The sequence below is a fragment of the Hyperoodon ampullatus genome (assembly GCF_949752795.1).
Source record: "Hyperoodon ampullatus genome assembly, chromosome: 14".
In the NCBI taxonomy this organism is placed as follows: Eukaryota; Metazoa; Chordata; class Mammalia; order Artiodactyla; family Ziphiidae; genus Hyperoodon; species Hyperoodon ampullatus.
In genome coordinates this window covers 69,870,336-69,972,222 of record NC_136927.1, presented here as the reverse complement: position 1 = coordinate 69,972,222, position 101,887 = coordinate 69,870,336, and the positions used below count along the sequence as shown (strand labels likewise).

The 101,887-nt window shown below is 42.0% G+C and overlaps 1 protein-coding gene across 4 annotated transcripts; it reads right to left on the bottom strand.

Annotated features, from left to right (window-relative positions):
• Positions 1–10,385: 10,385 nt before the first annotated feature.
• On the bottom strand, positions 10,386–94,654 carry TOP1 (DNA topoisomerase I; the record flags this gene model as incomplete). Of its 4 annotated transcripts, XM_079718702.1 has the most annotated exons (21): positions 94,328–94,654; positions 93,973–93,997; positions 66,410–66,512; positions 51,817–51,940; positions 50,501–50,556; positions 47,563–47,658; positions 46,478–46,553; positions 43,144–43,256; positions 37,182–37,297; positions 33,753–33,874; positions 32,722–32,844; positions 30,739–30,926; positions 30,327–30,471; positions 19,432–19,575; positions 18,305–18,490; positions 17,145–17,213; positions 16,488–16,602; positions 15,076–15,203; positions 11,888–11,982; positions 11,516–11,665; positions 10,386–10,488 (listed from the first exon to the last, which is right to left on the bottom strand). In XM_079718702.1, the coding sequence occupies exons 1-21, from the start codon at positions 94,358–94,360 to the stop codon at positions 10,386–10,388; spliced, it is 2,310 nt and encodes a 769-aa protein (XP_079574828.1). In that variant the 5' UTR covers positions 94,361–94,654. The 4 variants fall into 4 exon arrangements, with proteins under 4 accessions (XP_079574828.1, XP_079574829.1, XP_079574830.1 ...); XM_079718703.1 differs by lacking the exon at positions 18,305–18,490 and having other exon boundaries at positions 94,328–94,487; XM_079718704.1 differs by lacking the exons at positions 50,501–50,556; positions 51,817–51,940 and having other exon boundaries at positions 94,328–94,490.
• Positions 94,655–101,887: the final 7,233 nt, after the last annotated feature.

Sequence of the window (101,887 nt, the reverse complement as noted above, 5' to 3'; positions counted from 1 at the left end):
TGGTCGGCAGGCTCTGATGGACAGCCGGCCTGGCCCGTCTTTCCCCTCTGGTCGCCCAGGGCCGGCCCGCGGGCAGCTCCTAAGATTGTTGGACCCACGTTTGTCCCGGCCCAGTGACCAGTGTGGCCTTGGGGTGTCCCGTTATTCGGAGTAGTCCCCCAGGCCTGAGCATCCACTGCAAGCCCTCCAGTGGTCTTCTCCTCTGTCCCTTGCCTGGACCAGTGTCCTCCTCACTGCACGCTGCGTCTCCACGCGGCAGGACGCGGGCTCAGGCCCTACCTCACTGCGCCCCTCCTACAGATGCTCTCCGGAGCTTTGGTTTTCCCGGCCCGACTCCCCTTGTTTTCCTTCTCCCTCTCTGGCCGCTGCCTTTCGACCTCCAGAAGCTTCTCTTCCTCCGCGGCGGGTCCTGAGTCAGTTCCCAAGGCGACCTGACCCTTCCCATGGCGTCACCCCCCATCACCCCTCCCCCGCCAAACCCAGGCACCCTAGTGCCAAAGCTGTATCTCCCCCGCATCCAACTACCTGCTTCACGTCCCCACGTAACACAGACATCTCACCTTCCTCTTCAAATTGCTCCTCCCACAGGCTTCACATTCTCAGAACGTGGCATTAAACTCCTCTAAGATGCTTGGGCCAAAACCATTGGAGATACCCTTGATTCCTCTCTCTGCCTGAACTCCACAGCAGTCCATCAAGTCCAGTTCACTCTACCTTGGGATATCTCCGCTCCACCCACGAGCTCAAGGCCCATCTTCTCTCAAACAGACTCTTTAGCCTCCTTGGTCTTGCCTGCATCTATTCTCTATGCTCTAGTCTTTAAAATGAAATTAAATCATGATTCCCTACCTCCAGCCTCAAACCATTCATAACTTCCCATGGCACACAAAATCCACTCTCCCTACCTGGCCCAGCAGGTCTTACGTGGTCTGGCCCCTTTCTCACCCATTTCGTCTCTCACCACCTCCCCTTCACCCCATTCTCTAGCCACAAGGCCTCTTGTTGGTTATTTGAATAATTCCCACTCTTTGTCTTCCAGCAGCCACTCCCTAGACTCACCCCTGCAATCTAGCTGCCCCTGTCACAGAACACCGCCCAAACTAAAGACACCTGCGGTCACAGTGGAGCCTGTCTGACGGATGTTGAGCCAGGCAGAGCCAGACAGAGCAGGACAACGTACTACACGTCAGAGGTAAGAGGCTCAGCACAGCACCCAGCTGATGCTAGAGAAAGATCCAGGCTTCCAGGAATGTGTGAGTACATATAAGTGTGTGCTTGGGCTTTCCACCCATCTGGGTGGTGACTAGTGTCTGGGGCTACCTCTGACTTTGTCTTGCTGTAGTGGTAGCATGTGTGTGTGTGTGTGTGTGTGTTTTGATCCCCTCAAGTGCAACCCCCAAGGAGCTGAGAATTCAGCCTGCAGTTGAGGTGTTTTTGCTAGTAGGCTTCAGCCACCCAAGGGGAGGTGGAGTGGCTGAGATGGACTGCCACCTAGTGACAGGCCTTTAAAGTAGGAGGGAGGGAGTGAAAGTTGACCCAATGCCCGGCCCAGCATTACAAGGTTTACAACATGTTGTCACACCTGGTCCTCATGATTACTCTAATCAGGGATGATTGTTCCCAATTTACTGATGAGAAACTGAGATTCAGAGAAGTTCTACAGCTTGCCCCAAGGCCACATAACTAACAAGTGGGGATTTGAACCCAAATCTGTCTGACGCCATACATTTTCTGCCTCACAGGAAAGCCACTGGCTTCAGTAGGTGCTGGTGGTCAGTGGACAGTGGACACGGAGGCTAGCTGGCTAATCAGCAAGGGTGAGGGGAGGCCCTGGGCGTGGCTGGCCCCGGGCACAGGAAACCTGAGTGCAGAACTTGAGTGCTCACAGCGTGGCTTTGGCTTGCTGGGGCTTGAAGTGGTGCTTGCCCCTGTCTGCGGCCTTGAGCTTCTCTGTGCTAGGTGTCGGAACCATGAGTCAGGAGAACAAGAGAAACTCAGCACCAGCGCCCCGGGAATTCACAGACTTTAGACAAACACTTTGTTATGTAGGGACAATTACCATGGAGGCTATGGAGAAAAAGAACAGAGGGCTATGAGCAAAAACATTAGGGAGACTTACTTGAGATCTAGTAGGCAAGGAAGACATCAGAGGCCTAAAGGATGTGAGGAGATGGCTGGGTGAATTATTAGAGGTGGGTTGGAGGAAAGTACTTTCCAGGCAGAGGTAACAGCATATACAAAGGCCCTGAGACCAGAAAGAGCTTAGTAAGTTTAGGAATAGAAAGAAGGCTAGAGTTTACTAAATGAGAGGGAACACAGGAGGTGATGAGGCCAGGAAGACAGGTTGGGGCTGACTGGGCCCCTCCCTGCTTATCTGATCTAATCCGTTTTTCCAGGAGGCCTCCTAAGTGCTGCAGCCCTCATTTACTTCTTGGGCCAACTTGGGCAGCCTGTGGGTGGTGATGCTTTTTTAAAATCTCCATTTTTCCATTTTCTGAGAGCTTCCCGACATGTAGCCCATGCTTCCTTGCTTTTGCTTTTACTTTTGCCTCTGGGTCCGGGCCTCCGGGGGCTCCAGAAATCCCTGCCAACAGGATCTCAAGTTTTCAGTCTGCTGCCAGGATCTTAATCAGGAAACAGGGCCCCATTTTTTCCTGGGACTTCTGAGCCAGCATCCCAGGCCTCAGGTGCCTCCCTCCACCAAAGTAGATTCAGGAAAAGCAGGGTGCACAGAGGGTGTGACTGGTATGGGCTTCCCCCAGCTCAGCATATATATGGGTACGTGGGTGTTACTGGCAGTGCCTGCAGCTGCGCTGGCTGGGAGGGAGCAGCCCAGCACCCACGCAAGGCCCACACAGATGACATCACCAAAGCTAGCCCGGCTTGGGCCTATTTCTGTCAACACTCATGCTTCAGCATGCTCTGGCTACGCCAGTACCTGTGCCTGCAGTTTGGGGGGGAGTCCCAGCCGAGTTGCCCCTTTGGCCTTGTGGGCCTGACCCACAGGTCTTTATTTAGCAAACACTTAGAACAGTACTTGGCATGTAGTATAACTGCTTTACCCCCATTGGCTCATTTACTCTTTATTACAGCGCTGAGATAAGTTCTCTCATTATCCCCATTTCACAGAAAAAAAATTGAGGCATGGAGAGATTAAGAGGCATACTTGTGGACACATAGCTAAGAGGTGGCAGAGATGGGATTCAAACCCATCCAGAGTCCATGCTATGTTGCCTTCCATGTAGGTATGAACATTTTATTGTGTTTTCTTACCCCTTCCTTAATACCCATACCTGATGTGTTTTCTGTTTTCAGTTATTTGGTTAAATACTGTTACAGGCTCGGTTCTTTGGGAAACAGGCTTTGTGACAGAGGTTAGTGTGCAGAACATGTTTTAGGGAGTGCCCTTGGGATCAACACTGTGGAAGGGAGGGAAGGAAACAGGAGGGGACGCAGGGAGAAGTTAAGCTGTGATTCAGGCCTGGTGACAGCCTCAGCCAGCCCCCCCAGGGAGCTCTGTTGCAGCACCTCAATAAGCCATTGAACGTGGGCTGTCTTCGGAAGAGCACAGCCTCGGCCAGACAGCTGTCTGCAGCCACAGTGGTCTTAGGGAGCTGACAGGTTTCCCGGAAACAAATGCTTCCTTGAAGGGGAATCTGAGTGGCACATCACTGTGCCCATCACAAATGTCTCCTTTCTAGTCTTTTAAGTACTCGAAACATTTCTTAAAAGGCAAAAATCTTGTACTGTAGAAATGGGATATGCTGTTATCCAAAGGAGGAATGTAATTTGGTTCATATGGGTTAATGTGGCGGCTGTGATTGAGAATCGAATGTTGGCTGAGCTACCTGGTAGCCAAAGCAAAAACTCTTTCTATTCTGGTAATTGATTCCTTGGGGGAGAAAAATTTTCCTGGGTTTAAATTATAAAAGAAGTTTCTCAAGTGGACACTTACTTGATTGAAATAGTGGAGAATGTTCTCAGCAGGTTAACAGACACTTACTTGATTGAAATAGTGGAGAATGTTCTCAGCAGGTTAACAGCAAATGCCGACACAGTTTTCATTGTTCCTAGTAATGACCTCGAGTGAATATAGAAGGTGTAAAACTATAGCTTAGTGAAGCCCCTTCCACAGTTGAAGGCAGGCAGATTTATAGACTTGCAGCATCAAATCTGATCCACACATGAAACTTTATCCCTTTTCTTTAAACTTTTAAAAATTTTTACTCAGTAGTTTATTATGTTAGATGTCTGACCAACCCTTCTCAAGCATTTGAGTCAGCAGCCTGCCCCTAAGCATACAGCTGGTACTTAATAAGCATTTACCTTAGTGCACTTTGAACTGCATCCCACAATCTGCGGTCTTGTCTTTTGAGCTCTCGTCCCCAGTATCCATCCATTGGCTCTACCTTAGTCATTGGGCCTCACACTTTTTCTGTCTTATTCTCCTGCTCACCTGGGAGGTACCCTCAGCCGCTCCAGAGCCTCGTGTTTTCTGTCCCTCAGGGGGAGACAAGGCCGGGACTCTGCTCTCTCTGCAGACCCTGCTTCCCCTTTGCTGCTGGGCTCCTCTAATGGGACCCAGATGTTGAGGCAGGAGAGCTGGACTCCAGATGTCCCTTCTTCAGGGAGGTGGCAGGGATACTGTAATTGCTTGGCTGCAGGCAGAGAAGGGGAGTGCCCTTGCTAGCCGCTGGCACAGGCCAGGCCGGACCTGCTGTTTTTCCACCTTTTCTTCCCTTCTTCCACCAAACACTCCTGATGCCTCCTTTATAGCATTGAGACAGCAGAATGAATCAGACCGAGTTCCCACTCCAGTAGTGGAGAGAGAAATGCCAACAGACGTTTGTCAACAGATGACAATTTAGTGTGATAAGGGCCCCTGGAGCACCGGGAAGGGACAGCTGACCTTACTAGACCTGTTGGTGGCTGTGGGGACAGAGCAAAGTGAGGGGTATGCCTGAAGGTATGGCAGCTCCAAATATAAGACAGTCAATCACCTGTTTTCACAATAAGGTCATTCCAGGTGTTTTGTGGCTGTTTTTGCAACTAAAATGTATTGATAAATATTTTTAGAGATGCATGATTCAGATGTCCACATGTAAGTTTATTTAGTTACATATTTTAGTTATTTATCTTTTAAATTTATTTATTTTATTTATTTCATTTTTGGCTGTGTTGGGTCTTCACTGCTGCGCGTGGGTTTTCTGTAGTTGTGGCGAGTGGGGGCTAGTCTTCATTGCATTGTGCAGGCTTCTCATTGCGGTGGCTTCTCTTGTGGAGCACGGGCTCTAGGCGCACGGGCTTCAGTAGTTGTGGCGCATGGGCTTAGCTGCTTCACGGCATGTGGGATCCTCCCGGACCAGGGCTCGAACCTGTATCCCCTGCATCGGCAGGCAGATTCTTAACCACTGAGCCACCACGGAAGTCCCTCTTTACGTGAATCTTTGACTTCTATATAGTTGTCGCCATTAAAGCCACTTTTTGAGTCATCTAGTATCATTTCTGAAAGCACGTCATCTTTCTCATTCGAGAAAGAGCACTTTTGAAAAATCAGCTTTATTAAGGAATAACTTACACAAACTAAAATGTACCCATTTTAAGTGTAAAGTTTGGTGAGCTTTGACAAACGTATACCCTCATGTGACCTCCACCCAGTTAAGTCATAGAACATTTCCATCACCCCAAAGTGTTTGGGTGTCCTTTTACAGTCAATCTCCCCTGCCCCCAGCCGGCAATCACTGTCAACTTTCTGTCACTACAGATTAGTTATGTGAGTTCTAAAATTTCATGTGAATGGAATCATAGAGTATGTACCCTTGGGTCTATGTTCAGCATAATGTTTTTGAGATTCATCTGTGTTGTTGCAGAGAAAATACTTTTTGAATCAGTATGTGATACTATCACTAGAAATTTTAACCTAAGCATAATTACCTTTCTGTATAACATTAAAACAGGTTTCTTTTCATTTCTCCCATAGATATATATTAATGATCTACATAATCACCACTTAAACTGTATTGCTTTAAAAATGTTACAGAAAATTTCAAATGTATATAAATGGAGACAGGATAGCATAGTGAAATGGAGACAGGATAGCATCAGCCAGCTTTAATTATGAACTGGTTGTTGTGTGCCAGACTCTACCCACTAACCCCTTCCATATAATTTTGACACAAATCTTAGCTCTATAATGTTATCTATAAATGTTTCAGTGTTTTTCTAAAAGACTCTTTAAAAACATACATACATAACTGCAGTACCATTTTCAAACCTGAAAAAATCAACACCGTTTTGCTATTTAAAGTGATCTTGAAGAGGCCTGTTTACATGTAATACTTGGGATTGTGAGAAATAATTACCGAGTCTGTGGTAAATTTCTTTGCCTCCTTGTTTACTGGTTTTGTCAAGGGACTACTTATAATCATCCAAAACTAGCTTGACTGAGGTCATTTCAGGATAATGTGTTTTCTCCAAAAAGTGCTTTTTGGTTCGAAACAGTTGAGAGAATAACGCAATATATGAGGGATTTTGTAAGGACTGAAATATAAGTAAACTCTTTTCTCAGAAGAAAAAAAATTTTTTTTAAAGTTTTCTGTGGAGGAAATACCTATATTTGGTGTATGTGGTATTTAGGAGGTGATATCAGAGTTGGTGATTTACTGGTTGTGGAAGTGAGAGAAAGATGTGAAGGATGACGCCTGCCCTAGGTTCCAGTTGGGGGACAGAGTGGCTGGTGGTGCCTTTCCCTGAGATGTGAAACCAAGCACAGTGGGCTTGGAGTGGTAGGTACTGAGCTCGGTTCTACAGACTTGAGATTGAACACGGACATCCCCACTGAGACGTAGTTGGCAGTGCAGTATGTGTCTGGAGCTCAGGAAGGGGGTCTAGGCTGGAGGTACAGATGTGGAGGTCATCATGTTCAAGTGTGAATGAAATCAGCTAGGCTGAGAAGAGAACCACAGCAGTTAAGGACCTGATACAGGAGGAAACAGAAGCAACAGCCTGAGAGGGAGGGGTAAAATCAGGAGAGGATGGCACCATGGAAACCCGGGAGAAGAGCTTTAAGGGAGTGGTCACCTGTTGTATGATCCCATTTATGTGAGATGTCCAGGAAAGACAGATCTATAAAGTAGATTAGTGGAGGCTGGAGGTGGGAATGGGGATTAACTGTACGTGGGCATGAGGGATCTTACTGGGGGGAAGAAGTTCTAAAACTGATTTATGGTGATGGCTACACCACTCAGGTTACTAAAAATCATTGTACAGTTGGAATGGGTGGACTTACGATATGTAAGGTATCAATAGTAATTAAAAAAAAGTGGTCAAGTGTCCAGTGCCACAGTGAGTTTAAATAAGATGCAGAAGCCGAGCCCATGTAGTGGTTTGGTCGCTCATTCATGGGTGATTGTGGTCCGAGTGGAGGGGGAACTGGAGGCAAGATGGGGCAGAAGCTAGTTGCAGTGGGTGGGGGAGTGACCGGGTGGTAGAGATGACTCATTCCAGGGGCTTGTGAAACAGAGAGAGGGAGGGGGTGGTGGCTGGAAGGGGTTGGGAGTTGTGGTTTCTTTTCTCGTTTTTTTTTTTTTTTTTTTTAATTTTAAATGTGGGAGAGCCCTGAGGTAGACTCGACAGGGAGAGCGGACGGGCTGACGAGACGTGGCGTGGCGTGTGAGGGCGGAGGCAAGCAAGCACCCGGATGTCTGGCTGGGGTAGCGTGTGGAAGCGGTCTCCCTTTGCCCACAGCGGGACTCCAGCATCATGGAGGAGCCTGACAGGAGGGAGTGGGTCAGACCCTGCACATCTGGCCTCTGCTCCCAGATGAGGCTGGAAGTGGGAGGAGGGAACCTACCTGCCAGATGAATAGGAAGGGGTGGGTCTCCTGACTCCGTGTTCAAGCATCCTTTGGGGCCCTTCATACCTGGCCCTCACCTACCTGTCTAGACTCTTCCCTCATCGCAGTGGCCAGGTCAGCTTTCCATTCTCTGGCTTGCTCTCCCAGCCTTGTTGCCACCACTCAGGATGTCCTTCACAACCATTCTTGACCGGTATCTAGTTGCCCTGCACCTGCCCTCAGCAGAAGGAAGGTCCTTGCCAGGAAAGGTGGGCACAAGTTTGTGCTCATCAGTAAAATCTGCCTGTAAGGCCGCCTGTCCCCGGTTTCTAGTTGTGGTCCAAGGTTTGTCCTCTGGTTGTGGCAGGTCCTGCTGAAGTGTATTGATAAGGCACTGGACGAGCCTCTCTTGTTACTATTCCTTACGTTCAGTGGTCTAGCTACCCCAGAACCATAGAATTCAAAAATGCCTGGCTGCAATCTCTTGCTCCAAAGCAGTGGTGGCTACATAACCTCCTTTATTTCCTGGGGTGAATGCTGCCCTCACTGGCCAGTGACATACAGGCTGCCAAGGACCCCTCAGGATTCTCTGCAGTGGGCCCAGCCCCAGGAAGTTCAGAAACCGTCAGGGAGATGGCTCTCCTCCCAGAGTATACCTGTGCCTGCTGGCTAGCTAAGGGACCCGTCCTGACTACTTTAGCCTTCCTGCCCCCCCGCTCCATTTGACCAGGAGACCTCACCTTTCAACCTAATTCCAGACTTAGCTGTAACCTAGGATGAATGGAAAAACAATTATTGTAGGGACCCTGGCCAGCTCAGGTACTAGAGCACAGAGAAGGGGTCACAGACCACGCAGTCAACAACAGGAGAAGTCTGCATTCCATCTGGGAGAGAGCTTCTGGGATCCAGTGTTCTGACTGGCTTCGTACCCTTCATTCCTGCCATCCTAACAGTAACCTTAGCCACATAAGCAAACCCAAAGAAGCTCCTACTGCTTCTTGCCAGCACACATGGAAAGTGTTCCAAAATCTGCCTCCTGAATACACTTGCTCCATCTTGCTCAATAAACCTACCCTATGCTCCAAATATAGTTCTCGCACCCCACCTGTTCTTGTAGATTTTCTGTGCTCGCCCTCACTTCCTGGGCCTGCCTTTTTCTAAGGATGTGGACTCTGGCTCCCTCCTCTTTGACCCACACCCATGGCAGCAGGACAGATGCAGCCCCTTCCAGGCCTGGCCCAGCCCCAGCTCCTGGGGAGGAAGGCACCACCGGAGCAGGCAGACCACATCCCACTCCAAGTCCCAGCCCCAGAGCTCCACTCTGGCCTGGGGCCCTGGGTAACAAAGAGGCAGACACCAAGTTTCCGTTAAGTTGTAGGAATTTATTTTAAATAACCTACAGTTGATTAAAAGGGAATTCATGATAAAAATAGAAGATACTTGAGGAAAGATGTGGGAAATGGACTCTGCACACACGCTAAACTAACAATGCCTCTAAAACTAATGATTATAGCAAAAAATGTCTTCACATTAAAATTCTGCTTTTTATGTGTTTTTTTTTCCATTTTTTACACAATTACAAAAGAAAAAATAAAAGCCCTAAAATCTTGATTATTTTTCCTTTTTTGGACCAAATACTCATTTTCCTCTAAATTTTTTACCTGTGGAACTTTTTATACAATAAAATCTTTCAAGTGAAAGACTGGGGTTTAAAATGAAAACGATGGGTATCTGAAAGGGCACAGAGAATGTTCAGAACAAAGGATGATGGGAAAATGGTTTCAGTCACTGATTATTTCATTATCCTTAGACTCGCTCAGCCCCTCTCATCCCTCCCCAGCCCCAATCTACACGATCTTTAAGATCAAGAAAAAGGTTTAAATATTTTAAAATAATTAAAAAGAAATAAAAATTCACATTTAAAAAGGAACACTCAAGTCAGGAAATATTTTCCCATCATGCTTTTCTGTGAACAGGTGTCTGAACCAAAACACTGCCGATGTCACGACTGCTTCAAGTTTAATGAAAACTGATTCCCATGACAATAGATAGTGACAGCTCTAACAGGTGCGCTGGGTTTTTGTTCTACTTAATTTTAAATTCCTGAAATGGGGGAGAGGGGAGTTTAGGAACTCATTTCTATTAAAATATAGAAGTTATTGCAAAACCCTAACTGTAAAAACGCACCAATATAATCGGACTTCATATACAGTAGCTAAGAGAATCCAAATGTTTCAGTGAAACAGTGAATTTGCCTGGCAACTCTGACAAATTCCCATCCACTTGACCCCTTGAAAATAAAAACAAAATTCAAAACAAATCATACAGCTAGAATTTTGATATCTGAAATATTTTTAAATAAGTTGTCCATAGGACAACTGGCTCAGCTCTCCCTTATAATATTTCCAGGTTTATCTTTTCTCAAAGATGTTGCTTTGTTAAGACTTGCTGCCTCTTTCCCTCAGGTGCGAGGGCAGTCGAGGCTCACAGTTTATCCATCTGCCCCAAACCACACTGTTCCTTTTCACAGAACCCTGCCCGTCAAGACTGGCTAGAACTCGTAGTCCTCGTCAGCCATGTCGATGGCCCAGGCAAACTTCTCCCGCTGGGTTTTGTTGTAAATTTTCTCAATTGGGACCCCCCACTTCTTGCACCTGCAGACAAGGGAGAAAGAACGGGGATTAGTGTGTCTCAGGGAACAATGGGCCAGACCCAAGGCTGAGGCTTGGATGTGCCTTCTCCTTCACATCCGTCTGGTGAGAATGAGAGTTAATAAGGTACCAGACATGTTTTCTTAGAGCTTCATGTGCTCAACTCATTTAATCTTGACAAAGACTTCTAAAGTAGATGCTATTATAGATGTACAAATGAAAAAGGTACAGACGAAAAACTAAGGCAGAGAAGTTAGGTAATTTGCTTTCATTCTCATGCAGCTAGTTAGCATGGAGCTGAAAAGTGAACCCAAGCCATCTGGCTCCAGAGTCCATGCTCTTAACCACTGCAGTCTATTGCCTGTCAAGCTAACCAAACCTCCAGCACCAAACAGGGCAAAAAGAGTAGAAAGGGTACAAGAGCTCGCTGGAACCCCTGGCCCAAGGGCCACAGGAGATGACTGCTCCTCCTAGGCCCAGAAGCTAATAACTCAAGTTAACTAATAAGCATCTTCCAAAAAAGCCATTTATTTTGGATGTTGGGGCTGGGGTGGGGGAGTGGTCCAGGGAAACAAGCAAACAGTAGTGCAAACTCTTTGCATAGGTTTCTCAGATCTGTATTCGCATTTTTTTTTCCTCCTTGTCCATACCTTACTTCCTTCACTTGTAAAAAAAAAAAAAAAATTTTTTTATTGAAAAGTTAAGGTGTAGGTAGATGGGTGGGCTCTTTTGTATTTTTCCTTCAAGAAGGACTAAGAGTCTCCATTCTTGTCCTAAAGTTCCATTAGGGGTAGGGACCATACCTGCATTAACAGACATAAACACACTCCAAGATGGTGTAACAGTGTTGACCATTTAGGGCCGTCCAGGATGTTCCAGTGCATTTGTGGTGGGCACAGCAGAAGACAGAAGTTTCCCAGAGGACTCTAAGTGTGCGGCGTAGGGACTGCATGTGAGAGCTGACAATGCTCTTGGAACCCCCATCACCGTTCTCAAGCCAGCAGGTGGAGTTCAAGGGTGCAGTGCTTACCAAGCCACGGAGATCCTTGGGTCCAGATAATTGAGTTTGGAGGTTCCCAAAGCAATTTGTTTATTCTCCTCTCGGTCTGTGGCTTGTACTTCAAGCTTCATCAACTGCTCCTCCAGTCTCTGCACAGCCTTCTTCTTTGACTCTACCACCCTGGAAGAAAGGAAGTCATCAAGAGCCAGGCCTGGCCTCTGGACAAGAGCACTGTAACCCCATGGTGCCATCCAGGGGCAGTAAAAGCAGAAAAGCCCCAGGTACAGAGATTTCTATAAGACATCACTCAGAAACCCTAGAAAGGCTAGGGCCTCTGGCTGATGCTCCGCCCCTTTTTCTCTCACAACCAACCCCCAGCTTTGTAACACACCAGGCACGTACTTCTTGGTTTTTGCATCCTTAAGGACCTTGGCATCAGCCTTAGCACTTTTCAGGTCTCTCCGGGCATCTGCTAGCTGTTCCTTCTTGGCATCAATCTGGGTGGGGAAGAAGAGTAAGATTTAGGAATAAAGTAAGCCCAGAGAACACAAAGGAGGGCTCCTCAAGAGAAGATGAAACCTAGAAGTTGTCTACACCAGACAGGCTGTCTTGGTGGTGTGCCAGGTCAAAACAACTAGGGGTGGCTTCATGAAGGCACAGAGTAGATGTGCAGCGGGTGCTGAATTCAAATGCTGCTTGGCCATTTACGTTCTTCAGTCACCCTTGAAGAAATGAGGGTTTTATAGGCAGTGACCCAGGGCCCCCATTAATCCAGAAGCTCAGGGAAAAGAACCCACTGGGACTGGGAATGTGGGTGCTAATCTTTCAGTCAGAGAACACTTTGGTTTTAGATACTGGGAGAGCAGGGCTACAGGTGAGAGCTGTTTATCAAATGGCTCTTGTGCCAGGCTGTCGCTTCCATTCTAAAAATACTACTGCAGGAGATACTCTTTAAGAAGCTTGAGATAGGGTCCTTGCATCTTCTGAGCGCAGCTCATTCCTCAGATTCTACCAGCACTCTGGGAAGGAGCTGCCAACTTCTCAAGAAAGAAGGATGCACTGAAGAGAATATCCAAGGGACCAGAAAATGGCAATTAAAAGGTACCCAGGAAGCCAAACAGCTCAGCTTAGTCTGTTCCAAGCCAATACATGGCACGGCCTGGCTTTGGCATTCTGTTTTTAAAAGGAGAGAAAACTGAGATGGGAAGGAAATTAAAATGGTCATCACCCAAAGCAGATTTGAAAACTTTTTAGCTGTGGAGCTCTTTTGCCAAATGAAATCTCATGGAGACCCAGTCTTTAAAGGAAGAGACAAAGGCAGTTCCAGTCTTCCTTGCTTGAAAGAACCAGTTCTAAATTCTTCTTTTTTTTTGCGGTACGCCTGCATCTCACTGTTGTGGCCTCTCCCGTTGTGGAGCACAGGCTCCGGACGCGCAGGCTCAGCGGCCATGGCTCACGGACCCAGCGGCCTGTGGGATCTTCCTGGACCGGGGCACGAACCCGTGTCCCCTGCATCGGCAGGCAGACTCTCAACCACTGCGCCACCAGGGAGGCCCTAAGTTCTTCTTACTTAAGCAACACTGTGGAGTTAGAGCCCCAAAGCAGTGGGCTCACACTGCTGGGAGCAGGAGAGCCCCTGACCTGTTACTACCTTTGCTAACCTGTAAGGTCAAGGGAACCTCTGCTGAGTAAATACATGCCTGACTCATACACACTGAGCTGTTGCTCTCAGCCTGGAATTGTCTGTTAGATTTACATGCACAGCCTAAGACTGGAAACAGAGGTCACCATTGTGAGAGAATCATTAAATGTGTTTTACTATGAATGGCTTACTTCCAACATCTATGTTGTCCAAAGTCAAGCTGAAGGAACTGACACAAAAGCATCACAGACACCACTAGCCAGATTCTTAGGCCAGAAATGCAACAAACCACAATCTTTTAACCATTTCTGTGAATGCTAAATTGGCAGGCTATGTCGAATTCTCTCAAAGCATCAAAGACTCCATTGATTCACTTGGCAAACAGGGGCATGTGTTTGCTTTGTGGGCACACAGGAGATGGTTCCTGTGCTTAGAGGGCTCGTCTGGCAGGCAGCCTGGGTGCCCAAACAGTGGTTCCAAAGGGAGACCAACAAAAGGCCTCCTCATGCTCCAGGGAGGGGTCTCCTGAATTAGGTAAATACCACCTGAATAGTCATGCTTTTACTTCTGGCTTGGAATGATAGCGTGAGGAGAGTAAACGGCACCAGATGACTGCCATTAACAGAGCTGCTAAGATGGGCAGTCTGTACAGGTTCTTTGCCTGCCAGTCACATGATCCAAGGATTTGAGATGTCTATGGACACACATTTATTTACTGTGGATGTGTGCATCCCTTCAGGAAAGCCAGATGGCATCTGTAGCATGAACTGCAGGTTGTGTGTGTCTTCTGACCCATATGTACTACACCTGGGTATCTATCTGGAAGAAATTTCAACAGAAGGAAAAGAAAACACCCTGGGCCTGAGAACATGTATGCAGCCTCACTCTACAGCAGTAGTTTTTAAACTCCAGTTGTCCAAGTACAGTATTCTGTGAACGCAGATGGAAAAGAATCAATCTGTAGTTTAATTAACCTCTAGTTGAAACTCATCATTTCTTGTTCAGTTATGAGTGTGGGCAATTAAACACAGTAATATCAGTAGTATCTATGACTTTATCACCCATAGCTAGTTCATTTATTTTCATATTGCTGCAGAAATCAAAGTATCATTTATATTCATGACTACCTTGACATTTACAGTAATTATCAGACCCACCTAAGATCTAACTTAATAAATTAATAAGGAAGGACATTATTACTGTATCAGACTTTTTGGTAAACATATTTCAAGATAATTGGTTTACTTTGTAAGCCATGTGTCTGCTCTGTAGTGAAATATCTACAAATTCTCATTGTGGATTAATACATTAGAATGGATTAGTTATGTAGCCATTGGTAACACAGAAATGCACATAATCAAATGTTAAGTGCCTTGCCGCTTAAAAGCTCAGTACCAGGCAGAGCTGGAGGAAGGAGAGAGGCACGTGGAAGAGGAACAGCATCTAGTTGTTTGCACATCACCCTCTCCCTCTAGGGCAGCAGCTCTGGCACACAGCCTGTATTCAACAGATGTTTGATGATGAGCTATATAAAAATATGATTCATATAGAATGTGTAGAAATAAAAGTAGTTGTGCTAGGATTAGGGGGAAATTGAATATTGTTTCATCATCTTCAATTTAAAACAATCTAATTTGGAAATAGTTGTATTTCTGGGCTGTGGAAAGGAATTGTGAAGACTATATATCCATTATCCTCATGTATAAGGACAATAATTAGCAGTATTTCAAAGAGGGTACATCAAATTTACCTTCTCAACACAGAATAAAGACTTGCTGGACAACGAGTACCTGATATTCAGTATCTTGATCAGCAATAGCTACTACCAAATTTCCATTTATTTAGCGTGAACCTTTCTGATATCCCAGCCTAGAAGGGTGGAGTATCAGTGCCCACAGCAGACATGCTTCTCTTCATTTTGCTACCCCACCACCCACATCCAAAATACCTTAGACTGCAGGTTCATCATGGACTTCTCAAAAGTTTTTGGTGGTGCCCTCTGATGGTTACAAAGAATTGCAACGGCTCGGTTGGCACGGTTATAAGATAGTATCTTTGCTGGGATGTTCTCATCAGCTGTAAAGAAAGAAACATGGTAATAAGAGTCCATCTGTATAAGAAGAGAGAACACACAATGTCCCTTCCCCAGCGCTTTATCCTCACATCAAGGTTTTACTGGTCCTCATCTCACTCAGATGATCAATTCAGTTTCCCCCAAGGCACAAGGTCAAAATCTGAGAGTCAAGAGAATCATCTGCTTGCCTCAGTGCCCACCTCCCCCATCTAACCACCCAAAATAGCCTGAAGAAAATATGGGAATTGGGACAGAGAGAGCCTGTAGAGGAGGGTAAAATGAAGGGACCAGAAATTTTACATTTTAAAACCACAAGGCACTATATCTTTCAGAAAGAAAAATACAAAGTGTCATCTAAGAAATGTTTTTACTTGTGTCATATAGCATTCTTTACCCCACCCTAAAATACTGACCCTCAACATACCCATCTTTGGCTTTTTGAATACCATTTTCTAATACCATTTGACATATTTCTAGAGGACAGTGGAAATTCAGCAGTGACTAGGCTCCAGAGGAAAAAAAGCTTGTGGATCTCAGTGATACTTTCTGCAGCTAGTTTTTAGGAGGACACTACCTACTCTTTTTTTTCTTTTATACTTATTTAGTTATCTATTTATTTGGCTGTGTCGGGTCTTAGTTGCAGCATGCAGGATCTTCATTGTGACATGCAGGATCTTTTGTGGCAGCACGTGGGCTTAGTAGTTGCAGCATGTGGGCTCTCTAGTTGTGGTGCGTGGGCTCTAGAGCACGCGGGCTTAGTTGCCCTGCAGTATGTGGGATCTTAGTTCCCCGACCAGGGATCGAACCCACATCCCCTGCATTGGAAGGTGGATTCTTAACCACTGGACCACCAGCGAAGTCCCGAATACTACCTACTCTTAGAGGGAAGAAAAGAAACCTCAGGGAAAGGATTTGCTCCTATGCTGTTTTAGTAACCATGACAACCTTACTCTCTCCAATTTAACAGAATATCATAGCACTTTATCTTCATTCTATGAGCTTTTAAATAACATAGATATAAAACACAAAATGCAGGCATTTTTAGAGCAGACAGAAAGCCCCTGTCAGCATTTCATAAAACTATTCTAGAAGCTAGAGTAGGAATAGGGGAAACAGCACTCATCTGTTTATACATCTAAGCCTTAGCCTCTATTAGAGGGTATGGAGGGAAAAAGTTTCCAGTCACAATGTTGAGGAAAAGTAGAACAGATCTAGGACTTAGCTGAGTAAGGATAGTGGTCATCATCGGTAAGGCCACGGGCCCTATCTGGTCAGGCAGTACTTACGAGCTGTGAGTTCCTTTAGCTGCTGCTGTAGTGTGATGGAGGCGTTGTATGTACGGAACACCTTCGCTGTCAAGCCCTCCATGAGATCCTGAAGATGTTTATTTAGAATACCGGTCTGGAGGAGACAAAGCAACGAAGAGGATGTTGGGATTTAGGTAAAAGCCATACATACCACCCTGGCCCTTCTGGCAAGCTCCAGGACATTTATGCCAGTGCAATTACACCTTGCCAAGTTTACTGTCCTGCCAGTGGGAAGCTAGGAAATGGGAGAATAATTCCAGAATACAGAGTTGCATGTACCTTCCAAAGAAGCACACTTCAATCTTAAGCAGGCCAATAAAGTAACTGTATCCTTCCCTATTAAGATCTTCCCCAATAAGATTTCAGGGACAGGTCTTGGGTCTCTAGCACAGGTGGCTGAGCATCCAGCCAAGGGAAGGCTCTGCAGGAGCCAGAGGATAACAGGCAGGGTTCATCCACCCCATCCAAGGGCTTCGGCCATGGATTTGCTGTGTGCCTGAGGAAGGGAGGGTATACAGGGTGCCCCAGGACAGGCCGAGGGGAGAGCCCCAGTCACTCCCAGGCAAACCTCTCCTTTAGGAGCTTGGGAGGCTCTGGCTGGACCCCTCTTCAACCCAGTGCAGTTTGCCCACTCACATTTAGTCTATCAAAAAGATCATCCTCAGGCTGTTTGTTCTCCATAAATAGTTGTAAGTTCTTAAAAACCTAAAAGAAATAAGCAGAGCCTAATTATTATTATTTTTCAAACGTCTACTTTGGAAATAACTGCAACTTAAAACTTGCAAACAAACCAACCAACCCCACAGAGCACAAAGTAACACCCATATCCTTTACCCAGATTCACCTACCATTAATATTTTACCTCATTTCCTATTTGTGCAGTGCACACGTACACTCATTTCCTTTCCACATTTATGTGTGTATATATACAAAATTATTCGTTCAGAACCATTTCTGGGTACTTACATAATTATGGCCCTTTACCCTTGAATACTTCAGTGTGTTTCCTAAGAATAGAGATATTCCCTTATATATACACAGTACGTCTCAGCTTTATAAATTTACACTGACACATTTTTATCCAATCTATTGTCCATATTCCAATTTTGTCAGTTGACCCAATGATGTTCTTTACCTCCCCAGTATGGAATCCAACCTTAACTCAAATATTACATTTAACTGTCAGATCTCTTTAGCTTTGTTTAATCTGAAACATTTCCACAGCCAGCAAAACCTAATTACTGATGAAACATCAGACTGCTGAAGGGCTGGACTACTGGGGCACTGCACTCTGTAAGGTCTCCAGTTCAAGCCCAGTACTTCTGGGGGACCATGGTGCTGCAGCACCCTCTTCAGCTATGGGCTCAGAGATCCGGGGACTCAAAGGCTACGTTTTTGCTGAATGAGGAGTTGGGGGAAAGTTGAGCAATGTTACGAAAATGACAAATTTGCAACATGACCAGGGAATACTGAAGTGTGGTTAGATCATTAAAACAGTGTGATGGGATAAACCTAATGTGCAGTTCGTTGTGAGGGCCAACTCTCTATAGCATTCTCTGTTGAATGCTGCCACAGGAGATGGCCCCTCATTCCCAGTAAAGGAGCATGGGGTGAGGGGCGCGGGGCAGGGACTAAAAGGAGGTACACAGGACACCAAACAATACCTCTCCACTCTCTTTCAAGCCATTTCTTCTAGTGTTCAGCAAAGCACAGAGCACAGAAAAAGCACTCAACAAATGCTTGTTGAATGAATGAATGAAAAAACAGGCCAGGGAGCTCAGGCCACATTAACTTACTCGTTTCTCAACGGGGACTTTGTTATAGTATCTGATTGAGTCCTTTCCCAGGAAGTCAAACTCTACCACGTATTCCTGACCATCCAACTCTGGGTGCAGACTGATGTGCTCCACACGAAGTGAGCAGCAACCCACAGTGTCCGCTGTTTCTCCTTCCTCCTTCTCATTGCCTGCTCGCAGAGCAAGCTGCCCAGGGATGAGAGAAGGAAAAAAAAAAAAAAAGATAAGCATGAATGAAGAAACGTCAACATCATAGGCTCTGTAGGAAACCAAAATCAGAAGCCTCCCAATTCTCTTCGGGGACAGAGCATCAGTTTGCAAGGCCTGGGAATTCCGGATCTGCATTGTTGCTTCTTCCCTTATAAAATGAAGTGCGGATCGTCAAGGGATATTAAACTTTCCCAGAAATCTAAGCTTCTGTTTACTCTTGTCCTTTCAAATGGGGATAGAGGAAAGAACATATTTAAAACTCTCGGCAATCAGACTCAAAAAGCTAGTCTCGTAATTTTGCTTAATTTTTAAGACAATTAAGAACTTGTGTTAAAATAAATATACTCAGTGCAAAACCGGGGGAAAACATGAAATCTTTTTCTTCCAAAAGAGTGCTGAGAAACTGATCTTCAAAGCACTGACTTCTAAACTGTAGTTGTGATACATTGGCAGATTATTTAACCAATTTTAAGGATTATAACCATCCTTTTTAAAAACAAGAAAGAGTAAAAAACATCAGAATTCACTGCTCATAGAAAGGCTAAGCATTATTTTGTGCAACATTTGTTTCAGTTACACACAAACATATTTATGTGTTGGGTTGTGATATAAAATAAAATTTTGGGGGGTGGTGCACTGTCAGAAAGAGTGAAAATGTCAGTATTTCTGGCACATTCAGATTCATGAAGATCCTCCTATTAGGCAGACTGTATCTAGACAGCATCAGACACTGAACACCTCTCTCTCCACTTCTACCTTCCTTACTGGACTAGAGATCAGGTGAGCAGGGCCACAGACGTCTGGGCTATCACTGCCTCTCCAGCAGTACTTATAGCACAGGGCCTGGAGGAATAAATGCTTCCCACATCTTCGTTAAGATGAACATGGTAGACGACGTGATGGGAAGATGCTCTCACCTTGTCGATGAAGTACAGAGCTACAGCTCTCTGCCGGACTTTCATCTCTTTGGACTTCCAGTCTTCCCGGTACTGGTTCCGGATCTTGTCCACACACTTCTTCAGCCGCCGAGCAGTCTCATATTTCTGCCAGTCTTTCTCACCCTGCAAAAGACCCAGCGCCAAAGGTGGATTGCTTAGGGACGGTGGAGTAAAGACAGACACTGAATATCCAAGTTCAGAGCTCTGAACCAAAGAGAAGGAACTTGAGCTTCAGTTAAGCAAGGCATATACCTGATGAGAACTCACGCTGTCCCATTTCCCTGACAAGCAGAACTGGCTCTTGTCTGATTGCTAAGAAAGCCTCTGGCTTTCATTTTATGAAACGTTTATGTTCTTAAGAAAAGCCCACAGTGACATGTCCCCAAAATTAACTTCTGTCAACACAAAGGGTATAAACATCCCTATTCCCACATCAGCATCACAGCTTTGCTGCTGAATCTGTGACCCAACAACAGTTTTCTCTTAGGACTGAATTTCATTAAATTCAAGACAATTCATTCACAACTTGATGGAACTGTCAAGGAAGCAGAACCAAAGATAACAACATGTAATTACTAAGGAACACAATGACTTCCAGGAACAGCTATAATTATTCACCATTTTCTAACTTCTGCATTTAAAAGAATTCTTAATGAGATTGAGGGAAACAGTGTTACTGGGAAGACATTTTTTTAACATTAGAGCTTTTAGTGGCAGGTTCAAAAATTGATTCTAAAGCCAATGAAACGTTTTAAAAAGGGTGTGGAAAGACAATCTAATCAACAGTGATGGAAGATTTGTTACCTTGTTGAATGGAAAAAGATTCACAAGCAAGGACTGATAATAATGTCAAGTGAGAAAGGAAAGGAAGGAAAATAAAGAAAATCCAAGAAATCCAGAAGGGCCAGGGAATATTACAAGGCCTGAAACAGACTATATGACATGAACACAGGGACAGAATTTGAGAACTCAAGAATCTCAGCTCTTAGTTCCAGCAGCCCACAACCAAAGAGAGTTGCAGTGATTTCTACCTATGACATAGACATGTGGTCTTTAAGGCATAAGAACTGTGGTCAAGGTACCTGGCCTTCTGAGCACGCAGGTGTGTGGGGCACATGGAGCAAGAAATGTCTTCTGGGGCTTCCCTGGTGGCACGGTGGTTAAGAACCCGCCTGTCAATGCAGGGGACATGGGTTCAAGCCCTGGTCCAGGAAGATCCCACATGCCATGGAGCACTAAGCCGGTGCGCCACAACTACTGAGCCTGTGCTCTAGAGCCCATGAGCCACAACTACTGAGCCTGCGCGCCACAACTACTGAGACTGTGCGCCTAGAGCCCGTGCTCTGCAACAAGAGAAGCCACCGCAATGAGAAGCCTGTGCACCACAACGAAGAGTAGCCCCCACTCGCCGCAACTAGAGAAAGCCCACGCACAGCAAAGAAGACCCAAGGAAGAGAGAGGGAGAGAAAGAAAGGGAGAAAGGGAAGGGAAGAAGAAAGAAAGAAACGTCTTCTACTTCTAGTTCCTAACATTCAGAAATGAAAGCTACGCTGAGTCATCAGCACTCTCCCACAACTGTGTGTGGACTAGTTGTATATGCTTGTTTGGCTACAAAACAAGAGGCTCAGTAACTACCTGTTGTTGTGGGTGGGTGGTTTAGTAGTTGAGTGATACAGGAGAAATATCCAAGTTCTATATACTGCAAGCTGAAAACTTCTCTCTGGTTTTTCTAAGTACATTCTGACATTTAAGAGGGCAAATAGGACTTCCCTGGTGGCGCAGTGGTTAAGAATCCGCCTGCCAATGCAGGGGACACGGGTTGATCTCTGGTCTGGGAAGATGCCACATGCTGCAGAGCAACTAAGTCCATGCACCACAACTGCTGAAGCCCGCACGCCCTAGAGCCCACGCTCCACAAGAAGAGAAGCCACTGAAATGAGAAGCCCGCGCACCGCAACGAAGAGTAGCCCCTGCTCACTGCAACTAGAGAAAAGCCCGTGGGCAGCAACAAAGACCCAACACGGCCAAAAAAAAAAAAAAAAAAAAAAGCAATTACACATCTTAAAAAAGGAAAAAAAGAGGGCAAATAAGAAAAAGGTGTGGTAGAAACTTTCCTCATGTAAGTAATAAATCTCAAGTCAGTAATGAATCTCCCTGACAATCATTCTTATACCCACATACACAAAAGACGGGACACGAAAGGCTCATCTTCAACAGTACAGTCTCCAGCTCAGAAGTGGGCTCTCTCCCATCATTCTGATACACACAGGCCTACCAAAACCTGAGTCTGAGTCTTCGAAGTCCAGTAGGGTTACATTTGCTCATTCCTTAGTCATACCACTGAAACAAAGTTTAGAAAACCTAACAAGTAAGTCATTCACGGGATAACCACAAGACCAACTTTTCTTCACAGGTTGGCTAGGCTCCTGGCACAAGGATCCAGGATTCTCTCAAATAAGGACACAGAGATGGGGGTGATGGGAAGAGCCACATTGTCTAGGTCTAAAAGGAGAGGGCTGCCCTCTAAGAAGTATGCATATCCCTGTGCCCTTCAGTTTCCCTAAACAGAATCCAGAGAGTGAACAGCAATCTGAACCCCACACATACATTATTTAAACAAAGACAATAAACTGGCCCTACGTGTTTATACTATGTTTAAAAATAAAATCCAACCAGCTTTCCATACATGCCCATTCTTAAATATGTTTGTCTTATTATTGATTTGTAGAGTTCTGTATAGATTCAAATCCTTTTCAGATAAAAGTATATTTCCTTCCAATACTTCCTATTCAACCTTTCACTCTGAGTAAATCTTCTAAAAAGATTTTACGTTATGCAGATTTAAGTATACAGTTAGATCAATTTTGACCATCCATAACCCATGTAACCTACACCCCATCGAGTCAGAGAATATTTTTGTCATTCCAGAAAGTTCCCTTATGACCCTTCCCAGTTGATCACCAACCAAGCAACCATTGACCTTTTAATCTGATTTCTATTATCATAGATTAGCCTTGACTAATCTAGAATATTATTTAAGTGGAATCATAAAGTTTAGATTCTCATGTCTGGCTGCTCAATGTGTTTTAAAGACTCATCCATGTTGTTGTATTTATCAGCAGTTCACTCCTTTTACCTTGCTGGTATATTCCATGACTATTTCTAATGTGTTTGACTATACTATACTGTGTTTATTCTGATGATGGACCCCGGGATGTTTCCAGTTTTGGACTTGCATAAATATAGCATTATGAACATTGTTGTATAGGTCTTTTTGTGGACATATGTTTTCATTTTATTTGCAGAATTACCTAGAACTGGAATTAGTATCTTATTGTGGTTTAAATCTGCATTCCACTGATAACTGGTGATGCTGAGTACTCTTTCTTGTGCTTTTTTACTGGCCAATCCTCTACCTTCTAAAGCGTCTGTCTTTTGCTCTTTTTTATGGGGATGTTTTGTCTTTTTATTATTGAGGGATAGGAATTGAGGGATAGGAATTCTTTGTATATTTGAGATACAAGTCTTTTGTCAGATAAACATGTTGCAAATGTTTTCTCCGAGTCTGTTACTTGTATATTTATTACCTTAGCAGTGTCCTCTGTTGAACATAAGTTTTTATTTTTAATAAAGTCCACTGTATCAACTGCTTATTGTTAGTGTTTATTTTGTGTCCTAAGAAATCTACTCTAAGGTAATGAAGATGTTCTACCATGATTATCACGTAGAAGCTTTAATGTTCTAGCTCTTACACTTAAAAATTTAAACCTGTATACTAAGAAGTCAGGTTCATAATGTAATTTAAAAAAAAATAAGCATGTCTTATTTTCTCTAAGAAAACTCACCAAAAATCAGAGCTTCCCAAAACTATAAAGTTTTACAAAGACATTTTCCTTCAATCCAGCCCTGTAATCCCCAGATGGTTACATTTAAAAGGTTGTAGACACATACATCTTTGAAACCCCTAGGTCCTAAAGAGAGTAAAAACAGAAGTGGGTATTTGGCACTGAGAATATCTTAGTGTGATTGAATGCAATGTGATAGCAACAGTGATACTGAAGGGTGCTGTACTTCATTTAAAATAAAAATGATAAATTTTGTTCATAAAGCTAAGACTGGTTTGAAGAGTCTTACTTTTACTACGGCCTACTTCCCCAGGTTACAAGACCAGATAATGCTTGGCAGGGGTTGGACTTAGCAGTTGAGAACTTACTATAAGCAGTCCTTTTGCAACCTCTCGATCCATGGTTTATCTGGGATCAGAGAGTTTTGTTGAAAACACAGGTTCCAGAAAGCTGACCGTCATTTCCCTGCTATTTCAGATTCTATGGGCACCAGGTACAGAGTGGAAGAGGAAGGGAATGGAAACACTTGCAAGAAGATGTCTGTATAATGGGAATCCTGGGTGGAAAAGTGGAACAAACCAAGATGAGTATATAAAGATGTGAATGAACTCAGAACAATCTTTTCAGTAGCTGGAGCCATGTGTTACTGTGGCTCTCAGAAGTCCTGATCCTTTCAATGACCTAGGAGACCAGAAGTAGTGTAACGCTGGCTATGACCACAAGCAGACCAATCCAAGTTTCTAGAAAGGGGGCAAGGACAGGGTACATCAAAGGGACACATTTCAGCTGTGCTCTTTTTTACCCTTGACTAACCAAATTTTTTAAATTGTCAAAAATCTGTAAGTCACATCATGCTTGAGTTAAATTTTTTGAAGGAGCAGAGGTGGAGTAAAAAGGTGTAACAGTATTACATGCGAGAAGTGAATGAGCAAAATGTAGATACAAGAGCAAGCAAAGACTCTCAGGAGAAATCCCCGGAGGCTGAGCAGAAAGGTGTACAGCAGAGCTCCATGATGGTGGCAGCCTCCCATAAACTGGACCTAAAGTCCCCCATGAAGTAAAACCACCAGTTACCACCCTTCACCCTCTATGACAAAAACTTACTCTTCACAGACCTTTGCATCAGATCAGTCAATGAATTCATGCTTTAATCATCACTGTACTCCAAACATGTAGCAATGAAAGTGCTCCACGCAAGAAGGGGCAACCTGAAGCCAGGGGCTGTGTTAGCGTGGGCTGAGCTGGGTTAGAAGACTCGCTCCAAGACAGGAGGAATGAGCAGAGAAGTGGAGAGCAAAGAGGAGGAAAAGGGAATGATACACAGACAAAAACTACTTCCCAGTCAAAAGGGTTTACAAACAAATTCCAAAATATATGAGGAAAATGGGTTAGAAGAACTGCCAACAAAATAATTAGTACATGAATTCACTTCAGGTAACATTTCTTTTTTTTTTTTTTTTTTTTTTTTTTTGCAGTACGCGGGCCTCTCACTGCTGTGGCCTCTCCCATTGCGAAGCACAGGCTCCGGACGCGCAGGCTCAGCGACCATGGCTCACGGGCCCAGCCGCTCCGTGGCATGCAGGATCCTCCTGGACCGGGGCACAAACCCGTGTCCCCCGCATCGGCAGGCGGACTCCCAACCACTGCACCACCAGGGAAGCCCAGGTAACATTTTGAAGAACAAAGACTTTCAAGAGAAAAAAAATATATAACATCTACTAAAAAGGACAAAAGAATGATAAAATAAGCACGTCTTAAATGAAATGAAATGAAATCAGGTAAATATGAAATAAAAATAATTAGAAATCCTGAAAACAAAAATAATTGAAACAAATTATAGGTGGGATAAACTTTAGATTGGATATAATCAAAAAGAGAATTAGTGAACAGAAGTTAAGTCTCTAGAACTCCCCTGAAATGAAGACCAGACCTAAAGAGACAAATAAATGAGAGGAATGGCCTAGAAGCTATGGAAGAAATAATGGCCGAGAGTTTTCTAGAATAAAAATGCTTCTGTCCTCAAACTGAAAGTCTAGTCTGAGTATCTTTAAAAATATATGTATACTTAGATACACCATAGATCGCCAATAATAAAGATGCATTCTTTACTGGAGAAAAGACAGATGGTTAAGAATGAAAATAAAGAAACTTTCAGATAAACAAAAGAAAAATTTGCCACCTATGGAAACTCACTAAATAAATGGTAAAGGATGTATTTCAACAAGTAAACCCAGAGAGAAGGTACTGAGTACAGAAATTAATCAAGTATTTGACTGTGACAATAGCTGACTAGTGAGAAGTTATGGTTTCATGGATGACTGTTTTTTTAAAAATATAAAAATAGTGTCACTATATAGAAACTCCAAAAAGTCACAGACACTTTTAGAATAAGAGTTCAGCAATGTTGCCAGATAATCAATATTAAAAAAATCAACAACATTACCACGCCAGTAATAACAAACAAAAATGTAACAACGAAAAATACTTATTCAATAGCACAAAAAACTATAAGGTCTCTAAGAAAAGTTTAAAAAAATATGTAATACCTCTATGGAGAAAATTATGAAACAATATTGAAGGATATATTCAAAGACATGAATTAATGGAGAGGTATAACATGTTCATGGATTGGAAGATTCAATAAAATAATCTCAATATTTTCTCCCTATTAATCTATAATTGCAATGCAATCTTATAAGAAAAGTCTCAATAGTCTTCATTAGAACTTGACAAATTTATCTCAGAATTAATGTGGAACAGCAGAGAGCCAAGACAATTTTGAAGAATGAGACGAAGGAAACTTGTCCGACTCAATAGTAAGACTTTATAAAGCTACAGTAGTTCAGACAGTATGCTACTGATGAAGACACAGACAAATGAAACAGGACAGAGAGCCCAGAAACAATATGACATATGTGTACAAATGTGATATATGACAGAGGGGTAACACAACTAAATTGTTCTGGGACAACCGGTTATGCATTTGGGAAAAATACATTAGATCTCAACATCACACCATATACAAAAATACATTCTAGTGGATCAAAGATCCAAATATAAAAAGCAAAATCTTAGAAACATATGGAAAAAAGAGAAACTTGTGCTCAATGTTGGGAGGATGGTGGTGATGTAAACTGGTTCAAGTACTTTAGAGAACAATTTGGCAATACCTAATAAAGAATTTTTAAGGGACATTTTCGTCTGTATACACAAGGAAAATGTGTTTATGCCAGCACTATTTATATTAGCTAATGACTGTAAACCCGAAGTGTCTCTTGACAAGAGAACAGATAATTTTTTATATAACAGAATACCATGTAGCAAATAAAATGGATAAATTAGAAATGTATATCAAGATAATCTCAACACCAAAGCTAGGTGAAATAAGTTGCAGAACGATCTCAATAACGTTATCTAATTTAAAATCAAACCTTATAAAACAATACTACATATTGTTCATGCACACATAATATACTGTAAAAATACAAAAATACACACAAGAATGAAAACATTAAATTCAATATAGTATTCTCTAGGGAAAGAGATGAATGGTACCTAGTGGGCTTCAGCTATGGTTATCAGAATACTTTTTATGAAATGAAGCAATTGAAGAAATAGGACATGGCGTTAAGGTTTGACACAGCCAGATGGTAGGTATATGAGTGTTCATTATATCTATTCTTGTATATTTGAAATATTTCATTGAAAATAAAATCCCTGTTACTTTTATCTTTCTATTTTTATCTAAAAAGAGAATGCTTCTCCTGCTGGTAGTGCAGTTAAAAAACCATTTAACATGCTGTCAAAACCCCGACCTCTGAAGATCTGTTCTGCTGAGTGCGACATAACCGAGGAAGACTGACAGAAAGCTTAAGAAATCACATTTATTTTTCCCCTCAACAGTACCACTTGCCAAAGCTTTAACCATTTTTCATGACTCAGGATCCCAACCCAGTTGCTAGAGTGAGCCACTCTGTCCTGGGTATAAGGTTCTAGGCAGGGCCTACATCTAGGTGGCTTTCTAGGTTTACTACCATAACCATCACTTAGAAACCTGCACAAATCCTTACAGTGCACAGGAGTTACCTGGATATTGTCTGAATAAAAATTGGCTGGCTCTCTGCCCTTGAGGAGCTCCACCAGCTTGTCTAACGAGTCTCTCAACCCTCAGAGACTCTCCTACTATCGACTCTAATCCTGCCTGTAAGAGCACACATGTATCTGGCATCTGTTCCCCTCTCTCGACCCCCACTGCCATCATCTTGTCTAGGTCATTGCCGTTTCTTGCCTGGAGTACAGCAACAGCCTCCTACTGGTCTCCCTACTTCCTGTCTGTGTCCAATCCAGTCTCCACAGAGCAGCAGTCAGAATGATCAATTATATCACAGGTTTCTAAAACACAAATCTGGCGTTATTCCCCCTTTAAAACCCAGTGACTTCCTACTGGATTTGGATAATAGACAAAATTTTAGGGACTTCCCTGGCGGTCCACTGGTTAAGACTTCGCCTTTCAATGCAGGGGGTTGCAGGTTCTATCCCTGGTCGGGGAGCTAAGATCCCACATGCCTCGTGGCCAAAAAACCAAAACATAAAACCAGAAGCAAGGGCTTCCCTGGTGGTGCAGTGGTTAAGAATCCGCCTGCCAATGCAGGGGACAGGGGTTCAATCCCTGGTCCGGGAAGATCCCACATGCCACGGAGCAGCTAAGCCCGTGTGCCACAACTACTGAGCCTGTGCTCTAGAGCCCGCGAGCCACAACTACTGAAGCCCACACGCCACAACTACTGAAGCCCACGCACTGCAACGAAGAGTAGCCCCCACTCCCCACAACTAGAGAAAGCCAGCGTGAAGCAACGAAGACCCAACGCAGCCAAAAATAAATAAATTTAAAAACAGAAACAAAAAACAGAAGCAATACTGTAACAAAATTCAATACAGACTTTAAAAATGGTCCACATTAAAAAAAAAAAACTTAAAAAAAATTTTTTAAGGAAGAGTCTGAAGATCTGGCCTGCATCCCTCTCTCCAGTCTCCTCTCCATCATGCCTCTTTCTTGCTCATTATACTCCAATTACGGTGGTCGCCTTTCAGTCCTCAAGAACACGCAGCTCCTTCTTACCTCAGGGATTTCAAAAGGCTATTTTCTTTGTCTGGAATGCCCATTCCCCTATCCTTTCCATGGATAAATCCTATTCATTCTGTAAGTCTCATCTTAAATGTTACTTTCTCAGAAAGGCCTTTCCTAAACCCCAGAAGCCAATCAGGTGCCCTGGCATACTCTCACATAGGTACCCTGTATCATTTGCAGCATGTACAACAGTTTGTATTTATTGATTTGATTATGCGTAATGCCTGTAAATCTTGCTCAAGTCGGGTTATGCTCAAGACACTCCTCTGTTCCAAGCCAGTGGTTCTCCATCAAATGCAGAACATGGTCTAGTCGCTTTAGCATGGCATTTAAGGCTTGCAACAGTTTGGCCTCTCAGAGATTAAATTTATCTGTAAAACGATGGCATTAGTACATGTCTGGTGTGGTTATTAACAGAATCAAATGTCAACTTACGTGAAAATACTTTAACAGTAATCCAAAATCTTTTATTTTGATTTTTTTTATGTGGTAGAACACAAATATAAAATTTACCATTAGTGACATTTAGCACATTCACAATGTTGTGCAACCATCACTCGACAATTCTGTTACTCCTTTTCATACCCCTCGTCTCTGTCCATAACGACACATTTCTCTCTGTTTTAAATGCCTCTCTTCTAAGACCTAACTGTAACAAAATTTCCTTCATAAAGTTGTTTCTAATCTCTAACTGCTGGGAATAACTACTCCATTTATCTGAAGCATTCAACATTTACCTTTCCAATACAATTGACTTCTTAGCCGATTTGCCCAGCAGCCCATAAGTTCCTTGAGGGCTAAAATCATTGTTTACCCACCTTGGTAGCCCTACAGCTTGGTGGTATTTCAGAAGAGGAATACAACATGTTTCTTTAAATGACTTGACTTTTACTTGCCACGGGGGTTCTCTTTCTGATTCTATACTTACTCTAAACTAAAAACAGTGACATTTTCCAATTACACTGAAGAAAATACATACGTGGGTATTTTTCATTAGGACGCAGGACTATAAGCTAAAAAATGTGCGTTTAGTCTTGAAAAGACACACAGCCTTTTGAGCTGTGGCTTTCAAATCTTAACAAGTGTTTAATAAACTATAAACCAAGATTAAGAGGGTCTATAGCCTCAGTCCCCTGCATGTAAACAGTCAGTCTATACAGAACTAATAATTCCTTGACTGTTTTTCTGTGGAGCCCATCTCTCTTTTAAGTTGCCGTTCACATTTCCATAGTATGTCTGAGGGACTTGCCCAAGTAGGGTATGCCTAGCAGGCTAACAAGAACTGACTGCCCTTCCAAGACAGTTTTCTCCTTTCAATAGCAGTATCAATAAATAGCAGCACATGGGTACTCAACAGTTTATGATATGCTTTCACATACATTATCCCACTTGGTCCTCGTGGAATCTACCCAGATGAAACCTTAGGAAGACAGAGTATGTAAGACTCTAGATTTTACAACCTCTTTCTGGATTCAGAGTAATTACATTCCCTTCTTCAGAGCCAAGGAAGGTGAGGAAGAGAACTAGCTGTAGAAGCCAATACACATTTACCACGTTCTTCATTGCACTCTGACCACTGGACAGTAAACAATGTGAAGGCAAGGACTGTGTCCATCTTGTTTACCAACACAATTCCTAGCAACATGCATACACTGTGCCAGGCTCATACTGGGATTTCAGTTAATATTTGTGAATTAATAAATAAGATTACAATGTGATGTAAAAAATGGATACATCTTAGGGACATCACCAGATAATGCTAATTATGAAATTACCTTCTATTTGTGGGGATGTTTTTCAATTTGTCAAAGTGATTCTAGAGGCTGAGAACATTAGATTTCAACAAAAAGACAAGAGATTATCAGCCCCACTGACTGGTGCAGCTCTTAGCTACCCCTTACCTTGATTCGTGAGCTAGGGTTCAGCATGATGTATTTAATAGAACCTTGGATGTTCTCTGTCCAGGAGACTAGCCAAGTAACCTTGTTATCATGTCGGACCTCTTTCCACTTATGACCTGGAGGAGGAGAAGGAACCTTGGCATCTCTGTGGAAGTAAAGCGAGAGCAGTGAGGTGAGAAGTAATGAGCAATTTCACCTTTCATAACCTGAAGTGGACAAATCTGCTGAGCAGATTTGGTGAGCAGGAGGTTTCCTCCTCACCAGTCAATACATGATAAACACTAGGAGATCTATACATAGAAATACCATGCTGCTCCCAAACTGTCCTCTGTAATGTAGGAAAAACTCCCAACTACCAAGAACAAAGGAAGCCCTCCACTTCATTTCCGGCCAAAGGATGAACTGTGCTCACTTGCTACAGTTGATGATTATATCCTCAGGCATGATCCGTCTCTTCAGCATGCCCATCTTGGGGTGGTTGCCACGGCCACGGAAAAGCCCAGGAGGTTCTATCTTGAAGTTGGCAATCCTCTCTTTGTGGTTATCCATAACACAGAAGCCATACTCTTTCAGTAATTTTTCATTCTCCTCTTTGATTTTCTGGAAGATGGCAAGGAAGTACTCAAAAGGGATTCAAATTACTGTGCTCAAATCATACATCCTTAGCTCTTGTGGGAGGACAGGTCAAGGTAGAGAAAAGTCTAAAAATCACTAAGAAACAAATTCAGATAAAGGAAAACCTAAGAGATTTTTTTTGGCCGCACGGACCCCCTACAGTGGAAGTGCGGAGTCCTAACCACTGGACTGCCAGGGAATTCCCAGAAGACCAAAGAGATTTTTCAAGCTTAAATACAATAAAATTCCCATGTGAACAGTATTTCCCGTGGGTTTTCAAGTGCAAAGAAACCTGTTATGGATTCTTTCCTAGTACATGGGTACATATATTTTATACTGTGATCCTTGCTCCAAAGATGGAATGATTTGGAGCCTCCTTACCCTCTGCTGACTCTTCCTTCATATTATACTCAGCAATTCAAGTTAAGTAAGTCCTGCTGCCTTGTGTGTAGATAAAAATCCACAACTTGCTGGCAACAGGTGTCCTTGGCAAGGCTCTGACATGGTGTTACTTATAAAACCTCCCTAGGGACTTCCCTGGCAGTCCAGTGGTTAAGATTTGTGCTCCCAATGCAGGGGGCCCAGGTTCGATACCTGGTCAGGGAACCAGGTCCTGCATGCCGCAACTAAAAGATCCTGCATGCCACAATGAAGATCCTGCATGTGGCAACAAGGATCCCGCGTGCCACAACTAAGACTCGGCTCAGCCAAATAAATAAAACAAATACATAAATATTAAAACAAAACAAAAACAAAAACGAACCCTCCCTAAAGTGGTTTTTAATTTGAAAAACACCCCTGAAGTGAAAAATAAACCAAATTTCACTAATTCGGAATACTGGAGAAAAGACTAAGCTGAGACTAAAAAGCCTGGTGCAGGGATCATTCTTATGATCCCTATAGTAACTAATTTTTAAACTGAAGGTCAAATAGGCACCCTCAAACAAAGAGTTATATAAAGACAATGGCCTAAATTATATAAACATGCAAGTTTAATATACTGAAACTACAAGGCCTTGAAGTGCAAAGAATTCCTTAAAATCCTTAACTCCTAGACCTCTGATTCTAGATAGAAAATGTTTTAGGCTTGAGGGCCATACAGTCTCCGCTGTAATTACTCAACTCTGCCACTGTTGCATGAAAGCAACCACAGATAATAGGTAAACAAGTAGATGTGGCATGTTCCAATAAAACTTTTCTACAAAAACAAGCAGCCTATCTATAGCTTGCCTACCAGTATTCTAGAAGAAAGTGACATCCCAGCTGGATACTAGAAAGATCCTTCAGGAATGAGGTTAGCCACAGCTAGAAGACAAAGATGGATGAGCATGCCTAGATTCCAGAGTAAAATACATCAAAGGAGTGTGTGTGTGTGTGTGTGTGTGTGTGTGTGTGTGTGTGTGTGCGTGTGTGTGTGCGCGCGCGCACACATGGCCAATATGATTTTAGTTGTCTTAAATCCCTAACATCCAGGAGCCACTGTGGGTCAGATCTGCCCATCCTTAAATACTGTATTATTGGAGCTACTGGCTGGCTTTTAGATCAACAGAACACCAGAGTTCTCATATTGAGCCATTAAACATAGTGCTTATTCACAATTTTCAGTCTACATAAAACCCTTAAGAAATTCTAGACTTCACTAGGCTGAGAATCCTACATCTTTACTATAGAGCCACGTGAAATCATTAAAGTCAAAACTGTTTTGTAAGAAACAAGAAGAAAGTTAGATAAACTGATCACTGTTCTACAATCCTCCAGAGGTTTAAGAAATCTGCAGCACCAGTTTCTCTTCCTTGCTCATCTGCTTCCGAGCTTCTGTCTGGGCTTTGAAATACTGGCTCATCTGGGTAAAATCACATTTGCTGAGGTTGGTGATAATATTCTTCTCTTCATTGGTCATTTCCTAGTTAAGAGAAAAGGGAGAGACAGAAGAAGAAGAAGGTAAATAAATGAAAAAGCCCTCTGGTTTTTCTGCAGTTACAGCAAAGCATCATGTTTTCAGTCAAAGGGTATCTGGCGAGGTAGTCAATCTAAACTTGTGAGTTTTGAAAAAAAAAGGAACACGTTTCTTACTTCACTCTATTATAAGTATGTATTCAATAGAAGAACATTCAAAATAACTTAACACTGAAAAGGGTAACACTCTTACGTAGTTTCTCGTACTCCTCGTCACACTGCCACAACCCCCTAAGCCTATGAGTACTACAGCTGGGGAAACATGAATACACATCGTTCATTTTAGTAATGGGAGAAATATTCCCACATTCATTCTCTCCTAGAAACATCCTTGCTCTATTCACTTATTAAATCTTACTTCTAGAGCTATTCAGAAGGTAAACTTCAGCTCAGCCTCTGTTCATATTATCCATATTGAGAATAAGGAAATTGTTTAAAATCACGTAGGCAGATACAGGATAGACATGTGGGTTCAAGAGCAGAAAGTACCTAAAACTAACGAGCATGAATCAAAAGGGAACAGAACAACATTAATGCATGTCTCTTTGCAATAGCAGACAGAGGGCAGTCCTGCAGAGGCAAACTTTGCTTTGCTCAGCTGGAGCTGAGGTTTTGTTTGGCCTAATCTGATAAACTACCCCCTACAGTCCTATGACAGCTGATAGGAAAGAAATATAGGTATTCTTGTTGGACAGAAAACCTATATAATACAGTAAATGAACAGAACCCCCTCCCCCAACTTTTTAATACTCAAATTGTACATCAGGGAATTTTTTGTAAAATTACAATTTATTACTTAGTAGTTGATCAATATTTTTGTAAGGTGCTAGGATATCAATATATAGGCTACAATACCTTTCTCCAGTCTTTAAAGAAATTTTTCCTAAATATTTCCTTAGTAGTATATTCATGGTCGAGCATTTTTGCAAAGAACGTAGCTACTTCTTCTGCTTTGGAGCTCAGCTTCATGACTTTACCTAGAGAAAAAAGTGGTTCCAAAAAATGAGGTGTAGTATTCATGTTCTGAGTAAACACTGAGGCTCTGGAGACGTCTTCTTTAATAATGGTTTACCTTCCAAAGGTATGTATATAAAGGTCTGGTGACACGTGGTAACAACAATAACAACAAAGACAGTAGTATATTGATTTGTATCTACTTGTACGAATTCGCCTTCTCTGTATCAGATATTTACCTGGGTCAGTCTCTGGAGACTATGCCAGTAAATTGTTCCCAGGAGCCTGCTCAGGACAGGGATGACCTGGGGGAGGCCCAGTCACTCTTCCTTTTCCTTTCAGCAAGCAGGGTCCTTTACACCTCTTCAATGGTTTTTAAAAATCAAATCCTCAGAGGGACTCCTGCCACTGCTAAGCTAAACAGCTTCTGTTCAAGAAGGGGAGGAAGGGATAGGGCAGGGAGTGGAAGAAAGGAATTGTGGGGAAAAGAAATAGGCATCTTTCTTCTTTCAAGTTAGGTGGGTGGAATATGAATTAAAAATATATATTCACAGCAGGCAAGCCCAGATATCCCATATGAAAAATCTAAGTAAGACATTCCTCTAGAACCTTGCTACTCAAAGTATAGTTCATGGACCAGCAGTATTGACATCACATGGGAGTTTGTTAGAAGTGCAGCATCTCAGGCCCCACCCCAGACCTACTGACCAGAAAGTACATTTCAATGAGACCCCCAAGTGGCTTGTGTATACACTAGAGTCTGAGATGCCCTGGAACACAGGCATTATGAGGTTGCCTCTTTCAGGGAAACAGGGCTCATCCAGAACACAGGGATGACTGGGGTTCTTCGCATACATGTTTCTCCACTGCCTTACTATTACATAGGTACTAATAATTCACCAAGGATTTTCCCATTTATTACAGAAAACTAAAACTTAACCAGAAATCCATTCATTTCAAAACTCAGAAGACATCTCATCTCATGATGGTCAGAAAGTTATTATCCCTGATTGTAGGGTTGATACAGGGAATTGCAGCTCCAAACAAACTTTCAGGGTAGACGGAAAGAACCTGCTTGAAATTCGTAATTTTAAAAGGCCAGCAGGTGGCGCGGCTTCCCCTCTCAACATTCCGGCTCCTTCCAAAGACGACACCTTGAGGAGGACAGGATGGCTTTCAAGAGTTTCCTGCACTTCTTTAGAATTCCCCCACTCAAGTTGGAACCAGTGTTGCCAGTTAAGATGTAACATGCTTCCAATATAAAGGAAACCATTAAGTCACTAAGAATAAAATAAATGAAATAAAATAAAAGGCAAGAAAGAATGTAAACTGTCCTCGGCTATGTCTGGTATACTCTTTGGGAAATTTTACTGAATTCTGTCCCAATAGAGAAAGCAATTTTAACGCCTCCTGTTTTAGATGAGCTGTCAAAAGATGAAATGACAACTCCCAGCAGTAGAAGGGTAGGAGGATGACTTAAAGGTTCCTGACAACGGTAGTGCTTTATAGAAAAGGCTGAGCTCCAGGAATAAGAAACTGCTGAGTCAGAGCTGAAAACTGGAGGTTCTTAGAGGCCATTCACTGCTTCAGCCAGTCCGTTCCCCACCTCCCTGGCAAGCGCTAAAGGAGTCTGAGAATTCTCTTCCCTAGAGAGCAGGCAGGACTGACAGTATCATTCCAGACTAGTAAGTCAAATACAACTTCTTCACTTACTGCAGTGTGGGACTTTACCTAATCAAAGGGAAGAGATCTGAGAAAGAGCAAATGAGAAAATGTGAGAGCCCTGGAGCTGGAGCTCCTATAAAGGATGACCGGGCAAGAATTCCCATCTTGGAAAGTAAGAGAAACCCTAAGGCTAAAGAAAGGAATCTAGCTTTCCTTCAAATCACTTTGGACCTCAGAGTTAGGCTTTACCAGTTGAGCTTTCTAAAGCTCTTGGTAAACCCATACTAGGGTTACAGAATACCTGAACTTTTATGATTGATTATCTAAGGCTCTTTCTCTTCATTGGAGTTTTAGCTTTGAGTCACATTTAAGAGTCTCCAGGAATGACCCACTGTGAGGGCTGACAGTAGAACTCTGTACTCTTGTCCTGTGTTGTCCAGTCAACGTAGGTCAGAATGTTTATCTGATGTAAGCATTTGTCACTGAGGCTATAAGGTCCTGCTAGACGGCACAGTCCATGAGATGAGGGATTCGTCAGTATTGTCGCTGCTGGGTCTTGGTGTCTGAATACAGGCACGCTGAATAAATACAGTTTAAAAAAACGAATTCCAGCTTGCCAAGTTTGACATGTTCCTCACTTGCAAGACCTGGCCTTTCAGTATAAACTACTACCCTTGACCTATAAGCATCCATGGCCTGAGGCCACTGCTCGTGGACACAGAGATATACCAGAACTCTGAGTGTTCACCACTGATGCTTTTCAGCAGTCCTCCTGGCCCAGTGTTTCTCAAAGTTTGGTCAGCAGACCACTTGGTTCAGAAGCACCCAATATCACTCAACACCAATTAAATGGGCCCAGATCCACTTGGTGAATCTAAAGCACATGAGAGTTTGAGGAATAATGCTCTAGCCATTTCTGGAGAAAACTCTTGGAATGAGGGAAATCAGTTGAGTATTACCATCTGCATACTGCTATATGCCAATAAGGGAGCATCAAAGACTACTCTCAAAATTTTCAACCCAAGGACAGAAATACCAGTGACAATTAATAGACAATTCTGAGGGTTCTAAGAGAACTAGGCAGGATATGTCTTCAGAGTAGCTCATCAGCCTTGACTGCATAAAGGGCAAAGGCATAGTGTTGTGCTGTGTAGAGTGAGTGACAGACACCTATTAGCCCCACCTAGATGTTGATGGCAGACTAATTAATCCTCAACCCAGTACTAAATACTGTTTCTAGCAATGAGCAGCTTGTCAGCTTGCATTATGTCGCTAAAATAAAATACTACCATTCAAGTCAGGCTTTTCTAGTAACTCTGTAATTACAAAGAGTAGCTCCTTAGAAGTGAAGTTCAGATAAAAACATTAGGCTTGTGGACCAAGTGCTGTGACCTATGTAGATGGACCTTTTTGGGACCATGTCTCAAAGGGAGACAAGGGAGATAAGACAGCCCCTTTCTCACGGCACTTTTTCAGCACCAAATAGGCCTTTTAAGAGTTAAGTAAATACCTGACAGCCCTTTCCCCAAACCATACGATGACAATAAAACAAAATGAAACAAACAAAAAGGATTATACAGCACAAGATCCTTCCTCACTTTCTATTCCGAAATAGAAGCAGACTCTTTCCTTGGCCAAGAATTGGACAACCTTGGAACAACTCACCATCATAGTAAAACTTGACATTCTCTGGAAGAGGTTCATATGGTGGAGCAAATACAGGACCTTTATGTTCTAGGAATTTCCACTTGATGCCTTCAGGATAGCGCTCTTCTTCCCACCTTTAAAAGACAAAGTACAACCTCATTTAGTGATCACTTCACCTAATATAGAGATTATCACCTATTAAATGCCAAAATAATTATCTGCTCAACTGATTGGTGCTCTGGAATGACTCTCGGCCCCACATTCAAGGCCTGGGTCAAAAAAACCAGCATCCTTCACTTTGTAAAAGCCAATACAACAAATATGATGGAATAATCAGGTGAATGGAGGAAAATACATTTCAGCAGTTTAGTCCAAAGATATTGAGTACATGAGATCATTATTCAGCAATAAGTAGGGGATATGGATATGCAAACAACTGTTTTATCACAATGATGTAACAGTAAGCCACAACGGTGTACATGACAGAGATATTATTTATACAGCTGATACATAGGAAAAGGCCTCCTGGGAATGGAGATGCCAGGTGAAGGTGTAAGGGAAAACAACCCTTTGAGAAAGTACATAATGACTATCATCCCATGTCACAGTTCCCTAGTATCCTTCAAGTACTCAGACCATATTAAAAACATCCCTATTATATCCAAAAAGTATTTTATAGACTAGGATACAATTAAGGACCACACACTGCAATTGGTTGATATGTCTCAAAGTCTTTCTTTCTCTAGAATTAGACAAACCTTCTCACCACCACCACCACCATTTTGTTTTTTAAAGAATCAGTCAGTTGTCTTACAGATAGAATACTTTAAAACTTCACAGATTTTAATCTTCGGTATTCCTATCTTAAAATGAAAAGTCCTACAGTTCTACAGAATTATTCAGGAGGCCAGTTATGCATATTCTATTACTTCCTGTCATCTTGCAACGCCAATGTTTTAAAGTTCAGAAACATCAAATAAAAATTACATGTATCAAAAACTGTGCTGTAACAATAGCATTACTATAAAACCAAGGTCAACATATATGGTCAAATAATTTTTGACAAGGGTGCTGATTATTAGGAAAATGTAAATCAAAACCATGAGACAGCACTCTCACCCACTAGGATAGCTATTCTTAAAAACAAAAACAAACCAGAAATAACAAGTGTTGATGAGGATGTGGAGCAACTGGAACTCTTGTGCACTGCTGGTGGGAATGAAGCAGGTGCAGCTGTGAAAAACAATATGGCGGTTCTTCAAAAAGTTAAACATAGAATTACCATATGATCTAGAAACTTCACTCCTGGGAATACACTCAAGAGGACTGAAAGCAGGCATTCAAACAAATATTTGTACACAAATGTTCACAGCAGCACTATTCACAACTTCCAAAAGGTAGAAATAACCTAAGCATCCATTAACAGATGAGTGGATAAATAAAAAGTAGTCTATACATACAATGGAATATTACTCAGCCTGAAACAGGAAGAAAATTCTGACATGCTACAACATGAATGAACCTTGAGGACATTTTCTTTTTTGGTTTCTTTTTTTTTTTTTTTTTTTTTTTGCTGTACGCGGGCCTCTCACTGTTGTGGCCTCTCCCGTTGTGGAGCACAGGCTCCGGATGCGCAGGCTCTGCGGCCATGGCTCACGGGCCCAGCCGCTCCGCGGCATGTGGGATCTTCCCCGACTGGGGCACGAACCCGTGTCCCCTGCATTGGCAGGCGGACTCTCAACCACTGCGCCACCAGGGAAGCCTGAGGACATTTTCTTAAGTAAAATAATCCAGTCACCAAAGGCCAGATATTGTGATTCCATTGATACAAGGTTCCTAGATTAATCAAATTCACAGAGACAGAAAGGAGAATGGTAGTTACTGAGGGCGAGAAAAGGGGGAATGAAGGAGGGTTACTGTTTAAAAAAGAGTTTCAGTTTTCTAAGGTGATGGGAATTCTGGAGACGGATGGTGGTGGGGATCACTGCACAACAAAGTGAATGTATTAGAATACCACTTAACTGCACACTTCCCCCAGAATCTTTTTTTTTTTTTTTTTGAGGTATGCGGGCCTCTCACTGTTGTGGCCTCTCCCGTTGCAGAGCACAGGCTCCGGGCGCGCAGGCTCAGCGGCCATCGCTCACGGGCCCAGCCGCTCCGCGGCATGTGGGATCTTCCTGGACCGGGGCATGAACCCGTGTCCCCTGCATCCGCAGGCGGACTTTCAACCACTGCGCCACCAGGGAAGCCCCCCCCCGCCAAATCTTTTACTCTCCAAATCAGAGAAAATACGTATGTATGGATGGATGTGTGTACGGAGATGAGAGAAATTGCAAGAAGCCTATCTATAGCAGTCACAGAGTAACTGTATGGGGATCCAGAGCACCATGTTTTCCTTTATCCTAGGACTCTGTTCCATTCTTATCAACTCCACTGTTTTGTTTTCGTTTTTTTTTTGGCCGCACAGCACGGCTTGTGGGACCTTAGTTCCCTGACCAAGGATCAAACCTGGGCCTACAGCAGTGGAAGTGCAGAGTCCTAACTACTGGACCGCCAGGGAATTCCCAACTCCAGTGCTTTTTAATTAAGATTCCAACTTTTTATAATTCTTTCTATTCTGTCACATTCATCCTGAGGGCTCACAGTAACTTCTTAACCATTTAAGCAAATTAAGAGATGCACTCAACACTAAACCTCAGTTTAAACAGAAAGAAAGAACATATCCTATGACACATGCTGATATCATTGGATCAGCAACTACTACTATACAAATAAAAATATTAGTGTTGGCCTTTTAAGGGCCCCATCAATGGTTCGCCAACAAAGTTAAGAAAAACATGTACTTAATCATGCTTAACACCATCAACAAACTCCCCAGTTTCTAGATATTCTCATGAGGAATCATCTATTTAGAATAAACATGGGACTTATGTTCCAACAGGCCAACCCTGACACAAAAGTACACTCAACTCAAAGCAGAGGTGAAACCCTATATAGCTACAACGAGTAACAGTTAAAAATAGGGGGAGCTGGGACTTCCCCGGTGGCACAGTGGTTAAGAATCCTCCTGCCAATGCAGGCGACACAGGTTCGAGCCCTGGTCCAGGAAGATCCCACACGCCACAGAGCAACTAAGCCTGTGTGCCACTCTAGGGCCCACATGCCACAACTACTGAGCCTGTGTGCTGCAACTACTGAAGCCCGCATGCTCTAGGGCCCATGTGCCACAACTACTGAGCCCGTGTGCTGCAACTACTGAAGCCCACGTGACTAGAGCCCGTGCTCCGCAACAAGAGAAGCCCGCGCACCACAATGAAGAGTAGCCTCAGCTCGCCGCAACTAGAGAAAGCCTGTGTGCAGCTACGAAGACCCAACGCAGCCATAAACAAACAAATTAATTAATTAAAAATAATAAAAAATAAAATAAATTTAAAATTTTAAAAATTTTTAAAAAATAGGGGGAGCTGGGTTTAATAGGTTTCTATGAATGAGCCTGAGCATACTGCCACCACTTGTAACATTGTTTCTATGGAGAAAATGTGACACAGTAAAGAAACCCACAGGGATCCTGACCATTTTCCCATTCCCAGAATTACCAAGGAGGGAGAAAAGGCTCAAAGTTGGCTTGTTTTTTGGCAGGATGAACAAGTCTATGACTCTGGGGGGGAAGGGAAAGATCTACACATTTACCAAACTGGTAAAGGGTGTTAATTCTTTTAGTGAGATAGCAAGAGAGGTAGTAAAAATGAGAGTATCTGCCATTTAAGTTCACTGAGTAGGCTCTCAGTGACAGTCACTGAGGACTGGACCACCGACTTCAGTCTAACAGGCAAGCCTACAGTGACAGCAGGAAAGGGCAAGCGATAGATTAAGAGGCCAGTCATTCCTGTTCTCTACTTCTAAAAACTTACAGTGGTACCTTCAAACATTGTGCTTAAGAATGCACACGATTTAACAACCAGACTTGAGAAACGCATGCACTGGAGGCTGTAGCAAAGATTACCCAGCCCCAAACCTACCATCTTCAATGGTCCCACTTAAACCAAAACAAAAATAAAAACCATAGGTCACAAGTCTCTCAGAATTAAAGTGTGGTAACACTGACAAGAATTTCAACCACAGAAGCAAAATTAGGCTATTAGACCCTTCAAGGATACCTAATTCCACACACAAAAGGCTGGACTAGAAAAAGAGTACATCTGCTTCCAGGCCCAATAAGAGCCAGGGCTCCAAAGGAAGGGGGAAGGCAGCAGAGAGCCTGTGATGACAAAGAAAGTACCTTGTTCACTCAACAAACTTACTGAGCACCCAACCACAGAACCCAGAGAGACGTAACAAACTGATGAATTACTAACTCACCACTCCCAGTAATAATGCCTGATTCATAGAATCACTTCATTTCATCTTAAAAAAATTTTTTTATTGAAGGTCATAAAAACCTTTCAATATTCCATCACTAAAAACTTTGATTAATTTCAAAGGAAAAAAAAGAAATAAAAATGAGGAAAATAAAAACACATGTTCTTTAGTTTTCTGACTGACCCCAGAAAGGCCCAGAGTTCCTTTGCTCTGTATTTTTCCTTTACACTTTCCTTTTCTAACCCCACATATGTCCACACCAACAATGCCGATTGCACAGCTGTGCTGAGCCTTTCTGCCACTGCAGCTCTGCTCTTCTCAGCCACCTCTCTGGACACTGATGTTTCCCCTTTGCTCAGAGGTACTGGTGAGATTACTGTTCTCTATTACAAAAGCCATAGAGTAAATGCATACCAATGGGTCTGGAACTCTACATACCAAACTACAAATAGTGGATACCTCAAAGCTAGAAAAGAAAAATGGGAACGGGAGAAAGAAGGAAAAGGAACTGTCATTTTTTTCTAACTCGTATACCTCTGAATCATTGGTATGTTTTCAACATAAACACAAATCATGTATAGTATAGATGTAGTGGCTAAATAATACAAAGTTTTAATAACAGCCAGTATTAAAAATACAAGTTTATTTCAAAGCTCTAAACATCTAGAAATAACCTTTTATTGCTCAACTGTCCTCCACTGAAGACTGTCTGAATCTTCACTCCCCACAGTGAAGAAGAATGCCTGTTTTCTCATATTTACAACCCTAGATGTTTTGATATTTACTAATCTTTCCTAATCTGTGACACATTAAACAAAAAGATGTTTCATTTATTATTTTTCTTCTCATCTTTCTTTGCTACTTGTGAGGTTCACCATATTTTAAGATGTTTGTTAATCATTTATCTTCTTTAATGAGTTGCCTTTTCCTCATTTTTCTATCAGACTATTCCTTTCATTAATTGTTTTAAAAGACCTTTTTTTTTCATATTAGGAATCTTAGCCCATTGTAGTACAAATATTTTCCTTTAGGATTTTTTTTTTTTAATGGCATGAGTTTGTCGATTTGCCATATAGAAGATTTTAATTTTATCAACTTTATAAATATTTTCCTTATGGCTCTGCTTATATGTATTGCTTCAAAAGGTCTTGGTTATTCTACAATTATAAAAATATTCACCCAGGTTTTCTTGTGAAGGTTGTTTTTTTTAAACAAATAGGCAATTTCCCCAACAAGATTTATAGAACAATCCATCTTTTCCCTCTCATTGTAAATGCAACTTTATTCATATGCTAAATTTCCATATATATATATATATATATATATATATATATATATATATATATATATATATATATATATATATATATATATAGGACTTCTATAGTTCACTCTGTTCAATAGGGTGGGACATAGTATTGAGATCCAATAGGGTAAGAGGTACTTAATGTTCTCACTAGGTCCTGCAAAACTTATTTCAGAATGTTATTCCAGAGAGATTCTTTTAAGTACTTCCCTCCTCCCACAAATATCAAGCTATTCATTTTAATACTCAATATTCTTGTTTCATTAGGTTGTAGAATAAAAGAGCTAACATTTTAACCCAGTGCTGAAATATTACCATTTCCACTTCTGTTCCTCTTCTTTCTTCGGCTTCTTTTTCTTACTATCTGGCTCAGGAACTTTTTTATCTTTATCTTTATCCTTATTCTTGGGTTTTTTCAATTTACCATCCTACAAAGAAACATGGTGAGAAAGCACTTAAATAAGGACCAATTACCCTTCTCGAAGTAGTTTTGGGGGGAGCCATTAGACAGAAAAACTAGAATCATGGAATATGAGAACTGGAGAAGTTCTTGAGTCCAATACTCTCAATTTGATAGACGAATAAAAATTTATTGGTACTTCTCTCTAAAGCGCTATTTCCTAAAACTCCCAGACACACGATTACCTGAGAAAGTAGTTAAAAGCATTCATTCTGTAGGGGAAGAGCCTGGGAAATTGTATTTTTTTAGCCTCAGTGGAGTTTGGGACAGAGTAATCCCAGTGTATTATCCTCACTTATTTTAAAATCTACTCATCTTTAAACCTCTTCTAATACCACCAAATAACAGGTACAGGAGACTTTTAATGTATTAAATATACAATTTGAAAGGAAATTTCTGATTGAGCCTGGTGGGGGGAAATATACTTCATTACTGCTATTTGCATACACAAAGTCATGAAGCAGTAAGCAAGCAAGTACTTGGGAAGCCCTACAACAATTACCAATTCCCATGACACTATTTCTTTGAACTGTAACCCTAGATGAGCTGTCACAGTAGCACAGAAAAAGAACAAACATAAACAAGTATAATCCATCAATACAGGTGATAAATCTCAACACACACACACACACACACACACATCCAGACAAAAATGTGCTATTCAACAGGTGGGGGTCCTGCTTAACAGAATCTAAACTCTTCTGAAGAATATTTTCCTTTGTCCTAACTATTCAATATAATTTAAGTCTTTATTCAGCAAGTTTTATATAGCTATGAAAAATGGTTTTGAGTCATCTTAAAGTCAGTTACAGAATGGCAGAACTTGAAAGAACTTTATAGTTTGGTTTGACCTCTTCCAGTTATAGTCAAGGAAACTCTGAAACAGGTTTTGTCACTTGCTCAAGGTCAAAAAGCTGCTATTGACTATGATGAGAGCCCAAGTTTACCAGAAAAATAATAGAATGTGACTCATAGGAATGGCTGGAATATATAAACATTCTAGGACTACACATGATAGGATGGTAATCAGATAAACTCAGGGAAAGCAAATGGCCTCCAGTGTACAAAGAAGGGGAAAGACTACAGTACTACACATAGTTTAAAATAGGAATGGAGAATATAAACGTGTAAGTATGTCTGGGAAGAGAAAATACTAGAGAAGCGCATTAATTCAGATAATGTTTACTGTTTAGGCTGAAACACACCACAGGAAAAGGAAGTGTTTTTCAGTTAAGACATTCTCTAAACAGCTTCTGAACAGGCATGCAGATGGTTTCATCAGGAAGCTACTGGCTACATCATATGTTTTCAAGCCTCAAAATGGGATTATCAGTCACTAGGAGCTTTCAGAACAATTCCCAGAAATGAAAAACACCATAGCCAGCAAGTGGGGTTTAATGACTGATCTTGCCATCTGGGGTCCCTACCACAATAAGACCGGGTATTAATTTAGTCTTTCAGCCTGCTTTTTTCCCCCTCCCCTGTAGGGAGAGGCTTGCTAAGACAATTAAATAAATGAAGTCAACCATTCTTTCCCCCAAATGGTTTTAACAGTTATTACTAACCTCTGTGAAACCCAGAGAAAGGTATTATTTTACATAAATGCAACATAAGCATAAAGGCAATATAGAACGCATGGAGAGCTAAAGTTTTACATTTCTTTATTGACTGGTCTGTACTGGTAATCTACATGAAAGTGGAGTGACTATCATACTCACTACTCAACATTTCACTCTCGATTCCTTGAGTTGGCTCTTACACACTTGAGCTTCTGCCAAGAACAGGCTAGTTGTCAGAAAAGCTACAATTCCCTAAATGCAGGCCCTGATCATCTCTCTACGGCTTACCTACTCATTCATATTCTTAATATGATTTCATTAAAGACACTCCTTCTGCCTTCTTGTGGGTTTGGAGGATCAGCAAAGTTCCACAGGAAGCAGGATAACATGGCAGCTAGTGTGCTGGCTCTGGAATCAAACCACATGGGATCAAATCCCGGCTTTACCACTTGGTATCTGTGTGGCCTCAGGCAAATGATTTAACCTCTCCGTACCTCAGTTTCTGCATGTGTAAAATGGAGATAATAGTAGCAATATTTATCTCTAAGGACTGTTGTAAGGATTAAATGAAATGATACCTATAAAGCGTGAAGAATAGTGCCTGGCACACTGTAAGCATCTAGTACATTTAATTTCAATTATTAATATTATTACTACTATGATAGATTACACTTTTCAGATTCACTGCCCCTTACTATCACTATCTTTACTGACGATACTTCAAGTTATCGACTTTATACTTGTGAATCCATTTTGCCCAAGACCATGGCTAAACTCAAATGCAGCAAAGCTAATAACTTACTCAACCCCTTCTCTTAGGAGAGTGCAAGATTAAGACCCCTGTGAATTTCTGACATCTTTTTCTTGAATTATTCGCCCAGTTTTTAGTCCAAGAGATAGACAGTGTCAAAAGAAGGAACCGTATTAGTATACGTTAAATCTACCACAAGCATCAAATAGAACCTTTAGAAAAGTACCTGAATTGAAACTGAGATTTTAAGGAAGGTTATAAGCTAGGAGAAGGAAAGAGGAAGAGCATATGTGTTCCAGACAGAGGGAACAGCATGTGTTACATAAAGCCCTGAAGCACAAAAGAATCTGGTGTGGAAAGAAACAAAGGAGGTCTGTGAGGCTGGAACAAGGTAAATTAGAGAAGAAGCACAAGATGCAGGGGCCAGATCGGAAGAAGCTGTAAAGAGCTTGGATTTAATCCTGTATCCAAAGGACACCCATTTAAAGGAATTTAAATAGGGAGGGTTACCCAAAATGAGTGACGAGCAAGTTTTATTAGATATAAGAAAGCACTAAAAAACATTCCTAGGGAAAACTCTTCTGGGTTGTAAGCCAAAATATGATTTCTTGCTAATACTTCCCCTGTATGTATGAAGATAGCATAGTTTCTCCAAGAACATGTCATTTGGCAGCATAGCTACGGGTAGACACCCAGGAAGGCTGAGATCTTAAAACTAACAGTGCCGCAGCCACTGTAACACACTTAAGGGTTTTCCCCAGTGTTTCCTCTGCAACAGAGCAATAAATTCCTAAAACCCATTTGGCCTTCAGAAGTTATTTTATGGAAAACTCCCTATTCCAAACTCAAGCCCCAAAGGGCCTAAGTCTCTTTACTAACCTCTTCTTCCTCTAGTTTTCGTTTCTTCTCTTTCTTGGTATCTTCTGTTTTAATTTTCTTAGGTTTATAATCAGCACTAGAAAGGGGAACATGAATACGCAGTTAACACAATTGTGACTCAGTAGTTCTCACCAATAGGATTAGGACCTCCAAACTCTTCTTGGCGGCCTCCAAGGCAGGCGTGGCTGCTATTACTCTTGGCTGGGCATTCTACAGTCAAGAACAGGAATGGAGAAAGTAAAGAAGGCCAGACCAAGGACCAATAGTTATAGTCCTATATAGAACAAAACAAACAACTTTATACTACATGCAGGCCTGGAAGGGAAGTAGAGTAGAGGGATACATACAAAAAATAGACAACACTAGAAGGTAGAAATCTGGGAAGCACACACACAGGGCAACAATGGCTACCACAAAGTAGTAACTGGAAAAGAAAGGGGAGGAAAGACATTCTCTATGAATTCTGAATATATACAAATGAGCTCATTAAGTATTTCCCTCCTCCCTTTCCATCCATCTTCTACCATAAATCCTTTGTAGAGTCCCAAAACATAATAAACTCTGCAAGACTGAAAATAATGAACAGGATTTAACCTCAATGACTCAACCTGAGAAAGAGGTACATATAAGTCTCAAATAACTGTTTTAAGTAAGAGCAATTTTATTACTTCTATACATGGAAACTTCACTCAGAAGGTACTAAAAGGCACAAATCCTAGGGAAAACTGCTTCAGCAATGAAAACTTATCTGTGGTACGTGATGATAAACTTAAAGTAACTTAAATAATTTAAATATTCTTTGGGAATTCTGGATTATTTGAAATTCCAACAATAAATATGTATTACCTTTTTAATAAGAGAAAACATAAGAAAAGTGTAAATATATACTCTCCATTTAAGCCTCAGGCACACTACTTATTTATTTAGGAAACGCTATTTCTCATAATTCAAAGAGAAATCAGTCACCCAGTCTATTAATCACAAATTCCTAATGAGCAAAAGTCAACTAATGCAGTTGTTCTATGTATTATTGTCTAAACAACTCCTTTTTGTTTAAAAAAATTAAAGTAATAAGAAATACTCACTCATCCTCGTCTCGAGGTCTCTTTAATGGCTTTATATCCTCTCTAGGAGGAGCAAAATAGCCATCATCTTCAGGTTCATCTTTAATCAATGGTGGACTAAAGAGAAAAAAATTGCTAGTTAATGAGTGGTGGAACATCTACATTATATCAAGTAATGCAAAGTAGAGGGAAGTAGCTAGTGGACGGATAACAACATACATGTGTACATATTAAAAGGTTTTCCATGAGCACTTTTTCTCACTTAATTCTCACTACAACCCTGTGAGGTAGACAGTATTGATCTCAATTACAGATGAAAAGGCGATATCAACGTTTGGGATCCAGACTCCTTATTCTCAGGATTCTTTCCACTACATCTTAGCTGTCTGTGCCAATGGAACCCACACCACAACAGGAACAAACCTAAGTTGTTTCCTCCCCTTATTTGAGGGGTCTGTGTATCTGATCCCTCAAGCGATGTGAATTGATTATTCTAGTGCTCCAAAAGCTAAAATATAGCTTTCACAAAAAAAGGAATAAAAATGTATTCCCCAAACTTGAGTCCCAAAACAAACTGAAGTCATTCTAAGCCAAATCTATTCACTGTTCAACTTCCTCCTTTGGTTTACTGACTTTATACGCAGAAGAGTACCTTGTCCTATTTTTGTTAAGATTCTGCCTTCTGAATATAAAAAGATGATTCTGTTAGATGACTATCTTGAACCTAAAAGAGGAAGGGGTAAGTTAAAAAACCAATGAGACTGGACTTCCCTTGGTGGCGCAGTGGTTAAGAATCCGCCTGCCATATATGCATGGGACACAGGTTTGAGCCCTGGTCCGGGAAAATCCCACATGCTGTGGAGCAACTAAGCAACTAAGTAGCCTCACAACTACTGAGCCTGTGCTGTAGAGCCCACGAGCCACAACTACTGAGCCCACGTGCCACAACTACTGAAGCCCGCGAGCCTAGAGCCCGTGCTCTGTAACAAGAGAAGCCACCACAATGAGAAGCCCGCGCACCGCAACGAAGAGTAGCCCCCGCTCACTGCAACTAGAGAAAGCCTGCGTGCAGCAACGAAGACCCAACACAACCATAAATAAATAAATAAGTGAGTGAATGAATGTATGAATGAATAAATAAATAAATTTAAAAAAAGAAAAAAAAAACACCAACCAACGGGACCAACAATCACCACAGCCTGGGATGTTCCCTGGCCTGGCACATCTTGTTGCAACTGCACTGCTCACAGCCAGAAGCATCTACAAAGCTAACTAACTCAGCACAGGGAATGGCCTCCAGACACAAAGACACTCATCTCTAGGGGGGCCAAAGGATAAGCATCCAGATTTAGCTGCCAAAGAAAGGATATTCACAGGGTTTCAATGCTGTCCCCCCATCCCCACTCCCACCCCAAGCATACTGGACCCCCTTGCTTGCAAATGAATTTGAATGTTTAAACAGATTAGCTTTCTTTCCTTATTTATGCACACTCCCCAAATGCTGACCTCTATAGCTGTTTCTCCCCATGACGGAAACCACTGACACAGCCCCAAGTGTCCAAAATTTCCAAAAGCTTTGCACCAGAGAGAAAGAAATGCTGCCATTTACCCAACTAGTTAAGTAAATGCTAGATCCTAGTACTGTCATGAGTGAAGTTAAAAACACTTGGGAAGGGTTACTAGGCCTGAAGAAAGAATTTTTAAAACAATTACCAGAAAACTGTTCCATCCAGTGAAGCATGTGGATTCTCTACCACTATACAGATGCAAGCTAGAGAGCAGTCCAGCAAAGTGAACACAGAGACCACTGCCTCGAAGGGTGTGCTTCTGACCGTCTAGCCCAGAAAGTCTGAAACTGAACCCAAGACTCCACACCAAGTCCAGAGAGTCTAATCATATCTTAGTTTAATAAAAGTTCAAGGCAGTCTCCTGGCAGAAAATAGTTGCCCTGTGTTCAGTCACTGTTAATCTAAGAAATCAGAATGCCCAGCTTTGAGCTCTAATGCTTCTTGAATTTTACTATTCTGCATTCCTAGAACAGTTACAGAACATGCCTGAAGAGGGCACTTGCTTCTCCCTGGTCTAAGGGACCCAGAGTAAATGGCACAATTTTCAAAAATGTTCTCAAACGAAACTGAAAGTTCAAAGTTTCAAGGAAGCAAAACCGTCAAAAGACTTTGCCCTGGACAGTAATGCAAATACTCCCCACAACTCCTCGTAAATCCATCCTGCCATTCAGTGGAGCAGGTGAGAATATATGATCATATAAGTTCTGGGTTTTTTGAAACCAGAGGAGACATTCGGGCTTATTTTAGGAAGTTGAGGCTGATGAGGAAAACAGAATCAAAATGGCCCCAAAAAGTAAAGGAAAAGTGACCTCTAGATTGTGCATATTTTCCTTTCCTCTGGAAAAGAGATAAAATATTTCTACTCAAATCTACACCTGTCCCTAAAATGCAAATCAAGTTAGTTTCTATATATGAGCCTCAGAATAGGGGCAATTCAGAGTAGGGGTTCAGAGTAGGGGTTTTTCAGGAAACTCCAAAATTACTACTAAGTATAGAGTTTCTTTTGGGGGTGACGAAGATGTTCTGAAATTAGATACGGATAATGGGGAGGTTACATAACCTTGTGAAATACTAAAAACCAATAAACTGTACACTTTAAAAGGGTATATTTTATGGAATGTTAAATTATATCTCAATTTAAAAAAGCTTCTTCCCGTCAACCTTCTCCACTCAAAACAGCCTTCTAGAAAATGTGCTGGTCAGTCTCACTAAATGGCACTCTACAAATGCTCACATTGGCTTAGACCAAGTCCTTTCACTGCCAACTTCCTCGAAAACCTGGAGATGGCCAGTCAGTGCATTTTAGGTAAGATCAGACAACACTGTAACGTGGGCAGCTGGCCTACTGGACGCACAGAGAAAGAGAAGCCAAGGCAGCCGAGGAATCTTACCTAGAAAAGCCATTTTCCTTCTCCTTTTTTATTTTTGCATCCCCAGAGGCTCTAATCTGAAAGGTAAAACAACAGTAACTGATTAGTACCTTAAAAGGACTAAACTTGAAGAAGCTTCTACCTTACTTGAGATGATCTGGCCTCCACTCTTGGGGCATCTTGATCCCAGACTGACTCTTCTTATTAGCAAAACTAAACAGGTGGACCAAAGGTCTTGACACTTTTCTAAGACTCCTTTTTAACAATTCTTCAGATGAACTGTCCAATTTACTGAGAAATGTTTCCCTTCAAAATGGTGGCTTTTTACCTTTAAATGATGGTAGGTCCCTCTCCCTCAATAAATATACTCCACCTCTCAAGGATTTGCCCTTGGCAGTGCAGACAAGAAATAAAAAACCAAACCAAAACAAAAAGGAGTACTTTATTTCCTATCTTCTCTGATTTAGGCAAAGTATATTTACTTTTGCCCTCCTTCAACTTTCCAGACATTACAAAAATCTTCACACATACACTCAGAGGAATACACACACACACACACACACACACACACACACACACACACACACACACACACACACACACACACACACACACACACACACACACACACACACACACACACACACACACACACACACACACACACACACACACAGAGGGTACCAATGGAAGAATACAAAAAATAGTACAGTGGCTGTCTCCAGAAAGGGAAAGATAGACGACAGTGATTTGAGGGTAAAAGGGACATGTATTTCTCACTATTATTCCCTATTTCATATTGTCTGAATTTAGCAAGTCCATCCAGCATTACCTTTTTAGAAACTAATATAAAAACTTTTTTTTTAAAAGCCTATGCACAGTACTACTACTTATTCACAGCCAGATGTGCATGTCACATGTACCACCTTCTTCAGCCCAGGTGGGAAAAAAAACAGATTTTACCAGCAATGAGTTCATTAGGTTACAAGCATCCCACAAAGTTTGTTCTACAGAGATTTGGCCAGCAGAATTAATTTTCCCCATGAAAGAAAACTGACTTTCCCAGAAACCCTACATCCCTCAATTTATCCATTTTCCATATAAAGTAAGGTAATGACATGGATAGGTTTGGTGCATGAAATACAATGGTAAAGGGCTTTGGTTTTCATAGTTTAAGACTCTGGTTGGCTCTGACGTCTCCTGACACAGACCTTTTTCACTCAAAGGCCAGGGAATCTTACTAGTCCATGAAGGTACTTTCAATACCTGCTTTTACAGGTAAACAAAATTAAAAGTACAGCCCACACCTCTTCATTCCCCACTGGAAAGTTCTGTACCTTTTCCTCCTTTCGTTTTTCCTTGTCTCTGTCTTTGTGTTTGTCTTTATGCTTCTCTGAACTTCCATCTTTGTGTTTGGTTTTCTCCTTCTCTTTGTGTTTCTTTTCAGAATCTTTATGTTCACTGTGAAAAATAAGACACAAACAGTTAGCAGAGTAGGGACAAACAGAGTAGGGACCACAGTGTTCATATCACAAGATTAACTCACAAGATACCCTGAGATAACATGAACCATGGAAACTTGCAATGCTTTAAATAAATAGTCCTGACAGAAGGTTCAAGTAGAGGCTCTTGGCTACATCAGACTTTATCTTGCTTAATGTTTTAATTTTTTCGAAGGAGCAAAGGAATCAAATAGAAAAAACATTAGTCATTCTAAACATACCAGGACATTTTTTTAAGTTACTAAGACTATGCAGCAAACCCACTGTATTTCTACAACATTCTACCAGCAGAAAACTATAATGAAAGCTCCAACTTGAGCTCTCACATCTGATGTGAAGAGGTAAAAACAGTTCACCAAAAATCATTTGGTGGCTCAGTGCCAGATGTGAGACATATCACAAAGGTAGCCACGCCAGGGCTTTGTGCAGTCAGCAGCCCAACACAGTCAGTGTTTCCTGCCAGCTTAGGAAAAGCTAGTCACTTCTAGCTTTTCTAGCTAGGGCTTATAAATCCTGCTTGGTTCTTTCCTCAGAATAAGAAAAGATCCATCTAAAAGCAAGGGCATTTCCTGTGCTAAACATTTAAAACCTTGCTTTTAAAGGGGTTTGTGGGCACACTGGTAGCACTGTAAAAAGGTGCCGCTTCTCTGGAAAACAAAATATGACATTACAAAACAAGAGCCATTAAAGTGTTCATATCCTAGGTCTAGCTCCTCCTGGATATTTCTCTCTGGGTAAAACATTACAGAGAGATGTTCATTTTGATGCCTCCCATGACAAAAAAACAAACAAGAACAAATAAATAAACAAAAAAGCACCAAGAAACCAGATACAGCCTTGGTAAATAACAAGAGGGGGAAACTGTGATATATCAAAGCTATACATCACAGTTATCATCATCATTATGTAGCTGTTATGCTATAATTTGTGAGTCCTACAAATATACATGGAAAATGTTTATGACACAAATGGAAAAAAGGAATATATAAAATGACTGCAGTTATATAAAAACATGCATGTAGACAAAGACTAAAGAGCAAAAATCACAAGCTGTATTTTAAGGTGAACACTGGATGACTATTTTCTTCAGTACACTGGGCAGGAGGTTTAGGAAACTTGCTCACCTCAGCAGCCAATATATTCCACAAGTTAACAAAAGAGAGCATGAATTCAAGTGCTATGAGTTGGGGGTCACCCCAGACACCAGACAGCTGACAGCAACCCCAGCTGACAGGGACAGTCAAACCTATAGGCAGCATCGGCTCTTGCCTTTCCCGCCATAGACTGCATTTCCTATCTCACATTTACCACCTTCAGCACAGGAGGAAAAAAATAGATTTTACCAGCAGTAAGCTCATTAGATTCCAACCATCCCACGAAGTTTGTTCTAAAGAGATTTGGTTAGCATACTCAGCTACATCAAAGGCCAAAAAGGGAGAAACAAATGATGGCGACCAGTTAGGTGAGAGCCCCAGAAGGTGGATTAGGAGAGCATCGCTATCACTCACATCTCTGGGCACAAAAGGAGCCCCAACTAAAGATAGGAGTTTGGATAATAAATAAGCAGAAACTCTATGAAATCCAGCCAGGAGGGCAGGGGGACTAGTATGAACAGGACTACAGATTTAGGGAAGACCCAGAGCTACCACAGATGGAAAATTAAGCAATGTCCACTTTCCTTGGTTGATGTACTCCTCCCTCTATGTTGTTCTCATTACGTTGTTATTTAGATGTGCCACACACTGAAAAATAACAAATTTCTATATGAGCACACTTTTCTTTTTAACTCTAGTATGCCTGGAAGCACATGATGATCAATTTTTCCCACCATGCTTTATATTCTCATCATTATTATGATGTCACTCTCTACTCAATGTGCTCTCTCTCATAATCTGTTTTTACCAAAACGCAACATTTTATAAACAAATTTATCCTTTATTTTGTACAAAATGGCTCCCGATTACAATAACACTCTTACTTCCAGTTCTCATTAATTCTTCCAGCTTTAGAATGGTGAAAAAACAAAGTTGCCAAGATTGCAATTGATTCTTTAGGAGTTTACATATATGAAATCATAGGCCCATGGTTTTGGTATTACCAGCAAAATGTCTGAGCTTACTATTCTATATATAAGCACTGAAGTTCCAGTTTTTGTTTTGTTTTGAACATTAACTGTAAGAGGAATTAATGGTCATCTACAGAAGTTTCTGCCTAAAAGCAAAAAATGTGGAAAATTACATCCATAATATTAATGGGTGGATATATACATCCCTCCCTAGACTAAGAAAAAAGATAAATCTAAGCAAGCATTGTGCTGCTCAGTGCTTTCACAAACATTATTTCATTCAGTCCTCACAACACCTGTGTGAAGTAGGCTTTATTATCCCCTTAGACTGATTTAGAAACAGAGGGGCCAGCGGTTCTTATTCAAAGTTACAATGTTAGAAAGAAGGGCAGTTGGGATTTAAGCTGAGTATTTCCAGCTCCAAGTTCAGAGCACTTTCCACTAAATGAATATCATTACAATTCCATGAAGTTGATACATACCACATAAGCGTAGTCTGGTGTTGTTAGAGACAAATGCATGTCCACTCTGAGATTTGATGTATAAGATCAAAACTTTATTCTACCATCAGTGGAAACTTTCTAGAATAGAGATCTAGGATATCTGAAATGATAAAACCCTTGGGACAGCTACTTCTCATTTTGTCTTCCCATGAAACTCTAAATGGCTGACTTAGGAATCTAAGTTTAGGAATGCTCTATATTCCTTATTCCTTTATGCTCCACCTCCACGCCTCCCCCACCCCCACACCCCCCTTGTTCTCTTCCTCAATGAAAGCAATTCTTAGAACATTAGTCTGTTTCACTAGAAAACTGGCTCTCTGGCCTTCTGGCAATCACAGCATGCGCACCATAAGTATACACATAGGCCTCCAGTTTTCTGCTTTGCTATTCATTACCACACCAAACAGAGATCAGGGAAAAGAAGTCAACAAATGACATGGCAATGAGATAGTACCCAGGCCACCCCAGGAAAGTGAAAAAAGTCAGTACTTCCTCTGCCTGCTAACCAGAGGGAAATCTATTCAGGAAATTCAAAGTTCCTGCTAGAGTAGTAACCCCTTTGTAGGTCATAATTAATCACAAAGACCAAAATGAGATGAAACTATCAACTTGACTCTCCAAAGGCAACTCACTCTTCTCTATTCCCAACTGTTTAGATATAAGAGAACAAGTTTAGATTTTTAGACTAAGTGAGTTCCGGTGATTCAGGGTTAAGGAACATCTTGTGGTACAATGCATTCCATTGGGGACTATTAGAAATACGGGTTTATGAAGCCCTGTTAGGTCTCTTTTTTTTTTTTTTTTTTTTTTTTTTTTTTTTGCGGTATGCGGGCCTCTCACTGCTGTGGCCTCACCCGTTGAGGAGCACAGGCTCCGGACGCGCAGGCTCAGCGGCCATGGCTCACGGGCCCAGCCGCTCCACGGCATGTGGGATCTTCCCGGACCGGGGCACGAACCCGTGTCCCCTGCATCGGCAGGCAGATTCTCAACCACTGCGCCACCAGGGAAGCCCCCTGTTAGGTCTCTTGAACACAATGCTAACATCATATCTACGTGTCAGGTGCTGTTCCTGTCCCTGCCTCCAGAACTAGAGACCAGAGCACCGGGAGTCCTAGCCCTCATCCATAACCCCACACCGACAGGAGTGCTGCCCAAGAGCGAGCCGCAGTGGTAGTCTCTCCTAGGAACCTACCTCAAGTAAGTAGCAGATGCACTTGGGGGTCCAAGTCCTATCATACAGAAGCATGTCTAAGGCTGTGCCATGGAAGTCAGAAGCAGAATTTGGCCAGTGGTAGAAAATGCAGCCAATCTGGATCAGTTAGGCTGACTCATCACCATTCAGGATTTCCTAACATGCACCTCTTTTTCCAAGACTTAAAACTGGCTTGACTTTCACACTGGCTTAAAGGGCAGCACCTTTCCACTTATGATAGTGAGATGATGGAAATTGTGTCCAGTGCAGAAGAGGAGTTCATATGCTGACTACCTGTTTTAAGAGACATTACCCAGGGCTCCCCTGGTGGCACAGTGGTTAAGAATCTGCCTGCCAATGCAAGGGACACGGGTTCGAGCCCTGGCCTGAGAAGATCCCACATGCCTCGGAGCAACTAACCCTGTGCGCCACAGCTACTGAGCCTGAGCTCTAGAGCCCGCAAGCCACAACTACTGAGCCCATGTGCCACAACTACTGAAGCCTGCGTGCCTAGAACCCATGCTCGGCAACAAGAGAAGCCACCGCAGTGAGAAGCCCACGCACCGCAACGAAGTGTAGCCCCCAGCTCACCGCAACTAAAGAAAGCCCGCCCACAGCAACAAAGACCCAACACAGGCAAAAATAAATAAATAATAAATTTATTTAAAAGAAAAAAAAAAAAGAGACATTACCCATGTCTTTATACTGATCCTGCTACTTTTCCAGACACAATATGTAAAAGTCACAAAATGGGTTTTAAATATAACTGAGGACTACAATACTGGCCAGTTTGGGGCAGCAGTACAGGTGACTGTAATACTGAAGAAACTTCAGTGAGGATAAATAAGAAAAATAAACTAGAAGAAAAGCTTAATAATGACCACAGTAAGGAAACACAAAGATCTGAAGAACAAATACATTTTAAGAATGAGTTTGGTCTGGGGTACACTGAAGGCCAAAATACAGACAGTAGCTGGCATTCCTAGAACCTCTGAAATGGTCATACTCTTGGATGAAATATGAATTTCATCATCAGGAACTCACAGAGAAAACATCCAATTACTGGCTATACACAGAAGCCAGCTCCTTGGCTCGGGGCTCATGTCTGTCTGGGGAAAAGATCTACCTAACATCAGAGCCTAGACAAGCAAAAGTCAATGCCAAACAGAGTAAATGGGAAGATTCAAAGTCACCTCTCGAGTGAGACTCTTGTTGGACCTGAGTAGACAAAAGAGAGGGTTGACCAGGGTTCCCCTAGACACTTAGGAAGAAGAATGGGAGAGAGGGTGGAAGTAGGGGTGGCAGTAGGAAGCCAAGAGTGAAAATATTTTCTTTCTGCAAGAAGGCATTTGCTGCCTCTTTAGGAAAAAACCCTGTGTCTGATATTCTGGGAAGCTAGGATGTTGGCTATGGGAAACCATTTTAATTTGTTAAAGAAAACTAAAACAATGGTCTGTCCTCTATCAGCAATAAAAATATGTAACAGATACTTAAACAGTACTAAGTGCCAGGCACTCTTCTAAGCAATTTAATCCCCATTACAAAACTGAGGTAAGTATTTTCATTTTACAGATATGGAAACTGAGACGCGGGAAGATTCAGTAACTTGCCCAAGGAAATACATCGAACGAACAGTAACTAGGACTTAAACTCAGACAGTCATGCATTTGACCACTCTGGTGCCTTACTCCCCAAACAAAGCCAAAACGAAACACTGCTAAGGGGAGAAGAAGCCTCTTTATCTTCTGCGAATAGGACCTAGCCACTAATGGCTAAGAGAACAAACTCATTCCAGCAACCTGCCCACTTCCTCAAGGCAGCAGACCCCTGCAGGTTGCAGCCAATGGAGTCACAGGGGATTCCTATGGGAGAGCCTAGAAAGATTCCAGGCTGTGAAAGGAGGAAACCCTTCAAAGGAAAGCAGACAATTAGAGCTTAAATAATGTTTGTTCAATTAAACATTCTAGGAGGTAAATTCAAAAGTTGCCTCTTGAAAAAATGCAGCAGCTAGTTTCTGAAAGGCTCGGAGAAATGAAGATTTCTCAATGCTCATCCACCATTAATAGGTTACTAAACAAAATCCCAAGAATTATTAAAACTTGGGAGTGGAATCGTAGAAATTATTTAATCCTTTGTCTGCAGGCCAGAGCAGATAAAGGGATGTGCCCAAAGATGCCAAAGCCGATACACATTCTGAACACGCATTCCTCCCCTAAGTCCTTTATCTCTACTAATAGGATGAACAGTCACACAGTTATCCGAGCTAGGAATCCTTTTTCTTAGACCCCCTCATGCCACTTGTGGCTAAGTCCTATATTTCCCTTTCTCAACTATTTTCAAAGGCTTCTTGCTCCTTTAGAATCAAGTCCCAGCTTCTTAAAATAGCATTTAATAGTTTTGCCTCAAGCAATTTTTTGGAGCCCTCATTTTCTAACCCATCTTGTTAACCCTGGCATCCGCCTAACTGGATTCTTCCCAGAGCAAAGTACATTACAATGCTTCCATATTTTGTTTATGCTTTTCTCGCTGTCTGGAATGTCACTTTTTCTAGCCATCACCTTCCCTTGACAAGATCTTAACCATCTTTCCATGGCTAGCTCAAATACCCTTTCCACCATGAAATCTTCCAAAAAAAAAAAGACTGTAGGTCATTATAATAGGGCTAGATATCATTGAAAACCAGGGCACCAAAATAGATGTTACCAATAAGTAGCTACTAAATTAGATTCAACTACCAAAATCAACAGCTTCCATTTATCTGAATGATATTCTACCAGGCTTTGTGGTAATCATAATAATCTCAATTACTGAGTATGTTACAGTTTCCAAAGAGCTTTTATCTGCATAATTACATTGAATTCTCCCCCAACACACTTGAAAGCTTGACCAGGCTCGTATTGCTAGCAACACTCAACCAAAATGGGAAAAGCCCAGAAGTTAAGCGGCTTGGATAAGGACACACAGCTAGTAAATCAGAGAACCCAGCTTCCCCACTTCTGTGTTAGTGTGCTTTCCACTACATCACACTGACTCCCATGTGAATGGTGGTGGTACTCAGTTTTCTCATTTCTAAACTACCCAGTCTTCTCTATTTACCTATGTTAACTGTCCATTTCCCCCAGACAGGTTGATATAAGGACATGTAGATAAATGGAGGGCTTCAGCAACAGCTCACAAAAAAAGCAGTAAACACATCTTTTAAATGTGATTACTTTCAGAAAAACTGCCTCTAATCTGAGAACCAGTTGCTTAATTCCAGTGCATTTCCCTACAAGCCTATGTTCTCTCAACTCTAATTCAGGTAGGATTTGGAACTGAAGGGAAAGCAGAAACCAAAAGCATCCTTATTCTCACACTGACTGTATAAATTAGCACTGCCAATGTGGCTGGAAAAGCACTTCCCTTACTATTTCACAGTAGTTCTCTCTATCTTCCCTGGTCTTCCACAAAATTGTCACTCCACCCTGAGTGTCAGGTTTAAAAATGACAAGAGATGCACACAGTCAAAAGCCAGCAGGAGAAATCTTACGTTTCACACGTGACAGTCCTTTGTTTTCTAAAAACAAGCCTCCCCCCAATTGCTTTTAATGATGTTGTATATATAAGAGGTCTAGTATTAAAGATAATTTATGCTAAGAATGCAACCTTTCAAGAGAAGTATCTGGTGAGATCCTACAAGCCCAGTGATTCCTTAGCATCTGGTAAGAGTATTCCTTTTATTTCTTTAGAGAGGATTTACATATTGCTTTAAAGGACCTCAAGTGCTAAATATCAATGCTAATGGAAAGAAGCAGTATCAGAGACAAATAACAGAAGAAATTATTTTTATTTGACTTTGGTAGAAACTTCCTGTGATGTTACAGGCCAGAGAGTCAGAGATGGGGTTTTCACAGGGTCAGAATTTAATGAGATTAATACTTCTAATGCCAAAAACTTTAGGGATTTGGGGCCCAAAGAAAGAGGCAGCGCCTGAAATGATCTGGCATTTTAAAACCTAAGCTGCCTACAATATGCATATGAGAAAGAGATGCTTGTATTTAAACACAGATAGTTTAGCAACAACTAACCTTTCTTAGGGAGGGAGATTGTTTTGTTACGTTTTGTTTTTTACTGGAAGGAATAATGTAGTGGGAGAAAAATTATACTAGGACTCAGAAGCCCTGGTCTCTCCTCCTCGCTCTGCTACCACCCTGCCATGTGACTTTGGGCATGTCACCTCAGACTCATGTCCACACAAAAAAGAGATGAGGTGGAATGAGCTTTAACACCCCTTCCCCTATTTTGCACCTTGAATTAGAATAATAAAAGGAGAAAGCATATAAGATGGGATCTCCTAAGAGGTAGGTCTAAATCCCATTCTATCTCTGAAAGGCTTGTTTCCCATTCTCTGACACTCCAAATATGCAGTACATATTACTATGCAGGACAAAGAAGCCTCCTGGATTTGGGTCCTAAGTGTAGCCTAATGAAAAATGACTGATGCTAATATCTAGCAGAGAAGGAGGGAATATAGAAACACATTACTGTAGAACTTGTTTCCTCATATAGATAGCCACAAAATTAGGCAGGGTTGATGAGCAAAGTGTTAAAATAAAGTGAAGCATTTTGGAACAGAACATGCTACATCTTAATTATTCTGGGCTTCAGAGGTGATTAAACAATCCTCAAGGTTTCCTTAATATGCTAAGAAGAAAAATGAAGAAACCCAAAACTACCGTTAAGATCAGAAGTCACTTAAAAAGGAACACAGTGTACAGGATTTTACTGGACCATAACCAACACACTTGCTTTGTTGCAAAGAGGTAGTGTGTCAGGAGAGGTCAAAACAGGAAGCATTTAAAAGTCTGCTTACAACACATCATCTGGTTAAACTGTCTTAAACTTACTCACATGTGAATTAGAGATCCAGGGCTAGATTTAGTCATATATAAATAGAAACTCAGAGCAGGTTCTTCCAATGCCTTTTGGCAAATAGGCTACTGTTTTCTCAAGTATTCTGATTAGAAATGAAGAAAATATTAAAAGGCACAAAATTGCGTAGAACAAATTCCTGACTGCCTATGCTATAATCTTGGAAAAGTATGCTTTTAATAGATGTACAAAATATTATCTCTTCACATCTGTAGAGCAGATCACAGTTAAAGAGCTTTCATACTTATTGACTCCCAGGGTCCCTTCTGAAGCATGTATTAATATGAGGAAACTAAGGAAGACGAGATAGCTCAGTTGAGGAAGGTTAGATAACCTAGTCAAGATCTCATGAGACCTAAGTGGATAGACCAGACCAGAGGCCTTCTCCTAGATACAGGCAAGAAATCACTGTGGACTTTTCAAGAAAAATGATGCCAAAATTACATCCTTCATTTTTAATTTTTTTATTTATTTTTATTTATTTTTTTAACAACTTTATTGAAGTATAATTGCTTTACAATGGTGTGTTAGTTTCTGCTTTATAACAAAGTGAATCAGTTATACATATACATATGTTCCCATATCTCTTCCCTCTTGCGTCTCCCTCCCTCCCACCCTCCCTATCCCACCCCTCTAGGTGGTCACAAAGCACGGAGATGATCTCCCTGTGCTATGCGGCTGCTTCCCACTAACTATCTATTCTACGTTTGGTAGTGTATATATGTCCATGCTACTCTCTCGCTTTGTCACAGCTTACCCTTCCCCCTCCCCATATCCTCAAGTCCATTCTCTAGTAGGTCTGTGTCATCCTTTATTTTTAAAAAGGAGATTCTGGTAAAACAGGAGAGGGCCAAATTTATGTCCCAAAGCCTTTTATGCCACTTCTACCTAATCTTTTCTCCCAACACAACTGCAAATTATGGTTGGTGAAGTAAGATGTGTCAGAGGGTAAGAGATCCATTTTTAAAAGCTTATGGTTTATCACGGATCGAACCCACACCCCCTGCAGTGGAAGCTTGGAGTCTTAACCACTGGACCACCAGGGAAGTCCCTGTTTTTCTTTAATTAACAATAATCTTTTGATGTTCCTACTACCTGGTTTCTTGCAAAAACTCCTATGTATCCTGGCTCCTCCCTTACCTCTTCAGAGCAGTCCCTCAGAGTCACCTGAGAGGCTGTCTTCCAGGCTTAAGTCCTCAGCAAGTCCGTCAAATAAAACGTAATTCTCAACTTAAAAAAAAAAAAACAAACTTATGGTTTAAATAATAACTTCTATCTTTTAAAAAGTCTTTTTGGACAGATTTCAGGTAACATGAAAATTAGTTTTTCTTCATCTGATCTATAAGCATTTTCCTCAGATAATGAAGTTCTTCATGGTCAAGACTATCTCACATTTTTTGGCACTTCACATCAACTAGCACATCATAAACATGGCAAGCAAGATAATTCTTGTTTGACATGATCAGCAATTCTACTCCTAAGTATACACCCAAAAGAATTGAAAGCAGGGACTCAAACAGATACTTGTACACCCATGTTCTTAGCAGCATTATCCACAATGGCCAACAGGTAGAAACAACCCCAAGTATCCATCAACAGATGAATGAATTTTTTTAAATGTGGTAGACATACAACGAAATATTAGTCAACTATAAAAAGGAATGGGATTCTGATATTTGACTAGCTGGATGAACCTTGAAAACATTATGCTAAGGAAAATAAGCCAGACACAAAAATGACAAATATTTTATGATTCCACTTACATGAGGTAGCTAGAGTGGAAAAATTCACAGAGATAGAAAATAGAAGTTACTAATGGATGGGGGGAAGAGGGGATGAGGAGGTATTATTTAAGAGGTTCAGAGATTATTTGGGATGATGATAAAGTTCTGAAGATGGATACTGGGGATGGTTGAACAATATGGTGAATGTACATAATGCCACTTCAAAATGGCAAACTTTATGTTATGCATATTTCACCACACACACACACACACACAAAAAGGTACTTGAAATGTGGGATGGCCAAAGGGAACCATCCTATAGAACTGAGAATATGTGAAAAGGAGAGAGAAGATGGTAACTGGTGTAACCATAGGTCAACCACTCATTGATTCAATAAACATACACTACTAAGTACTACCTATCTGCCAGGTACTATACTAAGCTTTGAGGATGTAAAATGAATACAACAGACCCCAACATTGTTCCCAGGGACCTCAAGAGTCTAATAGGGCACACAGAAAAGTAAAGAGACAATTACAACACCACCACAACTGGTAATTACTGTGATAGCGATATATTCAAAGTGCGAGAGAACTCATAAAAATGGCACTTTAATATGAGGGTGGAGGGCAGAAAGGATACCCGAAAGAAGTAAACTCTATGCTGCAACTAAAAGAATGTTCTTAAGAGGGCAACAGAGTATTCCAGAATCAGTAACAGCATATTTTAAAACCTAGAGTATTCAGAAGACATGCTGTGTTTGGGGAACTGAAAAGAAGTTCAGGGAGACTGGAAATGGAATATGAGAGAAGGGTAAATGGCAAGAGAGGTGGCAGAGGAAGAGAGCCAAAGACTTAGAGAATCACTCTGTGAACTGGAATGAGAAGATGAAAAAGGTGGCCAGAAAAGTGGAAAGCCAAGGGAAGCTGGTTTCAAGGAGAAGGCCTGGGCCCAGAATATGGTATATCTTGGCAAATGTTCCATGTGTATTTTACTGTTGAGCGTAATATTCTATAAATGTCAATTAAATCAGGTTGGTTGATGATGTTCAAAGTCTTCTATATCCTTAATGATCTTCTCTCTGCTTATCAGTTGAGAAAGAGGTAGTAAAATCTAACTATAAATATGAATTATTTTTCTTTGCAATTCTATCAGTTTTTACTTCATGTATTTTGAGGCTCTGATATCGGTGTATAAACATTTACAACTGCTATGTCCTCCTGATTAATTGGTCCCTTTTTTTTTTTTTTTTTTTTTTGCGGTACGCGGGCTTCTCACTGCTGTGGCCTCTCCCGTTGCGGAGCACAGGCTCCGGATGCGCAGGCTCAGCGGCCATGGCTCACGGGCCCAGCCGCTCCGCGGCATGTGGGATCTTCCCAGACCGGGGCACGAACCCACATCCCCTGCATCGGCAGGCGGACTCGCAACCACTGCGCCACCAGGGAAGCCCAATTGGTCCCTTTTTATCATTATGAAATGAACTTCTTCATTACTGGCAATATTCTTTACTCTCAGATCTACTTTGGTAGATATTAATATAGGCTGGACACCTACAAACTGAAGAAAAGATGCATGTGAACTGAGACTGGATTCAACTACTAAAATTAAAATCACTAGACTAATGAAAATGGAAACTAGATAATCAAGTGGTAAGAAATGAGTGAGTGGTGGGGAAAGACCACAGGAGTGGACTTCCCTGGTGGCGCAGTGGGTAAGAATCCACCTGCCAATGCAGGGGACATGGGTTTGATCCTTGGTCCAGGAAGATCCCACATGCCGTGGAGCAACTAAGCCCATGCACCACAACTACGGTGCCTGTGCTCTAGAGCCTGCGAGCCACAACTACTGAGCCTGCGAGCCACAACTGCTGAGCCCACGTGTCACAACTACTGAAGCCCACGCACCCTAGGGCCCATGCTCTGAAACAAGAGAAGCTACCGCAATGAGAAGCCCACACACTGCAACGAAGAGTAGCCCCTGCTCGCTGTGACTAGAGAAAGCCTGCGTGCAGCAACGAAGACCCAACGCAGCCAGAAAGTTAAAAAAAAAAAAAAAAGAAATAAAAATTAAAAATTAAAAAAAAAAAAAAAGACCGACCACAGGAGTGATAGATGATTTTGTGAAGTAACATCCTCACTAGAGAAATTAATCTGGTTATTTTAATGATTCATGAAGACTTATTAATTTAAAATTTTCATTTAAAGTATTAAAAAATTTTTCATTACTCATAAAAAGAACAGACTTAGAATTCTCACTTGATCTTTTTTCTTGATAAGCCTTATTTTTTATAACTTTTAAAAATAAAAGTAGCATATACACATAATTATATTCTGATCATACGTGCAGAGTTCAGAGTTATCACAAAATAACGATAAATATGTGATTACCACCAAAGTTAAGAAAAATACCATTGATACCCCACCAGAAGTTCCCCTTACACCACTTTACAATTGCTACCCTCCTTCCTTCCCAAAGATAACCATGACTCTGAATTCTAAAGGTCTTGATTAATTGTTTTGTCTTTGAACTTCAAGTAAATTGAAGCATACAATATATATTTTTTGGCTGGTTTCTTTCACTCAACATAGGTTTGTGGAATTCACCTATGCTTATTACTTTAACAGTAGTTATTTCATATTTATTTATATATAGTATCCTAAGATGTGAATATATCACACTTTATCCATTTTACTATTAATGAGCATTTAGGAGATTTTCACTTGGGAGCTATTAAAAGCAATGCAGCTCTGAATAGCTTTGTACATGCCCTTTGGTGCACAAATACACACACTTCTGTTGAGAACACATTCAGGAACGGAATTCTTAAGTTATAGGGTATACATATGTTAACTTTAGAAGACACTGCTAAGTAGTTTTCCAAAATGATTTAACAATTTATAGTTCCATCAGAAATGGGATTGATCCACATCATTGTAAGATCTTGGTATTAGTGTTATTTTAATATTCAGCCATTATTACAATGTGTAGGATATTATATTGAGGTTGCATTTCCCTGATGAGTAATGTTGAGCGTCTTCTAGTATTTTTATTGGCCATGTGGATATCTTCTTTTGTGAAGAGCTTACTCAATCCTCTCATGAATTTTTCTGTTGGATTATCTGCCTCATTTTTATTTATTTATAGAAGATTTCTGTATATGTTGGACAAGAAACTTTTGACCATTATTTATGTTGAAAATATCTTGTCCACAGACAATAAGCCAACCTAATGAAGTAGTTCTAAGAGACTCTAGGCTACAGGCACTTGTGCCAATAAATGACTGAACTTTATGTTCCCTCTAACAAAACTTTGGCCACTATGAGAATACCCTATGGCTTTCTCACCAACAACTGCCTTTAACTCAAAATGGAAGTTTAAGTCCTCATTTTCAATAAGTGGCCCTATATCCAAAGATACCCTAAGTCTCTCGGCTTAACCACTTGTCTCCTACACCAAAAAAATGGAAGCAAAATGAACAAGAAAACATCTTTCTGATTCCTTTGGATCCCAGAGGGCAGCACCGCTGAGTTTCATTTACATTGGTGGTTATTGGCTTTTGTGAGAGCTGAACTCTTCTGGTAACCTGACGAAAGCTAGGAATGTTCTCTCCAGGAATATCTCATATACCCAACCTTTTGTATATGATTTCAGGGGCTTACAAACCATGGAGGCCTAAGTTAAGAATTTAAAAATTTATACCCTTTAAAGTACGGAAAGAAGAAAAATATATATCTATCAAGTCTCCAATCCAGTCACCTTTTATCAAGGCAAGCTCTCTGGACACTTGATTAAATGCCATCATGTGTTAACAATTCACCATACTTGCTTTGTACATCCTGATCTGAAAAATGGCATCCCCAGTAAGGCCTGAATTGTCAAGGCCATCCTCTTAACAACTCTGGAATCAAAGTCTCTGCTGACTTTGCTATCCATGGTATTTACCTGTGGTTCAAGTTAAGGCCTGTTCCAGGTGAGCCAAGCCATAGCCAACCCACTGCTGAATGATGAGGGACTTGCTGGTTCAACCCTTACCTGTTGCTATGCTTGGACTTTTCTCGGTCCTTCTCCTTGTCCTTCTTGTGTTCTTTGTGCCGGTGTTCTCGATCTTTATGTTTATCTTTGTGTTTATGAGAATCTGTAACCATAAGAGATGAATCAGTAAAGAGCAGTCATGAGCTATCTCCTGCCCACCTACCTTGACAAGCTGGTCAAGAAGCACAATGACAGGATTTAAATGACATGGTAGCCATAATAGCACATTCCATTGGAGGGAAAGATTTCACAAAGCAGCCCAGACAAGGCATCCCATTACCCTGCCTCTAAAACCAAGACGTGTTACAAATAAGCAGGAAGAGGAGGGGAGGCCAATTCTACCGTAAAAGGAAGCAACAGTTTGGTATTCTTCTCCTAGATCTGGTACTATGAAGACTAAGCCATAAATGATTCGAAGGGATAAATCTTGAACACTGACTTTCAAGATCAGATGGTTATCTATGTAACTTCTGGAAAATTCAAACCTTAAGAGACACCTGTTTTTAAATCAACTTTAATGAAGTATAATTTCTACACAGTAAGATATACACATTTCAAAGATACAGTGTGGTAAGTCTAGCAAACATATGCACAGATATAATCCCCACCACAATCAAAATTTAGAACAATTCCATCATCCCCGGAAGTCTCCCTTGTGCCCATTCCCAGTCAATCCCCATTTTCCATCACCAGCCCGAAGCAACCACTGATCTGCTAGCACAATCGATTAGATTTGTCTACATTTCTAGTTTCATATGAGTGAAATTACAGAATTTACTCTTTTGTGTCTGACTTCTTACGCTTAGTAAAATATTTTTTTACATTCAACCGTGTTGCTGGATGTATCAGTAATTGGTTAGATTTTTATTAGAATGGTATCCCATTGTGTGGATACACTGCAATTTATTTATCCATTCACCTGTTGATGGACATTTGAGTTGTTCTCAGGCATTGGTTTTTACGAATAAATCTGTTACGAACTTTCATATACAAGTCTTTGTGTAGATGTGTTTTCATTTCTCTTGGGTACATACTTAATAGTGAAGTTATAGGGTCATACGGTAAGTATATGTTTAACCTGATAGGAAACTGCCAGACTGTATTCCCAAGTGATTGTATCATTACACATTCCCACCAACAACGGATTAGAGTTCCAACTGCTACAAATTCTCACCAGTACCTAGTATTATCAGTCTCTAATTTTAGCCATTCTAGCAGGTATGTAGTGGTATCTCACTGTGGCGCCTTTTTTTTTTAATAAATAAATTTATTTATTTATTGTTGGCTCCGCTGGGTCTTCATTGCTGCGCGCAGGCTTTCTCTAGTTGCAATGAGCGGGGGCTACTCTTCGTTGCGCTGTGCAGGCTTCTCACTGCGGTGGCTTCTCTTGTTGCAGAGCATGGGCTCTAGGTGCGCGGGCTTCAGTAGTTGTGGCACGCGGGCCCAGTAGTTGTGGATCATGGGCTCTAGAGTGCAGGCTCAGTAGTTGTGGTGCACGTGTTTAGTTGCTCTGTGGCATGTGGGATCTTCTTGGGCCAGGGCTCGAACCCGTGTCCCCTGCATCAGCAGGCGGATTCTTAACCACTGCGCCACCAGGTAAGTCCCTCTCACTGTGTTTTGTTTTGTTTTTGTTTTTTTTTGCGGTACGCGGGCCTCTCACTGTTATGGCCTCTCCCGTTGCAGAGCACAGGCTCCGGACGCACAGGCCCAATGGCCATGGCTCACGGGCCCAGCCTCTCCGCGGCACGTGGGATCCTCCCAGACCAGGGCACGAACCCATGTCCCCTGCATCAGCAGGCGGACTCTCAACCACTGCGCCACCAGGGAAGCCCCTCACTGTGGTTTTAATCCAGTTTCCTAATTAAATGATGGGCAACTTTTCATGTGCAGATTGGCCACTCATATATCTCCTTCTGTGAAGTATCTCTTCAAATCTTTCCCCCACTTAAAAAATTTTGTCTTATTCCTAAATTGTAAGAGTTCTTTATACATTATCCATTACAAATTTTTGGTTAGACATGTGTATTGTGAATATTCTTTTTTTCTAGGAGTTTTACAGAGGTAAGGGACAGGGAACATTTTTTTAATCTATAAAGATGTCCAGTTGTTCTAGCACCATTTCTTGAAAAGACTGCCTTTTCTCCATTGAATTGCCTTAGGCCTCTTTACTGGAAATGAAATGACCACATAATCATAGATCTGTTTCTGGACCCCATTTTATCCTACACACACACACTATCTTGACTACTAAAGCTTCACAGTAGAGCTTTTTTCCATAGTAAGTTTTGATATCAGGTAATATAAGTACTTTAACTTTGTTCTTTCTCAAAATTGTTTTGGCTATTCTGTCTCCTGTATTTCCATATAAATTTTAGATTCAGTTGGTTGATTTCTTTAAAAAAAAAAAAAAGCCGGCTGGGAGTTTGTGTTCATAGGACAATTTGGAGAGATGTGACATCAAAACATTACTGTGTCTTTGCATCCACAAACATGGTATCTCTCTCCACTTTTTTAGGTTAGTGACTCTCAAATTTTAGTGCATCAGAATTAACCCAAGGACATATTAAAAATGCAGCTCACTGGGGACATGTCACCCCAATGTTGAATATGAATCAATTAGAAGTTTATGTATCCAACACATGTGGTAGTTTTAAAATATGTCCAACAGATTCTTTGATACTCTTCCTTTCAAGGTGTGGCCTAATTTCCTTCTCCTTAAATATGGGCTGGACTTAGTGACTCACTCCTAAAAACAGGATAAAGTGGAAATGTCAGTGTGCAACTTCTAACACCAGGTCATAAAAGTCACTGGATCTTTCTCCTTGCCCTGGAGGAATCCAGTCGCCATACTGTTAGGACATCCAAGCAGCCCTATGGAGAGGCCCATGTGGTGAGGAACTGAAGCTTCCCGACAATAGCTATGCGAATGAACCACCTTGGAAGTGGGTCCTCAATTAAGCCTTCAGATGACTGCAGTCTCGGACTCTGAGCCAAAACCACCCAGCTAAGTTGTTCCTGGATTCCTGGTTCACACAAACTGTGTAAGACAAATGTTTGTTATTTTAAGTCATTAAATTTTGAGATAACATGTTTAATAGCAAAAGATAACTAACAATAATGTATAGGCAATGTGTGTGTTCACACTACTCCTGGCTCACAGCAAAAAAAGAAGCCACATTTGGCACAATCCATTAAGTATCTATTCAGGCCCTAGGGAAACAGAAATTTGCATGACTGTACCCCTAGCTGTAAGAAATTCTCATCCCACAGAGATGGGAAAATAAAATCATATGGTGTCAGAAATAGGACTTGAACCCAACCCTCCATGTAGCATAAAGAATCCTCCAATAGTTCAAAGGGAAGATTTAAATTATGTATAGTTTTGGGAGTTGTTAGAAGTAGAAGTAATTCTGCCTGTGATAGAAGACTTAATCAGGAAGACTGGAGCAGTAAGATGGTAAATTTCTTCTGATTTTATCTGGGTGTCATAATTGGGCATTTGGCTTGGGGGTGTTTTCTGGATAAGTGATGTATTGGTGGGGATTTACTGGAGCTCGGAGATAAATGGAATGGGCAGATGCCGTCTCCTGGAGAAGTAAACGCAGAGCAACAGTTTTCATTGTTATCAGTACTCTGACCTCCGAAGGCACAGATGTGAGCTTTCTTTTCAAAGGGAATCAAGTATTCACCCTCAAGGAAAAGGATGTTTGTAATGTAATAATATTAATGCTTGTTATGTGAGAAAACCATCTATGAATACTTATACTGTTGCTACCTGGGTGCATTATTTATTGACCTGTGACTTCGTCAGAGCTTCAGCTGTGAGAAGAATATTGCTAATGGAATCATGTAATGACAGTTGTCATTAAAAAGTCACATTGCGGTGAATAGAAAAAAAAAAAAAAAAAAAAAGAATCCTCCAACTTCTGAAAATCTCAAGTCTAAAATTTTAAAATGCTGAGTCAATATGATACAAAGTTGGTGGCCCCTGTTCACTTGACAATAATTAATACCCTCATTACTTCTGCGCCCAACTAGCACTTATGGTTAAAACCGTAACAATGACAAAACATGCCACCAGCACTACAACCTAGAATGAAGTCTGTGTTGTTTGATTTTGTTTACAGGTCAGATTTAGCAAACAAGAAACAGAACATTAGGATCTGCTATTATGGCCCAAGCATATGGCAGGGACATAATATATTAAAAAAAAAAAAAAACTTACGGCTTCCCTGGTGGTGCAGTGGTTGAGAGTCCGCCTGCCGATGCAGGGGACACGGGTTCATGCCCAGGTCCGGGAAGATCCCACATGCCGCGGAGCGGCTGGGCCCGTGAGCCATGGCCGCTGGGCCTGTGCGTCCGGAGCCTGTGCTCCGCAATGGGAGAGGCCACAGCAGTGAGAGGCCCGCGTACCGCAAAAAAAAAAAAAAAAAAAAAGGTAACAGACATTTTTCTAAATGTCTACACATAAAACACATGGGTGTCATCACCTCTGTCTCTTACACCATGGTAGAATTTTCTACTTTTCTGCCCTGTTATTTTTTAGAAAGGGTAGTAAGGTAGTAGGATTATGAGCGTTTTGAAACAAGTCTTAAGAGTAAAAATAATGGATCTGGGTTACCTGCCTCCTTTGTTTCCAAGTGAAAAGTAATATAATGAGGAGAAACAATCTGATTCCACCAGAGAACAGAAATAAAGAGCCTGGATCCAACAGGGCAATGAGGCGTTAACAGAGGCTTCCTGGAGGAGGCAGTATTTGAACTAAGTCCTGCTAAAGGCTAAGAGGGAGTTAGCAAGGTAGAGACAGAGAGGGAATTCTTGGCAGATGAGCCATGAAAGTCAACTACCTATTATTACTATCATTATTGTTGTTGTTGTTGTTGTTATTACTGAGAAATGTATCTTCTCATGATTGAGCAAAATTAAGTGTGATGTACTTCCTGCCAGCTAGGAAATGGTAGAGTTGATTCTTGTCAGGGCATACAAGAAAATAAAATCCCAGAGTTATATTTAATTTGCTTTTCTAAAGCCATGTGTCCCAAAAGCAGTTTCTTAAAAAAGATATAGATACACTTCTACTGCTTGTAGCTTTAGAGTCCCAATCCTCTGCTTAGACAGAAGAGAAACAAAACACCTAGGAATAAGAAACTTCAGTATCAAATAAATCCAGCAAAATTTGATCCAATCGTTATAAAGTACCTGAAAGCTGGCCTAATCCCAGGATGACAATGAAGCTGCAGGTTTGGAAACCAGGTACAGAACCAGCCCCAAGTAGCCAAATCAGTATCAAGGTGTAAGATGAAGAGTTCACTCCTCACAGGGAAACCAGACACATATACAAATTATATGAAGAAGGAAGCCAAGTCCATAAAACACTGTTAAATATGCTCAAGAATGGGAATTCCCTGGCAGTCCAGTGGTTAGGATTCTGTGCTTTCACTGACGAGGGCTCAGGTTCAATCCCTGGTCAGGGAACTAATATCCCACAAGTCGCTTGGCAGGGCCAGAAAAAAAGAAAAAAAGTTCAAGAATGATGCCTTTAGAACAAAAGATCATAGTTAAACCCTAATGACGATTAGAGACATAACAGACAAGCACAGAAGGTTGGAAACAACCTCTGAAGGAAGCAGACTGGTTCAATAGAGTGAAAAAGATCCGATTAAAATCTTGTTCTACCACCGACTGTATGACCTTGGGTAAAAGTCACTTAACTACTGGGTCTATAAGAAGGCAGCACAGGTCAGTGATTAAGAGCTTCACATCTGTTCATCATTGACTTGATACCTGTAATCTCAGTAAACTCACCTCTCTTATAGATGAAGAAATTGGGGCTCAGAAAATTTAAGTGACCTGAAAGAATTTTAACTTCAAAAGTCAATCAGATTCTTTGTGTATGGTTGTAACAGAATTCCTGGCTAATCTCCACAAAATTCCAAACGTGTTCACAACTGTCAATAAGGTACAATTGTTACGGTACCAATTGTTACTGTTTCTTCATGATTAATTTACATGAAACTGAAATGAACCTACCCAATCATTCCAAATAACTTAGGGTTCAAGTTTTATACATGCATTTAAAGCGGCAACCATGCCCATTCACCTTGCCTGACCAGCCAATAATAAAAGGCTGTCTGATTTTCTTTCCTGGATGCAGCTTACGAAGAAAGAAGTAAAACTTTGGCCTGATCTAACAATCCTGTACCCAGAAGCCTAAAATACCTACTGGTTTTAAGGGATACACTGCTAAACCAGTTAACACCCCCAGGTAGAAATATTTGCATGAGTTTAGTGGTTATCAGCAGGTGGCTAACAGTGTTACCAAACTTATTACAAGCTACATAGTGACTTATGTAGCTGCATAAGTCACTAATGCAACTACAATTCAACCCAAGCACAAACATTTACATTTTGTTAAGAGAAAAGGCAAAGGAATTGGCAAAGATTTCTGACCATTTTATCAACTGCTCCATGATCTTTTTTTTTTTTTTTTTTGCTCCATGATCTTTAAGGATTTTACCACTCCAACCTTCTTCTAAATGATTAGGGTAATCAGATCAGGGCAGGAGAGTCCTTTGCTTCCTTATAAAGAAAAGCAGAGACTTTTCTGGTATAAAGAAGGGTTCTTTGCCAAGCTTTGAGGCAGACCTCTTTACACTGACTTCTGACAACAGGTTTTGAGACTTAAAGCAGTAGCTGTAAAATATGATGGGCTCTTCCTTCAAAGACAGTCAAGTGTGTGGAGGATGGGGGTGGGGAATAGTTATTCAACCAAAAGATGGCTTCCCCAAAGAGGCCCTCAAACAACATTGTCAAAGGTAATCTCTGCTCATCTCTGACACACAGATATATAGCCAGTGCCTTAGGAAAGTGGACAGTGGAATGATTTGGGTGAAAACAGTGGGTGAAAAAATTAATTTTCTAGGGACTTCCCTGGTGATCCAGTGGGTAAGAATCTGTGCTTCCAATGAAGGGGGCCCAGGTTCGATCCCTGGTCAGGGACCTCGATCCCACATGCATGCCACAACTAAAGATCCTGCGTGCCGCAACTAAGACCCAGCGCAGCCTAAATATTAAAAAAAAAAAGAAGAAGAAATTAATTTTCTAAAGAAGATATTCATCACCTGCTCATTTATTAAATCACTTCTACTGGGATAAATCCTTGTATCTTCTCCTTCCTCCCTGACCTTTAAACCCATGGATACCACATCCCCAGAAGCTGGAGTTTTAACAAAATCCCCATTTCTACTTAACACTCTACATCCAGTACGTTCTAACACTTTGAGACTGTTTTTGTCTAGGACAGATGACAAGCTGGTCTCAATGATAAAGACTGGCATCCGGAGTGTAGTCAGTATCAGGGGTGTGCAAGAATCTCCTCAGGAACTTAATGCCAAACTAAAAGCAGTCACGAAGACTGAGAGCCTGTCACTGAAAGGGGGATGGGTTGAGGGGGTGAGAGAACTCTACCCTTCCTTCTCTCCCCACACAGCTGTCTAAATTCAGACTTTACCAATGTTGATCTAGTTTCAATCCAGGAAATTCAGTCTGTGATCCATCTTAATGGGTGGCTGATTTCAATTTGCAGCCCATGGAAGAGTCCTTATCACTGTTTTACAGTGATTCTCACTGACATTTCCAAAATTCCAGTGCATAGTTAATAGCCTTTCAAAGTATGCAAGACAGAGGCTGTTATGGCTAAAAGTTCAAAGAGCTCCGGAATTTAAAAGAAAAATGTTGGGAGGATTCAGCTCTAAACACTAGTAACATTTCCAATTTTTAAAGTCCAAATTAACATTTTTTTCTCCCCAAGTGTGTATTGTATATAAACGAGACCTTCTGTCATGAACTGACTTGTTCATTATTGAAACTAATGGGGTTTCCTCATTAGGGACCTAGTACTCTCAAGCTAATAAGACAAAAAACTCCAGGGAGAAAATGCAAATGAAAGTATTTCTTCTTCTCTCCTTAAAGAAGCTGGGGTTCACAATATTCATTCATTCAAATATTTACTGAGTACCAACTCTGTGTCAGGCGTTGTTCTAGGTGTGGCAAAACAGTACCAAGTCTCTGGTCTCATGAAGTCCCATAATAAGCATCATAATCACCCCAACCCAGCAGCTGTTAAATGAGTAACTTTGGAAAGGGCGGGGGAAAAAAGGGTCTCCATAAGGGTCTCCCAAGTTTCCCTGGACTTGGCCCCATGAAGTTCCAGAACCAGACTTCAATACTGCAGCTGGAAGATACCTTCATAAGAAGTGACAGACGCCAAGTCAAAGAAAGGGCCAAACAATCAGATGAAGGTTGCCAAATATTTTGCAAAGTACTTAAGTTTTTCTCCTCAATGTTCAATACTTGGTAAAATTTCATCATCAGAAACTTAGTAGTACAATGCATTAAAAGACTAAGAGTTGCTCAAAGATAGCAGTCTAGCATTTTCCATTTTGTTTTTACCAGCTCTGCAACACAATCTCAAATTCTAAAACCAATCACAACATCTTCCCAAGTGTCTATATGCTTAGAAGAAATGCCACAAACTGACTTAAAAACACCTAAGTGGACCTATCTTGGTTCTTAAACATCAGCAATTCTGTAAGATTAGTGGCCAGATGTTGTTCCATGTCCTTGCCTTGGAAAAGACACAACATGAAGCAGCCAACTAACTGGTTTGCTTTAGGCCTCAATCTCATACAAAAAAGGGTTAAATGGTCATAGGATGTTTTCTCTTCCAGTCCACTTCCTCATTTAAATTGGACTCCTTTTATGCTTTTACAACACTACAATTACCTTAATCTGTCTTTTCAGTCCCTTCCTGTCTATGTACCCCATTTTCACTTGTTTTATAACCTTCTCTCCCATCCTACTCCTTCCATATGCTCCTTAAATTCAAGTTCATCTTCCTCTCTTCCTCTGGCTCTCATTCCCAGGGACCAACTGATTACATTAAAAATAAAAAACCATGCAATGTCATGACGGGGTCCTAGGTAATTTATTTCTCTACTCTGGTCTCAAGGTTTCTAATCTGTAAAATGACCTCTACTGATCTCTTACACTTACAGTCCCAAGAATTCTATGATCTTTAAAAATTGTTTTAGTTCAAACTAATTAGGATAAAAAGGAAAAATCTAAATGCTTAAGAGCAGTGGTTCTCAAACTTTCCTACGTATGAGAACTGGGAATAAGATCATCCTCAGATATGTGTATTTTAACACAAGCTCTCCAGGTGACTATAATCTATCATCATATTTTGAAAAACCCTGCTCTGTCATGTCTTGGTCCTTTGAGCAGTGATTAATACCAAATACCAGCCACCTACAATAATGGACATGCTACCGATTTTATTTTCAGTTTCTACTTCAATTGGGTCTCTCTGTTCCTTTAAAAGGCAGGCACAGGGTGCTGAGTCAGTCCCTGGGGATTTTTTTTTTTTTTAATTTACAGCTGAGAATATTGAGGCTCTACAATTGAGGAAGAAAGAGGTTTTCACACCTGCTACTTTCCCAGCCCCTATTTGAAAGGAAGAAGGAAGAGCTACATTAGGGGTGACACAGCTACCCCACCTTAGATAAGGAGTAGGGTAGTCAGGTGCTTTAGAATAGAAATTTTCTTTTGTTGTTTGGACATCGGGCACAGACGTGCTTAGAGGCAGAGGTAACTTGAGTCCTGCCACTGGGACTCAGTTGAGAAGATGAATGACTAGAAAAAAGACAGAATAAGACTTAATGAAGCTGCAAGCTCACAGTAAACTTTTGACACTTGGCTTATACAGATTCCTCTGGAAGCCAGAGGCTACCAAGTTTTATGAAAAGAGTCCCGTGAGCTTCCTGTGATACATACGAGTGTGAATCAGCAAGGTAAGCGTCTGGCACTACTCACCAAGCCAGGGTTCAGCAAAATTTTTCTCTAAGGGGACAGGTAATAAATCATTTTAGGCTTTGTGGCCCATTCAGTCTCTGTTGCAGATACTCAACTCTGCCACTGTAGCACAAAAGCAGCCACAGATTAGATGTAAATGAATGAGCATGGCTGCATTCCAATAAAATTTTATTTATGGACACTGGAATTTGCATTTCATATAATCTTCCTGTGTCATGAAATAATATTCTTTTTTTAAATTGAAGTATAACTGACATAACATTATATTAGTTTCAGGTGTATTTAATAATTTTTTCCCCAACCAGTAAAAAAATATAAACACCATGGGCCATACAAAAGAAGGCACAGTTTGCAGAACTCTGCAATTACTTAATAGTGACTAGAAACTATCCCCAATGCCCCCGTAGAGAGAGCGGTGCCATTCTGAAGCTCGGTGTGTAAATGAAGAATATCCTCCTTGCTTTACCTAAGGCTTTCCCCTAAATGATATCCATGCTCAGCCTGGTTCCCTCTTCTCTCCTCCTTTCAAACAGCCCATGAATGGCCATACTTGATTTAAAAGTGGTTAAAATCTACTTGCTCTACAAAACTAGCCAGTCAGTCACATGAATGAGAACTCTGAAGGGGAGGCCAAGGCTGAGCCCACTACTAATTCTGCTTCTTAAGCAGCAAGCTAGTTAAATTTGTTATTTATCCCCCTTGAAGTGGTAACAACATCACACTTGTTCACACTCCTAACCACCTCCAATGAAACTCCTTAGTATATAAGCAGACTTCAGAGATCCTTCTAAAATAAGGGGGTTGGGGGGCGGGGTCTAGTAAATCCCTGGTTAACAAAAAGATCCTTTTTCTTGAGTACTCAGATAAACAGAGGTTTTACTGATTTTTGGAGTAACTGGCTCCAAGCACAATGTGAACTGCTAAAAAATAAATTATCCAGGGGTCTCTGCTGCACAAGCCGGCAAGCCTTCCTTAATAAGGAAAGAATTACACATTAAACTGTAACAGAGCCTTCTAGTCAATGATGTTAGTCTGATAAGGATCCACTGTAAATGAAGGCAAGTGCTCTAAGAAATGCAAGTCCTTGGTCTGATACCACACAGGTCACTCCACTACAACCCAGTATTCCCAGGAGGCAACTGAGTCACCCAGGCTCCCCTTTACCTTGTTTTGTGTCACATTTAAGAACTCAAGCTGTGGCATCAGACAGGCTTCGATTAGCCTCCCAGCTGTGTGGCTTACTACTAACTATATAGCCTTGAGCCTCAGTTTCTTCAAAAGTAAAGTGGAGATAATAAATGTTCAAAATTCAGCTACTTATTTTATGCCAATTCCATTTTGTCTTCCCACCCCCCCAAAAAAACAGATCATAATTTGAAGCTAAAGCTGAAGGAAACTGAATCTGTTCCTGGTCTTTAAGCAATTTACTCAAGTTATTTTCTAAGACCTCATACGTTCACTATGCTCCAGTGGTCAAGGCTATAAAAGCCCACTTTGTTCCACCAGACTAAGATTGTCTGGCTAATGGTGGACTAGATTACTTATGAGTAAGTCAACACTCACTCACTGTGGTCACTGTGAGCATGCAAATGACAGGAAGATCCCAAATGGGGTCGAGAAGTTGAGTTCTGATCTGCTTTTACTATATAAGCAGCACCTTAGGTGAGTTAAAATCTTGGGTGTTATTTGCTTGCCTGGACAATCTTAGATTCTCTACCACTTATAGTCAGACATTTACTTATTACTGACTACAATGGAACAAATATGAATTAACTTCTTGTTATAGCAACATATTAAAAACTTGCAATTTCAAATTAAGTTGTGAGCTAAAACCAACCATTTTAAAGGACAGTGATCCATAAAGGTATTATATGTAAACATAAGTTAATCTCTTTTTGTCAACTACAAAACAGACATGACCTATCTCACAGGGTTGCTGAGATAAAATGAAAATTTATTCAATCCACAGGTACCTTAAATGTTCACCTTTGTGTAGCACTAAAAGGGTCAAGTAACATGGAAAACTGTCTGAGCTTTCCAATTGCTTTGGTAAACTCAGCTTTACTTACCAGTCATGAATCCTCTTAGCAGGTCACCCAGGATAAGGCAATGTAGACATACAGAAGGAAGTTTGTTATTCAAACTCATAACACAAATTCATACTTGTTTTGGATTGTGAAGTTCCAAGAGCCCCAACCTCCCATATTCCAAGTAAAATCTAAACCCAAATCTCTTTGCTCTTATCTAAATTTTACCTAGAGCTGTGCTGTCCAATATGAAGCCACTAGCCACATGTAGCTACTCTAAATTAAAAAAAAATAAAACTTGAAAATTAAGTTCTTTGGCCACACTAGCCACATTTCAAAGGCTCAACAGTCTCATATGGCCAGCAGCTACCATGTGGAATAGCATAGATCAAGAACAATTTCCATCATGACAGAAAATTCCACTGGACAGTGCTGACAAAACCATGATTGAGACTTCCTGTGTCCTGATGCCTTGCCTAGCACTCTCCACTCCACCAGCGACTCCTCTGCTGGAGCCCAGTCAGGGGCCTTTTCCCTACACAGCAAGACACTATGCTGTGTAGTTCCTTAAGGTCAGCCAAAGTTTGCCATCTCAAAAGCAGGCCATTTCTGCAGAGTTCCAGGGGAATCAGAGACTCAATGAGTGCTGCCCAGAGAACATTTCAACTAAGGTATTAGTCCACTAAGGTATAAGTTAAATCAGATAGAGCAATTATTTTAAGCTTCAGGAGTATGGCAAGGAAGTCCCATTTTACTAACTCATCTTTGTTCTCTAAATGCAAGACAAAGTTGGAATTTTTTACTTTTGCCTCTGAAAGTAATTAACCAGCACAAGATCCTTAGGAGGGTTATTTGCATTTTACATACTCTTCTGTAGTGAGTAATGTTTTCACAAGGACATCCCCGTACTGAAAATGCTTCTCCTTTCCTAGGAGGCAGAACTTAAAAGAGAAAAAGGACTTGTCTAATCTGAAAGTGTACCTTCTCAGGCCAGCTCAATTAGGACAGGCTCATTCCTGCAGGCTTGCCTTCCTTTGCTTCTATTAAGTGGGCCCTCAATGCCTGGGAAGTAGTGAGAGTGACTACAAACCTCCTGACTATGCTGCATAGGAACCCACCAGCTCAGCCTAAGCTGCCCATTTCCAACGGGCATGGGCCTCAAATGGCCCCAAGTCCACACCTTGTCTGGCCATAAAGGTATCAAGTGTGTTGATGCGTTGCTTCATGCATCCTATTACTAATTCAGCCAACGGGCCTTTTTTGTCTAGAATATCACTACTGACTGTGCTTGAAATGCACAGGTCATTCTCTGGGTAACTAGCTACAGAAAGTGTAAGCCTGAATATATATATGCTCTTTAGAAGCTTTTCTGGTGCTAATCATGTAATTGGCTCCTTTTTTTTTGCTCCCATTTTGAATTACTCCGAATTCCTAACTATAAGGAAGTGTAAGTATCAAACAAGTATTGAGGCCCAGACATGGGCCTTGTGAAAAAAACAAGGAACATTGTTTAAGAGGTTGAATTACTACAAAACTAGTTATAGGCTTCATGTGAATCAGAGTCATAATCTGCTCAAGGTCACTCAACTACCGAGAGTTGAACCCAAGTTTATCTAACTCCAAAGCCTATGTTTCACTGGTGAGCACGTGGACTTCATCAACTGTCTTTCATTCCTCCTAAAAATGTGAGAGGCGCAATAGGAGAAGGTGAACTTCAAATCTTACTCTATTCCACTGGTTCTGAAACCTCAATGTGTATCAATCACCTGGCTGACTTGGTAAAACCTAGACGGTGAGCCCCCACTCCCAGAGCTTGAGCCAGTAGGTTTGCACGAGGGCCAAGAATTTGCATTTCCCCCAACAAGTTCTCAGGCCATGCTGATGCTGCTGATCAAGAAACCACACTTTAAGAACCACTGCTCTATTCAAATCCTCCCATTTCAATCAGTGCCATCAGTAACTAAAGACCCCTAGTTTAACCTAAAGATAGTGCCCTCCACAGGTTAGATCCACAGCATTCCACTAAACTACTCTCCACTTCACGTCCTCAAGCCCTGCCTTCAACATCCTAGGAACACTAGCATGAAAACTGCCTCTCACTCTTCGTGCTCCGCTTAGTCAACCAATCTTAAAAGATGACATCAGGATCAAATAATGGCTAGTTAAACATGGAAGTAGGAGAAAAGATTAGGATTCTGATGAGACACATAGTTAAACAGCTGCAAAGGCAGTTAACTATCTCTGCTATTTATCTAAATGCTCGTTGAAAGGTAGAGTGGGATAAGTAATAAGCATTTATAAACATATGGAAAACACTGTTCTGGTGCCTTTTTAAAAATTCTGTAAATTTAATAACTAAACCAATGGAGTACCTTAATCAAATAAAACAAAACAGATCTTAGCCAAATAAAATAGTTCAGATAGATCAGTTTCTCCAAAGGTGACTTATGGGTCACCTGTATTAGAATCATTTTGAATTGTTAAAGATATATTTAAAATGCAGATTTCTTGGGCTTCCCTGGTGGCGCAGTGGTTGGAAGTCCGCCTGCCGATGCAGGGGACACGGGTTCGTGCCCCGGTCCGGGAGGATCCCACATGCTGTGGAGCGGCTGGGCCCGTGAGCCATGGCTGCTTAGCCTGTGCGTCCGGAGCCTGTGCTCCGCAATGGGAGAGGCCACAACAGTGAGAGGCCCACATATCGCCAAAAACAAAAACAAAACAAAACAAAAAAATGCAGATTTCTTAATAGCTCCACAACAGAATCAACTTCAAGGCATAGGACTAGGAATATGTATTTTTACCAAGTACTCCCAGGTAATTCTTATGCAAATTAGCTTAAGAACTGAAAACTTAGTGTAAAACTCTCAATGTTCCTAACTTGATTTTCAACCAGTTGGTGAGCTAGGAGAGAGGGAGGATCCCATTTCACAACTAAACATTTGTTAAAAGTATCTGTATTGACCATATAAGATGAGATAGTGCTCTTGCCCACTTCCTAGTAAGTAATAAGCCAACCACATAAATTTCTAAAGCCCAGAATGAAAAATTGGAAGAGGACAACAAAGGCTCAGTGAAAGCCAGAGAAAAGTGGCTACTTCTGGCTTGGGGTTAAGTGTTGATTGCAGACAGATTTCACTGGAAAGGAAACTGAGTATCTAAGACTATGCCTTCAATATTGAAACAGGCTCTGAGATGTTTCTAACTCTCAAGGAGTTTACAATACTTAATGCCTTCCTAAAAATAGATAGGAAAATGGAGATGATATACTTATCTAAACTGTACCAAATTCTAAACACTAAGGAGGCATTCCAGGGTAAAAAGGAATATTTTAACAGAACAAAACACGATCATACACTTCTGGGAGAAGAACACACACTGAACTTTATTTCTGGGAAACAGGGTTGCTGCAGAAGGCCTTTAAAAAAAAAAAAATCAAGTTTTCAGTAAATGTACTGAGCAAAATTATCTTCACTTTTGTACAACAGCACCTACTGGCATGCATATTTACACGTGTGCAATCAGGATGAATTCTGTTTGATAGTCCGCTCGTCTTATTTATGCAAACACTTTCACTGTTTTCAGTCACTTATAGACATATTTCATCATATTGTACTATAACTTTAAACTCTTCCCCTAAAAATTTGAGCTTAACACAAACACTACCTGACATCTAAATTCTAGAAGTTAGCTCCAGTCCTAAATAAGTTCTATAACATTTTCAGGACTATTGAGGGAAAATTTTTAGCTTGTTTACCCAACTAGAATCTGTTTCCCCGAAGAGAAAACAAGTACATTTCTGCTCAGACCACTTTCCTGACATTCTGAGATTAGGAGGGTGCTAACATCTGTAAAAAGATTATAAACGTCTGTGGAAGTGCGATTTTTATATTACACTGCTCTCAAGGGAGGAAGAAGGTGATTTGATTTTTAAGTGGAAAGAGTAATTAATTATGGTCAAACCACCATCAGCTGAATCTCCACTGAGCCCACCCCGTCTGTCGTGGACTTCTGTATGCTAAGGGAGCTAACTGGGAGACTTTTCAGAGCTGGGCTGTGTGGCCTTGGAGAGCTTTCAGTTTGGAAGTCAACTGTAACAAGCCAGCAGTTACAAAGGCTAGCCAATTTATATTCCTCCTCCCCATTTTTGTTCTTTCCTGGTTAACTAGAACCGTGAAATTTTCGATGTTAAATAGCAAGAACTACTCTCATTGCACCTACTCCTGCGAAAACACACTGATTGTAAGAATAAGGCAGAGTAAAGCTAACGTTTAGTCTCAATCAGTTTTCTAGTGTTCAAATCACTATACTTAACACTACTATGTACTCTGAACCTTCCTCTGAGGAGTTTAACAGCTTTCATGTATTGCCCGTATCAAGACACTTCATGGATTAGGAAGGAGTAACAATAAGTAATATATTTGAAATGTTTCATAAAATTAGTTTCCCAGGACTTTAAGTCCTGAGTCTAACCTCTAAGATTTCAGTTCTTCAAATTTAATAAGATGGTGATTTCACAGCTTTTATTTTAGGCAATGCATTCAAGGATTTAAACTATTTCAAACAAATACTTGATTAGCTACTGTCATATGAATCTCTTGCATAGCATGTGAACGTTTCTAGTCACCCTGACAAATGTACCTGTTTGGGGAAACCTGAAAACTAATTTCCTAAAATTCATGCAAAACAGGTATCTGATACAAAAAGATAATGGAAAATACACAGAGCTTAAAACTAAACTTTTATTCTGCTATTCCAGGTGAAAAAGTTTTAATGAGCTTATAGGTATCCTAAATTTTTTTTTCTAGAACAGTTATGAGTTTGGACATCTTTGGAAATCTAAGGTCCTAGGTTTTCCAATTCTTTCCAAGGAGAGAAAAAAAATCTCCTAGGATTGGAAATAAATGGAGACATCACTCTTTTTCACTGATAGTGAAGCATTAGCTGCCAGAAAGTACCTTCCGTTCCCACTTAACCTGGTACGACAGGAGCCTTTGCACTGATGAAAACACATGGAATCTCAACAGAGGAAGTAAAAATACAGACCTGCAACTTACTAACCTCAAAGTGTTCCTTCTGAGAGCCCTATGGGTTTGTATTGTTCATCTGTATCCAGTCACTACAGGTATTTACTTTGTGAATGTTTAAATAAATGAACATGGCAACTTAAAGTTTCCATTTGCAATTAAACATGAATGTTTTAGCTTCCTAAGTAGATCTCTTAAATACTGCACCATCCCAAGGGCAAAGCGGTATGAGAAACAAAGTGGTTTGTACACAGACACAAAGTAAAGGCGAGTCAGCACCCTCCTGAGCCCGCCCATCTCAGATTCACAGCAACAGTATCATGTTCAAAGCTCCCTAGTGACCCTCCTCCCCTGGAGTAAAATCTCACAATACCCAAATTTAAAGAAATTGAAGACGTTCCCTTTGTACAGAAGACTAATGAAGCAATCTCTGAAAAGGTGCTTGGGTGATTTTTTTTTTTTTTTTTTTTAATTTAAGGACTGGCAAGGAACTCAAAATTTTGTTCTAAGTTTTCACCTTTACTAAAGTAATCCTCGGGACTTCCCTGGTGGCGCAGTGGTTAAAAATCTGCCAGCCAAGGCAGGGGACACGGGTTTGAGCCCTGGTCCGGGAAGATCCCACATGCCACAGAGCAACTAAGCCCGTGTGCCACAGCTACTGAGCCTGCACTTTAAAGCCCGTGAGCCACAACTACTGAAGCCCATGAGCCTACATCCCGTGCTCCACAACAAGAAGCCACTGCCATGAGAAGCCCACGCACCGCAACAAAGAGTAGCCCCCACTCACTGCAACTAGAGAAAGCCCGTGCACAGCAACAAAGACCCAACTCAGCAAAAAATAAATGAATAAATAAATAAATTGAAAGAAAGAAAGAAAGAAAGTGATCCTCACATGCTATTTAATCCTCAGTATTAGACCTAGTTTAGATGCAAAGGACTAAGACTCAGAGATTAACTTGTTCAAAGACCTCGCCATTGAGCAGAAGCGCAAGAGTTCAAATTGAAATATCCTTTCCACTATATTATGGTTGCCTGATTTGGCGGTGGGTGGGGGGAGACACGTGGATCCCCTCCCCACCCAAGGCTATTCACATTCTTAATCAGAGAAAAATGATATGAGAAAGAGGTCCAAGCTCTGAAGACTTTTAAACCCAATCCTATTTCTGACACTCTAACATACGGAGGGCAATAGAGCCATGCAGTATTAATATTCACTTTCTCACTGTTTTTTTTCCTAGGTACTTTAAGAACCATTTGTTCCTGAGATGTTTATCTTTTCAAGACTTCATCTCTGAGACTCTTTAAAATTAGACCCTGTGCTGTAATTTTGATCCTACAAAATTATTTTCTCTGGACTACCTTTAATTGAATATTAATTTTGAAGTCTGTTCCTGTTGTGATGCTACTCTGATAATCCTTTTGATCCATGGTATAAGATCCCTACTAAGATCCATTTGGCTAAATTTAATGTACATTAGTGAACATATCCCTAACTAACTTCGGTTTATCTTAAGTAGTACTTCCAAATTAAAAATTCAAGGCAATTCAATAATCAGCATTACCTAGACTTATGAGCCATTACTAAAATTTTTTTCCATGGAATCCCCCAAATGCCTATACTCATGCACAATTGTTAACATGGAGTTTGCTACTTAAGTTCTCAAAACTAAGCTTTATTATCTAGGGCACTTATTCCCAAGAATTACTATTTCACAGCAAGTTGAGCTGGTCACATTAAGCAACCATCTGAATAAATGAAAAATAAAAGTAACTCTCAGGTGCTTTGAGTCTTCTCAGTTTAAAAATATTGAGGTGGGGACTTCCCTGGTGGCACAGTGGTTAAGAATCTGCCTGCCTGCCGATGCAGGGGACACGGGTTCGAGCCCTGGTCCGGGAAGATCCCCCCACATGCCACAGAGCAACTAAGCCGTGTGCCACAACTACTGAGCCTGTGCTCTAGAGCCTGCGAGCCACAACTACTGAGCCCGTGTGCCACAACTACTGAAGCCCATGCGCCTAGAGCCCATGCTCCACGACAAGAGAAGCCACCGCAGTGAGAAACCCGCGCACTGCAAGGAAGAGTTGCCCCCCACTCGCTGCAACTAGAGAAAGTCTGCGCGCAGCAACGAAGACCTGATGCAGGAAAAAAAAAAATTATATATATATATTATATATATATATATATTATATATATATATATTGGGTGGCAGGCAGTAAAAGAGTACCCTTTGAAGAACCATGATGATGGAAGACCTACTGAGTTCTGTGGTTTAAAAAAAAAAAACCCCACAAATAATGAACTAGGCATTTCACTGATTAAATGTATCTAAAAGATAAATCCCTGGTTATCTTTTTTTTTTTAATTGAGGTATAAATGACGTATAAGCTCTGGGTGACTTTAATAGAAAACCCATAATTCTATTAAAAGGTTGAGAAATTACCCACATCAATACACTTCCTTCATTTCTAAGCCCACCTTTATTGCTGGAAGAAGTTCTTTCAGCAGTAACCATCTTGCCTTAGACTTATTCTTAGAAAAGTAAGAACCAGGTATACATTTGGCTCCTACTTAGCCCAAACCTAGATATAGAAACACCATCTTTTATTTTACGGTGATTGCTTAATAGTCAGAAGAGAGCCACGTAGGCTATGCAGTTCAGTTAGGTAAAGACTCTATCTACCAACTCTAGTTATGTGTTACTCTTCACTGTGTAAATGTCAGGAAGATTTAAAATGTTAACAGAGAATACCAGTGAGGGAAGGAAAGAGCCACCAACTCACTACTTCAAACCTAACATGTAAGATAAAGATCCATCTCAGAGCAGAAGCTGTCTGATCAAAGTTTAAATTTTAAAATGTGGGTAGAGAGACACCTTCATATACTCATTTAAATCTCAATAGCTTGTGAAGCACAGAAATATCATCCTTGTTTACAGATGAGAAAACAAGGTATACGTATGCTAACGCACACATATACAATCTAAAAAAACGGTACTGATGAACCTAGTGGCAGGGCAGGAATAAAGACGCAGAGAATGGACTTGAGGACACGGGCGGGGGGGGGGCGGGGGGGAAGCTGGGATGAAGTGAGAGAGTAGCACTGACATATATACACTACCAGATGTAAAATGGATGGCTAGTGGGAAGCTGCTGCATAGCACAGGGAGATCAGCTTGATGCTTTTTGACGATCTAGAGGGTTGTACAGCAGAAACTAACACAACACTGTACAGCAATTATACTCCAATAAAGATTAAAAGAAAAAAAAGAAAAAGAAAACAAGGTATAGCGGCCAGGGCAAGTTTCATAGTAAGAACAGGGACTTAATCTAGATTGTTCTGATTTCTACTCCAACTTTCTATTTTACCACAGCTGCTCAAGAGCATTGTATCTCCCCAGAGCCTCCCTCTTCATCACTTATTCCCCTACTTCAATAGCAATCTGGTTCCAGCCTTAATACCATAGCATCTCTTGAAGATATAAGGGGTCTAAGGCTATCTCTAAGAGCATATAATTAAGGGCAGCCTGTGACATCTTTTTTTTTTTTTGGCTGCGCTGAACGGCATATGGGATCTTAGTTCCCCAACCAGGGATCGAACTCACACCCCCTGCAGTGGAAGCACGGAGTCTTAACCACTGGACTACCAGGCACGTCCCGGCTGTGACATCGTATTAGAAGCTTACCAATTACCACCTGACTGGGGTTTCTGGAATCTGGACTAAGGCAGTGTGCTACCAAAAAGGGGAGATGAGAGGGACTTCCCTGGTGGCGCAATGGTTAAGAATCTGCCTGCCAATGCAGGGGACACAGGTTCAAGCCCAGGTCCAGGAAGTTCCCATATGCCGCGGAGCTACTGAGCCCACGTGCCACAACTACTGAGCCTGAGCTCTAGAGCCCATGACCACAACTACTGAGCCCATGTGCCACAACTACTGAAGCCCGCAGGCCTAGAGCCCATGCTCCGCAACAAGAGAAGCCACTGCAATGAGAAGCAAACGCACCGCAACAAACAGTAGCCCCCGCTGGCCGCAACTAGAGAAAGCCCGCGTGCAGCAATGAAGACCCAATGCAGCCAAAAATAAATAAATAAATAAAATATTTTTTAAAAAGGATATTTTAAAAAAGGGAGGGAGATGAGAAGGTTTTCCCACAAATCTGTACTATTCCCATTAAATTCAGATTTATTTTTTTATTTTTAAAATTTTATTTATTTTTTTATACAGCAGGTTCTTATTAGTTATCCATTTTATACATATTAGTGTATATATGTCAATCCCAATCTCCCAATTAGATTTAATGAATACAAAAACATATTGTCTACCAAACTCCCAAAATTAGTTCCCTTCCTCCCACTTCCCCTTCTGCTGCCAAGCAAGAGCTCAGATAGCTGACTACAAAGAAATAAAGGGGCTACCTTATAGGAGCTGGGTAAAGCAAGGGGGTCTTAGCCAATGAGATTCCCTAATCCACTGATCTTGAAATCTGCTAGATCAGTCTTCTGCCCAACCCGTATTTTGCCTACAAAACTTTATAAATCTAGGCATTCGTATCTGGGAGCAAGATTAAAATCTGGACTTTTACTAAGGGGCGATGAGTACACTTCTAGTGTATTCTGGTGTAGGAATAACCTTCAACTTACAACTTTTTTTTTGGTAAACTCCAAATAGCCAAGGATATCTCCTCCAAGAAGGTTCCTGCCCTCTATCTTTCCTAGGCTGTGCTGAGAAAAATACAAAGAATATTGGACCAAGGGTTGGCGGATGTGTTTTTGTTCTTAAAATACAGGAAAATGTCATAATACCCAGGGATCTATTAAACTTGTTCTCAGCAACGTCAACAACTAAGACAAGCGAATTAAAGTGCTCAATTATGCTGACTGCTTTAACACCTTTTGTTGAAGCTTATCTAGGTGTGTCTCAGGAATGCTAATGAACTGAGTTCTTCAGTTCCTTAAATCCACAGACACAAAGTTAACTTCAAAGGCTCAGAGAGGAATTAACAGAGACTGGCAGAGATGCACGCATCTCTACCCAACCTAATGGGGAGGGCAAAAGGGAGATGTAAATAAAAATATTTACTATACATTTCAGAAAAATTCTCAAGAACAGTACAGAAAGGTAAAGCTGGCAGGGAGATAACTGAGTGGATCTAAAAATATAAGGCAACAAATTAAAAACGAGTACCAACCAAAAAGAAATTTACAACTTAAGTTGCCAATATCCCTTGCCGTTTCTTTCTTAACTAAACCTTAGAGACATAAATGACAGATAAAGACACAATACAAACTTTGACAATGGGTGGTCTAGCTTGATGATATTACAATCTGTATACCCTAGACATATACTTGAGTCACTTCTCTCCCAGTCTGAAAAATATTTAGAATCTTTCTTGAATATACAGAATAAATATCATTTTAAACAATATCTACTGCTGCTAAAATCATTTAGCAAACTATTAGTCATTTCCTACAACACTACCCCAAATACCATTAATATCTAACAGATATTCCACTCTAAGTTTCTTCCCACCTAATAAAGCCAAGGCTACACCCACCATCACCACTCCCCCATCTTTATCCCCCTGTGCGTACCCAGGCCCTATGCTATCAACACGGAGCATACTACACACTGCCCACACCTAGATAGGCAGGTGGTGGGGGAAGGGCAAAGGTTGGCAAATGCTACTTCTTCGATACCGATGGCCTCTATTTTACATTTCCTACTTTAGCTACTGGCTTGAAGCCATGGGGATGGAAAGCTGCTTCACAAACTTCAGATTTACAAGGCATGGAAACAGAAAAGACTTGTTCCAACTATTACTACTAAAAGTTTAAACACAATCTAAAAGCCTCCTTTAAACACAGTATCTCATTCACTTCTAAAGGGCCAGTTGGGAACTTCCCCCATCCCAAACTTTTTACCTTAAGAAGCCAAATTCTCAACTGCTTGCCCAAATGCCCTCATTTCGCAAAGTTAATGAATTCAAAAATAATTAAGGGGCAGTCAGATAATCTTAACCACAGGATACAGAAAAGTTAGTGAACTGACTCTCTTCCGTCTCCAAATGCAATGAATGGACCATATTTTACCTTTCTTCCAAGACAGTTTTTTAACTCAGGATCCCACATCAAATACTCATTTCAAGCACTTCCATAGCCTCATTCAAAAGTAAATAATTACATTGGAATCCATTTTTCCCAGTGAATCAAGAACTTTATTGGAGTTCAACATAGTTTCATATGGAAAACACGCAATCCCTCACAAAACACTTCTGGAGAAATAACTTCGGGTTTGAAGAAAATCAGTATTCTGCACTGTAAGTATGGCAAAAGCTGTTGAAGACCAATAACATACGTATGCACTCATACCCAACTACTAGGAAATAACATGAACAACTGAAATATGTCTGAAAGTTCCTAAAATGAAATACACCCAGAAAGCACAACAGAATCACGTCTGATACCATTGGCAGCAACAGGTAACTGTTACTGTGATTAACATACAACACATATTCACAAGCTCAGAAGTCAGCCATGTTTTCTGCATGCCCCCACACACGCCGAAAACAAACAAAAACCCCCAACAGCCTAATATTAGAATATAAGCTTTGAGACACGTTAAGAATCCCTGGCACTTGTATACATGGATACTGACTCACCTAGAACAAACTAATGAATCTCTCTTCAAATTCTCACAATTCCCCATTATTATGCTGATGTTAAAGGAAAAAAGCCAGACTCAATTCTTTTTTTGCTACTATTGGTTAAAATGAGATTTTGGAACGGACCCTGACTTCCTATTTTCCATTTTACTTTATCTACTTACCAAAGACAAGTATGAGTTAATTATAGCAAGCAATATTATCCAGTTTTCACTTTTTAAACCATGAGGTATTTCTGATTTAGTAACTACTTGATTTTCTTGTTTTACCGGTAACGTCGGAATCTAAAATTTGTTTGTGAGTTCTGACATGCTAGTAATCTAAAAAGCACATGTTGACAAGCAACTCCGTTTCATCTACAGCAGCTCACTGATTCTGAAAAGGTGCCCCCAAGAAATCTGGCTGCAGTGGAAGGAAGGACAACACTGGAGCCCAGAGCTTAAGTGTCTCTGGATGGAGTAGGAAGACATGCCAGATTTCATGTGAAGGTGCCATCAGTTTGGTTTTAAAAATGTGATGGGAATTTTCAGACAGCCACATCATTAGCTTTCCCACCTGCCACCCCAACCAGTGCCCAACAGCACAGAAGTATAACTATCTGTTAGCATCAGAAACAATTTATATTTAATTCCATCATCCAGTTTGAATCCACTAAGCTACTAGAATCAACACAAGATAATGCCAAACAATGAGCCCATGTAACATTTCTGAGAATAATCGCTGATGAAACCAAGCATTATACTTTACTCATGCCAGGGAGGAAAGAACCCTACTGCTTCAGAGGAGATGGGCAAGAACATCAAGCTCTTGAAACAGCAATAGGACCACTGACCCCCAACCTGATAGTTACCATTATCAACACTACAGATAATTCAGTAGTCTGCACAGTACTGTGCTAATGACTCAGCCCCACTTCAATGAGTGCTACCAACACCTAGAAAAAGAAGCCTTTTCTCTTAGGTATAAGAGATTATGGTTTCTGCTCCTGAAACTCCCAGCAATACTTTAAATATAAATACATTTCACAAATAACAGATTTTTCCCAGCAGATGAGTATAATCCGGAATGTTCTAAATTCTATACGAACAGTAACAGTTTTAACTATTGTAAAGAATGAACTCCAAAGGCAAAAAATCTTTTAGGTCTTAGGGGACGAGGGCAGGCACATGAGGGAGTTTTGTTTTAACGTTATTGGCACAGTTCATCTGTAAGACGGGTTAGGTCCACTTAAAATCATGCTTAAGCAAACTCTTAATACAAAGATCAATAATAACTTGTCTGAGCATAATTAAAAATTGATCTTTATCTTTTAAAAACTCTTTCATAGTTACATAAATCAATCACTAGTTACTAATGTATTACTTAACAGAGCAAGCAAACAGCTACTAATACTACATCTTTCTTCTAGACAATATTTACAAAGATAATACTCCACTGTCAGACCCTCAGTGTGGTGGGGAAGCAGTTAAAGTGCTTTTTCTCTTGAAGGAGCAGGTTTAAATAAAAAGCAAACAACAAACTATCAAATCTTTCCCTCTTGCCTTTTCCAGCTCTGTAAGAAAGTAGAGATGAGGCAGCTTTTAATTTCTTCATACTAGAATCATATATAGCATAGTAGCTAAGCTTGTGAGCTTTGTAGTGCCAACTCACTGCCCTTGGGAAAGCTAGTAAATATACCTAAGGCTCAGTTTCCTTATCTATGGAAATGGAGATAATAGTACCCAACTCATAAGGGTTCTTCCAAGGATTAAATTAAACTAGATGATCCAATGGAAAGAACTGAGATTCATGCCTGATAGACAGTAAACATTCAATAAATACCAGCAATTATTGCTATTACAAGTGAAAAAACACATTCTAAAAGTCATTAAAGCCAGTTTACTTCAGCCTCTACAAAAATGGCACTAAAGAGCAATAACCTACCCAGCCTACAATCAGTCACATATTCAACAGTTCCTTTGTATAACCTAGGTGAGAACCATGGAGGTTAACTTTCTGAGGAGAAAGGACTACACTTTGTTTCATTACTAGATACATTACTTGCTCAGCCCAGTCTGAGAGTCAAAAGAACACTTATTCTGTATTAAGATCCTACCTTCCTCCAAGAGAGGTTAAAAGGACTTCTTACATCCTCACCTGCCACATCCTTTCTGTGCTCCCACATCCCAAAGAAACATATCTACCCTCTGCGGTTTTCTGAACAGCAGGGGCCTCATTTCCCGCTTTTAAAACCCTGATAGGTTGACTAAACATAGTTAAGAAATACTCCAACTCCTGATACTCAGCACCTAGTCTTGCACAACCAAGCCCAGAAGCTACCTCCTGAGAAATTTCCCCACCCCCAGACAAAATTAAATCCCCTAGTCACCCAAAGCATTTTGGATATAGAGTTGTCCCAGCACCTACCTTGTAATTAACTAATTATGTCTCCCCCAGATAGACTGGATTGAAGGCAAGAGCAGCACTTTGTGGCCAAAGGTTCAGCTCTAGCACTAAGCACAGTGCCTGGCATATATTAGGTGCTCAAGAAATGCTACACTTTAACCAGATTCTCTCCTCACAGAGTACCATCTCTTGCTGGATGCCCTACTTCAAAATCTGAACATAAGGCTGCTCGCAGTAGAGCAGGCTAACACGATGGACTGCTGATTACAACATCAGAAAACCTAGTCATCAGCTTCTCCCATTGGATAGGTTCCCAGAACCCAAACTCAACTAAGCAGGATTATGTACCATCAGAATCAGTGGGAATTCCCAGCACACTACAGAGGGTACCTTCTCCTTCAACAGGATTGTTGAAAACTCGAAGGGTGAGCTTTCTATTGGGGCAATCTTCACTCGGTAACTGAAGTGGAAATACTCAAAGAATAAATGCCTTGATTTGGCTGAAAAGGGTACAAAACATAAAGGTCAGGCAAAAGCAAGTTAGCTCTCGATTCCTGAAAAACAGAGGCTTCTGAAAAAGAATGAACAGGAAGCAGGGGTGGGTGCTGGTCATCTTTGTTTCAATAAATAAAATCTTTTTTTCCACCCCACAGCCCATGAGAAAAGCCTAATACACCAGGCCAGATGAGATGCTCAGTAACCTTTCCTCCTGACAACTAAACTGCATTTCTAAAAAAAAACCAGTGCCTTAGGCACCTCAGCCCCACTGAAGTTCTAGTCAGTAATACTTTAATTAAAAAAAAAAAAATCAACATGCCTGAGCCCAACATTTACAATGGATGGCCAACAGAGAACTTGCAAACTTTCTGAAGGCAGGTACCACTACCTTTGCAAAGAACACAACTTGGGGAAAGCAATCTCAAAATATAAAGAACTCCACAAAGGAGGGCTTTAGCTTTAGAGCCCTATTTCCTACCATAAACATCTTACCAGGGAAGGGGAGGAAAAAAAAAAAAAAATCAACAGTTTCCGAAGGGTATCTTTCATTCTGGAAGCAGAAAAGGAAACAAACAAGAAGCAGTAAGAGGGAATAACACCCCAAATAAAGTTCTCTTTGGGAAAAAACAGTAACAATTCAGGCTCCCAACCTTCCCCTTGGTGATGTCTGTGATTTACGTGGCTTTGCTCGGCAGAAAGCTTTTTCTGGGCAGCTCAAGGAAGGAGCCGAGGGAGGGAGAGAAAGAGACATAGGCACAGAAAGGAGAGGAGAGAGAAAAAGAAAATGGCGCAGAGACTAAGTCCCGACTGTCGACAAGGCGACTTTCCCGGGAGGAATCCGGGCCCGGAAAGGCTGCCAGAGGCCCGGCGGCGGGCGACGCGGGGTCTCCGTTGCCCCCTCTTGGGAGGGCCGCGATCTGGGGGCGCTGGGATCCCCGGAAAGGGGGTCCAGAGGCGGCCCGATGGGAACAATGGGGCCGGTGAGCGAGGAGCCGGGACTTAGTCTCTGGGACGCCATGTCTGTCCTCTGCCCGGCTCGGGCCGGGCGCGGGGCCGGCGGCCGGGGGGACCGGGGTCGGGGAGGGGGCTCACTTACCATTCAATCGGAAATCCGCCTCGATCTGGGGAAAGAAAAGGAGGGACTATGAAACAACAGGCACATTCACCCCGCGGGCGGCGGGCGAGCGCGCGCTGCCTGGGGCCGGGCCCACCCTGCGCCCCCCGGGATGAGGGCGCCTCGGGAACGGCCTGAAGGGTCAGCCAACCCCCCTAAAGTGTAACTTGGCGCCTTCCGCCCGGGGCCCGGGGAGCCGATCTCCTCCGGCCGGCCACCCCTGGCGGGGGGCTCCGGCCTGTCAAAGCGGCGGCCGGGCCGAGGCCGGGGCCTGCGCCGGGGGTCGTGGAGGGTCGGAGCGGGGCCGTGGGCCCGGGCGGACCGGGCAGGGCAGTACCTGGGAATCGTTGTGGAGATGGTCCCCACTCATGTCGGCCGGAGCGGCGAGCGCGGCGGAAGGCGAAGGGCGCCGAGGAGTCGCAGACGGCCGCGGCCGGCCTGTTCGGGCGGACGGGGGCTCCCGGAGACGCGGGTAAAGGGCGGCGGGGCGGGTCTGAGACTCCCGGAACGGCTGAGGCGGCGAGCGCGGCGGGCGGCGAGGGGCGCCGAGGAGACGCAGACGGTCGTGGCCGGCCTGTTCGGGCGGACGGGGGCTCCGTGAGGCTCCCGGAGACGCGTGTAAACGGCGGCGGGGAGGGCCTGAGACTCCCGGAACGGCTGAGGCGGCGACAGCGGCGGCGAGGCTGACTGCTGCCGGGCTGGCGGCGACAGCAGACCCCAGCAGTTGTGTAACAGCCTAAGTTCGCATTTCGGCTCACTGCGCCTGCGCGGCCGCTTTTAAATGCGACGTCCCTGACGTCAGAGACTCCGGAAGGAGGCCGAGGGTTGCGGGACCCGCCCCCTCGCGCTTCCAAAGGTGGACCCGGCTTTGCATCGCAAGCCCCGCCCCTAGCCCTCGCGCGCCGATGTGATTTGCATAAGGAGCTGACTCCGCCCACGGCCGCCCACCCTGTGAAATATTCTCTTCCTCTCCCAGTGCCTTTTCTCGGATCCCAGATCCCTCCCCTAGGCAGTGCGCAGGCGCAGCCCGGACACCGCCTCCGGACTGGAGCCGGCAGCTCGGCCACGTGGTGGGCCTTTAAAGGCCGCCGCGGGACAGCGGCAGGGCCGGGTCGAGATCTCCAGGGAGCTGCAAATACCTTGGCAGCAGGGGCCCCGAGCTCTCACCAGCTATTCTTCTCTCGCTAACCGGACCCCGACGCTGCTTGGCGGGAGGAGCTTTCACCCCAGCCTTTGTCCAGACCTTCCAAATTATGGATGATTTCACGCCCACTTCTTAAAATTTATTTTAATTTTTCAACCCGCCACAGGTCTGGTTTAGCTCCAGTTTTCAGCCGGGTACATGTAGCCCTGGGTTACAAGAGGCCTGATTTCATTCGTTCATTCTTCAAACATCCCTGAGCCAGGAATTGTGCTAAGGAGGAGTTGGGTAGGGACCAAAGGGAATCAGATCGCGGGGTAAACACGACCTGGTTCTGTACCCGGCTGTGTCCATAACGCGCTATGGGGTGTAGGGGGGAGGAATTGGAGAAAGAACTGTCGTTTATGGAGCATCTACTGTGTACTCCGCTCTGAATTCACACAATAGCTCCGTGAGGTCGCCTATTTTACTAAAGTTAAACTGTGTCAGAGATACGTAACCTACTAACCTACCTGACATCTTCATTTGGATACCTCACAAGCTTCTCCAAGGCTGAACTCACCATCTTCCTCTGCCACCCAGCTAGAAAAGCTCCACCCTGGACATCTTCCTCTCCGTTTCTCATAAGTCCAGCTGATTGCATCTCTTCAATCCTCTCTCCCCCGCCCACACACCTGTGAAGTCTGCATTATCTCCTGCTTGAATTCTTACAATACATTCCTAACAGGGATCCCTACTTCCTTTCTGGCTCTCTCACAAGCTGCTCTGCAACAGTAGACAAAGTGCTCTTTCAACACCAGATCTAACCATTATCCCCTTTCCGCAAACTTCCCCTCATCTTAGTACGAAGTTCATAATTCTTAAAGTAGCTGCCAAGATCCTGAATAACCTGCTTAATTCAAGTGTGACCTTTGTGAATTTTTTTCCATATGTATTACCACTTTTGCTATTATTACTTAATATTTTAATTGATCCCCCTTCTTTCTTTAGCTTCATCCTAAGCAATAATAGCTATGAAATAATAATGTCTATGAAATCATTTACAAATAAAATACAAAAAGTGTTCATCCATGGGCCACTGAAATCACCTCTATCACATCTAGTGGTAAACACTTTAATTCTTAATTCATTAAGAAAAATTAATTCTTGTGAATGCTTCAAAGCTCAATCTTAGTACCATTTTCTCCCTTCCACACTCCCTGACTCCTCCTTCCCCACCCAGATCAAGTGCCCCTCATAGTGTCCTCTTCCTTTGTAACACTTATCACAGTTATTCAATTACTAAGGGGGGTAACTAGTGACTTTATGTCTCTCTCCCCTACTGAACGCCAGGTCTATGAGGGCTAGGACCTTGTCTATCTTGCTTAGCACTTGATCCCCAGCGTCCAGCCGCAGATCCTACAAAAGAGATGTGCGATCAGTGAGGGAATGAAAGCTGAGTAATATAGTGGTTAGGACCACACATGCAGAAGTCAAACCAATCTAGTTTTGAATTCTACTCTGCTGTTTATTAGCTCTGTGACCTCAGGCAAATTGCTTTAATTCTCTGAGCCCCAGTTTCCTCAACTGGATAATGGTGATAATGGTGCAATTTTAAGAGATTTTTGTTTTTTAAATTTGACTGAGAACACACAGCTAGTAAGTGCTGAGTTTTGGATTCAAACTCAGGTCTGCTTGACTCCAAAGTTATTCTCGTTCTCTGAAACAGGTTGCTAGAACCAGTTTCACCTTACTTTTGGTGTCTTTCATCATAGTCTTTCCATCTCAGAATCAGTCCCAGGCCACCAGGTGAAGCATATAACTCCTACCTGTTTGCTGCAGTAAGGCTAAAGTAAGCTGAGGACTGCCTTAAGGCATAACAGTGCTTCCTACCACTACCACAGCCACCCTCCCAAGCCAGGGAGAATCTGCATTCATTTTCAAGGAAGATCTGGTTAGGCATGAAAACAGAACACACACGCCAAAATTGCACCCCAAGCGTGGTCCCCGTGTACAAACATGCAAGTATCTGGGCGTCTTGTCACAGGCTGAACTTCTCTGCCAGCATATGTGGCTGGCAGTGCTCTGATGTTGGCTGGCTTACCCAAGGCCACGTGACCCCTCTCTGATTCCTGATACTTCAATCTGGTATCCCCACGATATGGTCCACCTACCCTCAGTACTTGAGAAGATTATGGGTAACGCCTGTACAGACATTTTCATTTTAATCGTTATGTAAATATTTCCATGTGTATGAGAAAATAAGTTTAACCATCATATCAAATCCACGATTTTAAGGATATCACTGCTTAGCATGGGGCTTTTAAAAAGGTTGGTTGATTGATTTAAATAAAAATATCACGGAATGGCACAGAGGGAACATATAAGACAAACTCCGGGAAGGTCAGAGACATAAATGAGGCTTGGGAAACACTGCTTTAAATCAAGACCACTCACTCATGGACCATCCCAACCCCCATAAAAATCACTAGAAGAGGGGCTTCCCTGGTGGCGCATTGGTTGAGAGTCCGCCTGCCGATGCAGGGGACACGGGTTCGTGCCCCGGTTCGGGAGGATCCCACATGCCGCAGAGCGGCTGGGCCCGTGAGCCATGGCCGCTGAGCCTGCGCGTCCGGAGCCTGTGCCCCGCAATGGGAGAGGCCACAGCAGTGAGAGGCCTGCGTACCGCAAAAAAAAAAAAAAAAAAAAAAAAAAAACCACTAGAAGAGGACAGGCCTGTTTCCAATGTACACACTGTGAAAGGTGGATGATTTATCAATATTCCACTAAAAGAAGGACTTCATACACAAACACACATGTATGCATTGTTATGATTTAAACAGGTCTTTTCCCGCAGGACTTCCCAGAGTTGTCCATATGCTGATACACATGGCGTGTAGCATCTCCAAAATGTATATAAGCCCAGAAACCCTTTTTTTTTTTCCAGACTACTTCTTAAGACTGGGCTCTTTGGAATGACCAGCCCTCAGGCCACCTGCTCTAGATGGTCACTCAAGATTCAGTCCATACTCGTTTGCTTCTGACTCTCTTGGGATTGTTATTACTTTAGCCCAACTCTTGGCTCCCAGAACTGAACACATATAGGGCTGTCTGAACAACTTCTGCTTTTCAGGGAACCTGTCCTTCTGCACAGTGTACACAAACACACAACTATGCTGTTGTCCCTCGGGCTACAGTTGTGTGACCCAAGCTGAGCTACTCAGATCAACTTCCTTGAGACTCTGGAGCTAGGAAGGAGAAAGTGGCTCAGTGTCTCTTCTTGCAGATGGATGTGTCATATGTAAATCAGGGAGCTGCCCTGCTGGTATTTTCTGCCAAAAGGGCCAGAAAAAGCTGGGAGGAAAGGAGGAGAGAAGGAAGAGAAGAGAAGGCTCTGATGGAGTTCAGGGCCCTGGTTCCTACTATCTCCTGAGGCCTTATTTCACCCCTGTTCTTGTACCTTTAAATAAATCCCCATTTTTGCTTAACAGATCTCTGATGGGTCACTTAAGACCAAGAGCTCTAAGTTATACTAAGTCCTCAGCTACACTTGATTCCTGGGCACTCTCAAGGCCTCTGTTTTCTCTTTGATCCTGGACCTGGGCCCCTCATGTTATGGCACCTGGATGCCCCCTGGCATTTTGAATTTGGATGCTTGCACAGTCTCGACTTTGGCAATTCTTGGGCAGCAGTGTCTTCTGGTAGATCTCCCTTCCTGTGGGTGCCTTGCCTAAGGACCGCTGCCCTTTTAAGACTTAGGTGATGCTTAGAAAAGAACCTGCTTGACGCCCCAGAAAGGAGACTCAGGCTGGCAATCCCAGTAACAACCAGAAACCCTGGAGTTGTGGAATGAGAGGATAGGCAATAAGCATGTAGGAGCCTGGCCCTGTGGAGTGTCCACCTTCACATTCCTTCTCTGTCTTCCTGCCAGAAGACATCCTTTCTGTGATGAGGACATATATTCATTCAACCAGTATTCCCTGAGAAATGGGGGTGCGGGGGCTATGTGGTAGATAGGTACTATGCTAAGCCCTGGGGATACAGATATTAACAAGACCTAACCCTCATGTTGGAGAAGTTCCTAGTCTGATAACAAGACAAACATATTCCCCAACTGTTACCATAAGGTACAAAGAATAACATGGAAGCAGTGGTTACTGTGGGAATGCTGGGGTGGGAGAGGCACATCCAACTCACCAGTGGTGGCAGCGGGGGCAATATTAGGAAAGGCGTCTGGTTGGATGCCATTCTCTAAAGATGAGGAGGGACTGGTCTGTGGAAGAGAAGGGAAGATACTGCAGGAAGAAGACCAACCTGGGCCAAGGCAGGGAGTCATGGGCAGGAACAGCTTTGGTCAGGATGGAGCAGAAGGTCCATGTGAAGATAAACCAGAGAAGAAGGTTGGGCAAGTGGAGAGGCCTCCCCCAGTGACAGTGGAGCTACTGCAGGGTGAGCTATGATGGGGCTTTGAGGAGGTGAGAGAACAACCATGGGCAGCAGGGTGGGGACAGTGTGGCAGAGCTGACGCTGGAGACAGGCAGATTAGCCAGGAGGCCCGTGAAGACCATTGAAAGTGTTTCAGAAGCATCATTAACTATGGGGGGTGGGGGGTCATTTGGAATAACTGTGAAGATGCAGACCATGAAGGGGACAGCAGGATATTGACCTGTGTCCAGGGTACAGCCCAAGGAGAACTGTCCCTGAATCTCCCTCTCACAGGGTATACTGCTGGGACATCCTGCCGCTACTCAGGTCCAGCTGCCTCCACATGGAGAACCAGTGGGCTGGGAGAGGCAAAGAGGCAGAAACTGGGGCTCCAGGAAATCCTGGACAAGTCTGGGAGTGAGTGAAACCCCAAGCTGACTCAGCATGACCCTCCCAAGAAAATGGAACAGAGATGGCAGCCTCGCTCAATAACCGGCAGGTGACAGCTTCACCAAGATCAGGTTTTAAAGAGATCTACCTCCCCACGCCCCCAACAAGCCCTTCGAGTCCTCCATCCCATCCCTTCCACATCCAGCATCTTCTCTCCCTCCTGCATGGCAGCTTCTCCACTTGCTCCCTCCTCCCAATTTTCCCTCTTGACCTTGTTAAAAATAATCTCTCACATTAATTGATTACTTACCATGTGCTCTGCCCTGGACTAAGTGCTTCCCATACATTATCTCACTTAATCCTCACAATAACCTTTATCAAGCAGGTACTACTAGTTCCACCATTTTTACAGACCAGGAACCTGAGGCTTAGGAAGATGGAGTAAGTTTAACTTAGTCACACAGCTATGGGTGGTGGGGCTATGATTTGAACCCAAGCAGTCTGACTATGGAGCCCAGTCTCTGAATCCCTGTACTGCCTTCCAAGGTCCTTAGGTCACTGTGTCCCTTGGCATGTTTGAAATATTTGGAAAGGATAGTCCATGCTTGCTGCCTTTTCTGCTTTATAATCCAACCCCTTAAACACTGTTGATCGGACTTCCATTCTAATCAGAGACTTCCTAGTTTGCAGATAGATTAGCCTTCTTCTCCTCCACCTTCTTGCAGCACTCAGTGATGCTGGGCACATTCTTTGGGTCCTTCCCATTTGGCTCCAGTGGCCATGAATTCTCTTGGTTTTCCTCCTATCTCCGCAAATGCCGTATTTCTGCCTTCTCTTCTCCCATGACAATGGAAGCATTCCCAAACTTCTGTCCTCAACCTTCTTTTCTCTATCCACTCTCCTCCTGGAAGCTTTACCGACTCTATGCTGACTCCCATAGATAGCTTCTCAAATGGGTATCTCTAGCCTTGACTTCTTTTTTGGAGCTACAGAACTATCTGTAGCTGCCTACTGCATGTGTCCCCCTGATGGTCTCCAACAGTCCTCTGTTCCTGAGTTCAACTTTTCCCCTGGGTTTACCTTTCCCTGCTATGGTCCCTGCTTGGTGAATAGCTCTACCCATCTCCCTCCCAGTCATGCAGGCTCAAATCCTTGGAGCCTCTTGAATTGATCCTGTCCTCCCCATCCCATTAGTGGCGATTGTCTCTGTGGCGTCTGCCAAGACCTACTTCTGTAATTATCTGTCCCTCTTTCCCCCGGGTTCTCATGGCATGTGCCCCTTCCCTGGCTTTCCTGCATCTCATACACACACACACAAACACAAACACATAAATACACAACAACTGTGAGCCAGGTACCGTGCCTGGTGCTAAGGATTCAGCCACAAATCAGACAGACTAAGTCCTTGCTCTTAAGGAGCTCAGGCCTGGTAGGTGGGACAGACAAGAGAACAAGTCATTGCCACTTACTCCGATAAATGCTTTGGGGTGATGTGCAGTGTGTTTGCTATAGGAGCCCTTTAAGGTTGCTGTCATGCCAGAATTGAGGAGTCCAGGCAAAGGCTTCCTGGTGGAAATAACATTCAAACTTGAGGCCTGCCCTGAGGTGGGGACAGAAACTAGCCAGTGAAAGTTAGGGAAGACAGAGAACACAAGTGAGGGACATGATCACTAGAGGCCCAGGGAACAAATGGAATAAAGACTTGGCAATTGGGCAGGGCAGGGTTTGTTTGGAAAACTACTGGTAATTCAGTGTGGCTGAGGGGTAGACTGGGAGGAGGGGTAGTGAGAGATGAGGCTGAAGGGGTAAGCAAGGCCCAGCTCATGCAGGGTGTTTTGTGTTGGTTAAGAAGTTGCAATTTATCCTGAGAGCAATGGGGAGCCACTGATGAGTTGTAAGCAATGGAGGAACATAATCATGTGCATTTTAGTAAATGCTACCTACGGTATAGAAAATGGCTTT